Consider the following 144,179-nt stretch of genomic DNA (forward strand, 5'->3'; position numbering starts at 1 on the left):
ATGTCTCAGGCAGGCAGCATTAAACACATGGAGGTACGGTGTGATGATGATGATGTTGTACCCGCTGCTGCTTCCTTTTCTGAGTTGTCAGATACAAGCGAAGCGGTTGATGATGACGATGCATCCATGGATGTCACGTGGGTGCCCGCTCGGCAAGAAGAAGAACAGGGCGAAAGTTCAGATGGGGAGACAGAGAGGAGGAGGAGATGAGTTGGAAGCAGGGGGGGGGTCGTCGCAAGGAGCTAGTGGCACAGTCAGACAGCATGCATCGGCACCCGGGGTCAGCCCGACAGCACGCCAATCAACGCATGCTGTGTCCACCACCTTAATGCCGTCATTGCAGAGCTCAGCAGTGTGGCATTTTTTTTGTGTGTCTGCCTCTGACAACAGCGATGCCATTTGCAACCTGTGCCAAAGGAAACTGAGTCGTGGGAGGTCCAACACCCACCTAGGTACAACTGCTTTGCGTAGGCACATGATCTCACATCACAAACGCCTATGGGATCAACACATGAGTACAAGCAGCACGCCTACTCTAAGCCGCCATCCTCCTCCTGGTCCAGCATCTTCAGCCACGTCAACCACTGCTGTCCTTCTTGCCCCCTCTCAACCATCCGCCACTCCGTCTCCCGCCTTGAGCAGTTCCCGCTCATCTGCCCACAGTCATGTGTCTGTCAAGGACATGTTTGAGCGTAAGAAGCCAATGTCACCAAGTCACCCCTTGCCCAGCGTCTGACAGCTGGCTTGTCCGAACTATTAGCCCGCCAGCTTTTACCATACAATCTGGTTGAGTCTGAGGCGTTCAAAAAATTTGTAGCTATTGGGACACCGCAGTGGAAGGTACCCGGCCGGAATTTCTTTTCACAAAAGGCAATCCCTAACTTGTACTCGATTGTGCAAAAGGAAGTCATGGCATGTCTGGCACACAGTGTTGGGGCAAGGGTCCATCTGACCACTGATACCTGGTCTGCAAAGCATGGTCAGGGCAGGTATATCACCTACACTGCGCATTGGGTAAACCTGCTGACGTCTGACAAGCAAGGAATGCGTGGCATTGCAGAGGAGTTGGTGACACCGCCACGAATTGCAGGCAGTCCTGCTGCCACCTCCTCTACTCCTCCTACTCCATCCTCTTCCATAACCTCCTCGGCTGAGTCCTCTTGTGCCGCTGCTTCTTGCTCCACATCAACGGCACCCCCCCAGCTCCCCAGGTACTATTCCACATCCCGGATACGGCAGTGTCACGCCGTCTTGGGTTTGACTTGCTTGAAAGCAGAGAGTCACACCGGACAAGCACTCCTGTCCGCCCTGAACGCACAGGGGGAAAAGTGGCTGACTCCGCAGCAACTGGATATCGGCAAAGTGGTGTGTGACAACGGAAAAAATTTGATAGCGGCATTGAAGTTGGGCAAGTTGACACATGTGCCATGCATGGCACATGTGTGTAATCTGATCGTACAACGCTTTGTGCATAAGTACACAGGCTTACAGGACATCCTGAAGCAGGCCAGGAAGGTGTGTGGCCATTTCAGGCGTTCCTACATGGCCATGGCTCACTTTGCCGATATCCAGCGGCGAAACAACATGCCAGTGAGGCGCTTGATTTGCGACAGCCCTACACGTTGGAATTCAACACTGCTAATGTTCGACCGCCTGCTCCAACAAGAAAAAGCTGTTAATGAATATTTGTATGACTGGGGTGCTAGGACAGCCTCTGGGGAGCTGGGAATTTTTTTGCCACGTTACTGGACGCTCATGCGCAATGCCTGTAGGCTCATGCGTCCTTTTGAGGAGGTGACAAACCTAGTCAGTCGCAACGAAGGCACCATCAGCGACATCATACCATTTGTTTTCTTCATGGAGCGTGCCCTGCGAAGAGTGCTGGATCAGGCTGTAGATGAGCGTGAAGAGGAAGAGGAAGAGTTGTGGTCACCATCACCACCAGAAACAGCCTTATCAGCATCGCTTGCTGGACCTGCGGCAACGCTGGAAGAGGATTGTGAGGAAGAGGAGTCAGAGGAGGATTGTAGCTTTGAGGAGGAGGAGGAGGAGCAAGACCAAACACAACAGGCATCCCAGGGTGCTCGTTGTCACCTATCTGGTACCCGTGGTGTTGTACGTGGCTGGGGGGAAGAACATACCTTCAATGACATCAGTGAGGAGGAGGAACGGGAAATGAGTAGCTTGGCATCCAACCTTGTGCAAATGGGGTCTTTCATGCTGTCCTGCCTGTTGAGGGACCCTCGTATAAAAAGGCTGAAGGAGAACGACCTGTACTGGGTGTCCACGCTACTAGACCCCCGGTATAAGCAGAAAGTGGCGGAAATGTTACCGAATTACAACAAGTCGGAAAGGATGCAGCATTTGCAAAATAAATTAAAAAGTATGCTTTACACAGCGTATAAGGGTGATGTCACAGCACAACGGGAATCTAACAGGGGGAGAGGTGGAAGTCATCCTCCTCCTCCTCCTCCCACGACCACGCCGGCAAGGACAGGACGCTTTAAAGACGTGTTTTTGATGGAGGACATGCGGACCTTTTTAAGTCCTATGCATCGCCACAGCCCTTCGGGATCCACCCTCAGAGAGCGACTCGACCGACAGGTAGCAGACTACCTCGCCTTAACTGCAGATATCGACACTCTGAGGAGCGATGAACCCCTTGACTACTGGGTGTGCAGGCTTGACCTGTGGCCTGAGCTATCCCAATTTGCGATAGAACTTCTGGCCTGCCCCGCTTCAAGTGTCCTGTCAGAAAGGACCTTCAGTGCAGCAGGAGGTATTGTCACTGAGAAGAGAAGTCGCCTAGGTCAAAAAAGTCTAGATTACCTCACCTTTATTAAGATGAATGAGGGATGGATCCCGAAGGGACTGACACTGGGCGATACATTCGCTTAAAAAAGGCCTGATGAGATGAGCTGCCTTGGGCTAAAAATGGTCCACACGCTGCTGTATTTTAGCTCTGAATGACGTTTGACTTGCGTGACTTATCCGCCACCAACTAGGGTTCAAGCCGCCATGTTTTAGGGCACTTTCTGCCTGTGAAACAAACATCAATTTTTCTGGCCGCTGCTACAGCAGCGGCTGCAACAATACCAAATTTTTCAGGCATGTGTACATGCCTAATTTTTAGGCCCACTGGTGCAGCACTGTGGCTTCAAAAACCAAATCAAAAATTAAAATCCTCCAAGATGGCACCAATATACCAGTGGTCTAAGCATCTTCCCACCTTGGCCTAAAAAGGGGAGGTGATTCAACAATTAAAAATCTCTGCCATTTACACGTCCACTGATAGGAGACGCGGAAGGTATTAAACTGATATGAACAATACTCCACTCCTATCAGTAGGTCCGTCCCATTGTGATTTATGCCCCCCACCCACCGCGCAGGGATGGGGGCCGGGGGGGAGGAAAGTAGGCCCCCCCATTGTGATTTATGCCCCCCACCCACCGCGCAGGGGTGGGGGCCGAGGGGGGGAGGACAGTAGGTCACCCCATTGTGATTTATGGCCCCCACCCACCGCGCAGGGGTTGGGGAGGACAGTAGCTCCCCCCAGTGTGTATCATGGGCTTTGAGGACAGGTGTCAATCCATACCTGCCAAGTGACCCTATGTAGGGGGAACAGTCTCTATTCTGCTCTGTGTCAGTGTGTATCATGGTCTCTGTGGATGGGGAACAGTCTCTATTCTGCTCTGTGTCAGTGTGTATCATGGTCTCTGTGGACAGGGAACAGTCCCTATTCTGCTCTGTGTCAGTGTGTATCATGGTCTCTGTGGACGGGGAACAGTCTCTATTCTGCTCTGTGTCAGTGTGTATCATGGACTCTGTGGACAGGGAACAGTCCCTATTCTGCTCTGTGTCAGTGTGTATCAGGGGTTTTGAGGACAGGTGTCAATCCATATCTGCCAAGTGACCCTATGTAGGGGTAACAGTCCCTATTCTGCTCTGTGTCAGTGTGTATCATGGTCTCTGTGGACAGGGAACAGTCTCTATTCTGCTCTGTGTCAGTGTGTATCATGGTCTCTGTGGACAGGGAACAGTCCCTATTCTGCTCTGTGTCAGTGTGTATCAGGGGTTTTGAGGACAGGTGTCAATCCATATCTGCCAAGTGACCCTATGTAGGGGTAACAGTCCCTATTCTGCTCTGTGTCAGTGTGTATCATGGTCTCTGTGGACAGGGAACAGTCTCTATTCTGCTCTGTGTCAGTGTGTATCAGGGGTTTTGAGGACAGGTGTCAATCCATATCTGCCAAGTGACCCTATGTAGGGGTAACAGTCCCTATTCTGCTCTGTGTCAGTGTGTATCATGGTCTCTGTGGACAGGGAACAGTCTCTATTCTGCTCTGTGTCAGTGTGTATCATGGTCTCTGTGGACAGGGAACAGTCCCTATTCTGCTCATTGTCAGTGTGTATCAGGGGTTTTGAGGACAGGTGTCAATCCATATCTGCCAAGTGACCCTATGTAGGGGTAACAGTCCCTATTCTGCTCTGTGTCAGTGTGTATCATGCTCTCTGTGGACAGGGAACAGTCTCTATTCTGCTCTGTGTCAGTGTGTATCAGGGGTTTTGAGGACAGGTGTCAATCCATATCTGCCAAGTGACCCTATGTAGGGGGAACAGTCCCTATTCTGCTCTGTGTCAGTGTGTATCAGGGGTTTTGAGGACAGGTGTCAATCCATATCTGCCAAGTGACCCTATGTAGGGGTAACAGTCCCTATTCTGCTCTGTGTCAGTGTGTATCATGGTCTCTGTGGACAGGGAACAGTCTCTATTCTGCTCTGTGTCAGTGTGTATCATGGTCTCTGTGGACAGGGAACAGTCTCTATTCTGCTCTGTGTCAGTGTGTATCATGGTCTCTGTGGACAGGGAACAGTCTCTATTCTGCTCTGTGTCAGTGTGTATCATGGTCTCTGTGGACAGGGAACAGTCCCTATTCTGCTCTGTGTCAGTGTGTATCAGGGGTTTTGAGGACAGGTGTCAATCCATATCTGCCAAGTGACCCTATGTAGGGGTAACAGTCCCTATTCTGCTCTGTGTCAGTGTGTATCATGGTCTCTGTGGACAGGGAACAGTCTCTATTCTGCTCTGTGTCAGTGTGTATCAGGGGTTTTGAGGACAGGTGTCAATCCATATCTGCCAAGTGACCCTATGTAGGGGTAACAGTCCCTATTCTGCTCTGTGTCAGTGTGTATTAGGGGTTTTGAGGACAGGTGTCAATCCATATCTGCCAAGTGACCCTATGTAGGGGTAACAGTCCCTATTCTGCTCTGTGTCAGTGTGTATCATGGTCTCTGTGGACAGGGAACAGTCTCTATTCTGCTCTGTGTCAGTATGTATCAGGGGTTTTGAGGACAGGTGTCAATCCATATCTGCCAAGTGACCCTATGTAGGGGGAACAGTCCTTATTCTGCTCTGTGTCAGTATGTATCAGGGGTTTTGAGGACAGGTGTCAATCCATATCTGCCAAGTGACCCTATGTAGGGGGAACAGTCTCTATTCTGCTCTGTGTCAGTGTGTATCAGGGCTGGGCTTTGAGGACAGGTGTCAATGTTAGGTGATTTCTGCCCTTTATGGGTTAAAAGCAGACTCTGCATCAACTGTGCAATTTTCCATGGGACTTTTGCCATGGATCCCCCTCTGGCATGCCACAGTCCAGGTGTTAGTCCCCTTGAAACAACTTTTCCATCACTATTGTGGCCAGAAAGAGTCCCTGTTGTTTTTAAAATTCGCCTGCCCATTGAAGTCAATGGCGGTTTGCGCGGTTCGCCGGTTCGCGAACATTTGCGGAAGTTCGCGTTCGCCGTTCGCGAACCGAAAATTTCGGGTTCGCGACAACACTAATGGCACTCAACAGGTGAGTGAACAAAACAAATTTAAAAGAGCAGCCCATGATATGGCTGAGACATTTTCTGTTTGCATTTAAATTGGGCCTGTGGTTTATTAATTCATTTCAACAGAGATTTGTGGTCCATTCACACACAATTTCCAGGCCAAAACATCTGAGTCAGACAAAATCCACCCTCAGCTAAGCAGGTGAGAAGAATGCCCACGTGAGTGCTAGAACCAATGAGGAATCACATAGGAGTTATGACAATGAGAAAACCACATTTAATAGGAGTGTGAAGAACCCTGAGAATGGATACATGGTGGATATAAAAATGTGGATTGTTAGTCTACCTATTGTACAGCACAGCGGAATATGTTGGCACTTTATAAATAATAATAATAATAATATGTCTGTGTTTGCAATGGTTTCCACATAATATGAGTTTGTGTGATTTCAATAAAATTACCTGTCCATCAATAGTTAATTTTCAGAAAAATCCACAAAACGCTAAAGAAGCACTCTAGCTTTAAAATAAGCATATTTATTTTTGAGTTTCGATAGTTTATACATTTTTTTATATTTAGATATAGAGCCTGCCTCCCCTTTTAACATGTTGAAAAAAACAACCTATTAAACCTACCTGTGATTGAGTGCAGGGGAAATCTCCTCTTCACGGTCGTTCCATCCACATTGAGATCACGCGATGATCTTTGGTCCAATTCAATGCTTCTCATTGAGGAGCAGTGCAGATTACATGCACATCAGTTGTTACTTTTTACCAATTCAATGCTTCTCAACAAATCTATCGAGATAAACATCAGGAATATATACCTATCACTACTACACATTCGCAAACACATATTTTTGTAAATATAATTTTAATAAATTAAGGGCTACCAAACTATTCAACCCTTTTGTCATGATTAAAAAAGAATATATTTCAAAGAAAGCTACCACCAACATATTGAATGTTAGGTTAGGCCACATTGCTGAATCTACAGGACTTAAACTGAGGTCAGTAAATAACTGCACACTGGCAGCCTATTCTGTTCAGCTAGTTTCTGCCGGTCTACACTGATAGTTCAATATCTACTAAACTATGAATTTTCATGAAACCACCATGGGATTGCAACTTTCCTGGGTAAAATAGGTGAGTTGGAAAAATGGGCAAGTTGGAGAATATTTCAAGCTTGCTATTTTTGAGGTAAATGTTGTAACCCCCTGCTGATCCCAACATTCCAAAACAACCAAAAGTAGACTAATATCTGCAGTAATTTCAATTTATCTCACCATTGCAAATAACCCCAGTACTACGGAATAACAATATTTAGAATCATATGGTAAACTTTGGAAATAGCCATATAGCTCCCAACAAAGCTTTATGAGTGAGAATATTTTATAAGATGGTATCTCTGGCTCTCATTTAAATAATAATAATAATATCCGAAAAAAAATAATCAGCCTTTAGTAACCATGTCAAACAAACAGTTTGCTTTTCTTTGGCACTCTTGAACCAACCAAACCATTAGAGTCTTGTCTCCTCTGTAGGCCAGAAGCATAACTTCCGGGTCACTATAATCTTTTCATTTTGGTAGGGCTCTAAAACCAAATCCATGACAACAAAAGAACAGCAACGAAAACAAATAGATACACCAAGGAAAACAAGAACTACATGCACATTTAATAATCAATTTAGTTAGCCTTATATTGTATGTAAATTGCGATGTGGGAGGAGGATATCTCTGTCTGCTAATCCTGCTATCCCACCCCTCTTATCCTGTGAGTAGTTGGGCTTCTGCTAGGTCTCCAAAGACTGTCGTAACTGTCAGCTTCTTAAATAACTCATGGCCCTTCTGATTTTATTGTAGCATAGCCTGAGTGGGAGTAGAACAAAATGAAATCATCAACCCATAACCCACATCCCTCCACTGGGCCCATACAAGGAATGACCACTCAAGATGTAGTTATGGACCCATTATGCCATCTACATTGGGCAGTGTTCACATTACAGCATGAAAGACACAATATTACTTCTGCATTCCTAGTTTGCCCAGTGACTGAATAAAAAAATGTTTCACAAAGGAATTTGACATGGGAGGTTGCACTTAGTGTGAGCTCTGCACAGAGGAGTTATAATCCTGATCCTTCGTGTAACTATATTTCCAAACATGCCCTTAAATCTCTCTTCTCTACATCGTCTCTCATTAAGGAGCATTAATTATTATAGGCACATGTCACATTTTCAGTGTTAATAAATCATTTACAAAATGTATATGGTTACAGTATTATTTGTATGTTTTGTCTATGTCACACTGTGGTTTAAAGTGAGTGAATCAGTATTCTCATACTCATTATGAGAATACTGATTGGGTTATTCAATAAATTGAATTTTAAATGCTAGAAAAAATGTATATCTCTGCTATAGTCACAGCTTGGCTATTTTAATCAGGTTTCATTTCACTACAGCTTGGAGTTCACTAAAGAACTCCTGTGTGTATTGGACACCTATCAAATATCCGTTTTAGAATATTATTTTTTTTTACCAGTTTAGCTGTTTTTGCCTAAATTGTGCTATGCAATTTTTAAGAATTCTTCAATAATCCTGTCACCCTACTTTTTGTTGAATAACTTAAGACTTCTTATTCATTGACAAGGAGTGTTGTGTAAAGAACCTCACATTTTATAAATGCACGTTATGTGTTATAGGATATGGATTTTTATGATAACGTGGGAAACCTAAGAACCCATTGTTAAACACGGGGGGCCGATTCCCCTAATAAGTAGAGTAGGAGTAGGGTGGTCCCCAACTCTCCTGAAATCAACTCAGATTTTCTAGACTGGGAGTCTAGACTCGGAATATAATTGTATTATTTGTTCCATAGAGTTGAGCATGCCATTCATTCCCTGGCTTGCTAATGGTTAACGGCTCCCTGGAGAGTCATGTACGACACATGAAGGATCATTGAAGTCTACGTTGGCAAACAGTGTCACAAATAATGTTCTTTCAATGCTGTGTCATCCTTTCCCACGTTCCTTCGTTATCTTTTCTCTTGCTCCATCCTTCCCTCTATCCACTGTCACCTTCCTCTTACTTCCTAATTGTTTCTTTCTCATCCCCACTGAGAGATGTTTTTCGCGTCAGCTTCCTCTTTTTGTGACGTTTACTACAATACGCTACCTACTAGAGAAGTTATTTCTCCCACGCATTCTCTGCTCCCTGTATCCCAAGAAAATGCCAAAATAGCACCAAATGTTGACATTACTCATCCGTGAGGCTGGAAGTGCTGCTTAACATCAACTTCCTTTAGGAAAAGAAATGTCAATTTAGCAGATTCCTCCACACCTGACTTTTTACGTTCTGCAAGTTCTGCTGAAATTAGGGCAAGTTTCATCTAACGTTTGGAGAAGTTATTGTTAGTTTATATTTATTTTATAATGCATGTGTGGGGAAAATACATGCTGAAAAACATGTCTGTAAATGGGATCAAATAATATGCCTTTTACTAAGAAAAATTGATGTCGCTGAGCATACTTACTTAATGCTATATAGTTTTGTACAGGTAAAATGGTTTGCTATCCCTGGTGGGGTTCTTTAGATTAATCTGAGTGTTAATGTATCATATTAAGTTTTTTCATAGTTTTGTTTTAAAAAGATATACTGAGTCCTTTTTAAAATAAATTATTTCTTATAGACTACTTAAATGGTTTCTCCAACCTTTTGTTTGTGTAAAATAGAATAATGCCTAATTGCCAATATTCTATCAGACCCCACAAAAGAAACGCTCATAAAGCATTTTTAGATGAAGATTCACTTTTCGTAATCCAGTGCTGGGTGAAGCTCCTGGAGCTGTTCAATGCGTCACAGGAACGTCACAGGAACTGTGCCGATGCCCAATTAAAGGCTTTTTTTTTAAAGGAAAATCCTTTGATTGGAGGATTCAACTGGCTTTGAGTGCAAAAACCAGAAGTGGTCGTGATGGTTGGCGTAACCCTTTAAGTAACCTAGCCTCTGCATTTGAATGTATACAAATACACACTTTATAACAAAATGCTCAAACAGTTACCTGGTGTCCCCAAAAGAAGGACCCCAGGGGACTAAGGCAGGACTCCAGGGATCCCTAAAAATTGGGACTGTTCGGATGAATTTGGGACGGTTGGGAGGCATACCTTTACTGAGAGTCATTGGGCCATATAGTGGCAGTCAATATGGCTTAGTCAGTTAGTTTTTTTTGGTTGTTCTAGATAACCTAACAGGCACTGTAACAATGCCTTTCACATTATGACCCCAGGATGCTTTTATTCGTGGACTAATGGAAGGGACTCTAATAAATAGGATATAGAAAATGTATAATTACATATTAGTTTGGTGGAAGCCCAAGGCTGCCTTTATCCTGCATGTTAAATGTTTGTACACCTTTAATAAAGATTGTCTTCTTTTAACTCTGCCCCAATTAGCCCTCAGTTAGATTTAATGGAAACTCATGGTGACAATCGTAGGTATGTCACAAAGACTATTAAACTTTGGATGCAGGTGAGCGAAAGAAGCTTGTATATATTAACCAATGCCATTCTAGGTATAAAAAGAAACCAGGCTTTTCAAAACAGCAGAACCTTTACTGAGAATTCCAAAACTGATACCTATGACATTGTTCAAAAATGTTCGTCTCCCAGTGCACAAGCTGTTCCGGCAGGAGAATGACATCGCTGCCAGGCTACACCACAGGAAATGGCTGAAATTGAAAGTAAAAATAATAAGGGGAATAAAACGGTTATGGCTATATACAGTGCAAAAGAGGAAATGCTCATAGTGGGGAAATTGCATGACGTGTCATAGTGAACGTCCCAGCAACCAGAGATACAGTTACCGCACATCTGTTGGATATTTACATAAATAGTGATCACCAAGTCACTTCCTTTACGTACAATACACATTTCTGCTTCCCAGAGTCTCTTTCAAGGAGTGAAAATGCTAATTTCTAGTATTTTGCTGATTTTTCATATATAAACCAGCAAGTTTACAAGGAATGGTAAGTGCTCCGCTTTTATTGTTGACCATTTCTCTATCTTTTCAAGCATCGATAAATAAATATTCTATTTCCTAATCTTCATAATTTTTTTTTGTATGAAATTTAAGTACATATTTTAAACAACAGTATTAAAACACTGAAATAATTAAAGCAATTTATTGCTGAAATTATTAGCAACAATACTAAATAATTATATATATACATAAATTGGTATTCTCACCCCTCATGGGTGGTATGTTTATTCCTCATTCTCAGGTCCTCTACAAGAGGCCTGGAAGTTTGAGGGTACAGCAAAGTATTTTTGCTGTTCCTAGAACTGCACTCTTCTGGACAGCGATCTCAGATGTCCAACCTGGAATCTGTTGAAGCCACTCCCCCAACTTGGGTGTCACAGCCACGAGTGCTCCTATCTCAACTGGGACTACTACTGCCTTCACTTTCCACATCCTTTCTCGCTTTTCTTTTAGTCCATGGTATTTGCCCATCTTCTCATCCTTCCTGATGTTATGGTCACTTGGTATTGCCACATCCACCCCGACTGCAGTCTTCTTTTTTTTTTTTTGTCTACCACCACAATGTCAGATTGGTTGGCCAGTACTTGCTTGTCTGTCTGGATCTTCTGAATATATATATATTATTTATACCTATATAAATGGAATTTCAGATGGTCCAGTAGGAGTTGTTTTTAACAGTTTTACAGTTATTTATTTTCTGACTGATAGATGTTTTGGGGACATAGCAAGGTTAGTGTCAGGGTACCTGTGGTCTCTACCTCCGAAAGAGGTAGAGACTTAGCTGTTCCTCCATCCAGACGGTCTGATGGCTCCCTTCCCCGCGGTCTATCCGGTCATGCTAGGCCGGCCGCGAGGGAGTGACTGCCTTTTACAGCATCTAGGCAGGAAGTAGTCATCAGGACACTCCTCCGGAACGACCGGTCAGTCAATTGCTGCAGGACCAATCAAGACGCCTCGGAGGCGTGGTTACTGCTCTGAACAGGGTATTTAACAGAGCTTCTTTCATTAGCTCATTGCCCTGTCGTGGTTCTAGCTTGTTCTAGTCACTCAGTGCTTGTGTATTCTATTATCCCTTTTGGTTTTGACCCGGCTTGTTTACCTTACTCTGCTATTCTCTGTTACCCTAGATTCGGCTTGTCTCTCGCTTACCTGTCTTCTGTTACCCTCGACCTCGGCTTGTCTTTGACTATTCTATACTGTACTACTTACGTTAGTCCGGCCATTCTAAGGTCCGGTATACGTATCTGGCTACTGTTTGTACTCTGCGTGTTGGATCCCTGTCCCGATCCTGACATTACGACAGGGCCAATGGATCCTGCGAGTACAAACAGTCAGCTTGCCTCTCCTGATCCTAGGTTTGAAGCCATGGATCACAGAATGGATCAGATGGCGCTTGCGCTACAGGCTCTATTATCTCGTGCCAATAACCCACCAGAGGAGATACATAATACCCCTGTTTCTCCTGTCGGATCAGGTCTAGAGGTAGCCACAGTGGGTGCTTCTTCTCGCATTACCCCCCCAGTACGCTATGGTGGGGCTCCTGAGAAGTGTCGTGGTTTCTTAAACCAAATTAGTATCCATTTTGAATTGCAACCTCGCTCTTACCCTACAGATAGGGCAAAGGTAGGATTTATTATCACCCTACTTATTGAGAAAGCTCTGAGATGGGCCAACCCATTATGGGAGAACGATAACCCATTAGTTTATAACTATAACGCCTTTGTAGTTGCTTTTAGAAGAACATTTGACCCTCCAGGTAGAAAGGTTAATGCAGCCAGATTACTGTTGCGTCTGACACAGGAGAACCGAACACTGGTGGATTATGCACTAGAGTTCAGGTCTCTGGCGTCAGAGGTCAAGTGGAATGAGCAGGCGTATATGGATGTATTTTTGAATGGCTTATCTGAAGTAATCCTTGATGAGGTTGCTACCAGAGAACTCCCTGAGAATTTAGAGGATTTAATTTCGTTCATCTCTCGTATAGATGAACGTTTAAGAGAGAGACAGAACACTCGAGAGAAGACCCGGAGACCTTCTTTTAGGTTAACCCCCGCTTTTCCAAGTCCTGACTCCACGGTATCTTTGCTTCCTAAACCTATGCAGATAGGGTATACCCGCCTCTCTGAGGAGGAAAGACAGTACAGGAGAAGAGAGGGTTTGTGTATGTATTGTGGAGCTAAGGGTCATTTACTCTCAAACTGTTCTAACCGCCCGGGAAACGCTCGCACCTAAGTCTCTCTAGAGGACAGGCCTTGGGTGTTTCTATTTTGTCCTCTACTCCTAATTATAAAGATCACAGGCTTCTGCTACCAGTTTCCTTAACTTGCGGGAGGGAAGTAGTAAGGGCTATGGCTTTGATAGATTCCGGTGCTGCTGAGAATTTTATCGACCAAGCCTTTGCCAGTAAAAACAATTTCCCATCCCAGCTAAGGGAGACACCCTTGGCCGTTGAGGCAATAGATGGTAGACCACTACTAGACCCTGTTATCTTTCGTGAAACCATACCCATTGAGTTAAATGTTGGCATCCTACACGTGGAGAATTTATCTCTTCTGCTCATTTCGTCTCCTTCCGTTCCCATAGTTCTGGGGTACCCATGGTTGAAGGAGCATAACCCTATTATTGATTGGGAGTTAGGGGAGATACTCTCGTGGGGCCAGGGCTGCCAGGATCGGTGTTTGTGCAAGGTTTCTCCATTAGCTAATATTAACATACAGGAGAATCCTACTCAGTCCACAGAAAGACAAATACCAGACCTTTACCTAGACTTAAGGGCAGTGTTTGACAAGAAGAATGCCGATTCTTTGCCGCCACACAGGTCATTTGACTGTAAAATTAAGCTTCTACCCGGGACTATGCCTCCGAGGGGCCATGTATATCCTTTGTCTGTTCAGGAGAACTCGGTTCTAGAAGAGTATATTCAGGAGAATTTAGAAAAGGGATTCATCAGGAGGTCTTCTTCTCCGGCCGGGGCGGGATTCTTTTTCATTAAAAAGAAAGATGGCACGCTGAGACCTTGTATCGATTACCGAGGCTTAAATAAAATAACTGTCAGAAATGCCTATCCCATCCCACTGATTACCGAGTTATTTGATCGTCTTAAGGGCTCCAAAATCTTCACCAAGTTAGATCTCAGAGGGGCTTACAATTTGGTGAGAATCCAGCAAGGTCACGAGTGGATGACGGCATTCAATACCCGGTATGGCCATTACGAGTACACTGTTATGCCATTTGGACTATGCAATGCTCCTGCAGTATTTCAAGAGTTGATTAATGAGGTACTTAGGGAGTTTCAGCATGATTGTGTTATTGTTTACCTGGACGACATACTAATACACTCTAAGGAGATTGAGACTCACCATAGACAGGTCAGAAAGGTGTTACACAAACTTCTGCAACATGGTCTATACTGCAAATTGGAGAAGTGCAGTTTTGATCAGTCTCAGGTAGACTTTCTTGGGTACGTGATTTCTGGGGAAGGTTTTAAAATGGATCCTGGTAAACTCCAATCTATTTTAGACTGGCCTTTGCCCAAAGGACTCAAGGCTATCCAAAGGTTTATTGGTTTTTCCAACTACTATAGGCGCTTCATTAAGGGTTACTCCTCTATCATTGCGCCTATTACCAATATGACGAAACAAGGGGCTGATACTAAGTTCTGGTCTGAGGAAGCTCTTGGTGCTTTTAAGACTCTCAAGGAACTTTTTGCCTCAGCTCCCATTCTAGTTCATCCTGATACGACTCTGCCTTTCCTGCTCGAGGTCGATGCTTCTGAGACAGGAGTTGGGGCTGTTCTGTCTCAAAGGTTAGGGGTGGATAAACCGTTACACCCTTGTGGTTTCTTCTCTAAAAAATTTTCTGGGCCTGAGAGCAGATATGACATCGGGGAGAGGGAACTGTTAGCGGTCATTAAGGCTTTAAAGGAGTGGAGACATTTACTGGAAGGGACACTACACCCTGTTACTATCCTAACGGATCATAAGAACTTGTCTTATATTGGGGAGGCTAAGCGCTTGTCCGCCAGGCAGGCTCGCTGGGCTTTGTTCCTCACTCACTTTAATTATGTACTTACGTATAGACCTGGTTCTAAGAACTCTAAAGCCGATGCTTTGTCTCGTCAATATGAACCATCCACTATAACTGAACCACTTCTGTCCTCCATAGTTCCTAAGGGGAATATCATCGCGAACACGAATCTCAGGATTCACTCTCCATTGCTTTCTGAGATCATGAAGTTTCAGCATTTGGCACCCAAACAGACTCCTGGGGATCGACACTTCGTTCCTGCCGCTCTCCAACTGGAGGTGCTACGCTGTCTCCATAACAGCAAGGTGGCTGGGCATCCTGGTATCCGCAAGACTTATGCCCTGGTCTCTAAAGATTTTTGGTGGCCTGACTTACGCAAGGATATTAAAGAATTCATCGGGGCATGTGAAGTTTGTACCAAGACCAAGCTACCCCATTCGCTTCCATGCGGATTTCTGCACCCTTTAGAGGTTCCTGAAAAGCCTTGGTCCTGCCTGGCAATGGACTTCATTGTTGATTTGCCTATCTCTAAAAAGCAGACTGTCATCCTCACTGTGGTAGACAGATTTACTAAAATGGCTCACTTCATTCCCTTACCTAAACTCCCATCTTCGCCCGAATTAGCGGAGATATTCGCCAGGGAGATTTTCCGGTTGCATGGGATACCTTCCCAAATTGTCTCTGACAGAGGCTCCACATTTGTTTCCCGTTTTTGGAGATCATTCTGCTCCCAACTAGGCATCAAATTGAATTTCTCCTCTGCCTATCATCCTCAGTCCAATGGAGCTGCTGAACGCACTAACCAAAAAGTTGAACAATATCTACGTTGTTTCGTTTCAGAACACCAGGACGATTGGGTCGGTTTGATTCCTTGGGCGGAGTTTGCACACAACAATCTCGTTTGCGATTCTACTCATTCAAGCCCCTTCTTCATGAATTATGGTTTTCATCCGTCTATTCTTCCTTCGGATTCTCCTTCCCAGGGGGTGCCGTCGGTTGATGTTCATGTTGCCAATTTGAGGAAGTTGTGGGATCAAACTCGACAAATCCTTGTGCACAACTCTATGTTGGTTAAGAAACACGCTGATAAACGTAGAAGGGCGGCTCCGGTCTTTGTTCCAGGTGATAGGGTATGGCTGAGCACGAGGAACATCCGTTTAAAAGTGCCATCCATGAAGTTCGCTCCTCGTTATATTGGACCCTACAGGGTGCTGACCCGTATCAATCCAGTTGCGTATCGTTTAGCTCTTCCTAATACCTTACGCATCCCGAACTCGTTTCACGTTTCATTGCTGAAACCACTCATATGTAACAGATTTTCCTCCACAATAGCCCCTCCTCGCTCCGTTCAGGTGGAGGGTCAGGAGGAGTATGAGGTTAACTCTATTATTGATTCTCGAATCTCCCGGGGGAGAGTACAATATCTGGTTGATTGGAAGGGATATGGTCCTGAGGAGAGGAGTTGGGTACCTCAGGAGGATGTTCATGCTCCCCGTCTCCGCAGGGCGTATCACTCTCGCTTCCCATCTCGTCCCGGTTCATTCCGCCCGGTGGGCGTATCTGAGAGGGGGGGTACTGTCAGGGTACCTGTGGTCTCTACCTCCGAAAGAGGTAGAGACTTAGCTGTTCCTCCATCCAGACGGTCTGATGGCTCCCTTCCCCCGCGGTCTATCCGGTCATGCTAGGCCGGCCGCGAGGGAGTGACTGCCTTTTACAGCATCTAGGCAGGAAGTAGTCATCAGGACACTCCTCCGGAACGACCGGTCAGTCAATTGCTGCAGGACCAATCAAGACGCCTCGGAGGCGTGGTTACTGCTCTGAACAGGGTATTTAACAGAGCTTCTTTCATTAGCTCATTGCCCTGTCGTGGTTCTAGCTTGTTCTAGTCACTCAGTGCTTGTGTATTCTATTATCCCTTTTGGTTTTGACCCGGCTTGTTTACCTTACTCTGCTATTCTCTGTTACCCTAGATTCGGCTTGTCTCTCGCTTACCTGTCTTCTGTTACCCTCGACCTCGGCTTGTCTTTGACCATTCTATACTGTACTACTTACGTTAGTCCGGCCATTCTAAGGTCCGGTATACGTATCTGGCTACTGTTTGTACTCTGCGTGTTGTATCCCTGTCCCGATCCTGACAGTTAGGAATCGACCCCAAATTATTTATTTCTTCCCTCAAATATTTCAACTGAGACTCCTCATTTTTCTCTTCAATTTCATAAAGAATAAAAATGCTAAATCTGCTCCGTACTCCACCACCAATGATACAAGATTCGACATCTGTGAAAACCTGGTCCACTACATATTGAACATCGGCATTCTATGGAATCTCGCAGTGTTTTCCTTAGTGATCCGTTTAACTCTTGTGGAGTTTCCAGGAATAATCAAAATCTGGATACATGGAGTTGCAGTGTTCCTGACAACAACATACATGATGTATCGCCTTCTCTGCTTTATACAAGAAAACCTACTGATGGTCTTTCTGTATTCCATCATACAGACATCAGTTCTCATGGTCAGTCTGGAAGAAGACAGGGAGGAGAAAATGGAAAAGGAAGAAGCAAGTGAAGACGAAGGTGGAATAAAGAATGGAGGTTTGATAATGAGAAGGAGGTGGTGATAAAATAGAGAAAAAAGAGATTTGGATAAATGAAAAGTTTTAAGGTAAAAAAAATGCATTTATTAAAGGTGATTGAAGTAGTGAGGAGTGTGGAGTAACAAGAACGGTTCAGTAAATCAAAACAATAAATGAAAATGGCAACACTTTTTATTCAGTTACATTTTATTCCCCCATAAAAAGTGAATCTGGACACCTGTCAAATGGTTAAAGCAGCTCTTTTACAGCCATGAGTATTACATAACAAAGATGGTGATGAAGGTAAGTATATCTACCTATAGCTGCCTCCCACCATGAGTCACAATACAAAAGGGCATGTTGATTGTATTGATTTGAGAAATACATTGCAAAATCAATGCCAAAATAGCACATCTGGAAAAATTCTCCAACTTCGCTATAGTCACAGATTGGCTGTTTCAGTCCGAATACTGTGATTCAGTCTTCCATTAACCAATGAACTGTTTAGTGAATAAACTTTATAGTTGTTCAGCAATAAATATTGAAGAATTGAAAATTGTGGTATGCCTAAACTGAAACAAAACAATTTATTTTAAGGGTTTACCTCAACCAAAAGCCAGTGTTTTCATAAAACGCTTGCTACACTGGTCCCCCCCAACTCCCCCACAATTGATAAAAAATAAAAGAAACAAAGCTAAAAATTACCTCTGTCCATCACTGAGACCAAGATCTCCATGCAGTCTGATCCTCCATTGATGATGTATAGTGTTGTCGCGAACCCGGAATTTTCGGTTTGTGAACGGCGAACGCGAACTTCCGCAAATGTTCGCGAACCGCCATTGACTTCAATGGGCAAGCGAATTTTAAAAACAACAGGGACTCTTTCTGGCCACAATAGTGATGGAAAAGTTGTTTCAAGGGGACTAACACCTGGACTGTGGCATGCCAGAGGGGGATCCATGGCAAAACTCCCATGGAAAATTGCACAGTTGATGCAGAGTCTGCTTTTAATCCATAAAGGGCAGAAATCACCTAACATTGACACCTGTCCTCAAAGCCCAGCCCTGATACACACTGACACAGTGCAGAATAGAGACTGTTCCCTGTCCACAGAGACCATGATACACACTGACACAGAGCAGAATAGGGACTGTTACCCCTACAAATGGTCAGTTGGCAGATATGGATTGACACCTGTCCTCAAAACCCCTGATACACACTGACACAGAGCAGAATAGGGACTGTTCCCCCTACATAGGGTCACTTGGCAGATATGGATTGACACCTGTCCTCAAAACCCCTGATACACACTGACACAGAGCAGAATAGGGACTGTTCCCCCTACATAGGGTCACTTGGCAGATATGGATTGACACCTGTCCTCAAAACCCCTGATACACACTGACACAGAGCAGAATAGGGACTGTTCCTCCTACATAGGGTAACTTGGCAGATATGGATTGACACCTGTCCTCAAAACCCCTGATACACACTGACACAGAGCAGAATAGAGACTGTTCCCCCTACATAGGGTCACTTGGCAGATATGGATTGACACCTGTCCTCAAAACCCCTGATACACACTGACACAGAGCAGAATAGAGACTGTTCCCCCTACATAGGGTCACTTGGCAGATATGGATTGACACCTGTCCTCAAAACCCCTGATACACACTGACACAGAGCAGAATAGAGACTGTTCCCTGTCCACAGAGACCATGATACACACTGACACAGAGCAGAATAGAGACTGTTCACCGTCCACAGAGACCATGATACACACTGACACAGAGCAGAATAGGGACTGTTCCCCCTACATAGGGTCACTTGGCAGATATGGATTGACACCTGTCCTCAAAACCCCTGATACACACTGACACAGAGCAGAATAGAGACTGTTCACCGTCCACAGAGACCATGATACACACTGACACAGAGCAGAATAGAGACTGTTCACCGTCCACAGAGACCATGATACACACTGACACAGAGCAGAATAGAGACTGTTCCCTGTCCACAGACACCATGATACACACTGACACAGAGTGTCCGCGTGAAATAGGGCCGTGAGTAATGACGTCACGGGTAGCCTGCCCATAGTATCGCATAGGGTGGAAGAGCTGATAGGACATCTGAAACGTATTGGGATGGAGATGCTCAATTGTTCTCCAAAATGCTTGACACCACCCCATAGTGAATCTCTGCAAACTTTAATACCATCAGAGGAGGTAGAATGTGGCAGCCCACTGGGATTATTCGAAAAATTTCAAATTGATGATTTTCCAGACCCTGGGGTTGACATTAGTCCAGATTTACATCTTGTGACCCATGAGGATGTTCCAGGCACTACTTGTGAAATAAAGACAGATAATAAAGTGAATGATCCTTCTCCTTGGGACTTGCACCCTGTCGTTGAAGGTGGAGTAGGCAATGGCAAGAGCATGCTGTGGGTAGTCAGTGCAAACACTCTCTTCCCGGTGAATAATGAGGAGACTAACTATGATGACGTTATTTGCGTTGAAAGTAATGATGCCAGAGATCTTTTGAAACCATATGGAAGGAACGAATTGGTTAAAAGAAAGGCAAGAGACCACCTGCATATAGACAAGAATACGCATAAGAGAAAGAAGAGAACAGGTGAAAAAGAGAAGCTGCAGACTGCCTATCTGCAAATAGTTGAGTTATGTCCTGAAGATGTCCGTGTTACCACAGTGCAGACTCTGTTTGATACACTACTGAGGAGAGTCAGAGAAACCCCGGATCTTCACGTATTGGATGAGTCGGTGCGTGGAGTTGCAGAGAACGTAGAACAAGAAATATTTAAACTTTGATATGGATTGACACCTGTCCTCAAAACCCCTGATACACACTGACACAGAGCAGAATAGAGACTGTTCCCTGTCCACAGAGACCATGATACACACTGACACAGAGCAGAATAGGGACTGTTACCCCTACATAGGGTCACTTGGCAGATATGGATTGACAAATCCCTGACAAACAGCTACCACATGCAAGGAAGGCAGCAGGGGCGCAAATGACCCACTCCCGACGCGGGAAGGTAGTGACGACAAATAACAATACAGGACTCTTTATAGGCCCTGTAATTGTAATCAGTCCACTTGAAATCCTTTAACTTTGATCAATTGGAGGGAAGTCTGGTGCAGAGCCACTGACCCATGCGCAGGGCCAGCCTTAGGCCTTTGGGCGCCCTGTGCAAGAAATCTTCATCCTGTCACACCCATGTGCAAGAAATCTTCACCCTGTCACACACACACACACAGGCAGACAGCCATACACACGCACACACACAACTGCGACTGACTAGGTTTGTCACCTCCTCAAAAGGACGCATGAGCCTACAGGCATTGCGCATGAGCGTCCAGTAACGTGGCAAAAAAATTCACAGCTCCCCAGAGGCTGTCCTAGCACCCCGGTCATACAAATATTCATTAACAGCTTTTTCTTGTTGGAGCAGGCGGTCGAACATTAGGAGTGTTGAATTCCAACGTGTAGGGCTGTCGCAAATCAAGCGCCTCACTGGCATGTTGTTTCGCCGCTGCATATCGGCAAAGTGAGCCATGGCCGTGTAGGAACGCCTGAAATGGCCACACACCTTCCTGGCCTGCTTCAGGACGTCCTGTAAGCCTGTGTACTTATGCACAAAGCGTTGTACGATCAGATTACACACATGTGCCATGCACGGCACATGTGTCAACTTGCCCAACTTCAATGCCGCTATCAAATTTTTGCCGTTGTCACACACCACTTTGCCGATATCCAGTTGCTGCGGAGTCAGCCAGTTTTCCACCTGTGCGTTCAGGGCGGACAGGAGTGCTTGTCCGGTGTGACTCTCTGCTTTCAAGCAAGTCAAACCCAAGACGGCGTGACACTGCCGTATCCGGGATGTGGAATAGTACCTGGGGAGCTGGGGGGGTGCCGTTGATGTGGAGCAAGAAGCAGCGGCACAAGAGGACTCAGCCGAGGAGGTTATGGAAGAGGATGGAGTAGGAGGAGTAGAGGAGGTGGCAGCAGGACTGCCTGCAATTCGTGGCGGTGTCACCAACTCCTCTGCAATGCCACGCATTCCTTGCTTGTCAGCCGTCAGCAGGTTTACCCAATGCGCAGTGTAGGTGATATACCTGCCCTGACCATGCTTTGCAGACCAGGTATCAGTGGTCAGATGGACCCTTGCCCCAACACTGTGTGCCAGACATGCCATGACTTCCTTTTGCACAATCGAGTACAAGTTGGGGATTGCCTTTTGTGAAAAGAAATTCCGGCCGGGTACCTTCCACTGCGGTGTCCCAATAGCTACAAATTTTTTGAACGCCTCAGACTCAACCAGATTGTATGGTAAAAGCTGGCGGGCTAATAGTTCGGACACGCCAGCTGTCAGACGCTGGGCAAGGGGGTGACTTGGTGACATTGGCTTCTTACGCTCAAACATGTCCTTGACAGAAACACATGACTGTGGGCAGATGAGCGGGAACTGCTCAAGGCGGGAGACGGAGTGGCGGATGGTTGAGAGGGGGCAAGAAGGACAGCAGTGGTTGACGTGGCTGAAGATGCTGGACCAGGAGGAGGATGGCGGCTTAGAGTAGGCGTGCTGCTTGTACTCATGTGTTGATCCCATAGGCGTTTGTGATGTGAGATCATGTGCCTACGCAAAGCAGTTGTACCTAGGTGGGTGTTGGACCTCCCACGACTCAGTTTCCTTTGGCACAGGTTGCAAATGGCATCGCTGTTGTCAGAGGCAGACACACAAAAAAAATGCCACACTGCTGAGCTCTGCAATGACGGCATTCTGGTGGTGGACACAGCATGCGTTGATTGGCGTGCTGTCGGGCTGACCCCGGGTGCCGATGCATGCTGTCTGACTGTGCCACTAGCTCCTTGCGACGACCCCCCCCCTGCTTCCAACTCGTCTCCTCCTCCTCCTCTCTGTCTCCCCATCTGAACTTTCGCCCTGTTCTTCTTCTTGCCGAGCGGGCACCCACGTGACATCCATGGACACATCGTCATCATCAACCGCTTCGCTTGTATCTGACAACTCAGAAAAGGAAGCAGCAGCGGGTACAACATCATCATCATCATCACACCGTACCTCCATGTGTTTAATGCTGCCTGCCTGAGACATATCCCTGTTATCTACATCCTCTAGCAATAATGGTTGCGCATCACTCATTTCTTCAAACGGGTGTGTGAATAACTCCTCTGACATACCAAGTAAAGCGGCTGTGGTGCTTGTTTTGGTGGTGGCGGCAGGGGGGTGAGTGCTATCTTGAGAGGTGCCTGAAGCTAAGCTGGAGGAGGATGGTGCGTCAAGGTTCCGAGCGGAGGCTGTACAAGATTGGGTGTCCTGTGTTAGCCAGTCAACTAAGTCCTCAGAACTTTTCAAGTTCAGGGTACGTGGCTTCTGAAAACTGGGCATTATTCTAGGGCAAAAGGGAATCACAGCACCACGACCACGACGGCCCCTGCGGGGTGGCCTGCCTCTGCCTGTCATTTTTTTTGGGATTAGTGGTACTATGCATGCAAGCTACTGTGAGACCAGATATGATTGGCAATGTGCACTGGAACAGTTCTGCAGAGCACACACTGTAGGCCTGAGACACCCGCTTGAAGACAAGTAACTGCTATTCAATCTATAACAGTGAAAAACAAATTTTGGTTTTAAAAGCACGCTATAGAGACACCAGATAAGATTGGCAATGTGCACTGGAACAGTTCTGCAGAGCACACACTGTAGGCCTGAGACACCCGCTTGAAGACAAGTAACTGCTATTCAATCTATAACAGTGAAAAACAAATTTTGGTTTTAAAAGCACGCTATAGAGACACCAAATATGATTGGCAACTGTCAAAGCACGCTGGAACAGGTCTACAGAGCACACGCTGAAGTAGGCCTGACACCCAGACGCTTGCAGACAACTAACTGATCTTCTATTACAGTGAAAAAAAATGATTTCTTTAAAATCTAAAGCTTAAGCTATTGTTAAAACAGATATGAGTGGTGGCACTGACTGTGCAAATGGGCAAGGCATCCAACCTGACACAGAAGCTGGCAGGCAGGCAACTGCTCTTCTATTACAGTGAAAACAAATTATTTATTTTAAATGTAAAGCTTAACCAATTGTTAAAACAGATATGAGTGGTGGCACTGGGCAAGCAGGCACAGTATCCAATGTGAACCTCACACAGAAGCTGGCAGGCAGGCAACTGCTCTTCTATTACAGTGGAAACAAAATTTTGGTTGTAAAAGCACGCTATAGAGACACAAGATATGAGTGGCAACTGTCAAAGCACGCTGGCACAGGTCTGCAGAGCACACGCTGAAGTAGGCCTGAAACACAGACGCTTGCAGACAACTAACTGCTCTTCTATTACAGTGAAAAAAAAATATTTATTTTAAATCTAAAGCTTAACAAATTGTTAAAACAGATATGAGTGGTGGCACTGGGCAAGTAGGCACAGTATCCAATGTGAACCTCACACAGAAGCTGGCAGGCAGGCAACTGCCCTTCTATTACAGTGGAAACAAAATTTTGGTTGTAAAAGCACGCTATAAAGACACAAGATATGAGTGGCAACTGTCAAAGCACGCTGGCAGGGTTGTGCAGGGCACACGCTGAAGGAAGGCCTGACAGAGCCGCTTGAAGGACACTGACTGTCTGCTATTAGCTTACACTGGAAACCTTTTTTCTTTGTAAAAGCACGCTAAAGAGACACCAGATATGATTGGCAACTGTCAAAGCACGCTGGCACAGGTCTGCAGAGCACACGCTGAAGTAGGCCTGACACCCAGACGCTTGCAGACAACTAACTGCTCTTCTATTACAGTGAAAAAAAAATATTTATTTTAAATCTAAAGCTTAACAAATTGTTAAAACAGATATGAGTGGTGGCACTGGGCTAGTGGGCACAGTATCCAATGTGAACCTCACACAGAAGCTGGCAGGCAGGCAACTGCTCTTCTATTACAGTGGAAACAAAATTTTGGTTGTAAAAGCACGCTATAGAGACACAAGATATGAGTGGCAACTGTCAAAGCACGCTGGCAGGGTTGTGCAGGGCACACGCTGAAGGAAGGCCTGACAGAGCCGCTTGAAGGACACTGACTGTCTGCTATTAGCTTACACTGGAAACCTTTTTTCTTTGTAAAAGCACGCTAAAGAGACACCAGATATGATTGGCAACTGTCAAAGCACGCTGGCACAGGTCTGCAGAGCACATGCTGAAGTAGGCCTGACACCCAGACCTTGCAGACAACTAACTGATCTTCTATTACAGTGAAAAAAAATGATTTCTTTAAAATCTAAAGCTTAACCAATTGTTAAAACAGATATGAGTGGTGGCACTGGGCAAGTAGGCACAGTATCCAATGTGAACCTCACACAGAAGCTGGCAGGCAGGCAACTGCTCTTCTATTACAGTGGAAACAAAATTTTGGTTGTAAAAGCACGCTATAGAGACACCAGATATGATTGGCAACTGTCAAAGCACGCTGGCACAGGTCTGCAGAGCACACGCTGAAGTAGGCCTGACACCCAGACGCTTGCAGACAACTAACTGATCTTCTATTACAGTGAAAAAAAAATGATTTCTTTAAAATCTAAAGCTTAAGCTATTGTTAAAACAGATATGAGTGGTGGCACTGACTGTGCAAATGGGCAAGGCATCCAACCTGACACAGAAGCTGGCAGGCAGGTAACTGCTCTTCTATTACAGTGAAAAAAAATTATTTATTTTAAATCTAAAGCTTAACCAATTGTTAAAACAGATATGAGTGGTGGCACTGGGCTAGTGGGCACAGTATCCAATGTGAACCTCACACAGAAGCTGGCAGGCAGGCAACTGCTCTTCTATTACAGTGGAAACAAAATTTTGGTTGTAAAAGCACGCTATAGAGACACCAGATATGATTGGCAACTGTCAAAGCACGCTGGCACAGGTCTGCAGAGCACACGCTGAAGTAGGCCTGACACCCAGACGCTTGCAGACAACTAACTGATCTTCTATTACAGTGAAAAAAAATGATTTCTTTAAAATCTAAAGCTTAAGCTATTGTTAAAACAGATATGAGTGGTGGCACTGACTGTGCAAATGGGCAAGGCATCCAACCTGACACAGAAGCTGGCAGGCAGGCAACTGCTCTTCTATTACAGTGAAAAAAAAATATTTATTTTAAATCTAAAGCTTAACCAATTGTTAAAACAGATATGAGTGGTGGCACTGGGCTAGTGGGCACAGTATCCAATGTGAACCTCACACAGAAGCTGTCAGGCAGGCAACTGCTCTTCTATTACAGTGAAAAAAAAATATTTATTTTAAATGTAAAGCTTAACCTATTGTTAAAACAGATATGAGTGGTGGCACTGGGCAAATAGGCACAGTATCCAATGTGAACCTCACACAGAAGCTGGCAGGCAGGCACCTGCAATTACATTACACAAGAAAAAAAAAAAAAAAGCAGCCTGATGTTATAGCCCTAAAAAGGTCTTTTTGGGGTGCTGTCCTTACAGCAGAGATCAGATGAGTCCTTCAGGATTGTAGTGGACACTGAATACCCTAGCCTAGCTATCAATTTCACTATCTAATCAGCAGCAGCTAAACTTTCCCTCCTCTCACTAAGCATGCATCTTCCGAATGAATCAAAAATGGATGCTGGGAGGGAGGTTGGAGGGTGTGGAAGGGAGGGAGTGCTGCTGATTGGCTGGAATGTGTCTGCTGACCGAGAGGCACAGGGTCAAAGTTTGCCCAATGATGACGAATAGGGGGCGGATCGAACTGCGCATGTGTCCGCCCGCCGCGGCGAACGCGAACACGCTAATTTCGCCGGGAACTGTTCGCCGGCGGACAGTTCGGTACATCACTAATGATGTAATTTCCCCTGGCTGGAGAGGGATGTAGGTCTGAGAGAGCAGGCTAAAGGGAGGAAACGGGTGTCATTAGAGTGAACATGACCACATTGGTTGTCTGGTGCCAGCATGCTGTGTGTGCTCATGTCAGATGCCTAATAAGCACAGAATTCACATGAGTGCCAATGAAGTGGTCTGAGGAAGAGCTACACCTTCGGCACAGAGTTGCAACTCTGTATGTAGGGCTGGATTTACAATCCTTTCTGCCCCAAGACCAGTTTCCTCATTGCACCACTATATATATGGTGCTCCTATCACAACTGGGACTAATATATATATATATATATATATATATATATATATATACACACACACAAAAGTTTGGGGTATTTGATAGGATGTGTTAATGCAATCAGTTTGGATTATGATTGAATGAAGAATGTAACTAGAGGGTGTTGGATGATAAGTGCTGGGAGAGGGTGTGTATGTTTGCGTGGAGCCTGCTTGTAGTGTTGTGTTTTTAGGGGGGGAGGCTGCTGGTAGTGTTGTATATTTGTGGGCATGTTGCTTCTGGGGTTGCCTGTGTGGAAGTGGCTGCTTGATGTGCTGCTTTTGTGAGGATAGGCTAGTTGTGGTGTTGCTTGTTTCTTGAGATGCTGTTTGTGGGATTGTGTACATGTGTGGGTGCTGCTAATGTGGCTGCGGGTGTGGAATGATGCTTGTAGGGTTGCATGTGTTGGAGGGAGGCTGTTGTGGGGTTGTGTGTGTTGATTGGTCTGTTTGTGATTAAGTATGAGTGGGTGCATATAAATAGAGGCTGATTGTAGATAGGGGCTTAGCGTGAGTTGTTAAGCATAGGTCTGTATGATGTGTTTAGAGGGGTAGGGGCAGTAGATGTGTGCTTGGGTAGAAAAAGAGCAAAACATAAAAAAAAAACTAAACTAGCCCAAGGTAAGCCTGGGGGGATTTGGGGGGGGGGGGAGGGGGTGGGGGATCCTGATACCTGGTGGTCCAGTGGGAGATGCTGATGTCTGCACCCCCTGTGGTTGCAAACAGCTCATTCTGGCCGTCACTGTAAAGATGTATCAGAGCATTCCTGTGGTAAACCACGGCAACACTCTGATGCAATATAAGTATCAGGGCCGGTGAGGGATACCCAGTAGGACCTCTACTCCAACTTAGATGATCTCCTTCATTGGTTTGGCCATACTTCAGGAGAATGGGCTGACCGGTGAGGGAGATATTTGATTTCCCTACTGGCAGTGCCGCCACAAGGCTGTGTCTGTATGTGCAGAACCACTTGAAACCACTTTAAGCTTAAATAAAATATAAGATATTTGCCTACAATATCCACTTCTCAGTTCCCCCCAATTACTAGTTCACTTAATATATGCCATCCCTGCTCAAAGTGCTAGAGGAGCGTCTGGCCTGGTTGTAGAGAAGAGCAAATAGGAGAAGAGGGGCTTGGATGACCTCCTTGTGTAGTTTGTTAAATTGGGGGAAGGAGGGCAGTGTATTAATTTTTAGACATGTGCAATAAGCTTTGTTCCGAATGTCAGTTTCGGACAAATTTCGGGCAGTTCGGACATTCGGATACATCCGAATGTCCGAATAGCTGAATTGCCGGATTGCCGAAGTGCCGAATTGACGAAGTCCTGAAGTTCCGAAGGTTCGATTTTCCGAAGTGCCGAAGTTCCGAAGCACAGTATTGCCGATGTACTAATATACCCACCCAGTGGAAGAATAAAGAATGTTACACTGTATACAAGTTTAAATAAAAAGTATACAAACATAGCCAGGATTGAGCTGTAAGCATTTGCAACAATCAAGTAACACACATTCATATAAAATGTAAGTTACTTAGCCTGTCAATGGAATGACAAGAATGAATAAGTAGATAACTTCCTAATTCCCATGGTATTAAGGGGCTATCTACTAAAAGGCTGAAAGACCTAAATTGGTCTTTCAGACAAATTTACTAATACTAAGTAAAGATTACTTAGTATTAGTAAATTATGCCCCTACTCGCTATACTGCGGGTAGGGGCATGTCTAGTAAACAGTTAGCAGTCTACAAAAAAAATACCCCCACCCCTGAACCGTGGGTGGGGCCCTAAAGAAGAAGGGGGAGGGGACTATTGTCCTCCCCCCGACCCCCACCCCTGAGCGACGGATGGAGGCCCTAAAGAAGAATAGAAGGGGGGGACCTATTGTCCTCCCCCCTGGCCCCCACCCATGAGCGGCAAGTGGGGGCCCAAAAGAAGAATAATGGGGACCTATTTTCTTCCCCCCAGCCCCCACTCCTGAGCGGTGGGGGCCCTAAATTAGAATAAGGGGGGACCTATTGTCCTACCCCCTGGCCCCCACCCCTGAGCGGTGGGTGGGGGCCCTAAATATCAATAAGGGGGGACCTATTGTCCTCCCCCCCGGTTCCCACCCCTGAGCGGTGGGTGGGGTCCTAAATAAAAATGTAACCCCCCCAGGTTACTAGGGGTCCCCAAACCCCTAGTCACCCCCCTACCCCAAAAAAATAACCCCTACCTACCGCCATCACCCTAAAAATAGTGAGGGGGGACCAATAACTAGATACCTGTAAAAAAAAAAAACTCACCATTTGATATCCTCTTTCTTCTAAAATCTTCTTTTTTCAGCCCCCAAAAAGGCCAAATAAAAATCCACAGGCTGCTCACTGTTTAATAGACATGCCCCTACTCGCGTTATAGCGAGTAGGGGCAAAATTTACTTATACAAAGTAATTTGTACTTAGTATTAGTAAATGTGGCTGAAAGACCAATTTAGGTCTTTGAGCCTTTTGGTAGATAACTCCCTAATACCGTGGGAATAAGGGAGTTATCTACTAAGCGGCTTCAAGAGAAGTCCCGAAGTCCCGAAATTCTGAAATGCCGAAGTTACGAAGTTGCCCAAGTGCCGAAGTTCTGAAGTGTCGAAGTGCCGAAGTTCCGAATTGCCCAAGTCCCGAATTTCGGAATACCGAACCGAACTGAAAATTTTCCCCATGCACATCCCTATTCATTTTAGAGAGGGAGGGGGCAGTGTATTAATTTGAGGGTGGGGGCAGTATATTAATTTTGAGGAAGGAGAGGGCCAGTGTATTAATTTGGGGGAGGGAGTGGGCCAGTGTATTAAATTCGAAAAGGGAGTGGGGTAGTGTATGAGAGTGGTGGGAGGGGGGGCAGTGTGTTAAGTTGAGGGGAGGGCAATGTATTAATTTGGGGGAAGGAGGGTGGCAGTGTATTAGAGTGGTAGAAGGGAAAAAGTGTACTAAATTTGGGGTGGGAGGGAGCAGAGTATTAAATTGGGGGGAGGGAGGGCAGCGTATTAAATTAGAGTGGAGGAAGGGGCAGTGTATTAAATAAGAGTGGAGGGAGTGGGCATTGTATTGGATTTGTGGGCAGTGTATTAGAATGGAGGGAATGGCAGTATATTAGATTGGGTCTGCATGGAGGAGCTAAACGCTCCCCATGGAGATGCTGATTGGTGGCGTAGCTTTTTGCTACACATGTACAATAGCCTCCCAATGCTTTCCTATGGGAAAGCATTGGATTGGCTGAGATCATCAAGATCATCAACCCTACGAGCATGAGGACGTCCAGTGTCAGTTTGGCAACTTTTTTTATACTGTCTATGAAAACTGAAGTTTTGGGTTTTTTTCGGTCCACATGAACTTAAACCTTGTTTATTTGGCCCGTGTTAGCCTTTGAGTTTGACGTAGTAAAAACCAAAGAAAAACAAGTTACCTGCGCTCTCTCCTTAATCCCTATGTATTTATGTATTTTTAAAACAAATGGAGGTTTTTTAGTTACCTCCACTGGCCATGAAAGGATGAGCCCACCTGCCAACGTCAAGGCAGACTCCCCTAGGTGGGTCCTAACTCTAACCATTCCCCTTGCTTCCTTGAGCCTCTGGTAAAAATCTCTACTGAGACAGAAAGGGGAATTTTTTATATACAAACTGCTCACACATATGCTCTCAGACACATACATACACACATATACATTCCAGACACACATGGATACACAAAAATACCCAGATGCGAACTGTCAGACAGACATAACCACACAAGGTTATTCACTGCCAGCCAGGGTCGTATTAGCCGTGAGGCAAACAAGGCATTTGCCTTGGGCGGCATTTTCCAGGGGGCGGCAAAAAAAGCCGGCCCCAAACGCCCAGGGCAAATGTCTTGTTAGCCTTGCAGCTAACAGACATGCCGGCGGTCGGGCGGCGCTGGTGGGCGGCCGGCGAGGGAGCACTTCCCCTGAGCTGTCTGCTCAGCTCCCTCGCCAGCCGCAGAGTGAGGCTGGGAGGCGGAGCCGGAATATGACGTCATATTCCGGCTCCCAGCCTTACTCTGAGGCGCGCGAGGGAGCTGAGAAGACAGCTCAGGGGAAGTGCTCCCTCGCCGCCCGCCCGCCCGCCCGCCAGGCAGTGCCGCCCGATCGCCCAGCAGCCACTGGACTGGGGGGGGGGGAGGGGTGTTAAATTAAGAGAAGGCTCTTTGCACAGACTGAAGGGAATAATTAGCCTACACTGCGATATATAATACAAATATCTCATGTTAGCATTATGCCCACACAGACATTTTATTCTAGATGCATTTTGAGGATCTGTATTGCTAAAACATCAGCTGGTTCCTTGTAAATAATTAGAATGTGGTTAATTTCACTGTTTCCACGCATGCATATTTTAGTCATGCCTACTGTATTTGGCAATAGATCTATATTAACATTTCAAAAGCAGTACTTGCGTAACAAGGGATTAATGTGTTAAAAATAAATAAAAAATAAATTTGTTAAAAAAAAAAAAAAAAAAAATGTGTTAAAAATAAATTTTTATGGGTGAGTGTGTGTTTGTGTCTGTTAGTGTGTGTGTCTGTTAGTGTGTGTCTGTGTCTGTTAGTGTGTGTGTCTGTGTCTGTTAGTGTGTGTGTCTGTTAGTGTGTGTGTGTGTCTGTTAGTGTGTGTGTGTCTGTGTGTCTGACTGTGTGTGTCTGTTAGTGTGTGTGTTTGCCTGTGAGTGTGTGTGTATGTTAGTGAGTGTGTGTGTCTGCTAGTTTGTGTCTGCTAGTGAGTGAGTGTGTGTCTGTTAGTGAGTGTGTTTGTCTGTTACCGAGTGTGAGTGTGTCTGTTAGTGTGTGTGTGTTTCTGTTAGCTAGTGTATGCGTATCTGTCAGTGAATGTGTGTGTGTGTATTTAGAATGCGGGGCGGGGGCAAAGGTTGGGTGGGGGTGGCGCGGGCGGGGGGAAGGGGGGGCGCCTGAGTTTTGTCCTGCCTAGGGCAGCACAAAACCAGGATACACCACTGCTGCCAGCTCATATTAAAAGCAGGCAGTGAGAGAGCACTGTCCTCTGAGCTCTTTTTGCTCGACTACGTTGCCGTGATGCCAGAGCCGGAATATGACGTCACCAAGGCTTCGGCATCACTAAGTGGTGCGTGAGAGAGCTGAGCAGGAATATTACAGCTCCTTCGTGCCTCTATTGAGTGTCCGTTCACCCACCCAGCAGCCCAAGAGCCAGTCCAGCACCCCAGAGAAAGAATCCACTCCACCTCTCCTAAAGGTAAGCTGTGAGTTTGTGAGACAATGTGTGAGAGTCTGTCAGTAGCAGGGTGAAAGTAAGTGAGTGTGTGTGTCTGTTAGGGTGTGTGTGTGTCTGTAAGTGAGTGTGTGTATCTGTCAGCGTGTCTGTCAGTGAGTATGTGTGTCTGTCAGTGTATGTCTGTGAGTTTGTGTCTCTGTCAGTGAATGTTTGTGTCTGCCAGTGTATGTCTGTGAGTGAGTTTGTCTGTTAGTGTGTGAGTCTGCCAGTGAATGAGTGTGAGTCCATTAGTGGGTGTCTGTCAGGGAGTGCGTGTGTCTGTCAGTGTGTGCCTGAGTGATTGTGTGTGTCTGTCAGTGTGTCAAATCAGTGAGGATGTGAGGATGTGTATGTCCGTGTATGTATGTCAGTGTATTGTATCTGATAGTGCTTGCCTGTCACTGAGTGGGTGTGTCCGTATGTGTCTGTCTGTCAAAGTGCGTGTTGGTCTTAAACAGGAAGAAGTGTGTCCTTGACAGGAAGGGGTTGGCCAAATTCAGATTTGGCAGGTGCCAGAGTTTTGTCATGCTTAAGGCAACACAAATCCAAAAAACACACTAGTCCATGTTTCCCATGAGAGGACAGACATATAAAAGGAGCAAACATTTTAATTAGAATCCAACAATATGTAGAAAGGGAAGAGCCATTTAAAAAAACTGCATGGCACTGAAAAGTCATAAACCTTTGACTTTGCTTTCAATAGAAGAAAATAAAGTTTAATAATAAAACTAATTCAATCAAGACCTAAATTACTAGACTTGTGCATCTAGTTTCAAACTGATCACAATTCGTCTGAATTTTGGGCAAAGGTGATTCAATCAAATTTGGCAAGCCCGAATTTCTATTTAGCCAAATCACGAAACAAATTAAACGGGCAATGGATGAGCTGTGTTATTTGTTTCATGATTCAGATTTCTGTTCTTAGTGCAAAAATAAATAAGTAAATAAATAAATAAGATGATTGATGGTTATGGGCCAGACACTAAATGTTGATTTTATTCAAAGAACTAGTTTTCATTTTGGCTATATCTACTAAACAGTGATTTTTATTAGTTTTGTATTTTGGGCAGTGGAGTGTCCCTTTAAGGCCAGAGTTGCTGAGTGGAAAGCAAAGCTGACTTAGAGAATTTGTCCACTTCCAGTTCGTATATTGACCCTAAATTTGAGGGTCACTGTAAATTACCGTGAATATTTAGTTTAGCGTTTGTACTGGAGTCCACTCCGGCAACTTTCATTAACCAGTGAGAGTATGTATTCTGTGTACAGATGTTCAATGATTGGTTGAAAGCGTTCAGCAGACTCTTTCAGCCAATGATTGAAGAGCTGGAACTGCATCCACTTTCTGCAGCATTGTAGGTTAAATACTCTTATTTGCTATTAACGATAAAATAAGATTAAATATGCTATTACTTTATACTGTGTGTCTCTACACATTAATTCTAGATACTTTATATAAAATTATAGAGGGAGCGGGATAGGATAGAAAGGTGGGTTTGTTTGGTGACATAAACTTACTTGTCCTTGGTCTAAAAATTGTCAGGAGACCCCTGGCTAACAGACTGTTTCACATGATTCATACCATTCGATTAATAAAATATATTTTAATGTATGTTTGTAATGTATACAATATATGACTGAGTGGTTGTGTGGTGTATAATGTACTGTAACAACAAACCACGAGCAGGTTTCCTATCGCACAGATCAAATTGAATCCTGTAGTCAATTTCTGCCAGTAAGTCTATTTACTTCTTCTCTTGCGAATTCATGTCTCACATCAAAGTTCGGAATGATCCCATTATCAGGGAAAATAACAGCACACAAGCAGTGTGACCGCTTAACGATATTTACCAAACAGAGCAGTTTGGATTTAACAAGCAATTAAGTAGCCGTAGGAAGTCTCTTTATTATGACCATACAATGGTTCTTTAAAAATCATCTGACCCACAGACTGAAATCCTTGAACAGATTAACTCAGGAGCTTATTTGATATGTCATCTCCCGCAGACTGTGAGTCCCATGTGATCTTATGAACTCTATTTTGAAGTTTTACCTTGAAAACATGACTTTTAAAGGACACAGCTGTAAATGTATACCCAAGACTACTCTTTTTGCATTGACCCAAGATGATGCTCTAGGTACCTAACATGTAATCATGTCCTCACATAATGGCACCTGCGAACTCTACATGGACTCTCGGCAACATAGAACCATGAAGCAATCAAGGTAAAGCTCTTATAACTCTGTACAATTCAGGTGTCATTTAGAAACACCAGCTGGGGACTGGGGTTGTGGTTCTGGTGTCTAAAGTTTGTCCTTGCAGGCCTTCTAATGTAAACATTGCCTTTTCAGATTAAAAGCAGTGTTTACATTGATGCCTGCTCAGATGGCCACTCGAGTGGTTTCCTGTGTCAGTGCTGCACAGTGTGCAGCACTGACGTTCAGCATCTCCACGCTCTGCATGGGGCATTGAACATTCCCCTTAGAGATGCATTGATTCAATATATTTCCAGAGGTAATGCTGATTGGTGCAGGGCAGTGCTTTGCCATGCATGTGCAAAAGCATCTTCCTGTGGAAAAGCATTGTATTGGCAGATATCATCAAAATTGATGAGCTGCTCCACCTTATAGCAAAAAATTGGCTCTTGCCAAAGAACGCCTCTATGCAGGAAGTGATGAGGCATATCTCCCTGACAGGCAAATTTGAAACAAACATGACCCAAGTACCAACTGGTAATAGTTGGAGACACGAGATATGGGAAAATTGGGCCTTGAAACACCCAAATTGAGTCCTCACTGTAGATATTTCCCCCACCAACCCTTCTAACCCGACCTGCCAAATACCAAATGGTTAACTATGCACACAAACTGGATACAACCGAACTGCACCACAGTTCTATGACACCACAACCAACATTTCACGATCTTACTCTTAGTGGAACCCCTAGGCTGGAAACCTCAACCTCACCTTTTCCCCCTTATCACCTTTAATCTGGAAGTGACTTACACAACTGTGCCAGAGGTTTCCCCTTAACACAGAGATCATCACGGTACTATCGAACAGCAGTATGTTCCAAGATAACGATGCTAGACCCAGCAGGTACTGGGGAAAGCTGGCTTAGCACAGGGAATGACATGGACATAATTTGACCATTCTCAGATGGCTAGCGGGAAAAACGCCTCTCTCAAAAGGCAATAGGCATACCGCTTATTGTCCAGGTGCCTGATACCAAATACCAGATTTACATTACTGATGCCATGACAGAAGGTCATGAGGTTGTCCAGAGCTGCCAAACACCTCTACACACATATGTAAATGTTATGCTTACCATGCCTTGTTATGTGTTGACGTTGGTACCGAATGTAACATAACAGTGTATAACTCTGACTGGATGTCGTCACGCTTTCTCAAACTTAACCTCTCTAAAACTGAACTCCTTGTCTTTCCTCCTCCTAATACTGATCCTCCTCTCTCACTCTCCGTTCAAGTCAGTGATATCCACATAAGTCCATCCCTACAAGCGCGCTGTCTTGGCGTCATACTTGACTCTGGTCTCACCTTTGAGTCTCACATCCAGTTTGTTGCCAAGTCCTGTAGGTTCCAACTCAAAAACATAGCCCGCATCCGCCCCTTTCTTACGCAAGATGCTACCAAGGAGCTTGTCCATGCTCTAGTAATTTCCCGCATGGATTACTGTAACCCTCTCCTGATTGGTCTCCCCAAAAGCCGTACTGCCCCACTACAGTCTGTAATGAATGCTGCAGCTAGACTGATTTTCCTATCCAGTCGGTCCTCTCACACCTCGCCCCTCTGCCAGTCCTTACATTGGCTCCCTGTATCCTATAGGAGTCAATTCAAAGTGCTAACCCATACATTTAAAGCACTGAACAATTCCAGCCCCTCTTATATCTCTTCACTGATCCAGAGGTATGCCCCTCCTCGTACCCTCCGCTCTGCCCGCAACCACCTCCTGACCGCTGCTCGCACCCGTACGGCCAACTCACGCTTGCAGGACCTCTCACGGGCGGCACCTCTCCTATGGAATAACTTGCCTACTGCTTTCAGACTCTCCCCTAGTCTTCAATCATTTAAGAAGGGCCTTAAAACCCATCTCTTCAGGAAAGCGTATGGCCTCCCAGAGTAATCTCTCCCTTACATACCTGTCTCTTGTTCTCCTATGGGATAGTGCTTTGCTCTCTCCTCCAGCTCTGCTTCACTCCTACTTGATATTTCCTATCCTAATGTTTCTAATACTCCACCTCCTATAGACTGTAAGCTCATTTGAGCAGGGTCCTCTTCAACCTATTATTCCTGTAAGTTTTCTTGTAATTGTCTTATTTATTGTTACATCCCCCCCTCTCAAAATATTGTAAAGCGCTACGGAATCTGTTGGCGCTATATAAATGGCAATAATAATAATAATAATAATAATAATAATAATAACAATGTAGAACATAAACACCGTAAGGTCATCAACTTGCTAATGTTATTAGCTATGTGTAACATTGAATGTTGTCCCCTTCCCCTTTTTCTTTTCTGTACACCTTATAACTTTGTTTCCGACAAAATAAAAATTGTCAAATTGAAAAAATAATAATAATAATTGATGAGTTGAGGTCAGGTGGGCCAAACATTGGAAAAAAAATTAAGTAAAATCACCTTCTCAGAGTGATCTCCAAAATCAACACAGATTCACCTAAATGGATAATAATAATAATTATTATTATCTACACATAACCAATGTATTCCGTAGCACTTTAGAATTATAGAAAGGGAAAGAGGTGAGGAATTTACAAGGATTTGAAGAAGTCAGATATATATGGTTGGGTGCCTAACTGCCTTTCCCAGAGACAGTTATTGGTAAGGAGGTCTGATCAGGATTCACATCTGTATTTCCTGGTTCTAAAGCAGTGGATTAGCTCCAGATAACAGAGCAAAAAGAAGATAAACTATATATTTAGTTGCTTTAGGGGCCTTTATATACTTAAATGTCTCCCACTAGCTTGCCTCCCACCAGATTGCTTCCCACCAGCTTGATAAACTAACGTGAGACTAAATCCGCAATCTGACCATCTGTACCACCTCCCTGATGTAACTGGCTGCTCTTGGGATCACTTCTCCAAGCAAGGCAACCCCCCTCTATAATGCCAATAGAGCACAACAACATCAGAGCGGAGGTACATCTGTCTCACCAATCTAAAATTGTGAGAGGTGCTTGCTGGAGTGATATCACAATAAATACAGCGGTAGGAACCGTTTATATTTGCTAGTATTTTAGCTAGTGCCAAATGCAGATGATGTTTATGCTGTATAATGTATTCCTAAAATATATGAGCCATGACAGGTACACTCTAAATCCCAACATGTCCAGCTTGCAGAAAATAAATAGAAGGTACTGTATATGTTAGTGGATCATCAGATAATTGCTATAAATGTATATTTTTTGGCAAATCATTTTGCAGCAATTATCTGATGATCCATTAGTCTGCTGTCAGTAGACAGAGGATTGTTTTGTATTTTTATTAAAAAAAGTTTTGTTGTCATACTGAGTTTATGAGAGAACTAATTTTGTTACAAATAACTGCATTAAATCTGTCTATTTTCTGCGACACATCCTGTTTATTGATTAACAATTGATATGGAATGACAATAATTGATAGCGAGCAGGCAGTCAGATGACAATGTCTCATCCGTGTGTGTTTCTGGACATGTTAGAGATTGTTTGAAGAACATGCCTGAGTAGGACTTTGCGCATGCTCATTCCACTGTTACAACTAATGTGTGATGTAAACGCGGGAAGCTGAGCTGGGAGAATGGAATGAGAATTTGGAAGAAGAAAGTTGCTAAGCTATGTTTATGAATGGCATAAAACAGATTATGGATATGAGATGAATATATGCAAATGGTGTAAATATTATGAGTTGGGTGTAAGTAGGTTTGCCATATCCAACGTGTTTCCCAAGATACAATATAACATCTACAATCATGTTGATGAAGTGCTGCCCTGCTGTTTCTACGATTTCAAATTAATTAATGCCTTGGTTTCCTGCCTATAGAATTGACTCCTAAGTATCAAAGAGTAAGACTTTTCATGTGCTGCCCATCTCTATGTATAGTTGATATGTGTCCAGGAATGCAGGATGGATGTAACACCCGAAAGAGACTCACTCCAGACAGGAGAGCAGGTCTGAGTGTGAAAAATAGTCATTTTCCATTTTAAAACTGTACAAAAGGAACACTTCAAGCACCATCACCACTGCAGCACTCGAGCTGCACCTCCCAGGGTAAGTAGGGAAACAATTTGTGAATAGTTTGGTTTGACAACTTACTTGGGGTCTACCTGGCACTAGGCACCTGCTTCATGAGAGCCAGAAGCTCAATGCATGGCTTTTGTCGTTGACTAAGAGCATTCAGCTAAACCTCGCCAATGAGCTAATGGAACTAATGGAAGCTCTGTGCTGAAACCAGTGTCTAGCAAACCAAAGGTAAGTTGTCAGATGGTTCTACTACTTACCCTGGGAGGGAGCCATTGTACTCCTTCCACCAGCACATTGAAGTGGTTATGGTTGAAGTGTTTCTTTAATACCTTTACTTCTACATGTTTAAATCGACTTTGTTTTTTTACATTTATGTTTCTATAGGATGATGGTAAGCTGGTCAATGAATAGGGCTCGGTGTGTAATTGGGTTAAGGGTGGAGTGTGTTAATTGGTCGGAACCCAACAAATCAGGAGATGGGTTTACAAAGCTAGGAGTGGAGTCAAGGTAGTCTAGCACCTTGCTATCTTAAAACATCACCGTCTGTTCATATCCATATGTTGGAATGGGCACGTTTGGTAACTCTTGGGGGTTTGGCTCTGTGCCACTCCGAATATTTGATCCAATCTACAATTCTTGGATACACATTGGCTGAAACTGACACCTCCATGATATGATGCCATCTGTACATTTATAATTGCCCGTATGTGTAATACTCATCAAGACTTCAATGAGGGCCTGTCACCACAATAGCTGGCCTCTTATTTCGGAATATACACTCCCAAAATGTGCTAATATTTAGGAACATGCCTAAAATATTGCAAGTTAAGGCGTACTATATAATAATACCATAAAAATATTTTTATATTCTAATATATCTGATTAATATTTCAATAAGGCATAAACATGAGAACAAAGAAGTGAATTACTATTGTACGTATTCCTAGAGCAACAATTCAAGGTTCTAGCTATTCACCCTTATAGTGAATAAACCTAACACCTTTTTTTGTAGAATATAATTTCACATTTAGCACACTTGTAATAAAGTAACTATACATATATAGGGAAAAGATCACTGTGGCAGGCGGTATGTATTTGAATGCATTAGTATAACACATCCAGTCATATATGATATTAATCCAAGCAGTATGATATCCTATCATGCAAGATATTAACCCTATGAGCATAGTAACAAAAGAGGGAATTGCCCCCAAGCTTTAGATGTTCCTTTGGAGGTGACCACAGGAATATATACATTTGAGGAAATTTTGGATAGTAATGTCACGTTAATTTAACCAGCCGATGAATCCGCTCACAGTGCCCATCCCAGAGTGCCTACAAAGATGCAGTGTATGTGTAAAGTGGATGCAGAGTGTGTGTGTAGTGAATGCAGTGTGTTTGTGTATTGGATGCAGTGTATGTGTTTATGTAGAGGATGCATTGTGTGTAACGTGGATATGATTTGTGTATAGTGGAGTGCTTGCATGTAGTGGATGCAGAGTGTGTGTGTGTAGTGGGTGAGGTATGTGTAGGTATTGGATGAGGTATATATTGGATGCAGTTTGTTTGTGTAGTGGATGCAGAGTGTGTGTGTGTAGCGGATGAGGTATGTGTGTGTAGTGGGTGAGGTATGTATGTGTAGTGGATGCAGTGTGTGTGTAGTGAATGAGGGATGTATTGGATGCTGTGTGTTTGTGTAGTGGATGCAGACTGCGTGAGTATATATGTGGGGTAGGACAGGGGCTGCATCTGTCGGAAAAGGTTTTTGGGCCCAGCCATCATATTCTTCAGCTTCCGGCAGCTCCTCTCTCCAACTCTTGTAAGTCTGGTTGGTGTGTCGTGCGGAGCGTTTCCATGGTAACTCGGCTGGGCTCCCTCTTCACTATAAAAGCTGCCGAGGGTTCGTAGAGGCAGTGCTGGAACTAATGTAAAGAGGGCCCTGTTTTTTGGGGGCCAGCTCCAGCACCAGCGTGGTGAAACTATAGATACCCATCTGTCATACAAGTCCCACAATGCTTTGCCAGTTGGAGGTCTATAATGTAGCCATCTTTGCAGGGTTGTACTTAGCACTAAGCAGTGTTTGAGTGATTGAATATAAGCATGTTTTTGTTTGGAGTATGTGTGTGTGAATGTTGTCTTTTGAATGCAGGCATGCATTTGTGTGTACACTGCCCCACACACTGATACACATACACTAACACACATACATATACACAGACACACACACCAATATGCATGCAAATACACAGACACACAGATATACACACTGACACACAGATACACACACTGTTACATACACAGAGATACACACAGTGGCACATACATGTTGCTTGGCACACAGATACACATACACACCCACATACACACTTACACACAGATACACACACTGACACACAGATACACACACTGTTACATACACACAGATACACACAGTGGTACATACACGTTGCCTGACACATAGATACACATACACACCCACACAGATACACACACTGACATATACACACACTTTCATACACACACACACACTGACATATACACACACACTGACACACACATAAACGTCATAATTGTTATATTTGCATCCATCCTCCTGAGAGAATACCTTTTGGCTAGATGTCACTTCCTCTCTGCCTGACAATATTAAAGTGGCCAGTCATGCAATTAAAGTGCCCCAGCGCCTGACCAGGCCCCTGTTCATCAGTACCCATCTGGAGGCCCTAAATTAATGGACCACCCGATGGATCACCCCAGTGAGCGGGCCCCGGTGTTTTTGCACCAGCAGTAGTTCCACCACCACTGTAATATGTGCACTAAACATAGAAAAGGTGGGGCTGGGAGCCTGGAGCCCCCCAGAACCGCTAGGTCCAAAACAACTGTCATGGTTGTCACCCTCTGATGGCCGCCCTGAAGATAGATGATTTTAAATAACCTTGTAAAATTTCAAACCGTATTTTTATGTGTCCTTAATCTGTATTTTGTATAACTATATTAGCAGGCAGGCTCTGGAATCTGACTCTCACAATGCCCAGACATTAGGAAGGCTGGCTAAGCATGGTGGGAGTGGTAAGTGGGAGCTGCTGGGTTCCCAGAGCTTGCTGTGTCCCCAGTGACAAGGGACCCGTGAGCTCTCACACATTATTTTACACCCTGAGTGTTCACATCAAAAGCCCTGCGCTCTGAGGAAGGTGCATTGTCAGGGATCTGTCCCCACCATGGAATTGTTAAGAGGACAATAGCAGTCTGTGTCCGTCTTGTTGGCACCAGGTTTGTACAATACAGGAAACAGCATTTCCTCTCTGCCCTGGAAATTAACTTGGATCGTGCTTTTCCCGTTTTATTACTTATCCACACCGGGAAAGCAGGATTTAAAGACCTTCAGAAGTGCCTATTGCATGCAGCCCCATGGGGCAGTAAAATGAGTAATTAGCACGCACTATAAATAAATAGATCTGTGGTGGGTTAGGTGGGGCCAGCTAGGAGCTATATATGTGTGTTTATTAGCTATTGTCTTACAGGGCACTGGGATTACTAGAGAGGGCATGCATAGGAAGATATGGCATGGATGGGGTTCCTGCTATGGGGAGGGGGCTCTGATTAACCCTCAGTGACATTCCCAGTGGAGATGGTGTGTGGTGTGGCTGATGGTTCTCTGAGTATTCACTATATAGAACTAACTATATCCCTAATATCTTGTATGATTGATATCATTCCATGTTACACTATGATATCTCTATCAGTATGCACTATATAGAACATTAATCCCTAATATCTTGTATGATTGATATAATTCCATGTTACACTATGATATCTCTATCAGTATTCACTATATAGAACATTAATCCCTAATATCTTGTATGATTGATATCATTCCATGTTACACTATGATATCTCTATCAGTATGCACTATATAGAACATTAATCCCTAATATCTTGTATGATTGATATAATTCCATGTTACACTATGATATCTCTATCAGTATTCACTATATAGAACATTAATCCCTAATATCTTGTATGATTGATATCATTCCATGTTACACTATGATATCTCTGTCAGTATTCACTATATAGAACATTAATCCCTAATATCTTGTATGATTGATATAATTCCATGTTACACTATGATATCTCTATCAGTATTCACTATATAGAGCATTAATCCCGTCAGTGTACTTGGCCATGGATTGACCGTATTACAGGCACGTTGAGTGCGCTATAAATAGCTTTTCTATGTAATTTCAGGGTAAAACGTACAACTTCCATTTTTCGTTTTAATTCTTTTTTTGGATGCGGTTGATAAACTATTTGGAGTCACGTGACTAATGTTGCACAGTGCCTGTGAGGTCCACACTCGGTCAGAACGCTGGTCACACACTGCACGTAGTGACTGCCGACTCGCCTAATGTATCCCAGACTCACTGCTACTACAGAGATACTGTATCAATTTAAACGGTATTCTCCGATCTCCACACCTGCATTAGTCACCTGCAATCAAACCTAAAAGTTTAACCCACTGGGTGCCAGATTGAGAGAAGTTAACCCTTGAAGTGTCAGAAAGGAGTTGTCCTTCAAGGGTAAAACACTGTAAAAGCTGTTTTTTGTGTGTGTGTATTTGTCTTTGTTAATGAAACAACTCATGCATAACTTATTAATGACTAAGAGTGGCTTAGCTCAGAGGTCTGTGTGTGGGACATGATCTTAATCCAATTGCAGCCACATATAGTGTCAGTGAATGATAAGTGATAGGAGGCCACCTTTGACTGTTTTATAATTGGGAAGGGGGGTGTGACGTGCCCAGGGGGGCGGACCTGGGATGCTGTTAGACTGGAGGAAGGTTATATCAGGGGTGTGAGAATTTGGCTGTGCATAATGAATGGATCTATCCCAGGGATTTGAGGATACTCCTTCTTCCCCACTGTGCTCCTCACAAGACACTGCTGTGTAGCCGTCCATCTGGTCACTGTGCTGGAGGCTGGGAAAGGGACAGGACCTACTTACTATGAGCTGCTGACTGGTGCTGTGTGCTACAGGATAAACTTTATCATCAGTAACTGAGGCTGTGGACCAGAGCAGACAGAGCATCTCACCGCCAGCACTGAGCATTGCATTGCACTGGGAACTTTTTGGACACATTTAGGATGTTAAGCTGTGTAACTGTGGCAATGCTACTGCTGCTCTTTGGATGCTTAATTCTAACAGGTAAGGGGCTGTCAGCGTGTTTCTAAAAGTGCCAAGTACACCAATGGAGCTGGTTACAGTATACTGCAATCTCAAAAAGTATTAACTGTATTTCCAGCACAATTTTGATAATGTTCTAGTGCCTCCTCATACTTATTTAAACTAAAAATGCAAGTTGTTAGATATAGATAACTTTCACTTGGTTTATGTTTATCAATCTACCTATGTATAGTTATTTAGTTATTTGTAGTGTAGGTTTCAACCATATTCTGCTGTTACATGATTAGATCTCAAAAAGTAAAGTCATCTAAAGGTCAATTATAAATAGGCAATACGTGGCAGCCCATGGACTGCTACTCCCATCACGCATAAGTTTCAGCATGATGAGAATCGAAGTCTGCGTTAACTGACGTGCACACTCATGCAATGGGACTATGCAGAATGGGCTTTAACGTATTATATCAAGAATGTATGTAGTTACAGGTATGCTAAGGTTAGACAGTTAGATGCTATGGAAGGATTTCAATGGAAGCTAATATGGATGTATAATTATTAATCCATGAGACATTGTAACAATGATAGTGTTTTTCATGAATAAGCACTGAATCCAGAATCATCATTCTAACACTGGATCTGATTCTTCTTATAATTGTACTTTTGTGATATTGCCACAGAATTGCATTTTATTTTATTTTTTACATAAACCCAATGGAAATATGCAACAGAAGTCTATAATGCTCATGATGGAATACCAATAGATTATTATATATTATCACCTGATGAGCCATCATAGGATGGGTTGTATTCAATAAAATGCTCTACATGTTGTCTATAGACCCAATAGGACAAGGTAAATAAAGTATGCAAAGCTCCCTATTGCTCATTCTCTCTCTCTCTCCCACTTTCATTACTGTATTTGTTAACTTTCCAACTCACGTAATATATATTTAAAAAATGAAGATTGCATAAACATTTAGAATGTTGCACAAACAGTGTATTTATTGTTTAAACCAAAACTGTTTACACATAAGTTTGCTGGTGTTCCAAACAAAAAAAAATACTTGTTCTGCTTTCAGTAAACAATTGTAGATTACTTTGAATCAGTCTTGCTCCTAATGCAGTCTGGAGTGCAATAAAGTGATTTGTGGCTGGTACTCTAGGACTGGAACAATTTATTTGCTTATCTGTTTAATTTGTGTTTATTTTATTTATTGACAATTTTTTTCCTCTGTGGTTTTATGTGGAAGAGGCTGATGGATATTGCCTAATAATATAATGCATTTGGTTCCCTTGAACTTGGCTACGTGGGAGATATTACCAGAATACTTGTCCCTTCTCGTAAATCTTGTGATCAACATAGTTTGATTAAGTGTTATATGTATCTTTACCTTTAATATGCTGGTTGGTGATCTTACTCTTAGACAGTGGTAGCGAGCAGGTGGGGCGGTGCATGCTGTTGAATCACAATTGCTGGCTAACTTGTATCTAAAATTCTGTCTTAATTTGTGGTGTGTTCTTTAAAATCCTAATGTAGTAAATTCAAATCCAAATGGCGAAATGTAAAAAATCAGGTGATCTGGGACAAACTCTCCAATTCAGCCAAGTCACGGGCTGTCTGTTTTACTCCCAGTTTTGTAATTCAGATTTCGATTGGCTACTCTGTGTGGGAGATCCAGACCCTGTTACAATCCAAAGAAAGCAGATGGCATACACTGGAAATTGAATTAGGCATATTAAAAAAACAAAAGGCAGCATTAAACTACCATAGCAATAGGGAAAAAGTGTCAGGTCACGGAGCACAAGCAACCCTAAGCCCTTTATCATATCATGTAGTTTGTAGCCCCCTGTGTACTTAATAATCACCAATCTTAGAGTCGACATACATACCTGAACACCTATCCCTGTGGCATAACTCTGAAATAGTTCAAATGCAACAAAAATACTATGCTTGTTAATGCAGTCCTAAATAAGACTTTAGCAATTCTCTATAATTGCGATTATTTATATAGCACCAACATATTCCGCAGTGCTGTACAATAGGTAAACAAGACAGACGACACTAATTTCTAACAAAACACGATTGACATACTGGATGAGTATATGAAGAGGGCATTGCTTACAATCTAGAAACTCTGCAAAGTAATATGTCATATAAAAACAAAACCCATTTGGATATATAGTTATCAGGGGTAAATGAGGCCAATATTGACCTTATGGTCATGTGTGGCGCAATTAGCCAAAACTATCCACTAACTTCAATGGGATCGCTCCTTGTTTGATAGTTTGCTGCACAATTAATCCAGTTCTCCTAGCTAAATATAGCCTATGAAGCTGTATGGGGCTGTCAGGAAGGAGGTAGCGAGCCAAATAAAATCAGTGGTGGGCCACGTCCGGCCAGCAGGCCTTCAGATGGAAAGACATGTGTCAGGTCATAGGGGTAGCAGATTATTCTGCACATTGGAATGCAATAAATTCTCTGTACCGAACCCATGCATTGCACGTAGGCGAGAAATGCAGCCTGTATTCGATATGTGTCTTGAACATAACTATTGCACTTAGGAACAGAATATGTCCCCATTTTATGGGGAGTAGACAGTTTTATTGTGCAAAGGAATACAATATTTTATGTCTTCGATTTCTGTATTTAAAGCCCAGTGTTTTGCATGCAGTAATGCAATATATTCTGCATTCATTATGCATTTCCAAAAGTCTTGTATCGCATGTAAGAATGCAGTCCTTTCTTCATTTCCCGTCTGTATCCCAAACTAATATAGTCCTGTATTGCATCTCAAGAGCCCATGGGTTTATCGCACAGAAATGTCTGTTAGTTCAATTGCTTGTGTACACATCTGCAGCATTGTTCCATCTGCTATAAACTTGAGTGAAGATATAATTAAATGTGCTATTAATAAGCTACTTCTAGATATATTTAATGATGTCATAATTAGGAGTTTGAAGATGCATCAGACCATTCATTTTCTTTGCTACTGATGGTTTGTTACTGTCCCCATTATATAGATTGTTCAAAGGTAAACTAATGGGAATATCTAACCAGTTTGTTGTAGTCAATTATATAGTAAAAACTATATAAATGGCGATGATTAATAATAAAAATAATAATATTAAATTAGAAACAGTGGAGAGAATTTCAGAATTGTGATCTGTGTATTGTTGCAAAGTTCTAAAATCAGGTAAATCCCCATGGCAACCGTTGTAATTAGTAGGCACAGGTATGCAAATTTTAGGTCATTGCATTATCAGAAATCTACCGCAAACTTTACTTCTTCTTTCATATCTGACACATTAAGTTTATACATTGGGTTAATAAACCTTACCTGCATGAGTGAAGTGCGTAAGACAATAAAACCATTAAATTGCTTTGATTTCTGTAAGACAGCTATGTCTTACGATTGTCTTTGAACATTCTTTATATTTTATGAAATTTTTTATTACGCATCTTGTGAATATTATTATTTATAATTTATCTTAGCGGATATATTTTACATGTATTGCAGTTGATATAACACATTACTCAGCTCAAGCATTCCATACTGTTTAATACAGGGTATACCTATAGGTTTATTCTCAAAGACTTTTGAATACATTGTTTTTTGTCTTTTGTTTTTTTTAAGAATCATGACTGTGTTGTTTAAATATTCAGTAATGTGCAATCACCTTGCTTGTTAGTCTTAATTCTGTCCACTCATCAAGTTGGTGTCTTTTTTTAATGTTCATTTGAAAAAAACAATAATGCAGGTAAGTATCCCAAATTAGAAAGGGTATCTATAAGGGTATGTCCTAAAGCTTCAAACCTAAAATACTTTTTGTGCTTGGGAAATAAGATGAGTAATAGGTGAGCTTTTTATGATGTGAAATGAACTTTTATAACTGTGTGTTTCCCGTACATGGTGACGAAATGACGAAAGCTCAGTTTTCTTTTTGTAGAATTTGCTAAACTTAAACTGTATCAATTCCTCTATTCCACTTTGTACTGCTGTTGTCATATATGCACTAAACAGTGAGATGTAGCCTAAGACAGGTCATTTTCATGGTTATGCCCACTTACCTTAACAACATATGGTATTTCCTATAAAACAGATATACTTTTGATAGATCCTTTTAGAAATGATAAGATGAATGTTGTGAACTTTGTTCCTGAAGCGAAACAAATTTTCCAGTTTAAATAATGTGAAATTCGCTTTGAATTTACTTTGAATTCCTTAAGACTTCACTTTTTAGAGACTAACTCTGCGAGATATAGCACAAATTAGTTATATGCCTATAGTATACAGTCAGTGCCAATATTTAGTTGTTTATTTCCCCTTTTGAAAAATAAGCATCTTGATTGAGTTTGCAAAAGGCCTACGTCTGGAAATACTTATTCAGAAGCCTCTTGTAAAATTATCATTACAATGTCAAAATGATGTTAAACACAGTGGTATTTCAATGGTTTAACTTAACAATGAATCAGTTAGAAATCTTCCCAAATTATAAACCTTATTTTACGTTCTGTCTCATTACATTCCTGGCAAAAAAGACTTATGTGTCTAGATTGCTGGCAAGATTATATCTTGGACAGAGAATGTGTTTATTCTTAGAAATCTTTCATTCATAAAACATTCTTGTGGTTCAGTCAAATAATTTTGCTCCGTTTAATAAACTTTGAAGTAAAATGTGTTGCAGCCTCCATAACTAGAGCTTATTTAATCATTTTCAGTTTTTAGCAGAATTCAAAATATTTTAAATTGGGCATGCTTTGAATAAAAACGCAGGGGGAAGCAATTTTACTTTGCACCCTTTACTTCCTGTCACGTCTCCCAGCTACTTCCTCAGCTGTCTTCTTCTATCTGTCCAGGAAGTGCTCATAGCAGCAAAATAATCTGTCCCCTTCACTCCTAGCCGTTTGCTAAGGAGCACACTACAAACCTTTGACTGACGGTTCACACGTGCATTCCTTGTTCACACCAATGGACACCTCTTTGTCCCATGTTCCGTAAATAGGTCTTTTCCTGATTTTGGAGGAAATTACTTTCTCATATCCTCGACTGTGTTCTTTCCAACTGCATACCCTGAAATAGTTAGTTGACTTCCTGTTACCTGAGTGCTTTTCTACTTCTACTATAAACACAGGCCTGGCTTTCTGTGCTTTTCTCATTTGATTTCCTTTCACTCCCCATGATACTCTGTTATCAAATGTCTCCCCCCCCCCCCCCCCCCCCCATCTGTCTGCTTTCCCACTGAGCATCCCAGACTGAGGACTCTCATCTCCTGCCTTTATTACCTGTGTTGGTGATAGATAGGGTAAACTGCCGCTCTCGGTTTCCGATGTATAATAATGTAGTTACTCTGTGTGGACACTTATGCTTTTTAGATTTTGCGTAAAACACAACTTTTTGATTTTGTCCTGTACTGAGATCACTTCCATACTTTTGCTCAGTAGATAACCTATTACACGTAGAATACACTGATGGTTGTGTTAACCAAGTAAAATGCAAGGTCTGACATATAAGTGCTCTAATCCCCGAAGTAACAACTGTGTTTTTTCATTCTTTCAGGTCCCTAAATACAATATATTACTATAGAATGTTCTAACAATTTAACATCAGTAGCTTATACAGCCCTGACACCGTTAAATAAAATGGACATTCCATTTTGAAATAAGATATCTAAAGGCTGGTTTGTTCACATGAAATGATTCCATATTGGTCCTCCAAGTAAACCTGTGTGCAAGCAGATACTTTAATTACTGTAAATAAAATAGCAAGTACTTTCATTAAATCATGATGAGGTGCAGAACTGGGCATGCACTCTTTGGGCTGTCTTCGAGCAGCTGCGTTAAAAAATTGGAGAAACTCTTGATGCGAACAGACCCATGATGTTCTTGAATGACATATTATGGTATCGTGTTAAACCAGGAAAGCACAATTTTGCTCTAACATTAAACTTCACGTTAGCAGTGGTCCACTTAGGTAGCTGCCATCAGACTTGTGCGGGACAAGAAAATTGGTTAGGCCGAGCCATTCTTCTCTATATTAGAAATATTTTGCGGATGCCCAAATTCTGGCCATATGTTGGTTCAACTTGGCTGCAGGGTTATTTGAGGTTTATCTCATATTGGCTTCATTACCCATCATCCACATCCAGAACCACAGAACTCTAAACTTTAGTTTAGCTCTGGAAAAAACACTTTCTAGGAATTCTAATGCTCACCATGTGAATATGGGGGTATATGACGTTCAGCAATCCAGCTGTAGTAATGAGCAGATAAGCAGGTGACCTTTGCTTATTCAACTCTGGAATTAGTTTACACAATTTAGTCAATCCTTTAAGAGATGTGCCTGAGAGTATAACTCTTTATTTTTTTTTTTTTTTTTTTTTAGGACTCTCATCCTTATTTCCCTTTAATAGTATATATAAACAGTGCATAAATAATGCTTATAATGCTTATTAACACTGCTTTATGTTCACCTTCTGGATTAACATTGGTTGATTTAGCTTACAATTGTCTGTGAATAGACTCTAGTCTAGGTCATCAGATGGAGATATTGTGCTGTCCCTCCTTTTTTTGTACCTCTATACCCTTGTTTCTCAGTCCGTGGTATGCAGGGTATGCCAAGAGGTGTATCTTCCAGAACTGCTCCCTCGCATGCCCTGTGGTGATGCCATGAACTGGGTTATGATGTCACTACGACCCCGGCATCGCTAAGCAGCACACAAGGGAGCAGCTCTGGAAGAGCATGAAGATTACACAAGCCCCACACAGGACCCCAGGGAAAGAATTCACACTGGACCACAGGGAAATGATCCCCACTGGACCCCAGGGAAAGAATCCACTACAGCTCTCCCAAAGGTAGAGAGTGTGTGAGAGAAAAATAATTATTTGTGAGTGTGTGAGAGAATGTGTATGTGTATTTCAGTGATTGTGTATCTGTCAGTGAATGTGTGTGTCTGTTAGTGTGTATCAAATCAGTAAGAGTGTGCCAGTGTCCTCCGTGTGTATGTGTCTGTCAGTAAGTGTGTTCGTCTGTCAGTGAATGTGTATGCATGCCTGTCAATGTGTGTCTGTCAGATCATTTTTATTCAAGAATATTAGTTGAAAAGCTTCAGAAATGAACAGCCATTGCTGCAGAACCAACTTTTTAATTAGTTACGAAGAGCTTCTAATTGTATTTTGTGGATCAGACTAAATATCATAATTAATAAAAAAAAAGTTGCATTTATTAAATCTCTACCTATCCATTGTATTAAAACACCAAAGTAACATTGATTCACCATTCATTTAATATAGTCAAATTAATGGTGCATTGACAATTTCCCATTTTCCATTTTGGATTGCTTTTAGTTATAAAGAAATGTATTTTAGTTACAATTGGACAACACATAATTCTTTAAACACATTTGATGTATTAATATCATGAAATGGTTATACCTTGTCCTAACAATGCCTTCCAGATGGTGGTGCTGTATTGAGTTATAACGTTACCATCTGCGTATTCTCCTACCACCAACATCATGTGACTACAATCATTTAAAGGATAAATATTTCCCTAAAATAATAGCATTAATTACAGACTTTGTAAAATGAAACACCCGGAAATCTCTGCTGAGAGAAAGAAGGGAGCTTGCCAGAATAGCAGCAACATGTTACAGAATACCACCATCTATTGTAAAGCGCTACAGAATTTATTGGTGCTATGTTAATGCCAATAATAATAATAATAATAATAATAATAATAGGAGCAGAAGTAAAATTATTTTTTTTTTTAAATGTATGAAATAATTCAATGGAATCTGTATCTATTCTACTGTGTATTACTCACTCCCCGTACTCCGGTGCACACCATACTCCCTTCTATTAGCCCTAGTGTGCAATGTACCCCTCCCTTCCTTAATTTATAGTGGTTATTATTATTATTATTTCCGGCATTTATAAATCACCAACATATTCTGTAGCGCTGTACAATTGGGGAAAAAAAAAAAAAAAAAACGAACAAACAGTAGAATATACACACAATTGTTACCTTCAATAATAATTATTATTATTATTGAAGGTAACAATTGTGGGCTACCTTGAGACTTTGCACCGTTTAAGGATAGAAGAGTGCCTGTACAAATTGCATCTTTTTGTAGAATATACACAGACCAATAAAAAAGGTAAGAATGGCCCTGCCCGTGAGCTGATCTAGCCATTGAAGCTCTTTTATACAAAGTGCCCCTAGCCAGATAGCCCATGAGCTTACAATTTAAAGTTACATCCATGTACAAAGCCTAGCTAATAAAGTACTCAAATCTGAATCTGACTCGGGCACTTCTTGAGAATAGACACTAAAGACAATTGATAGTTCACACCTGCTTTACCCAGTACAACAACCTATGACCGATTGTCATAGTGATAGTATTTAAGGTCTCATGCAAGACCTAACATGGAGATAAGTGAAAGCAAACCACATGATAACCCTTTATAACATATGGTGTGATTTGACACTTGTGTTATCCCTTACTAATCTTAACACTTGGCCCTTATCAGGCTTGGGTACATCCTGGTCATTATCAGATCACTTTAATGAGTGTGGCACTTTAAGATTTGTTACAGCCAATCAATCACCGTCGTCTCCCAGGAAAATACATTTTTGAGATGCCCTAATCAAATCATGATCTTTTTTTTTTTTTTTACAAATGGCACTTCCTTTGATTTCCAAATATATCCTTCCTGTTTTATTTATTTTAAGCAACCTCAGTCCTGTAGACGTAAGCATACTATTTTTTTTTTTTTTGGCCAAATAACATTTACCAAGTCTTTTTGCAAGACAGCTTGCAGGGTACAGTTGACAGTTGACTTGGATGATATAACCCAAAACAGTTAAAGGGAAACTCTGGACCCCCAAAGTACTTTAATTTGATGAAATGGTTTATGTGTGAAGAGTGCGTCTTTCTTTTTCATTTAATGAAAAGTGCAGATTTTAATAGAAATTTGCACTTTTATAAATTGTTACATCACCCTGATTTTTAAGCAGACAACCGGTCCTTTACTTCCTGGTTTGGTTAGCTCAGTGGAGCTAAACTCGAGAGGCAGCAATTGCTCAGAGCACCTGCCTTGCAACGACTTCTCATTGTGCTGCATTATGATTGGACAACCACAGAAAGTCTGGGCGGGGCTAGAAGAGGAGGGCTTTTAAAGGCAGCAAACTGGAGAACGGCACCTTTTGCAAGCTGTTTTTAGATATACCCTCAATGAAAAAAGACAATTAAATACATGCATTGTTTTCATTGGGGAATATTTACTAAACAGTGATTTTTATTACTTTTGTATTTGGGCAGTGATGTGTCCCTTTAGGTAAGCACAAAACTCTCCAAGTCATCAGAGCAATACAATTCTTCAAACTTTACAATTTCAGTCCAGAATTTTCAAGTCAATAGTGAATAGATCCCTCTAACTTCTGTATATTTTATGCTCTTCTGGTACCAAGTCATCATTTTGTTAAGTTTCCCTAGATACACTAAACACTGACTGGTTTTATTGACAAGTCAAACATTTAATGTATGTGCTCTGCTGGAGTTGGAGATTAAGGTTGCTTGCAGAAAATACAAGACCTTTGCACTGTGTTACATTAGTCACATCTGTAATTATTATTGTTTGTTCTTGTTTACTATATGTTTTGTCTGCACTCTGTCTGTGTAATGTAATGCAGGACATCATAGGAATGCTGAGTTTTACCTATTTGAACCATTCTCAGTAAACATATTATGTAAATAAGCAATTGAATAACCTCTGTAGAATGATTGTGGCTTGACTGTAGACAAAAAAAGAGACAGTGGCATGTGGATGTTGCAAACTGATGCCATAACCATGGAGGGAAAAGCCAATGGCCGAGTTAACCAAAAAGTGACCCCAGTGGACCACTTAGGGCCTGGTGTTAGACTTGGGCCTCTCGATGCTACGAAGATACTTGGCAATGCTTGGCCCATTCATAATGCCTATATGAAGAATAAAAGGATTTCAAATGGAAAATCTACACAGGGCCCTGTAGGTAATGGGCTAATAAATGTTTAGCAAAGGCTCCAGAAAAACCGTCATTTATTGACATTTGTTTTATAGAGTTTCATATTCGTGATAACTTGTAGTACAAACTTTCACTATATGTTGGCAGACGCCCAATGGCAATGCAGTGTGATTTTAATTGGTCATTTAGAAGTGTTAAAACCTGCTGAGAAACACAATGTGTTAGACTTTAAATTTTGTGATCACCAAAATGGCCAGGGAAGTGCAATTTTTTTAAACCAAAATATTTAAATTAAAAAAAAAAGTTACCAATTTTATCAAATATAAAAAAATTGTACTTTATAATATTAAATAGTCTATGGCATGTTTTTCACATTTAATCACTGTTTTATTTAAATTCCCAAATTGCCAGTGGCCAGTGTAGTTTTTAAGAAGCTGCAAAAATTAGCTTGGTGGGTTAACTCCACTTTTAGTAATGAAATCCTATTGCGAGCACGGCCATTGCCGCACATGTGCATTAGGTTTCAGCTAGCGGGGGAAGGAGCAGAGGTGGATCTGAGCCTCTGCGCTGGACTGAGGTAAGTGACAGAAGATTTTTTAAGCCATTCTACACCACAGGGAGGGGAGTGGGGAGAGGGATTAGGGGTGAGCTATAGTGCCAGGAACACAACTTGCTCTCTATAGGTATCACTGTGGACAACAAGTTTAGTAAGTAATAAAAAAAACGAGGCCCTGGGTCTTTGAGAACATTTATAGAATGAAGCTAACTTAATTTTATTTAGTGCTTTTTACAAAATAGTAAATTAACTATGATGCTAACAGTGTCTCGAATTTTATCATATTCTAAATAAAGTTGATCTCAGATGAGTGGTTCAGCTCTTACGCCTTTCTAGAAAGGATACATTAAAAACAATTATCTTATTTTGCATATTATTTCATAATATACAAAAAGTAAAAAAAAATAGATATTCACAAAAATGAAGATTTGGAGAATTGGCTTGGAAGCTGCATACATTGTGAAATGTCAGAAATTAAAAAGGAATTTCAAATGTTAACCCGAAATAGTTACATTGAAACAAAATTGTCTTCAGTTTGTCTGTTTGAACTAAAATTTCAAATTTACTTCCCCCCAACAAATCCCACTTAAGTGAACTGCCATTGTTTAAGAGGGTATAATAGCATTGCCCATTTATCACTGCAATGTAACTGCTGCATGTGTCGAAGCTGCACAAATAAATAATGTACGGTAAGTAAGCAAGTTCTTATCTGATAGCAGGCAATCCTTTCTTATATTTGTGCCACTGATAAGCTGAAATACTCCTTCTATGCTCAGATGTAATTGCCAAGAACCTTTTAAAAGCCTGAATCTGCAGACGTCTTGTGTTATGATTTCCAGATAACATCAGCACTTGTGTGCAGATTTATGCCACAATAGAAGCGTGGGGGGCATAGTCGTTGAGTAGTGAATTGCAGTTTCTGCCAACACTTATCCCAGACTGGTTTTAGATGCTTATTGGCATAAGTGGGAATATCCATGACCCGAGCTTGCCAGTAATCCAATATTAAAGGAGCACTCCGGGCACCAAAACAAGTTCATCTAAATGGCGTGTTATAGTGCAAGGAGGTTCCTAGTCGCACTCTTACTTCAAGGGGTTAAACTGTTCAAGAACGGTTTAAACAACTCTTGAGGTAAGATTTCTCCTTGAGGGGCACCTGGCGCCATAAGGCACCATAACAACTTAATTTAGATGAAGCTGTTATGGCGTCTAAACTGTCTCTTTAACCCTTTTACAAACTAATTGTGAATACTGTACTTCCTAAGTACTCACATTTTATAACACATGGTCCTAAACCAGGTCCTCCTAGCAGGGTTATTCAAATCCCAGGTCGCAATTATCAAAGTTGAACAATTCTCTTAGTGAACTATGGTTTAAGTTCAACTATTCTGATCTAGAATTTTACATTCATCTTAAATCCCCAACAATTCACACATTAGTTAATTACCCTGTAAGGAAACAAATCAGCATACAAACTCCTCGTATAAAAATGAACCGCTGATGTTTTTGAGAGGCAATTTCTAAAATCCCCAAAATGCCCTTTTTTTTAATAGCATCACTGGTTGAAATTTCAATCTGGCAACATTGCTCATTACTACAAGTGTTATGAGATTGTATCAGGTTCAGAGTTCCTGTTTGCCTCATTCCATATAAATGTTTTAACAGAGTGAGTGACAGTTGAGAAGTAACTATTAATTTAATCATTTATCTGGCTGCTTTGATCTTGACAAACCTGTGTAATATGTATACATGCCGGAATGTGGTGATCTTTTACATATCGACTGTAAAAATAAATCTTTTGTAGCCAAAATAAATAATCCGATGGCCTCTATTTATACAGAGTACATGAAATATACTCTGTCACATTTTGAGGCTTTGTTTAGATTGTCATGTCAAGGAAAGTTACGTCTTGTTACTGTACACATTTAAGAAAACTGCATTTTAATGATACAACTCTACAAACAGTGTCAAATGGTTATATTAAAAAACAAAACAAAATTAAGGGTTTAAGTTACACGTTAACCAAAGATTCCCCAGCGAGGAGAGCTTTAAAAATATAGAAGTGTTTACATTCATTTTCAATGTTATTTATCATGATTCCAAAACAGACACAACACAAAGATCAGTTGGTTCACTGAATCAGGAATTGGAAATTTCACAAGGGAGTTTAGAAAATTTACGTCCTAAATGTTTAATTTAATGTCCTAAAATTTACATTGCTCTTGCTGATTCCCCCAATAATGGACAAAGGCCTGGATTGTAGGTAATCCAACTCAGTATGATAAACAAGGTTCACTCACTCGTATTATTAAAGAAGGAGTCAATAGCACTATCTATAACCAACTGGGCAGTCTAGAACTGAAATAGCAGGCAGGCCCCCATGCAAAAAGAGGTACCGCAACAACAGATGATCAATTACCCAAAATTGTAATCAAATATGTCATATACCCTACCAAAATGCTGGTGTGGAACTGTACTCATTCCCGGGTAATATGTATCCGGGTGCAACCAGGCCAGTCCCAGTACCAGGAACTAAACATTTCATAAGGAAAAATAGAAAACGGTCCAGGCACTCCAAGATACAAAAAAGGTAAATTTATTGAACCCACTGCCACTCACAACATTTCGACCTACACGGACTTTGACAAGCTTGTCAAAGACTGTGTAGGTCGAAACTTTGTGAGTGGCAGTGGGTTCAATAAATTTACATACATATAAAAAGGTGGAGCTCCTAGAAATATGGTACAGTCAATAATCTGTAAAACAAAATTATACAGGCAATAGTGCAACACTGTAAATAAGAATTAAGAATATATAAGATGAGATATTATAACTCACAAGCCTGGAGTCATACCCTCATATGACTCAGGTGGTATGCGCTTCTGGACCATTCAAGGATGTCCCAATCCTTTTTTCTCTCCTCAAAGGCTTGATGGTTCCATTAAAGGTGCTTGGTGCTTTCTGCTTCCCTTTCTTTTTCCCTTTTAGATTTGCTATTAATAGTAATACAAAATCCCAAAGGAAGGGGGCGGGGCCGGGCGGCTCCTGAGGGAAATTGCTATTTCTGGCTAGAAACCGGCCTTCTAAAGCTGGTAACACCCTGGAAACCCGTGGAACAAGACCCTGAAGTGTCCCAGTGCAGCTGGAGCTCTTGATACCGGGTGATTCTGGGTACTGGTGAGATGCTTGGGGACTTGGGACTGAGGCCTACCCGGGAGGGGAGTGGGGCAGACGGCCGCTGCCTCGCTTTCCGTCCCGGCCACTACTACCAAGCGACTGACCTGAGGCCTGCACGGCTCTGTTCACCCCCCCCCCTTTGGACCCAGGGGGATAACCCGGTCCCCACAGGGGAGATGACTACCTGGCTGATCCGGAGCTGCAACACTGGAGCGAACCGGCTCACCCTTTAAGATGGCCGCCGACACAACTGCCCAACATGGCACGGGAGAAAGGGGAACTAAGCTAAGTTCCCGCTCGCGGCTGCAAGACTGACCGGTGGGGTGAAAACCACACAAGGATTCCTAGAAGTCTTCGGCGGGATGAGCAACCGAGGATCCTAACCTCTGTAGCACAGGCAGTCATGGAAGCGACCCCCTGCAATGGGTCGGAGGCGAAATGGACACTCACCTCTCTGGGTACTCCACCAAAGCACACAGCTACACCAGCCTCCCGCTGCTCCGCTGGGCCAGGGGCCCGCCTGGACTGTAAACCAAGCTGCTGTCCATACCCATCAAACGGGCCCACACACCTTTACACAAACAGAGGACGGCCTGCAAATACGTTCCACCTGTACACAAACAGAGAGGATGGCCTGCAAATACGTTCCACCGTAACGAAGAATGCGGAAGTGGATGCGCACGTTGGAACGCACGTTGCATTCCACGAGACGTAACCCGGAACCCGGAAGTGGAAGAGAGGCACATAGGCAAGTGGAAGATTTATAAACAGAAAAGAGAGGGAAGGTTATCACCTAACAGCCAACTGAGGAAGCCTTTTATAAGGCGAAATGCGTATTGGACACTGTTATAGACTATTTAGTCTAACCAGACAAGTATCTGGGACTTATTCTTTGATTTTATTTCATTTTATACTTTGATTTTTATTCATAATAAAGCACCTTTTTGGAACTTATCCTTTGGGATTTTGCATTACTATTAATAGCAAATCTAAAAGGGAAAAAGAAAGGGAAGCAGAAAGCACCAAGCACCTTTAAAGGAACCATCAAGCCTTTGAGGAGAGAAAAAAGGATTGGGACATCCTTGAATGGTCCAGAAGCGCATACCACCTGAGTCATATGAGGGTATGACTCCAGGCTTGTGAGTTATAATATCTCATCTTATATATTCTTAATTCTTATTTACAGTGTTGCACTATTGCCTGTATAATTTTGTTTTACAGATTATTGACTGTACCATATTTCTAGGAGCTCCACCTTTTTATATGTATGTATATTATATGTTTTGAAGTGGTGTAGGGGTTACCACTTATTAGGTGTTTGAGCACAATCTTTTCACTTCCATATAGTGCACATAACCGGTTCAATAAATTTACCTTTTTTGTAACTTGGAGTGCCTGGACCATTTTCTACATACCCTACCTACCAATGGGATGTATTTAATCCTTTATAAGACTACTGTAGTCCAAGAGATACACATAGCTCTATATGTTCTGGTGACTTGGACCACAAGTCAAGAAGACTATGAGCAAACTTCTATCTCCTACTTCTCTTCTTTTACAATGCTGCCACCTTACTGTATTTTCTAATTAGTTTAACTTGAAATTTGCAGGGATAATCTAGATGTAATGCTGCTGTTAATTGCAAATCGAGTCTCTTCTTCACTTGACTACTTAATTGGCCATCTCTTGACTCAACAACACCAAGATATGTTCTAAATACACTGTGGCAAGATTATGGAGTGAATCTGAAGACCATGCTTTGAGAGAAAAACAAATTGGCTTTCATGTTCTCTACATTTTTCTTTTGTCTTTCTGGTATAATTGTTTACTACTATAAAGTCTTATCTTACATATTGCTTTTGTCTGGGATTCCACTTCATCAGTAAGTGCTATGTTGCTCTCCTTACAAGCTTTAAGGGTTTTTTCAGTCCTAAATTTAAGAGTAATTAAAAAAACTCAATGAAATACTTCAATATTTTATAGAAATTGTATTTATTTAGGCGAGGTGCACATGTAAAATCCAAAACCATAATATGCGCCTACTTTCTAAAACTGGAAACATTTCATGGTTTCCAAGGACGTTATCCCGTTGTTGCCCTGCAAGAATAACCCCAAATGTGACTTTCTTGTTGCTGTAATTGGATGAACGTGCCAGGTTCCCATACACTTAACTGTATTAACTTTTTTGTATATGAGTGAGCCACACAAGACCTTGTTTACATTCTTTACAGCCCTGGACAGTTTAACATCATTTCTTCTAAAGCGTATTCCCAGTGCAAAATATAGGAATGCCAAAGGGTGAACTTTATGCATTTCTTTTCTGTTTCAATGACTGTTATATTCCATTACTGACAGTATTTATTTACAGTTATAGTTCAGCAAGTGAATATTTTGTGTTCTCTTTCTCTGTAGATTATAGTTCTGGTTCCAAGGTGCCCAAGCAAAATATAAAAGAAAAAGAGATAGTTATTCAAGCGGGTCAGCCAATCAATATCACATGCAGGTAAGAATGTGCTTCTAATTTCAAAGGCCTATATAGGATATACATTGTATATGTTATTTCAATGGCATAATCTCACTTACTGCAGGGGACAAACGCTTAAAAATATATTACAAAAGGGAATCTAAAAGTGACGTAAAAAATAATTGGGTTTTAAAGAAACCACTACAGTGCACTGTAGATAGTTAGACTGTTTCTGAATGGTTTGACTTTTTACCGGCCAACCAAAATGGTTACACCCCTTGGATTGGTGGGAGGGGGGGCATCAAGGCACTCCAGTGGTTATGGTGTTTGGAGTGTCCCTTTAATAGAAAATAATACCATCTCAGCTTTATGGACCTGTTGATTACTTTTTCCATCTCAAGATTTATGATATCTCCAGCAGACAATCGTCCCTATTACCTTTCTCACTCCGTACTGGGAGGACTGTTGTAGTGCATGTTTAGAGACACTTGCTCTGAATTTGTGATGAATTACAGGGCATCTCAGCCTAAACACAAATACTTCAGCAGCACCCGACATATAGACAGCTCTGGCTGGTCTGCCGGGAAGCCTATCATCCTGGTGCTGGATGCATCATAGACATGTTCCCTTAAAGCTTCACTCCATCCTCCCTTCCTCTCTGATTTCAGACCTACCATACTTGCCAGGCTCTCTCCAGAAATCAAGACCCCCATTATTTTACAAACACGTCTCCTTAATGTATCCTCCCTCTTTCTCTCGCTCTCTCTGATAGAGACAGGTTTCCTAATTTACATGTCTTTGTTTTACAGTGGTGATAGTAACATTTTCTGGAAAGTCCCTACCAGCTTAGAACATAATAAGAGGCTGCACATAGCACCAGCTGTTTGTGATGGAGATCTAAAGACAAATTGCCACAGAGAACTAATTGTGAAGCAGTCCCATATAAGTGACACGGGATTGTATACCTGCAAATCATCTTCTTCAACTGAAAAAAGGAGCAGAATTATTACTTCGGTCTACATATTTATTACAGGTAAATATGAGTTCTCTATTTTTCAATAACTACAGAAAACAATTTATGATCTATGTTTTCCTTAGTAGTCTTTATTACAGTTTACACATTGTACCTTGTAACAGATCATCATCAAATTCATTGTGGGTTCTTTTTCCACAAAAATGAATCATTTATCCTCCATTGATGGAGAAGGCTATGTCAAATAATTGAATTCTACAGACAATATTATGGTCATAGTATCTGCCATTTGTGAACCAAAAGGGTATATATGACCACCAGGATGTCAACTGGCAGATCACTGGTTATAGGAACACTTCAGGCACCATAACAACTTCATGGGATGACATTATTATGGTGCCAGGAGGTCCTTGTTGTCAGCTTATCTTTATACAGTTTAACCTCAAAGTCCCGATTAACCTCTGCCCCCTGTCCTTCCGCTGCTTAGATTCTTCAAAGTGGAATCCTTGGACAGAGGTTCCACTGATTATCTGAAATTAACTCCACTCAGTAGCCCTCCATTCGCAAAACGGCTTGAGAAAATATGTATGTATGCTTAATGCATCAGCTGACACTATCAGCCAATTAGTGGCACCCCTGTCTCCTTTATGTTAGTGTTATTAGAAATGACAAATCATGTTTGATTGATGGCTGATGTTATGATACAATGTACAATATTATATTCTCTCTACTACTGTTTAAACCCATTTGCTGTTTTCATTTGTTCATATTAATTACAAAAAACTCCACCCCCATCACCACCATAGTTGGCAATTGTCTCAATTAAAATTTTTGTTCTAGCTGGTTACCGTATCTTGGCCAATTTAAATTATCTGGACGCAATACAAATTCACTTAGTCAAATAGAGGAATAGTTGCGCAAGTTATCAACCCTATAATTTTGGGCATATGACTACTAGCATCCCTACTCCTACCGTACGATATCTAATATTAAAAAAATGAATGAAACAAAAGTATTCTTGGATAACAGGAATTAAACTTGGCAGTGTGAGTCTAGCCAGACCCTAGGATCATTGTAATATATGTGAGACCCAATTTCTTAATAGTTCAGTGTCATGCACATATCACTGCAAAGTTTACAGAAGCTTACAAGTCTGCTGATGCAGTGCTCAATTTCGTCTGCTCTGTGATATGAAATTAATCAATCATGCGCCTTTTTATTACAGTGCAAATATAATTTCATGCAAAGGATTTGATTCTCAAAGGGTGTTTCTCTTTTTTCTTGTTTGCTTTTTGAAAAGACTATTGTTTTCTTGTTTGCTTGTTGAAAGGACAGCTAAATTACCGTCCTTGGCTGAACTTTTGTACCCCTAGTTTATCCATTGGCACTCTTTACTTCCCCTGGGCCAGACATCCCCAGTGGTCGTCTCTGTGGAAATAAAGATATAGGGGAGGTTACCTCTGAGAAGTGTTGTCCAATTTTTTTGTTTTCTCCAAGTTCTTGTGTAGCATGGGATGAACTCAAGGTAACTGTGGAGTCAAATGCTACTTCGAAGGACCATGGGCTGTAGAGAGTTTGGCAATTTTAGTGGAAGGATGCCGGTTCTTCAGATCTTTGCTCGGAGGCGTCAGTGATTCCTGCTATAATAATTTGTTCTAAGTTTTCCTGGCTTTACTTGTATTAATGAATGTTATGGAGACTGACATTCGGTTCTGATGATCGTAAATAGTAATCAACTAACTTAAGTGAAACAAAAGTTCTCTTTGGCTGAGAAATGCTAAACTTAGATATCAAAAAGTTTAATAAACAAAAAATAAACATGTGGATGTAATACTACGACAGTCTGAATTCTACATTCCTATCCTGACATTTCAAAATCCATTTTTGTGTGTGGAGGTCATAGAAGTTGCTCACCAGCACTAAATGATAATACATGGAAGAGTTTAGCACTGCATAGCTTTTCATGACCAATACCGAAAGCCAAAATTAATTATTGGGTCAACTACTAAGGGCTCACGTGTACTTATATTTTTGAATTTATGACTTATCATTGAGTTTCCTACTGCCAGATTGTTGAAAATATTTTTGTAGCTTATAACTTCTCATAAACATTATGGATTTAGAAGACTAGTGTACACAACCAACGTAATTGTTTCTTTGCTAATGAACTAGTCTTTTGTTAATAAATGGGTAAAAACCAGGGCTGGGTTCTGTTAGCAGAGTAATGGTTTACTCTACTTACTGAATGGTAATTTTCCTTCAAACATCAATGGATGAAATGCTGTTAATTAAAAAGAGTAAACCTTCTATATCTAAATGGAACACGGGACTGTTGTAGAAACTGCAGGACCGTAGAGCACCACTGATGTTAAACAATACGGGAATTTAATGCAGGCATAGATTCAAAATAGAGACCAGATTGTGACAACAGCAAGAAATGTCATTGTTCATTAAGGGGTTACAAATAATTTCTTATACAACTCTTTGTTACCTATCATTGAGTTATTCACTCAGGCATGTTTAAGTATATTGACTTGGCAACTGGGGTGGTCACAGGAGACTGGTAGACCTGGCAGCAGAGAGTGGTGACATTGTGTCTGCAAGCAGAACTTTGAGTGTTCTTCCTCCGCCTCAAAGTGTTATCTTGGCAGAATTCAGGAAATAACTGTTATGCACTTGTAATGATTGGATATTGTTTTTTAATTTTATAACATGAATGAATCGTCCTTGGGGATCTATAGTAATTAGTTCTCCAGATGATTACAAGTAGAGAGCTAGCAACCCTTTCATGCATTTACCACCCCTGAAAAACAACCCTCTTGTTTTTCTCCAACATATTCTAAACTCCCTCTATTTCCTATAATTACAAAAGGAGAGGAAATTATAGCTGAAACAAAGTTACTTAACATGTAATTTGATTGCCAATATGAAAACAACAATCTCTTGCTCGATGCAATAAACAAAGGTCAGATTTCCAATAAGTACCGGTATGTAATAGTATGTATTATTTTTAACAATATAATAAGATTTTTCCAATCTACTGAAAATAAACCTATTTTATATTCTAGCCTGTTCGGGGCCTCCAAGCCTGCTCATAGGTAGCAAACAGAGGCTGGTTCCGTGTATCATTTTTCTTCTGTACCATTTTACGCTGTTGCCTAATTTGAGAGTCGATAAAAAATAGCACAATTGTTTTTTTATAACTAGGGGATCTTTGACTTAAAAGACAATTTAAAAACAGGTCCAACTGCTTATTTGTCATATGACTTCTGGGCAAAAAAAGTCTATAAGGTTACAGAAATATATTTATAAAAATGGATCAGATAAATTTTTGAACTTTTTTGACAATTTGGTACTTATGTTTTCTAGGAATCCATCCCCTTTCTTTTGTGTCAGAAAATCAATTTTCTGGTCAAAAACTGTCATCAGACATTTCCTGTGCACCACCATGCAGCATCTTAAAAACATGTTATTTTTTGTTGGTTATCTTAACACTATAATACTCATCAAAATAAAAATCATGATCGACTGCTGTCAAGACTTGCTCTATCTAAGCTTGTAGTTTTCATTATCAATAATTGTCACTGAGCGTTTGGAAAAGGCGTTGCAATCTGAAGATGGCCACCCCACATTGAATAGATTTTAATTTTATATTTGGTTAATTCTATATACATTTACTGTAGGCACAGCTTAATCAAAATAATATCAGAATTTAAGGATTATCGTATCATTTTTTCACAGTGTCACTTTATACGGAATGTGTCATAAAATGTTTTTGTACGTGCACTATAAACTACGCAATGAGTATATGATGCTTCAAGTGCCCCTTTAAACTTTTAGAATATTGCAAGTACAAAAAGCTTAAAGGAACCCTATAGTCACTTAAATTACTTTAGCTAAATAAAGCAGTTTTAGTGTATAGATCATTCCCCTGCAATTCCACTGCTCAATTCACTGTCATTTAGGAGTTAAATCACTTTGTTTCTGTTTATGCAGCCCTAGCCACACCTCCCCTGGCTATGATTGACAGAGCCTGCATGAAAAAAAAACTGGTTTCACTTTCAAACAGATGTAATTTACCTTAAATAATTGTATCTCAATCTCTAAATTTAACTTTAATCACATACAGGATGCTCTTGTAGGGTCTAGCAAGCTATTAACATAGCAGGGGATAAGACAATCTTAATTAAACAGAACTTGCAATAAAGAAAGCCTAAATAGGGCTCTCTTTACAGGAAGTGTTTATGGAAGGCTGTGCAAGTCACATGCAGGGAGGTGTGACTAGGGTTCATAAACAAAGGGATTTAACTCCTAAATGGCAGAGGATTGAGCAGTGAGGCTGCAGGGGCATGTTCTATACACCAAAACTGCTTCATTAAGCTAAAGTTGTTCAGGTGACTATAGTGTCCCTTTAAAAGCAGGTAATTCATTTTTATTTGAAACAAAATCCCTGAATACTTTGGCTCGATGAAGAGACACCAATCTAGGACAACTGCTAACCCAAATATCACTTTTAACACTATACTTAACATACAGGTTACATAATTATTATTATGTTATTATTTATATAGTGCCAACACATTCCGCAGAGCTTTACAGTGGGTGGACGAACAAACATGTAGTTGGACACACAAGAACAGAGGGGTTGAGGGCCCTGCTCAATGAACTTACATGCTAGAGGGAGTTGGGTAAAGAGTACTTTGTGATAATGTGATAATGTGAACTAATCTACATAACACCATAAAAAGAGAACATAGCAGCTTTCTCCCAGTGAGACTCAAATAACTTTTCAGCTCTTGGAATTAACCAAATTGGCAGGTGAATAATAATATATGTTATTATCACCCAATTGATGGTTTTTATTTATTGACCTTGAAAGGATGAGTTGACGCTGCCAGGATGTGAGCTTGCAAACTTGTATTTTTTATTTGAACAGGCACTGTAGTGAGGGAATTTACCAACTGAGCTACCTCACCAGCTTTTAGAATGCCACAAGTGGATTACAACACCAGTAAATAAGTGACAAGGTTTATAAAGCTCAGTTAATGTAATATAATACGTTAGCATCCTTGTAATAGGTATGTGTATATTATATATACCGGTATGTATTTATTTTTTTAAACACTTTCCTGCAATGGGTGCTAGCATGTTGTACAATATAATTACAGTTGCTGTGTTAAGAATGCAGAGTCTTTCCCCAAAAATTTGCTGAGTATTAACTTATGGTGAATTATAAAGAAGAGGGAAGTGGTGGTTGGTGAGTCATAGACTGGACTGAGAGAGAGTAGCGGAAGGCAGTGTTGGAGAAACAATGAAATATCTCCGCGACCGGAAAGGTGACAGCTTGACTTTAGAAGAGGATCTCCTACTATTGCAAACAGATATTCTTACATGTACAGTAATGACTCATAGTTGTGTATGGGGGTTGCCACTTTATGAATGACTGCCAAGTAACAGCTCAAAGTGAATTCATTTTTATAGTTTAAATAAGAGAGCATTATTTTTTAAAGATACAGTAATGGAAAAAAAAAATCAAAAAAATTATAGTCTCCTTGTAATTTCAAAACGAGATACAGCAAACTATTTTTATTAGTAAAAACCAAAGAAAAACAAGTTACCTGCGCTCTCTCCAAAGAGACTAAAAACTATTTTTTATTGCTCCCATAGTTACAGTGTAACTTATTATGACGGAGTCGCCTTCATTAGTTGGTCTCATGTGCTGTCATTCTTTTTTTTTTTTTTTTATACAATAAAGAAGATTAACTCTTCTAATAGTGTAAATGTCGGGTGCAGCTGCAAACTCTCTCCTGTGCGATTGAAAAACTCCTGGCTCCACGTTCTTGAGGAATAAATTCATATTAGCGTCCATTCAGTGTTTCTATCGAAATATGTTTAGTTTTCATATGACCTTCCCTGCTTCTGTGTAGGGAGTGAGGCAGGGAAGACCATGGAGACTAACTGTTGGTCTTCAAACACTGTCTGATCCAAGGTGTATGTGTATGGCTGATGGATCTTGTCATATACTAAAGGGATGAGGGTTTTCTCATTTTTTACATATACTTAATTTTCAAAATTATTATTTCCTTTCAAAACTTGATAAAAGTATTATAATAAAATGAGTTGTCCTTTAATATTAGACATTTATCAGTAAATATGTTTCAGAATTATTTCCCTTTTTAACAGTAAAATTGTTGTCAGGTGTGAAATAATTAGCATATATTGTGCGAAAGTTATTCTGATTTCTTTTCATCTTTTACAGAGAAAAACAGTCCTTTTGTAGAGATGAATAATGCTTTGCCGAGCGCAGTCGAAGTCATTGATGGAAAGCCATTTGTTATCCCATGTCGGACTACATCTCCAAATATTACTGTCACTTTACGTAAGGTCAGTAAAATATGTGGGACATAATCTAATCAATATTAACCCTTCAGGATCCACAACTTTAGTGTTTAGAGTTTTGCCTTGCTCTGGTTCTGAACGTGTTAAACTCCCCACCTCCCCCCCCCCCAAAAAATGGTTAATTTCCGGAAATTAAAATTGAATTCAATATGAATTTCAAATGTTCGCTAATAATAGCACAATCTGAAAAATTATTCAAGCTGTGTCTTCAGTTTCACGTATTTTGACCTATAATGTTAAATTTGCTTTGAATCCTAAACAATTAACAATGATTTAAAAAATAAAAAGTAGACTCATTGCATATTCCAATTTGTATGGATGAGAAATGTGTTTTCAACCCCTAGACCCTTAGGTGTTAGGAGGACTAAGGGATGCCCAAGGTATGCCCAAACCTGCGACCTCTGAGCATTTAATAAGACCCTCTAACCGTTTGGGTGTAATGGGCCAAAAGGTACAGCTCGCCTAAGGAACCCATTTTCCTGGTCTCTCACTAAGCAGATCATTTACACTTAAAAACCGGTTGTGTTTTGCTTGTTTGTTTTTACACCCGCAAAACTTCAACATGAGTTAGTAAATAAATATCTTTAAGTGATCCACTCCCTTCAGAAATTGGATGGTAAAACCTGTTGATAAGTATTTCATATGGATTTTAAAGAAAACCGAACATCAGAATTAAAAACAAAACAAAAAACAATTAACACATTTTTTTTACTCAAAGATTCAATGATTTTCTGAAGTATTACAGTTCCTCGTTAAAGTGTACCTAACATAATTGCTGTTTCATATAATATTCTATAATATTATACAATATAGACAATAACAAAAACTGCATTTTCACAGTGCTAAAAAAAATTAAAATTCCATTTAAACTTATGCACTTACAGAGTTATTCAATAAAGTGAGAATTCAAAGTGAATTCAAAGTAAATTTCAAATTGAAGTCCAAAGTAGCTGAAAGCATAGTTTACCGTACTTAGAGAATGGTTCCACTTTGGCTATTAACACCTTATATTTATATTTCACCTTAAATTCACCTTGAATTCTCCCTTAGTGAATAACCCTTTTTGTGTTTCACATGGCCTACCTTACTTTAGATTCATAAGTGTGGATACACCTGCCAAGACCTGTCTGTCTGTCTAGTTTTGTTATATTTGTGTAAAAGTTTCTCTTAAATTTGATTTTTTTTCCCCTTAGCAATTCTAGTCATTGATCATTGATTGTGGTTGATCGGCTGTAATGTATGTAAATACATGTATTGAATATAAAACTCTGTATGCATAGTTTGTCTTTTGGTGCATCTTCTTCTCATAGTCCTCCACAACCTCAGTCTGTTCTAATTTAGCACTCATAGCAGAGCTCTGAGATAATTGGTATTAAACAATGTTCCTTCCTTCACAGCAGTGTGTGGACAATGTTCAAGATTTATGAATCCATCTTCATTCACATGTACAATCTGCATTGTCTCCATAACTTTGAAGTGAGAAGTTAATGTTCTTGTTCCTTAAACAGTGAACTTTGCAGCTGGCACAAGAGGCCAAAGTCATTAGGTCTATATCCTGTGTTGACAGGATTTCAGAAGGTTTTCGTTTTAGAGTCACGTTTTTCATGTCCTAATCAACTCATCTGCACATTCCAATAACTTTGTGCATCCCTCCAATGTTTTTTAGATTATGTAACCCTTGTACGTTAGTGGTGCTAGTTCCAATTTAGTTTATACTTGAAAACATTCACAGCATTGAGAGATTTAATATAGTTTAGCTTGCTAGATACTACGAGAGACCTTTTAGACTTTTCCAAAGATCTTCCAGGTGTTCCTGTCACAGACATTTTGTAGAATTCAACAAGTTTTTTCCAAATCATTTTTTGGGGAAGATTATTCCAAGTACTTATCATCCCCCAATCCTTTCTTGAAAATATTCAATGTTTTACCAAATAGACGTTTAAACCAGACATCTTCTCTCCTAAGGAATTTATGCTCAAGACTTTGTGAAATTTCAAGTGGGTTTTTCAAAAATATTTCTTAGAATTTTGTTGTAATTTTTTTTTCTGAATACTACTGGACATCACAATGCACCTTTATTTCTGTAAGGAGGACAATGAACAGACTATATTGAGATGTTGAAATTTTTCCATATACTAAGTGTATTTGCATTTCGGGATCTTATCTTCTGATACTCTACGTATTGTATGGCATGTTTTAACGGGTCTGAAAATGTTATCCATCTATGTGGGGTTCCTTCTTGGGAGTTTGAAAATTTTGAAGAGAAGGATGCATCTGTAGTCCATTCTGCTTTCATCTGGTACAAATGTCTTTGCTTTTAGCCAAAACAGCTTTAAATTACCCTTACAACAACAACATTTTTGATAAGTTCAGGAGGTCAATTTGATGTGAGTCTTGCAGCATCCAGGATGAGCCCGTTTTCCATATATTTAGCTACTAGAAGGAGTTGTCTATTTATTGACCTTTCTAGAGTTTATGATGCTTCAGGTTATTTAATCTAATGGACATGAAACTCCTATCCTACTGTAGCTATACTTATTGTACTTCTTCAATAATTTCTGTATATCTAGTCTACTGCGATGTACTTCTACTGTGTTTTCCATCTATTTTAATATAGTTTAGAATGTCCTAAATACAATACATCTGTGAATTAATTATAAATGCACGCAAACATACATTCTTTAATTTATAATTTTTTATAGTGTTATTTGTTTTATATTTATAATAATGATTCATAGGCAGACACTTGAACAATGACTCTGTGCTGTTTTCTATGCAGTTTTTATAGTTTAGAACTCATTAGCTTTATTGCAAACTCTTTGAGCGCCCGGAATTGAAGGTTCTATTTTTAACTAGATGAAAGGTCTATAAATATAATTTTGTTGTTGCTTTCTTGGACACACAAGCAATTGTTTGCATTGACATCTTAACGATCGTAAAGATTAGACGCTGAGAAGAAAGCCGTTTCCAATTAAGTCAATGTATATATTTATACGATGGGAAGTTTTTTTTCAGGATTTTCTACATTTAGAGAGGTATATTTAGATAGTCATGTCTGCTGAACCCCTGCTGAGATTTAGACCTAAAGCAGGATTTAACCAAAAATAAAGCAAATCACTTTACGCTATTTCGTAACACAGTTCATCAAGAGACTAGAGTGCGTGACCTTACAATTTCCTCTTGTACTAAAGAATATCGGGGGTGCTTTTTTTTTGTGTGTGGCTATCTATAGATCTTATGCATTGAGATGTTTTGGTAAAAATATAGATTTGTAAAAAAAAATGCATCAAATAAGAATCAACCGGGGGCATCTAAACTCTAATATACGCAAACAAAATTGCTAATAAATCAAAAGATCAAAAGATAATTCTATTATTTTACTGCTGTGAAAAAGTTTTATCAAACTACATTTAGGTTAGGAAATCTGAGCTGTGCCGTGTGGTAGCAACATTGCCAATAAATGTATAAATCAAAAGTTAATGTTTCTTTTCTAATGCAAAATTATACTCAAACATAACTTTCAAAATACATTACCCACAATGGCCTCTGTTTCCTTTTGTATAGCTTTACCAAAGGGGTGGACATTTAATCCACATTATGGTTTGATCTCTAGCTATGTTACTGTTTATTATTGTTATTAAAATAATTATTGCTTTATTTCTACAGATTTGTTTTTTTTTGTGTTTTAGTTTTAATTAACCCACTCATTTATATGTCACGTTATGTTTTACCCTCCTGTTCAGACTATTTGGAATATTATTTGTCGATTAGCTTTTATATCTGCAATTTATAGATAACTATTAGTAGTGACATTCTTTTTGATCTTTTTTTAGGCATTCTCCTCTGAATTAATTATTCCCGATGGTAGAAACATTACTTGGGACAGTAAAAGAGGATTTATAATTAAAAAATTAACGCAACACCATGATCTCCTGAAATGTGTTGTTTTGTCCGATGACGCTAAGGAAATTGATGTATTTTATCTTATTACCAAAACATGTGAGTAGAACATTACCCACCAAATGGATTTTGATTGAGTACTTGCTAAATGTTAATGCCAATGTTTAAACATTGATGTGTAATTATTGTTTTTTTTTTTCCCAGCTACTGCTCTCTACAGTATGAATCTTAATGTGTCAAGCTCCATCAAGCTTTTGAGTGGAAGTTTTCTTTCAATTAATTGTATGGTTACGACTGAGTTGAATGGAAGAGCTGAGCTACAGTGGGATTATCCTGGAAAGGTAAGAACCTACGTATCTATTGCAGCTTCTCACATTCAGTCACCCAGTGATTGGATATCTGGACTTTTTTTTTAAGTTATGGAAGGCATTGCACAAAGCATTTAACAGTCGTCCCCCTCGTCATTCATAAACTGCCTAGCTAGTGAGGGAATTACAACTACAATTATTTATATAGCACCAACATATTCCACAGCACTGTACATAAATCTTAAAGGAGCACTATAGTGCCAGGAAAACAAACTCGTTTTCCTGGCACTATAGGGTCATAAGGTCCCCCCCACCCTCAGGGCCCCCTCCCGCTGGGTTGAAGGGGTTAAAACCCCTTCAGCCACTTACCTTTTTCCAGCGCCGGGCTCCCTCTGTGCTGGGGAACTCTCCTCCCCCTGCTGACGTCAGCGCAAAATGTGCATGCACGGCAAGAGTCGCGCGCGCATTCAAACCGTCCATATGAAAGCATTTCTCAATGCTTTCCTATGGACATCCAGCGTCTTCTCAGTGTCTCGCGGACGCGCCTCTAGCAGCTGTCAGTGAGACTGGATTAACCCTCAGTGAAACGTAGCAGTTTTTCTGAAACTGCTATGTTTTCAGCTGCAGGGTTAAAACTAGAGGGACCTGGCACCCAGATCACTTCATTGAGCGGAAGTGGTCTGGGTGCCTATAGTGGTCCTTTAAGTAATTATGTCCCTCTCCTAATCCAGATAGGCACAGATTTGCTCCTTATGTATTATAGCGAAGAACAGCCAATATATAGCCTATCAACTACTGTGGATCTTCAATTTCAAAGCCATTTTACCATCCTCTAGGCAAGCAAAGGAACATGGAGTGCTCTCTGTTGGGTGTATCCACTATATCCTATGATAACACTTTATGTTTTTTTCTGCAACATCTTAGCACACGTGGCACAACATTGTAAAATGAGCAATGCTGTTTTGCCAACAGAAAATTATTTAGAAGAACAACTACAGATTGCACATGCATTACCAATAACTTTAACCCTTCTGAGTTTTTTAGGTCTTGGAAATTGTTTTTGCCCCTAATTATAATAAGATATCTTCTGCTCTAGAAATATGGACAGCTGGCTTCTATACTAAAAACAAAAATGGATCGTTCAAACTCTACTTACCATCGCTTCATCAGCACACTTGTTATTCCAAAAGTGCGGAAAATCGACGAAGGAGACTATCAATGCACCGCAACCAATGGTCATAATAGAGTATTTGCCCTCACAACTGTACATATTCAAAGTAAGTGTTGTTATTTATCACACTGTACAGTAAAATATCTGGAATATACCTCAGAGCAGGGGTAGTCAGTCAACTCACATTGGAAGTTTTAGATCCACCTCAATCCACCTCATTTTGCCTCTTTATAAATCACTGGTAAGACCACACATTGAATATGCTGTGCAATTTTGGGCACCTGTTCTAAAGAAGGATATTATGGCACTATAAAAAGTGCAGAGGCGGGCTACAAAATTAATAAAAGGAATGGAACATATCAGCTATGAAGAAAGGTTAACAAATTTAAACCTATTTAGTTTAGAAAAACGTCGCCTGAGAGGGGATATGATAACACTATACAAATACATTCGAGGCCAATACAAACCATTGTGTGGAAATCTATTCACAAACCGGACTTTACATAGGACACGAGGTCATGCGTTTAGACTAGAAGAAAGAAGATTTCGTCTAAGGCAAAGGAAAGGTTTTTTTACTGTAAGAACAATCAGGATGTGGAATTCTCTGCCTGAAGAAGTGGTTTTATCAGAGTCCATACAGATGTTCAAACAGCTACTAGATGCATACTTGCAAAAACAGAATATTCAAGGATATAATCTTTCAATGTAGGGTAATAACTGCTTGATCCAAGGATAAATCTGACTGCCATTCTGGGGTCAAGAAGGAATTTTTTTCCTAGCTTGTTGCAAAATTGGAAGTGCTTCAAACTGGGTTTTTTTTTGCCTTCTTTTGGATCAACAGCAAAAAACATATGTGAGGAAGCCTGAACTTGATGGACGCAAGTCTCTTTTCAGCTATGTAACTATGTAACTATGTAACTATGTAACTATGTAAGGAAGAGCTTAATTTATATTATCCTCGCTAATGAAGATGTAGACCTTTTTAAACATTAAATAATTTTCAGTATTCAGCAAAGAGGGTCATATAGCACTGACATGGTTAGAAAGATCCATATCTTCTAGAGAAGTGATTCTAGAATGACACAGATTACACAGAAGTTGATTGAGTCAGATTTTCACATCGTTATCTTGAGATGAGAAATATTATTAGTGCATTTGTGTATTTGACTGCTGAGTTCTGAAATGTCAATGCTAGATGGAATTGGTGTTAGAATTTATCTTGGAGGTGGCACTTTCTTTAATAGAAATGTCTTTTTATCTTTAGAGAAGCCAAGCATTAAAGCTCAACCCCGAAAACAAGGCACCCTCGAGGCAATTGCTGGCCAAAAGTCTTTGAAAATTGCGGTGAAAGTGAAAGCCTTCCCTTCACCGGAGGTTAGATGGTGAGTTCAAAATAGACATTTCCTGTTGGCTTTTCTGAATAGTAAGTACATATGGAATTATAGTTAGAATCATTGCAACGGAACTCACTGGAGGAAATATTGATTCGGTCTTCAGCATTATTTCCCTATTGTATAACCATTAGTTAATAATTTATTTATCAACATTATCATTCGAGCTCTTTGTTCTCCTTTTGAAAGAAATCATTATTTTAAACAAACCAATTTTGAAAAATACCTGCTTATTGTGCAACTAGAATTTGTAGCACTTCCTTTAAGATTGACTGCACTCATATATCCTAAAATACGAGATATTTGAAGATATTAGATCACAGACCATAACATATTTTTATTTTCAGGGTTATTTACTAAAATGCAAATTCAAAGTGAATTTTAAATTTAAGTTCAAAATGGCTGAACTGGAAACATTTTCCAAGTCAGTTCTGCTTTCAGTTTGGCTACTATGGCTACTATTCACTTTGATTCCTCACTTTAGTGAATAACCATTTTTGTGTTTAGAATCAACTAACATAAGCTTGTTACATGCATTGTTCTTTATATCTGTTTGTGGTTTACGTAAATTTAACATTGTAACCAGTTTTTTTGGCAGCAATGTGGATTATTCTAAAAAAAATTCTAAGGAATTATTAGATTCAAAACACCTTTTGCAAACAATGTTATCTATGCCCGATCTAAGGTTTGTTAATTGCAGTTAAATTAGCTTAATGTCATATGATATGAAACAAAGGTTTTCGTGAGAAATTTAATTAAGGAAAATATAAAAGGCTCCATGCATCTACCCTTTCAGTTCTTAAAATAGGAAGGTGATATAATGACTGATTACTAAAGACGAGTGTTTTGCTGTGAGTTGGCAGGCAACTTGTGTGACAGGTCAGATCAGACTGGTTGGAGAATGTGTTTAATGTATTTCAGCTTTCATTTTGATAATTGGTTGAACCAATTGCTTATCAGTGAATAAGCCCCATGTTGCACAATGGGGGTAATATGACGGTTTTTGCATCTGCTGTTTGTATTGTACAATGTCGAGTAATTTTTCCCATGAAATACAATTCAAGGTCACCATAATGAACTTTAGGAAGGAGACTCGGGAAGAAAGAATACATTTTTATATTCCAGAAATGATCCAAATTCCATTCTCTAAAAATATCTCAAGTTATTTTTATAAATTCAAAAAGAGAGCATAAGTTCAGCCAAACAAAGAGGAAAATTATGGGGGAAATGTTTGCTATAAATAATGTAACTTTCACACAAACACTTTATTTCTGTGCTAATTTTTTTTAATGCTATTTGGTGAATATTCACTAGATTGAGGACTAATAATTTTTTTTTAGTTTTGGGATTAATTTATATTAGTTGTTTCTTGATTCTCACTGTCAAACTGTCAGATGTCAGATGTTCATTATTACACTGGTCAAGAACCTGCCTAGTTTAAGCTATGTAGTTCTTGCTTGATGGGCCCTCTTCTAAATTTTTGAGAGTCTGCCTAGTTAGTTTTTTAAAACATCTGTCAACTTCCCTAGTTATTTATTGAGAGTCTCCCTTTTTCCTCATTGAGTGCCTTTCACCTTGGTTGTGTTCCTAGATCTTTATTAAGGGCCTCTCTAGTATTTTATTAAAAGCCTGTATATGTCTAGCTTTTTAATCTTCTTTGCGTTTTAGTCTCTAGTTTCTTATTGATAGCCTCCCTAGCGCTAACATGGTTGTCTTGCTAGAACCGTATTGAGGATCTCTCTAGTTCTTAATTGGGAGTCTATTTAGTTCTAGCTTGCTAGTAGTTCTGGTTATTTATTGAGCACTTGCCTATTCAAGCATCGGTATCTCACTGATTCTAAAATTAGATTTGTGACTAAACTTCCTAGTTAGTTATTGAAAGTTTGCCTGTTCTAACTTGGTAGTCCTCTTAATTTTACATCTACCTATTTTTTTCTAATTCTACTTGCCTTACGGATCTAACAGATGTTTAAATTTTGGTGTTAGCTAGTAGTATTGTTGCAGTTTTTTTGTGAAACATTTAGCTTGTCAGAGAGTTTCATTGTGCAAATCTCCCGCTAGAACAGTAATGCCATACAATAGTGCTCTTCAATATGCCGAATATCCAACGAGAATATAACTACTACCTATAATGATATACTACAAGCAAAGCGTATACAAATTGGAAACTAACAAAATAAAATGTGTTGATGGGCAGCAATGGGAGAACAGCTGGTGGAGTGATCAATGGCTACTCTGAATCTTACCATTTCTGCAACAGTTAATGTATTATTACAGTTATTATTACAGTTATGATTTGAAGTCTTATCATTGTATGTTAACTTTGTTTTCTTTTATAATTTTTACAAAGGTTCAAAGATGACCTGTTGCCTGTAGACAAATGTGCTCGCTACATTGTAAATGGCTATTCCTTAATTATCAAAGATGTAAGGGAAGAAGATGCCGGAATCTACACTCTATCGCTTCATATAAAGTACTCAAACATAACCGAAAATGTTAGCATGAGACTCATTGTTAAAGGTACGCACATCACAATCAGTTTTTTGCTCAAAGCATCACTTTTCTTTAACTAGCTACTAATTAGTTTGCATTCATATCTTTGTAGTGAAACCTCAGATTTATGAAAAAGCATTACCTTACCACGAATCACATCTCTATCCACTTGGCAGCAGGCAGTCCCTGACGTGTACTGCCTACGGTGTCCCACCTCCTACCATAACTTGGATGTGGCAACCATGCCCCCACAATCATGCCAAAGCAAGGTAAGTCTTCATTTCTTTGATAGATAATGCTAACTTTAGTTATTAAGTGTCTTTTATCTAGAACTCTTTTATCTGTACTCATCACTTAGTTAAACTGACTATAATTCTTGTGTCCAACTTGTATCCTAAAGCACCAATATCACTGTTCAACATTGATGTTCACTCAAAGCAACTCTGTCACCGTCTGGGGTCATTGCATAATTTGCAAAGACCTCCGATAGTGACTGCTCTGCTGGCAGTATGGTGACTGAGGGTTGCTTGGAAAGGTGAGTTATACTTCCCTGAACCTGTCCCTCACAGCCATCGTCATCTTCTTCTTGCTGGTACCCTTCGTCTCTTAGCGCTTCAGCTGGTCTATGGAAGATCCTACAAAAGGTCCTACAAAACCATTGGATCCTTCATAAGCAATGTCTTTTCCCATTTGGCGTCACTGTTGACAGCTGAGGGATTGACAAGGCTTGATACAAGGTAGCTTCACCTTTTGTCAAACGTAGGAAAAATACTAAGACAAAGCAGGGACTACTTTGTCTTAGTATATCTTTTAACTGGGTTGGAATTTCAATGAAATGTGAGTATTTCAGAGAGATTTTATCTTTATGAAATATTCATTCTGAAAGGAGGGTTTACAGAGCCGCTGTAAGTCAACCCGACAAGTCAAGTCTTTCCTCAATGCACTCTACCTACTAAAAATTAAGCAGAACTGCTGGAGATATTTTTTTTTTTAAACTCAGGCTTTGTCTTCTCTCATATCTCTATAAATCAGACTGACTGACCATTATTGCACTGACTCATACAAGCAGGGGGCCTCATTTCTGGAAGTGGGAAAGCAAAATAGCATACTTAGGAATTTAAAATTGAATAGAATCTGTCTAAAACACAAAAACAATCTATGTTAGCCAATTCTTGGAAGTATTGATTTTACAACTTGACTAGTTTTTTTTATTTTTTCTTACAGATAAAATGAATTTGTAATTTGATCAATCATTTTTATTTATAATAAATGTTTCAGGGGTCTGTGGCAAGGTGTAATGCTGCATACATCATAATAATGTAGTCTTCAATCGTTTAAGAAGTGCTTTAAAACCCATCTCTTTAGGAAAGCTAATGGCCTCCCAGAGTAACCTCTACCTGACGTACCTGTCTCTTGCTCTATCCTAAAGGGCAGCAGGTAACTCTCTCCTCCAGCTCTGCTTCACTCCCACCTTGTTTGATTGCTATTTCCGGTCCTATTGTGTTTTTTTTACCCCACCTCCTATAGACTGTAAGCTCGTTTGAGCAGGGTCCTCTTCAACCTATCGTTCTTGTAAGTTTTCTTGTAATTGTCCTATTTATTGTTACATCCCCCCTCTCATAATATTGTAAAGTGTTACGGAATCTGTTGGCGCTATATAAATGGCAATAATAGTAATAATGATAAATATTATTTGAATTTAAAAAATAAATAAATAATTAAATACGGATGTGTTCATGCATATATTTAGAAAGATACACTAGTTGTTTCTTTGCATCTGCCAACATCTGGTTTTAATGCATTATCTACTGCTGAGAAAATAGTTTCTTGACGTACGCCAATGTAATATTTGCATTTATTCATTTTTCGGATATTTTCGGTATATTAAAAACACAAATAACAGGAAGCATTGTTAAGTACGTTCCTCTAGTTTGGCGTTCGTGGGATAGTTATTTCATTACTGGAATTCAGCGAGTTCATTTTTCTGTCCTTTTTCTTGCTATTTTTAGTTAGGAAATGATTGATTCTTTTCCTTGGAGAAAAACTTAAGAACATAAAATAACACACACTCCGATTTATATCAAGTAGGTTAAGGATATAAATTTCCACTACACGTCCGTCTGCAAAATAAAAATCTAAATTTATCTTCACATACTGTTCATTTTTCTAAACCCCGGGAGAAGTAACTTAACAGAAATGAAAATAGGACAAAACAAGTCGGACATTTGCAGCAGTAAAACGGTTGGGATTAAGGAATACAGGACAGAAAATTAAATCCACAGTGGAACACAGCTAATCCCAGTTCGGTTTATGGCAGGTGGCTGTCTAAGGTGCTGAAACAGAACAGCATTTTTTATAGTACATTTTTACATTCCTATCTACGTAAGGGATTATTACAAAGTACCGGCACATCTGTTTAATATTTTAAACAAATCGTAGAACCTGGTATAATACAATGATGTTGCATCTATGATACTAAAATATGCACAATATAAAATCTGGACTTTATTTAATAACAATTTATAGGCATAATGAATAAATCCTTCCTGTTGCTGTTTAATCATGAAAATAAAATGAAATGCACTTTTTATGGACTAGTAAGGCGGTATGTATTTCTCTGCTTCAAGAAGCCTAGCAATCTGGAGATGACGGTCAACAAGAGCTGCACTTAGACAAGAGGAAAAAAACATTATTCTTCAAATTATTATTATTAGCATTGATATTCCGACAACGTATAACACAGTGCTTTCTAATTATATAACGAGGATATATGACATGAAGAAACCGACAAACAAAATAATGTTGACAGATACAAGAAGTGAACAGAACCCTTCTCAAATAAGCTTACAGTCTAGAAGACTGTTTTGGAAACAAAATGATATTCCGAATAGATACAGTTGTGGCCGGTGACTGTAAAATAAAGAGATTAAAATAAAGTTATGCCAGTATAACATATATTATTGACTTCCCAGAGGATTAAAAGTAAAACAAGTTCATTTTATCATTTACACATACACATCGAACATTTTTAAATATGGTCTGGAAACAGAAATGAAGCTGAAATATTTATGTAGCTTTAAAATTACACTCGTAACGTCAGCATTAACAGCACAATCTAGTGAATATTTTACGGTTTCATGTAGAGGCAGAATAGTTTTTTTATTGACCCAGCTCTTTTCATAAATTGTTCTCTCCTGAAGATTTTCTTAAAAAAAAAAAAAAAACTTACCGGTACTCGGATTTCATGATGCAATGACGCAGTAGAAAAATAATACATGATTTTACATAGAAAAATAAAACAACCATATTAGAATTATTTAGGTCTGCATATTTTTATTTCATCGTCTATTTCTGAATATTAAAAATCATAGTGATTATATGACATCCCTTCTTGTAAATCTTTGGACTCTAAATATTTGAGGTTTTACAACACGTACTCTACACAAAAGCATTATCATTAGAAATTCTCAAATACCATGCCCATATTTGGAAGGAATCTGTATTTATTTTGGAGAAGGCAAATTTGTAAATTGGCAGCAAAATGAGTTAAATGTATGTAGCTATAGAAAAAATACTGATCATCATTTCCCAATTAAAATCAGTCCTAGAAATGCATTAAATGCACTAATGCATTCATTAAATTCCTTAAATGCATTCATTAATTTTATACACTTATGGACCAACGCTTACTCCATAGATTTAAGATTTTTTTTTTTTTTTACCAGCTATATCCTTACCATAAAATGAAATTTAAACTGAGCCTTAGAAGGAAGTAGACAGTGAGTGTTAAGTCCATTGCCACTTTTTACCATGTGCCACTGCTTTATCACAAAACCAATTTATAACGTCGCACGAGTACTGTATACAGATGTCATGTAGTACACGCTTGCCCCGGAAATGTTTTTCATTCAGCGGTTATAATTATAACATTGTATTGTGTTTGGCATGCTTTGTACAAATGGCAGCAGGAGCCTTAAAAAATCGCTAAGAACGTTGGGAGCGAACAAAGTTAAGTTGCTAAAGCGCAGTGTTAATGTAAAGGTTGATATCAGTGGCCTTGTCCAGAATAGACCATGGGAGCTTTCTTATCTCCTTTTGGCAGGAGGTGCTTTGTGCTTCCTGTGCGAAATTAAGAGCAATACGCGGCTTTCCTCTTGTTGTTTGGCTTCCTCCTCTACACAAGACTGTTCCCAGCACTGCTGTTATCTTTGCATCTTCAAACATGGCACAATTTGCTTCCTTAAAAGCTTTATGTATTCTTAAGGGCCAAGTTATATCCCACATCTCTTGCAGTTCCTATGTTAACTCCTTGAGAGAGGAAACGATTATTTTGACACAGGTCACATTAAGATTCATATATGGGTTTTTTTCACCTTTTTTTTTCTTATTTATTTTTTAATGATATTGTTGAATGAGGCCTTAAAACCATCCGGTAGGGAACCACTTCAGTATGTGCATGAATTTCTATATTTCGAATAGATTTTAATAACTGGTGGCACTGTAGGGTGGTGAAAATAGGAAGCCGAGGATGTGTCCCAATTAAACTATCAATTAAAGAGTTAAAATAAGTTAGAACCTTGTGGAAGTGTGGAATTGCTCTAAGATCTTTGAAAAAATAATTACAGGAGCTCCCGACTTCCTGTTACTGTGCGCTGCCAGATTTATGGCCGTCTTCCTCTCTCCTAGGTCCATTCTGGAGCATAATATTAAAATAGAATTGATGACTTCTGTTAGAATCTATTCCTCGTTTAAGGCAAGGAGAAGGAAAACACAGGTCTATAGTCAAGGACGGGCCGTCGGAAAGTCAAGAATAAATATTCCCAGATCCCAAATTATATATTTTTTTCTAAAGTACTTTAAACACAGTTTGGAATCATAGCAACTGTAGCAGAGACATAAGTGACTTGTCACTTTCTGCCAAAACACGTCTAACTGACATCTCCAGGTACAATTATAAAACATAATACATTTCAACTTTAACATCTTAAGAACGGAGGCAATTGTACCAAGACAAAACCTAGAACTATATATAATTTTGTTCAGGAAAAATAGGGCTTTTCCTTTCACATCAAATATTTATACATAGAGCATTTTTAATATGCATAAACTCCAAAGTAAAGTTCTGCATGGCATTTTAACTGTGAATGTCATAATATTTTTAGCTTTTATTGCAATAAAAGGATGTTCTATAAGGCCAACGATACCATCCATGTACAGGTTTCATGGTGTTTTGGAAAGTTACAGGGTTAAATATAGGCCTTGCCCATTTCAGTTTTTACACATTGACATTTGCCAGATTGATTTGCTGGGTTCATGTTGCCTTTGAGACCGTATGGCAGCCCAAGAAGTAAAATTACCCCCACAATGGCATACCATTTGCAAAAGTAGACAATGCAGGGTATTCAAAATGGGGTATGTCCAGTCTTTTTAGTAGCTACTTAGTCACAAACCCTGTAGTTAGTGTTCATATTTGTTTTTTTGCATTTTTCTCACACACAAAAAAGGGACTTTCACTGATGATATCATGTTTTACTGTTCTACTTGTGTTCAGTGATGTCTCAAGAGTACAACAGTACCCCCGATGTACATGTTTTAAGAGATTAATATACAATAAACAAAATATATCATACATAATTTCATTGTAAGTGTATAATATATGTTATTTATATGTAAATATATTATTTTATCAATTATATATTGAGGCATCCTGCCAATCAACCTGATCCGAGTCATGTGATCGCAGCGTCACTTCAATCACATGACTCGGAACGGCTGGATTGGTTGCAGGGCAACTGCCGATTGAATCTGGCAAGTGAGTGTGATTTGTCAAGGTTGCAGGGGCAGATACATTAGAATATGTCATTAATCTCTAACAGCGTTAAACCCCATGCTGATCAGGGCTTAGTGACATGTCCTAATGATCAGTGATCTCTCCATAACCCATAACTGCAGGTATGCTACTCATATCAGCAATGCATTCTCTTTATGGGATTGCTCATGACATATAATTGTGGACCAGCCTTCAAGCACTACCACTCTCAGGCCTCACTTCACACTCAAACTCAGTGAAGCTCTGCATTTAACATCCTGCAGCAAATCCTACCACTCTCAGGTACTGACTGAATCTTGGAAGATACTCCATCTCATTTATTCTTGGATTGCTACCATATTATCATGTGTTACTATAGAATTTTTATTTATACCTGTAGGTTGCCACCAGGGCCGGCGCGTCCATAAGGCGGCACAGGCGGCCGCCTTAGGGCGCACGGGCTCTGGGGGCGCAAGATTTCAGTGACCGGCAGGAGGGAAGCTCTCCCTCCTGCCGGGCCACCATCTCGGCCCCCGGTGCGGCGTGCGGCTGTGCTGTAATCAGACGCGGCGAGGGAGCTCTAACCTCTCTGCTCTGCTCCCTCGTGCGCTGTCTGTCTGCTGATGTGTCAGTGTGTGAGTGTGAGTGTATGTGTGTGAGTGTGAGTGTGAGTGTATGTGTCTGTGTGAGTGCATGTGTCTGTGTGTGAGTGTATGTGTCTGTGTGTGTGTGTGAGTGACGGCGTGTGCGTCTGTGAGTGACGGCGCGTGCGTCTGTGAGTGACGGCGCGTGCGTCTGTGAGTGACGGCGCGTGCGTCTGTGAGTGACGGCGCGTGCGTCTGTGAGTGACGGCGCGTGCGTCTGTGAGTGACGGCGTGTGCGTGTGCGTCTGCGAGTGACGGCGTGTGCGTCTGCGAGTGACAGCGTGTGCGTCTGCGAGTGACAGTGTGCGTCTGCGAGTGACAGCGTGTGTGTGTGAGTGAGTGCGTCTGTGTGTGTGCATGTGAGTGTATGAGTGTGTTTGTCAGTGTATAATGAGTGTGTTTGTCAGTGTATGATGAGTGTGTTTGTCAGTGTATGAGTGTGTGTCTGTCAAATCAGTGAGAGTATGTTTGTCATTGAGTCTGTGTGTGACTATCAGTGTGTCTGTCAATGAGTCTGTGTCTGTCAGTGACATCTGTGTGTTTGTCATTGAGTGTGTGACTGTCAGTGTGTACAGAGTGTAGCGGAGCGGAGCGCGGTACAGGAGCTTCTGTTTCCTGTACCTGGCCAGACTGACAGGAGGTGCTCACAGAGAGAGCACTCCCTGTCAGTTCGGCCGGGTACAGAAAACTGAAGCTCCTGTACCGCGCTCCGCTCCACTCTGTACACATTGACACACCAGGAAGGGGAGTGTGACCACTAAAGGGGTGTGGGGTGCACCAAGGGACAGGGAGGGAATGGGAGAGAAACACCAAGAGACAGGGAAAAGAGGGGGGAGGGGAGAAGAACACTAAGGGACAGGGAAGGGACCAGGGAGGGGCTGGTTAAGAGGCACATAGGTGAAGATGTTTTTTTTAGGGGGGGGGGGGGCGGAAAAATGCATCTTCGCCTATGTACCTAAAAATCCAAGCACCGGCCCTGGTTGCCACTGTAATTTTCTGTGCATGCAGTTTGTATTATTGCCATTTAATGTTTCTGACCAATATTTCATGTACAATTTTTAATATTTTGGGTGATAGAATTGGTTGCTTTCCAGTTGTATTCAACACATGGCTCTTTACTATGCTCCTGCTAGCTGTAAATACCTTCATATAACTGTTCAATCTGCATCTCTGTTTCTCAGGCCTCACTTCACACTCAAACTCTGTGAAGCTCTGCATTTTTTCTTACCACTTCCCATCCACCTATCCTTCCTCCCGCCCACCCAGGTTCCCCCTAAATATATAGCATGTTCCATCAGCGGTTTGAGATTCTCACTCAGTTACTTCTTCATTCCCTTTATATTTTACAAATAGCTGCTTCTCTGTTAACTCTTTTAGCAATCACCTCCAAACTTCCCCTGCTACCTCTTGTCTCCAATCCCCATTGTATCCAGGCCATCTAGCTAAGCACTTTGCATAAACGAGCTTCAATGGCTAGATATCAGCTTACGGGCAGGGCCCTCTCTACCACTTGTATTTGTCTGTGTATATTGTACATTCTTCTCTAATTGTACAGCGCTGCGAAATCTGCTGGAGCTTTATAAATACCAGTAATAAATAAATAAGCACTAACTTTAAAGGGTTAATCCGACAACGGAAAGCTTGTGTCTCCTCTCCCTCCTTAACTGCAGCCCCCCTCCTACCGATCCCCTCTGCTGATATTTTTCCCCCTGCCTACCTTCTTGCTCCTCTCCTTCACTACTCCCTCTCCCAAATGTGCTCTGAGCCTGTTAGATGGTCCTATCAAAGACTTATCTATGAAAAGCCCTTGATTGGACCTCTGCACCCCTGTGATGTCAAGAAGGGGTGTCTTGAGCTGCGTCGGGTGAAGCAACCTGTGCTAGGTTTAGGTAAGGAAAACGTATTTCAACCTAATTTTTAAGCATCTTTTGCGGGGCAACGACCTAAAGCATAAAGCCCAATAGGATATCTGGACCTTTATTCATTTTGATATAAACAACCCAGAACTAAGTGTTATTGGCTTCTTTGTTGTCATTCGTAACTGGTTGCCATACACTGCTGTGATTTTTTTGCATAGGCAATGAGGAACAAGTAGGGAAATAAGAATCGAGAGCCACAGCCTTCCATAGTGGTTATGGTGTCAAGAGTGCCCTGGCACCCCTCTACTAAAATTAGTTAAACAGTTTTTTTTTAAACGGTTTGAGTTCTTAAGTGAGATCTGCTGGGTGCTGCTTCCTGCCACCACTACTAATACCCGAGAGCTAGGCATTCCTAGCTTTCTCTTGAGCTAAGATCTTCAGTTCAAGGCTAACTCATTGACTGAGAGCATCAGATTATTTCACAGCAGATAAAAGTCATTCATCTTTAGGAACTTCCAACTCTCTGGCATTAGTAGCAGAGGCAGGAAGCAGCACCTGGAGTATCCCAGAAAGAAGTTAAGCAGTTAAAAATGGTTTGACTACGAACAGAGATCACCTGGGCACTACTAGCACCATATACAGTACAGTTTGCTGTAATGGTAAACAGTCTAATGGCTATATAAATATATATATTTTTTATATATTTTTGCGTGATAGCAGTGCAATCAGTAAAACATCCACATCAAAATTACATCAACATCAGACATCAGATAATAACGTTTAACACATTGACATCTTAATCACTAACAGTGCGTCTTTACTTGTGCACAATCAATTTAGCCATCACGTTTTTTGTCATAATGAGTTGAAAAGTTGGAAAAAGAAATAAGAAAGCCAAGTATAGTGGAGTGTCCCCTGTTTTCTGCTGCAATTAGCATACCCCTTATAAGGCAGCAACCTACGCAGTGGTGTAGGCCATGATCCTATTTGACGTCCCAAGTGTTATGCGGCTGTGCTATCTTAAGGTAGGTTTATACCCCTCACTGTCCCTGCATGCCTTTTCCATTGAGGGGTGTAGAAGGAAGAGAGCTAGGAGTCCTGGAGAACAGGACTGGATAGGCAAAAGAAAGAAAGAGCAGATCGTCTGGGAGTGGTAGAGCTAGCTTGTTTGTGGGGGCTCGGGAAATCCAGCGACCCCTGCTATTTGTTTACGCATTTCCCAATATCGGGATTCATTCCTGTCTCTGAAGGAAGATGTCCAGCTATTTAATGGGATAATGGACTAATGGCTATATTTTAAGGTTTTTAATAGACATTGCATTTAACTGAATATCTTTGTTATGTTACTCCTTGGACTTGTTGGATTGCACAATATTTCTTTCGTATGAAGAAATCCACTACATTCCTTAGTTAATTAGGTCTTTTAGGTGTTTTTTCCTTACTTATGTTTAGTTGTAGAAAGTCTGAAGATGGGTCTTACATGTAATGTATAATAGAATATAATACATCAACATTTTAGAATTGATTTCAAAGTTTTCCAAGCAGTAGCTGATATTGCGAAATAAATTATGTTTCGTAGCTGCTGATTCATGATTTGAGGTGGTTGAACTGGAAAGGACAACTCATTCTATTCATGCGTGAATCCAGACTTGGACAAGCCCTTCCTGGTAGTTTCATTGTGTTTCCAAATTAATCCCAAAGGAATCATTGGGAAATATCCATTTAACTTCCACTTCCACAAATTCCAGTCGTCCTTTGTGCTGACTGCGTGTATTCAACAACTCGTATTCCAAAAAGAACTGGAAGTAATATTACAATAAAGTAGTAAGTGAGATTTGTAATGAAGATTTGGATACAAAATAAAAACTCAAACCTTGAGTTATGCAAGCTTCGGCACTTATTAAAACTCTAAAAATGAAACTAAACAGAAATTATGGCTTCATTGATTTTCACATGAATGGATGATATCTCTGTAGCTTACATTTTGGATCTTCATTGCTTTTAAAATTAGGGTGTTTGTCGAAACGTTCTGTGCTCACATGTTCAAAGTCTGGCTAGTCTCTTATACGGTGTAGTCATTATTGTCAAATATGTTAAGTGCTCAAGTCAAATGATTTGACTTTGACCCCCTTAATCATACTCATGCTATTATGATGGCAATCTTGATAATTTGATTTGCGAATAGTACAACACGCCTTCTCAGTTCTAGCCTTGGTTACAAACATGCCATGAACTTTATGCTGTATACGTCTTATTTTGTTATTTTGTATAACCTAATTTTGTAAGATCCCGAGATGCTTAGCTTCCATGGGCCTCAATTCAATTTTTTTGAATCAGCATCAGAATTGAGTCCAATCTGTTAGAAAAGAAATAATATACAAATTAATTATCTACCGAAGATACCATTAATGTCCATGGGATTTTTTGTAGTTAAATCATTTGAGAAGTTTTTCTAGCGGAATGGAAAAAAATTCTGATTCAATCAAGTTATATCAAGGCCATGGTCAGCTGGAAACAACACCAGATAGTTGGGACGCCAGTTTGGACATATCTTCTGCTGGAATATTTATTTTGGTTTTGCTGCTTTTCAGTACTTATTGGCATTACCCATCCTATAAGATCTGTGATTAAAGAACTTATGTAAGGAACCTGGACCATTTCCAAACTTGTTGCTTATTAAGTTGTGTATTTTATGATAAGGGATTCACATGATGTCTTTATCTCCCCACTGCCACAAGCAAGTAGTTACATGAAAGTAACACATGTTTATGCATTGTCATAAATATCACTGACACATACACTCACTCTGGAATACATAAATGATGGGTTTCCAGACACAGAAATGAGTATTTGTAGTTGCTAGGACTTAAAGCGGCACTGTCACTTGGCCTCCCTCCGCAAAAAAAAATAGAAGAATTTGCTAGCTTTAGTGTACTAATAATCTTAATTTTAATAATGACAGGAGGTAAGTATTTTGCATAGTCTTCCTTTACTACTCCATAGCAGCAAGGACATATAGGGAAAAAAAGGAACCAATCAGAGACAGGCAGAGAGTATAAGACACGCCTTCCACTGAGTCAGTTCCTCTTGAGAATGGTGACATCACAAGTCACACGATCAACTGAAGAACCATATGGAATAACGAATACAGTTCAAATTCCAGACGAAGAACGGTTGGATTAATTCAAAACTGGGAACAATGAATATCCTTGTACGCTTGATGTATAAGATCTCTTTGTGTCTTTTAAGCTGTAAGAGACCGAGAGTGTTTAGTGATATGAAATGTAAACCTGAACAATATGAGTAACCCTCACATGAAATGTGTGTAATAATTCGGTACTGGAGATGTGAACCCACCTGAATGGGAGGGAAATTCAAAAGGGGGGGGGGAAATACTTGCCTCCTGTCATTATTAAAATTAAGATTATTAGTACACAAAAGTAGCATAATCTTCAATTTTATCACATGACAGGAGGCTTGATATTTAGCATTTTTAGCGCTAAGGTAATAGAGAAAAAGCGGCAATGGAGGACGGGCGAGAGTAAAACGTCCGAAAGGTGGGTTTTCGTCACCAGTCTGCCGAGAGCAATATATCTGATAAAGACGTCCCCACTGTGAAGGCGGAAGAGGCCGCCGCACCCCGAACCGAGTGCGCGCCGAAGGAAGGGTCAATCCCGGCAAGAGATAAAAGCCATCGTACCCAGCGGGTCAAGGTGATAACCGAGATTTGCCCATGTGGCTTAACGTAGGACAGGATAATTGTCGGGAAGAGGTAATTGTAGTGTGGCCATAGCCGTACGTTGGCGTGCAGTGTCTGGACCACGAAAAGTTGGGTTCCGATGGAAAAGATGGGTAAAAAACCGAAGTAGAGTACGTCTTGTACGTCGAGACACACGAAGGGTGACACCTTCTGGAGAAAACAAGAAGGCGTCCATGTGGAATGCTTGAATGTCCAAAATCCGACCAATTGACCCGTGGATTCAAGCTGAGAAGTAACGCTTTCTCGTTCCAGGGGCCCATGAGTCCAAGAGTAGATATATAGCTGTTGACCATAAGTCATCAGTGCATCAAACACCCCCGAAAGACTCCAGGCCACTAAAGAGAGATGTCCTAAGTATTCCATGGGATTCCTCATGGAATATGTGAGTATCATCTGATCCTTTGTTAATTGCGGTGGGTGCTGGCATGACAGTGCGAGGAGATCTGGGGACCAAGGCTGACTCTGCCACCGGGGCATCTCCAGGGGGCTAGCCACTTTCAGTGATCTAATGTTGTGAACCACTCTTGCGATCATTGCAAAGGGCGAATATGCGTAAGCCCCTTTGGTTGGCCATGCCTGCAGGAATGCGTCTACCGCTGCACCTTCCGGGTCTGGTAATCAGCTGTAGAAAATCGGTAGTTGCTGGTTGGTGTTTGACGCGAAAAGTAGATTGTGAGCGGACCTCTCAGGTTGTTCAGTGTTGCCAATATGTGTGGAGCTAGGTGACAATCGTTGCTGTCCCTCCAGTGTCGAGAGGTTTCCCCTGGAAGATGTTCCGCCATCAATGTGGTATTGCGTGGTAGGCAATAGTCGAAGATTTCCTTCGTGAGGTGAGTCAGTGTCTGAAAACAAATGCCCCAAATATTACAAGTGGTTGATGTGACGAACTGCGGAGAAATTGTCCATGCGTAGCAGGATACAGCAATCGAAACTCCCTATCATTAGATTTTGGACAGCAGAGGTGCCTGCGAACAATTCTAGGCATGTATAGCAGCGAGTTACCATCAAAGTTCTTGTCGGATTTCTTACGTCATGGGTACCAGTGAAAGAAGGTGGCTGCAATTCTGTTGGAGAATAGAATGATGTCCAGGAAAGCCAGGCATTGTATGTTCGTTCGTAAAGCACTGTGGTGTGGAACTGAGCCCGAAGGGGAGGCAGGTGAATTGCCATGGTGTCCCGTTCCAGAGGAAACGTAAGGAGGGATGACTGCCATTGTCTACTGGTACAGGCTGGTAGGCGTCTTTAAGTCCAGGCAGATAAACCAGTCTCCTCTTTGCAATAGATGGATACCTTCCATCTTGAAATGGTGGTATGTAAAAATGTTTAACCAGGAAAGAGACATTGAGATTATTTTCTGGTTTCCAAGTGAATCCTATTGAAAACTTTTACCCAATTTAATAGTATTCATTTTATCTACCTCAAAGGGCTGAAGGGCTGAGTCAGCCCTGCAGGGGAATTGAACCTGTGACCCCCAAAGGTTAAGCAGATTCTGACTTAGGCGAATAATGTCCTTGTACCTGTGGGCCCAATTCTTTATTCCTGAGGTTTACCAATTTCCCATCAATTCGGAATAAGGCTGCCCGGCGTCTCTCCAAAAAGAGAAGAGGAAGCAAAACGTCTCTGGGTCCACTCACAAACATTGTACTGCAGAAAGGAGTCGGCCTGGGTGTATGTCTTATCCATTAGGGTCAGAACCCAGGTGAGTGGCCCGACAGCATTAAGGAACTTATCCTGGGCTCCTTTGAACCCTTTCTCTACCCCTTTCCTTGAGTCTCTACCCCCTCGTGCCTTGAAGGCCAGCATCATCTGGTCAAATTCTGGGGTATAGGCAACCTTATCCGGAGTACACTCTGATCTCAGCTGCTTTTAGACCTCCTTGTACAGTGCCATCTGTAGCCAGAAGTGGATGTGTCCAATCTCCTGAGCGTGGGTGGCGAATATTTCTCGGGTCAAACACCATTGGCCAGTGGTGTCTAAAAAGAACTCACCATCCGGCTGCGCCAAAACCAGCTCTTCCTCCACTTCACCCACATGCTGGGGCTCACCCAGAAAGGTATCCTTTACAAAGGAGTTGGGACCCCAAGTCCCACGATCAGAATGAGGATCTTCTGTTGCCCCTTGTTGAGAAACGATAGTGATGGTGGGACCTCCTGCTCCTCATCCGAGGAAGTGTCATAAGTTGGAGGGTTTACAGGCCGTGTACGTTTTCTCTTCTTTAGGGGGGCTTTACCCTTAGTGGGTTTTGATTTTTGACCCTTCGCCTATCCAGTGTTGCTTAGCAGGGCAGACTGGCTCATTGGAAGAGGAGTTGGACTCCTCCGAAACGTCTCTCGATTGGGAGCATTTAGCAGGCGCTTTGGTAGCATCTTGAGTGGCTGGAACGCCTTGGCTAAAGGCCTTCTCCACAGAAGCGGCAACTGCCGCATTGATTACTGCCTGGAGGTCTGAGGGCATCTGAGTCTTCCATTATTAACACCCAGTACACTTGGGGCTCACCCAATAGATTCGTGAGTAAATAGGCTAATTGGTAGCAGGGACTGCTAGGGGTAATGGTGGTCATGAATGCGACCCATGTATGTAGAGGTAATGCTGGGGGTTACCCAGGTAAAAGGAGACTGCAAGGATAGCTCCACTCGGCAGCAGCATATGGGGGCTCACCCCGAGCCGAGTTACTAGGTATAGACCTGACCGACTGACCCAGATGACAACAGTGACACTTTAATCTGTTATGTCATATATACACACCAATGGATTGGCATATTCTACATCCAAATATGTTCTCTTCTCAATTTTTGTCCTATATATCTTGACTTCTTGCTAGCCATATGCCCTTAGAGCAGAGATAGGCAGCTATCTATTGTATTGTGCATCATGTGAACTTTGATCTGTAACAGCTAGAATTCAAAGTCTTCTAGATCAATGCTGGTAAAATAATTGCTACATTCATGAACCGTTCAATTATGAGAAACTGGAAAGATAATGAGGTAATAAATCACTCTAGGTATAAATAATTAATTACTATTAAGTAGAATTTTAGCTGTTCTTGATGACAGAATTGTAAAACTTATATGAAGTTTAACATTCCCTCCAAGATGTATTTGGCTTTTGCAATCAATAAGCTGATTTAAGTCTTGAGTTTCATCAGTAGCCCAGCTTTCTCACGCAGTCATACTTTAGTGTTCGCTCACCGTAGGAAATACTTCATATAGGACAAGTCCAGAAGGCGGTTAAATCTATAGAGGTGTTTTAATTTAGTCACCATCCTTTCCAACCCAACTGGAATTTGCCTAAGTTGATTGATGATGGCTGGAGAAATCCAACAGCCCATATAAATAGTAAAAATTTAACTTTCTAGCAATGATTATGAACAAATGGTGGGACTATATCGGTGTTGTGTTCTGAAAAATTGAGCAAGTACTAAAAGCAGAGCATTTTAAAATCTTTTTTTTTTTTGTATAGGTGCAGCTTCCGATCAGATGGCAGTAGAATTTCTCTTCCTGTAATATTTGGAAAAAACGTTAACCAAACTGGAAACAGGATACAGAACATAATACAGAGAACACAAATGATTGAAGGAAAGAACAAGGTAAATTGCCATAAAAATTAATTAATCTAATTTTTCAATAATATTGTTTAGCTCAAAATATACATTCAGCCGTACATAAATGAGAACTGTCGTCAAATTTTCACTTTTAATTTTGAAAAAAAAAGTTTATTACATTTATTGAAACTTAATGATATCTGTTTTAAAGATCAATATTTTGCTGTATATATTGTATCTGGCTGAGCAGCCATGTTGGGTCAGACTCTACTGTTAACTGACCAACTGTTTCTCAACATAACTTGCCTGCTGCTGTGATGGTCTATGCAAAACTACTGCTGTAGGTAAGTTAGGTTGAGCAACAGTTAGGTAACAGCAGAGTCTGTTCCAACATGACTGCTCAGTTAGATAAAAATGTAATAAACTTTAAAGAAAACTTTAAGTGAGACGTATCAGACACAGCACTTCTTTTATTGATGGACTAGTTATGAATTTCCAGTTACAGTGTATAACTGAAATGGCTGCTTTTAGAATGTGGTCTATCATAATAGAATGTGGTAGAATGTGGTCCATCATAATAGAATGTGGTAGAATGTGGTCTATCATAATAGAATGTGGTAGAATGTGGTCTATCATAATAAAATGTGGTAGAATGTGGTCTATCATAGTATCATAATATTAACTTACAGGGGAATTTCTAAAACAAACCTTCTGGTTGAAAATTTCTATTCTTTTGACCTACCTTTATATTTTGCCTATGACAATAAGATAGATTTTGAAAGATCCATAATAGGCTGATCCAGGTACCATTTATAAATATGTCCTATTGGAAACTGATCATATAATGTTGCCAAAATATATATATTTACAAGAAAAAGAGTATCCCTTCCAAAACTCCAAAAGAAAATGGAAGGATAGAGGATGAATTACTGGGAAAAAGACACAAACAGGGAATAGTTGTTTAGTACATCAATTAGTAAATGCTAATGAATTTTTGAAGGTCCCACAATGATTAACACTTAACATTTATTTAAATATTGTAGAAATTAGACACAGGTGTGCCAATGTCACAGAACAATTAAATGTTAATTACAGAAACAAAATCAAAAAGTGTTTAACACTTGTGTATTGTGTATGTAAAGCCATTGACTAATTTTCATTATTAATGCTATTTGTAGTGACAAATTGAATAGTTATAATGTTATAATGTTATCATTTGTTTCTGTGACTCTCCAAAACAATATTTACACATTAGCACCATTTGAAAAAAGCACAACATGTCCGGTTGTCCCCCTTGTAAACTTTTGTAGTAAAAGATCATTTGAACTCATTATGCCGTTATAACCATGTCAGTAGTGTCTTATGAAAATGCCTATTAAAAAAAATAAAATAAAAATCTTTATTTACAAGAGACTATAATGAAGATATGAGGCATATAGTAGATACAAACTCCATAGCATACGTCATCAAAACATTGAGTAGAAATGACAGTAATAACAATTGTAAGATGACATTGAACAAATTACAGCTCTGATATAGACTTCCAACTAAGCTTTTTTTTTTCAAATTGCTACAATGTATGATCCCTCACCCAGAGATACTCAACACCCAATTCCCACTAGGAAAATGTCCAATTTTTAAAAAAAGACATATTCTAGAGGAGATACATTTTTTATGAAGATACTCTGAATATCATATTCTTAACACAATGTTGACTAGACAATAATATACTATAGAATCATTTTCAAAAGGTCAATTTTCTTTAATTGTGGTGGAAAATATCGAGAGATAAAAATAATATTTGTTAAGAATTCATGATATATTACATATGGCTTGACACCTGCCCACAACACAATGCATTATTATCCGATCTGTTATTGGTACTACTACAACTACTCATCATAGACTTCTCCTGTTTATTTTATCTCGGCTATAACACCGCTAAACTCAAGACTGAGTATTGTATAGTCTGGCGTTACTTGCTGATGTTTTACACACCTTTCACAAGGAGAGATGATGTTGGTGGTTTAGTCCAGACATTTGTATTGTTAGATATCATCTTTGCTTTTACAGTCTATCACTGGAAAGTCATCCTTTCTACATTTACATGCACTCACAGTTTGTGGCCTTTTTGTCTATTGTGTAACCACACAATCCTTGACTTCACACAGTTTGGAGTACAGGAAGCATGTCCTTTTATAAATATAATGAATTGAGGCTATGCAGGAATGACAGCTATAGTGCCCCGGCGACATTTCCGCTGAGTGCTGTCTGGACACACGTTGAGAAACCTGAATAGTATAATTGAAGCACTAAGTGACACAAGTGTTGATACTTAGTCATAAAATATAGACTTCCACTTTACTTTAATGATTCAGTTCCCACACCCATGACATTTTTATTCTCACGTTTCAATTCTGCATTAATCTACTTGCTGTTCACACAAGCTAATTTTAGCAGTTTCTTAGTACGTGACCAAAGGTATATTGTCTATACTTAGTAGAACGATGCGTGTTTCCCTTTCGGCAGATGCATTACCGATGTTTCAAGTGTCTACAAATATACAATTTGTATATACAAGGCTGTTCTGTCCATTGAGGTCTCTTGTTTATGTTATGTAGATACTAATATTAAATTATTTCTAGTCAACAAATTACATCCAGAGCTAAATAACCTCTCTGCTCATCCGGATAAAGACACGAGAGGCATAACATTTGCTAAAGTTTCATTTTTGTTTCTAAGAGGTTGAAGAAGTGTCAAGTTAAATACTCTATGGTCGAAGACAATCTAGTCTTTATATCCAAATATATTACTGTAACCCTTTCTATGTGTCTAAAATCTACTAATTTAATTATTTAAAAACATCTCTTATACATAGCATCAGTATCTAAGAACAAATGCTCACCTGGTAGTGAATTTAAGGCCAGTAAGGTTTTGTCATGTATAAATAGGGGCATAAATTCTCGAGATGAAAATATAATTTTGCCTCTTTATAAATCGCTGGTAAGACCACATCTTGAATATGCTGTGCAATTTTGGGCGCATGTTCTAAAGAAAGATATCATGGCACTAGAAAAAGTGCAAAGACGAGCTACAAAATTGATAAAAGGAATGGAGCATTTTAGTTATGAAGAAAGGTTAAAAAATGTAATCTCTTTAGTTTGGAAAAACTGCACCTCAGAGGGGATATGATAACATTATACAAATATATTCGGGGCCAGTACAAACCATTATCTGGAAATCTATTCATAAACAGGGCTATACATACGACACAAGGTCACACATTTAGGCTTGAAGAAAGGAGATTTAATCTAAGGCAAAGAAAAGGTTTTTTTACAGTAAGAGCAATAAGGATATGGAATTCTTTGCCTGAAGAGGTGGTTTGGTCAGAATCTATACAGATGTTTAAACTGCAATTAGATAAATACTTGCAACAACATAACATACAGGGATATAATTTCTAATTAGTGGGGTAATAGCTGCTTGATCCAAGGAGACATCTGACTGCTATTTTGGGGTCAAGAAGGAATTTTGTCCTAGTTTCTTGCAAAATTGGAAGCGCTTCAGACTGGGTTTTTTGCCTTCTTTTGGATCAACAGCAAAACATATGTGAGGAAGGTTAAACTTGATGGACGCAAGTCTCTTTTCAGCTATCTAACTATGTAACTATGTAATTCAACATGTACACTGCCCTTCATAAAATCCATGAATCATGTGTAACAAAGTATCATATTTCTCTGCATTCAAATATAAAACAAACATGTTTACACACACACACACACACACACTGTATAGACATATCATATAGACTCTACAACTATCTCTCTGTCTGTCTGTCTGTTTGTGTTTGTCTGTCTGTCTGCGTATCTATCGTTTCCATCCATTACTGATTTATTTTATCTAACCAATGCACACAGTGTGTTAATCAGACCATTTTTTTTACAGACTGTAGGAATTCTTATTTTAAATAGTTCCAGGATGTCGGGAGTGTACGCGTGTGCAGCCACCAATGATGTAGGAACTGAAAGAAGAGAGATACCTTATTATGTAACCGGTAAGCAGAATATGGAGATAGTACATATTTAAATGTCAGTGATGTAAAATCAAGTTAAGGTATAAGCTGAAGATCATTCCAATCATTTCCTTCAATAATTTATTTCTTTATTTTCATTTTAAATTGTAGTACAAACTAAGTGTGCAGCTTTGGATATACAAGCAAAGGAATAGCAACATTTAATGTTATATATATTGATATCCACGTTTTATATTTATAGGTGGTATTTTATAGGTGTCTAAAGTGCAAAATATCGGCAAATACACTAATTTTAGCTATTACTAAGAGCTATATTGAGATATATAAACAAATGAATAAATAACGGGGGAAAGATGTGAATAAATAAAAAATCTGTAGAATGAAAAGTTTGGTTTTTAACTATAATATCAAACTGATTCTGGTAATGCCTGTGATCAGCCCACCAATTCAATTAATACAGCAGATAATACATTTACACCAAAAATATATAAAAATAATTATCTATAATAGGATGTATAATTGACAATGGGAATAATAATCTGTGTCCTATTATACACAGGAAGCTTTAGTAAAATACTTAAAGGGATGTTAAATTCATAAATTTAATCTTTTATAAATTAATCTTGCTTCACCCTCTCCCCCCTGCTTCCAAACAGAGAACTGGTTTGTTAAGTTCAGTGGAGTTAAACTTAAGAGGCAGCAATTGTTCAGAGTACCTGCTTTGCAAAGACTTCTCATTGAGCTGCATTGGGAAGTCTGTGATTGGACAGCCTGCTGAAGAAGGTGGGAGAGAGGGGGCTTACAAGGGTAGCAGACAAGAGATCTGCAGCATTTGAAATACTTCAGTGACTAAAAAAAATGCATATTTAAATGCATTCATGTTTTCATTCGGGGTATATCTACTAAATAGTGATTTATTTTTATTTATTATTTTGGCTAAGTGTCCCTTTAAAAATGCTTCCCCTCTAACCCCTCCCCCCACCCCTCTCCCCCCCCCCCCCCCTCCCCTCCCCACCACCACTTCTCAAGTAAAATGAACTAGGAAAAGGGAGCAAAGCGTGGTATTTCAGCTGCTCTGGTGTACAACTTCCAATTACAAAGTATGATTTTGCTCTGTAATGCCTATCCACATCTGTGTGTGTGATCTCAGCCTGCTGTCCTGAGGGTATTCTAATTGTAGCTAAGCCCCCCTTTTTACTCTAAATTCAGTTTTCCGCTGGATATTGATGTTTAGACTGCTGAATCCCAGCATGTGACGAGACACTGCTCCATAGGAGGCCGCATAACTATCTGTTTAATGTTACTCACAAAATGGACATGAAGTGGGCATTGCGAGAAGCCAAGAAGGTGCCCCAAGTGTAATTTGGGCATTAACACTCCTGTAGCTATTTCGGAATCATTGAAACAAAGTTAGAAAATATATATTTTTTTTATCTCAAACTAGAGTAACCCATGAGATTTTTTGTGTGTGCTTTGTTGGCACACAGCATGCTTGTGGGTGTGTGTGTAATTACCCAGGGTGAAACAGGAACAGAACTGCCTTATCTCCTTCGCTTCCCAATGTCACAAAAACCTATTTTATTTTGAGATTCATAGTGGTGCTTGGCAAAGATAAACAGCATATTCCATCAGGAAACCTGGGACCTATTTCCACAGGAAGTCTCAAAATCACTTAAGTAAATAAAACACTTTCGCATTATTGCGACCGTGCCACTAAGTACTGCAGTGATTTCAATAAGTGGAGCTAGGTGTAATGAGACATCTCACATTATTTGATTTCCATCCAGACGTTCTTCCCTATCACTTTGTGAAGAACAGGGTGATTCATAATGACGTTAAGGAAATGTCCCGAACAGAAATGAGATGAAAGCCCATGCAGAGGAGATCCTCATAATATCATGTCAGCCGCACAATTAAGGAAAAATGTGTCTGTCCTTCTCTAACACTTCCTTCATTTTATCTTTTAATGTTTGTGCATTCTTGAAACTTGACTTCTTCAGTAGAAGCCAAGGTTAAAACCACAATGATTGAAGAATGCGGATAACATTTCATTTTGATATGCACGTCATTTTATCCTGAGCTCGATAACATGTGGACGTGTCTCAGACCGTAACTTACTGTAACTGCGTGGAGTAACTGCGTATTATGTGGAGCCAGTAGTGCAGAATAGGTCAGAGTACCTGCCTTGCAAAGACTTCTCATTGAGCTGTATTGGGAAGTCTGTGTTTGGACAGCCTGCTGAAGAAGGTGGGAGAGAGGGGGCTTACAAAGGTAGCAGACAAGAGATCTGCAGCTTTTGAAATACTCCAGTGAACAATAAAAAGGAATATTTAAAAGTATTCATGTTTTTATTTGGGGTATATCTGCTAAATAGTGATTCATTTTTATTTATTGTATTGTTCTCCGATACCTTATCTTTCAGGGGTTGCTCATGGAATCAAAGCAGGACCACAAGCACATAGTGCCCTACTTTGAGGTCCCCAATGCATTTGGTGAAAGGGGCCTAGAAAATATATGGCCCCTGTCTATCCTCTGCCTGAGGTCATTTTATATTTGATCCTGCTCTGCGTGGGATGGCCTGCCTCACCCTGGTTAAGGGTGGTGGCAAAGATTATAAAAAATCCAATAAATCTGGTATAACAAAGCTCTCCTTTGCACGTGGGGTGAAGAGAGAGGGAGTTTTTGATATTCACAATCAAAAATAGAGAATAGGGTTGCACTCAATCACAAAAATCACTGGGTGCTAACTGAGTATGGGTCAGCATACCCCATTGAATAAACATCAAAGAAAAAATCTCAGGCACTCACTGTAATACGTTTAAAGCAGCTTTATCAAGCTTGATAAAGACCTGGGTACAGGTCGAAACGTTGTTGATCCATTAAAGCTGTTTTGAGCGTATCACAGTGAGTGTCTGAGATTTTTTCTTTGTTTGATATTCACAATGTCTCGTCCTTCGATTAATAGTGTGATTTGTTAAACACCTAAGTCCAGCAGATATTTCTTTGAATATCCATCAGGGGAGGATGGAGTAACTTAGCTTTCTCATCATTAATAAAGTTTCTGGAGACCCCAATGTAATTATATAACGTTGGAGGGAAGATTATTACGGCAACACAGTCTGTAGTACAAAAGGTCCCTTGCTCTAAGTTAACTTTTCATTTCAAGGGAGAGACCTACAAAATTTTATCCTATTTCTATTTGTACCTTTTACTCATGGACGAAACCTATGAAGGTTACCGAGATTGTAAGTTCTTTCGAGCAAGGCCCTCAGTGACCCATTGTTCCCTTATAAACATTTTAATAGTTGCTTTTTAACCTTTGTTATGTTCGAGCATTATTTTGCACATATCTGCAGATTATAAAGGTGTTTTTTTAAATGCTAATAATAATAATAATATTTTTTATTATTATTATTAATAGTATTATGATAATGTGTAAATCAGCCATAGAGGGTTTTGGATACCACCATATTTTGACATAAGTTAGAGATGTACTTATACCTGTGTCTTTACTGTTTACTAAGCTTAACTTGAAAACAAAAAAAAGATTTTCTTTAAAATCCCCCATGTAAAGAGATTTAATAACAATTGATTTGGTTATTTTCAGATGTACCCAATGGACTTCAAATAAGTTTGAACAAAGAGCCATCTGAAGGAGAAGATTTCATATTATCGTGTACGGCGAACAAGTACCTATACACAGATATCAGCTGGACCTTAATCAGGACTGCCAGAAACCGTACAACGCATCACAGCATTAGCAAGCACAGAGACGCCATTACGAACCAGTACTCTACTACTCTCACTGCGCTCATCAGAAACGCCACTCATGCCGACTCGGGCATCTATTCTTGTAAAGCAAAAAACATACATACAGGGGAAATTGTCCAGGAGAGGAAAGAAATTGTTATCAAAGGTGAGAACACTGGCCAAAAAAAACCAAGGACCTTAAGTTTGAAACGAAGGAAGAGCAGTGTTACAAGGGAACGTGTTGTATCCCATTAAAAGACTTGATCAAACTTACAGAGGTTTCAAAGATTATGATTACTTATTGAAGGTACTGAGTACGCTTCTCGGACGTATTGGAAAAACGACCCTGCACATGAGGAGCAGTGGTGCATCACCCAGAGTATTCAGTCCCTGCTCTTTTGTCATTTGTATTACAAGCAGGGAATTCTGCGCAGGCAAGCAGCAAGACACTTTAACCGTCATATTCTATGGAGGGCATTTTTTTTCAAGTGATGTCGGCCATATTGCTCCAGTACTAAAACCACTATGCATATAGTACTGAAAAAAATGTAGCATTTATTGATTCAACTTAGCTGTATTTTTGCACCTCAGAGATTAAAATGGCCTTACTAGTTCCCAAACCTACACGTTATTGGTTGGTATCCATTTTCATGTGATTTGGTTGATTATTTCTACAATGTATTCTTCCCCTAAAGCTGATATTGCTTTTGAAAGCGTAACAAGAAGACAGCAAGTGAGCTGCGAACATAAATATACAGCTATAAAGGCCCAAGGCATAAACTCTGACTGAGAAAATATAACATTTCAAAGACTGTTATGCTTTTTTATAACAAAGAAAACCACACGATTTGACATAATTGGTTTTAAAGGTAAAATGTATAAAACAAAAAGTCTCAAAGGTGACAAGTTCACCTTACACACTGATAAAGGTTCCGTTTTGAAATTTGTTTATTCAAATGAATGATAATCTAAATATATTGAATATGTGTTATGTTTGCACAACACATAAATATATGATGACATTTAAAAATGCAGTTAGGCAATACTAGACACTGAATTTTTTTTTTACAGAGAACAACCCTAATACTTGCGTTGCCAATTAACCTGGATGGTTATTTTATCATAGAAGGTTTTGTTTTTTGAAATTGATGCCATGTGTTTTTGCATATCTTCTGTTAAATTTATAAGTTGAGAGTGACCTTATGCCAGACAGAGAAAAGCACAATTTTAAACAATTTGAGCTCCTGTATTAAAGGAACGCTATAATCACCAAAACAACTTTAGCTTAATGAAGCAGTTTTGGTGTATAGAGCATGCCCCTGCAGTCTCACTGCTCAATTCTCTGACATTTAGGAGTTAAATCACTTTGTTTATACAGCCCTAGTCACACCTCCCTGCATGTGACCTGCACAGCCTTCCTGAACACTTCTTTAAAAGAGTCATTTAATGTTTAAACTTCCTTTGTTGCAAATATAATTTAATCTAGAATGTCTTATCTCCTGCTCTGTCATTAGCCTTCAAGAGCTTACCTAACCTCCTGTGTGTGATTAAAGCTTAATTTGCAGAGCAGGAGAAAAAAGCATCTAAAGCAAGTTAACATCTGTTTGAAAATAAACCTTTTTTTCATGCAGGCTATGGGAGGTTTGGCTAGGGTTGCATAAACAGAAGCAAATGTGATTTAACTCCTAAATGGCAAATAATTGAGCAGTGAGGCTACATGGGGCATGATACACTCAAACTACTTCATTAGCCTATATTTATTTTAATGCTTCTAGTATTCCTTTAATAAATCAGTGACAGAAGGTGTATCATTGAATTGAGTAGATCAGTAACATTCCATTATTATATTCTGAAACATAATTGGTGTCAGGTATACTTGACAGCAAATAATGGTCAGAAAGTACAGTTTATAATAGGATCTAATGAGGATACTATATTAAAAGTCTCTCTACTCTGGGGTTAAGTGTAATTATTGTATGCAGTATTGTGTGCATCTGTGCTTGTATGTATAGTCGAGTATGTGTGATTGTGTATATATGTCTTTTATAAATATATTTATAAATAAAAATGGGGCTGACAAGATTTAATGGACAAGGTTTAAACTAGACTCAGGCGCTGTACGCAAATGAAAATTGTTAGTACACATGCAATGGGGCAAGCACTACATAAATATAGAAAAAAGTGAAAGTCACAAATTAATATATGGAACAAAAATAAATATAAAAATGTAAAAGTTTGCTATATTTAAAGTATGCAGCTACTAATTCAAATAACAAAACGCGCAAGAATTGGTGATATGGATGTAATTCTCTAAATTATGTTAATGCATAGTTCCCTTCTCATGTAATCATTATGGAGGAGTATAGGTTTATACATCTTCCCTTGGGAAGAAATAAAAAAATAAAAATGTGTAATTTTTCCCCACTTGCAATAAGATCTTTCCCATACCGTATAGCAGGGGTAGGCAACCTTCGGCACTCCAGATGTTTTGGACTACATCTCTCATAATGCTCTTAAAGCCACTATTCTGGCAAAGCACCAAGGGAGATGTTGTCCACAACATCTGGGGTGCTGAAGGTTGCCTATTCCTGCCCTATAGTCTTTTGCATTTTCCCCTCTCAGACGAGCAAAAGAATGCCCCTCTCTGTTGAAATAGTGCATTTAATTTTAAAAGTACAAGACTGTAGTGGTTACTATAGAGGGAATATATGCGCATAACCAGCAAAAATGCTTTTACTTTTTGTGGGTTTCTCTAAGGAACATTATTGAGGGGTAATTTATCTCCCTCTGCGTATCCTAAAATGGCAGCTTACAATTTCACAACTAAAGAAAAACTAATGTATTGCTCGTCTTTTAACCAAATAACGCCTCAAAGAGTAATCGTATTTTATCATGGCCATAAATGCGTGTCTATGTGCATGTTATATATATATATATGTGTGTGTGTGTGTGTGTGTGTGTGTGAGTGTGTAAATATTTGTGTATATGAGGGTGTTATTTTATTTTTATAACTAAGCTGTCTGTGTATCAAATAAAAACAAAGAATATATGATGTCTCTGTAAAATATTACAAATATAATAAAGATTATTAATAATTTAGGCAGTTAAATGATGTTAATATGCGCCCCAGGTGGTCTATGTGTGTATAACCTTCCCTCTGAATACTTATGTTTAGATATATTGATGATTTGTTTATATTGTAAATAATTCATATAATTCATTATTATAGTACTGTAAAAAGTCAACAAGTATTTAAAATATTGTATGTCTCAATAGATTGTGTATTGTTTCTGTATAATATTTAAGTTAATCTGTTTTTTGTTTTGTTTGTTTTTTTAAATGGAAAGAATGCATTGATATAAGAGATACGGAATATAGCAACATAGTACATTTTACAATTATACATCTTGCAATGATCATTGTTCGATGGTATGAGATGAACCTATACATCCTTGGCGCTTTTCAAAATGTATCATCTAATTACCTCTTGTCTGAATTCACTTTTTTCATGGGGTATCACAATAGGCCTGGATTTACATTGCAACACCAAATCTTCAGGCTATACACACTGTTAATTTGAGATATTTTTACATTTGTATTGCAATTGTTCACGTTTATAAGTCGTCTTCCTGTCCACATTTTTACTGCAACATCCCTGCTTATGGGACTGTATTGTGCTCTATTACAGTTAAACCTTTGTGAAATTCAGTGATTACTAATCAGTTCAACTCCTTTTTAAGTGTGGCTGGGTTGGTTAAAATATACTTTATTACATAATAACATTCCTTGTGACTAGCAATCAAGTGTTATACATTGTTCATGTTATAAATTCCATTGTTAATGAATAGACAAAAGATTAAAGTCCTCCAGTCATCATTTTATATTATGAGTTATCTTTCTTTTAATTTAAATTCAAACATTTCCCAGAAAAACATCCACCCATAACGGCCAAAGATATGGTTGTCAGCATTAATCAAGCTGTTTTTTTCAGGTTTATATTTGAACGTTTTAGTAAAGTTTGTTGTTTTTAGTCAAACCTTCTTTTGACTGTTTCTTGTATAAAACTTCTATTTGACTTTTAAACCACTTGTACGGGATTGTGGGGAATCTATAAATATCACATACGTAGCTTGTTTTCGGATTGATTTAGTTAGGGCAACAATCCAAAATAAACAACTCTTTAAATAGAATATTTGTGGAAAAGGGACAGGAAGAGAAGGATTGACACAGAGCAGAAACACTGTAGATCACACAAAATTGAAATTTGAAAAATTGAAAACTTGAGGCATGACTTAATGTTTTTCCAGTTTAATAAAATAAACTATTTTGTCACCCTGCCATAAAACGTGCAGAATACATTGGGAATATGAATTATTTGCACGTATGCATGTTTGTATGTATGTTGAATCAAAAATACCATAACATTTTCTCATCCATTTAACTGAGGGCCACACACAATTTTACTGAACATTTCCAAACATGGAGAATTTATTATCCATTATATATGCCTTATTCTGGATTAATAATCTTGCTCTAGATTTTTCGTTTTCTATAATAACATTTATTTTGCCATATCTGTACTATTCTGCACTGTTAAAGAAAGGATGTCAACATCACCTGCTAGGAAATTTTCATGACTTAAGATAAGAGTTTATTCCAAAAGTGGTCCACACCGTATACAAAATATTCGGTAAATGTTTCACACATTGATTCCAAGCATCTAGAGTTTTCAAGATTTTCACACATCAGAAATAGTCATGTACCTTTCATCAGAAGTGGTAATTGCCAATGTAACTTTAGGTTCCAGAGGTGACATTATACACACCTTGTATACAGTGTTTTTTAAATTCACTATTAAGTGTGAAATTTGGAGACATTTGGAAACATTCCTTTTGGAGGCCAAACATTTCTGTAATGTATTGTTCAAATAATTGCACAATAATCATAAGTAACAAAAAATCTCTCCCCAAAGAGTCTTTAACTAAGTAAGATATGTGTGAACGTGCTGAAATTGTAAGAATTTCTGTTTTTGAGAGTTTTTCACTTTTGTAATGGATGTTTTTAAAAGCAGGCATTTAAATGGTAGCATTAAAATCACGTTTTATTTATGGAAATGAGCTATAGAAAACGAAATGTGGGCATGTACATGGCTATGATATTGACATAAATATGAACTGATAATGCAAAGTTATACATTTTCAAAACCAAAACATTAAAAGATGTAGGAGATTTATTTTAAAGAAACATTTAGCCAATTGACCATTTAAAACAGTTACTGGTATGTATTGCATCAGTTTGCATCTTGAGGTTTATGCATTTATTTATATTTTAAGATGTGTGAAGTATTAGCATTGTGCTGTGAAGGTGTATTAGTTTTTACTTAGTTATCTAAACCTTTAAGAACAACAAATAATAATTTGAATTGCTCTGACATACCTCCCAACATTTGAAATGGACAAAGAGGGACACTTTAACTTTAGTGGTGTGAATTGGGGTGTAGCCATGGTTGAGGCTGTTCTGGGAACATTTAGGTGACTTACTAATAACGTATGCAAATAAAATGTAAACTGACTGATTTCTGAACACATTTATTGTAGTTTAAAGAAGACACATTACTGTGAATACTATCACTGCCGAGCTCTGTAGTACACTCAGATACACCAACAACATGGAGCTCATAGAAACTACGGACATTAGGATAGAAAAGAGGGACGGTGGGTTTTGAACCTAAAATAGGGAAAGTTGGGAGATATGCATTGATGTGCCAATTGTATCTGCACAAATGACTAGGGGTAGGAGATAGAAACATAGAATGTGATGGCAGATAAGAACAATTTGGCCCATCTAGTCTGCCCAATTTTCTAAATACTTTCATTAGTCCCTGGCCTTATCTTATAATTAGGATAGCCTTATGCCTATCCCACGCATGCTTAAATTCCTTTACTGTGTTAACCTCTACCAATTCAGCTCGAAGGCTATTCCATGCATCCACTACCCTCTCAGTAAAGTAATACTTCCTAATATTATTTTTAAACCTTTGCCCCTCTAATTTAAGACTATGTCCTTTGTTGTGGTAGTTTTTCTTCTTTTAAATATAGTCTCCTCCTCTACTGTGTTGATTCGCTTTATGTATTTAAATGTTTCTATCATATCCCCCCTGTCTCGTCTTTCCTCCAAGCTATACATGTTAAGACCCTTTAACCTTTCCTGGTAAGTTTTATCCTGCAATCCATGAACCAGTTTAGTAGCCCTTCTCTGTACTCTCTCTAAAGTATCAATATCCTTCTGAAGATATGGTCTCCAGTACTGCGTACAATACTCCAGGTCTCACCAGTGTTCTGTACAATGACATGAGCACTTCCCTCTTTCTACTGCTAATACCTCTCCCTATACAACCAAGCATTCTGCTAGCATTTCCTGCTGCTCTGTTACATTGTCTGCCTACCTTTAAGTCATCAGAAATAATCACCCCTAAACCCCTTTCCTCAGATGTTGAGGTTAGGACTCTATCAAATATTCTGTACTCTGCCCTTGGGTTTTTACGTCCAAGATGCAATTTACTGCACTTATCCACATTAAATGTCAGTTGCCACAACTCTGACCATTTTTCTAGTTTAATTAGAGTAATTTATTTACTTTATAAGTGAGCAATGAAACTTCATTATTAGAGTCAAAAAGGGCTTCTCCATTGGAAATATATTATTTAATCTATTTGCAAATGTAGCAAAACAGTAAGGTGGGCTTATGAAACAGATGACGAACACAGTGCATTTTCTTTTTTACAATTTACTGCTGTCTTACACACCATATAGGGATCCATTTAATAATATAGAAGCTACATTTTTCTAATACATGTTAATAAACCGTTTGCTCTCACCCCTCACACAATGCTATTGTAGATATTAGATATTAGTCCTACCATACCATTAGTCTACCTACAAATGTATGTGTGCTAAAGCTGAATTGTTGAATACTGGCAAGCTACAATAGCTTGGAAAATTTCTTTAAAATATGTATGTGTTACACAGCTGACATCATTCATCCATTGATTAAAACCAGGATTATCACAACTATAAACCAGCCATACATATTACCAATACTAAATCATCCATATTAGCGCTCCTTAAATAATCTAAGAAGATGTTCTAAGTTGCAAATGATATGTTTTTGTTGATTGCAACATATTTTCTCATTTTCCTTTACATACTTGAAACGATTTTTGAAATTATATTTTTCAAGAAAAAAAAAAAAAAAAAGGTGATGGTAATTCACATTAAAATACCAAAAAATGTACAACAAGGTCTATTTGTTAATTAATGCGTCATGGTGGCTCGTGAACTGATGGGTAAAATTTAGGTTAAGATAGCAAAATAAGGAATAATATCCAGCATGGCTGAATATTAAATTTAATCTTTTTGTCTATTTTAGACAATTTTCTTTCCACATTGTTTTCCAAGCCACCAGTAAATAAACTTATATAATTCTTCATAAAATGTAAATATTTTTGACCCCTCCACCCCCCCTAAAAATGTACACTGTGAACTGGAAGGAAACTTTCCATTGAATAAATGCAGGTATTTATGTTAATTACACATTAATTCATAAAACAATGTAACTTATTTAATTTCAAGCATCCGAAAATACTTATTTATGGAGTAATAGTCTAAATATATATATATATTCATTAACACTGTCATACTGTTGAAATATTAAAAATATACTTATTGCGGTTATTTTATTGCAATGCAACATATTACAGTTTTTCTTTGTTATTTGATTGATCACAAATTATACATATTTTGTATATATATACTTTATGATGACTTTTAATTAAACTGAAATTTGTATTAACATTTTGTGGAATATCCCTATTTTTACAATTGTTTCTAAATTTGCCATATGTTTATCGGTTTTGTAATCTGAACTTTCTAAAAAATAAAACTGGGTTCTCTATTAAACTGTATCTATTTTTCCTATTTGTGTTGATGATGTGTTTTATTTTCCGTATTTAATTAAACCATGGCTCTCGTATAATTGTGATATAAGCTAAAATCCAACTGATCTGTGTTCTGCAATGCAGTATTTTAAGAAAGCTTTAACATAATACGTCCAGACTAGAAATAACAAAAAAAAAACAGAATCATGTGTTTTCCAACAAAGATACAATACAACAAAAAAACATATTTTGGTTGGGAACTCACCAAACAGTTTCCTCTTCCAAATTTCTGGACTACGGTCCCATATCTGAACTTGCCTTTCACGTGGGAATTGCTTTTGTCAAACGTGATGGGTAAACAATGGCATTTCCTTCTAATAGTGGTATTTTCAAGCTAACAAAATGATGGGAAACAATCAATAACCTGGATGTTGTCAGATTATAATGAATGATATCTTCAACAATTTCACCTATGAGATTGGCGAACCCTCTTAGTAGGGTTCCCAGCATATGAATAGACAATGGTCCATAATTAGCTTTTTCTGTACAACAAAATATATAATAGTCATTGTTTCTTTGGCTAAATTGAGAAAAAAAAAAAAAAAAAACACCTGCTTGCAATTTTTCAATAAAAAACCATGTTATTGTTTTACTAGAATTGAAAAATACACAATCAAACACATTTCTGATCAATAAAATGTAAACTGCAAGATGTAAAGAAAATTATTAAGAGAATTTAAGAGAATGATGATTCACGTCCAAATGATACGTAGAGTATATTTGTTTGGCACATGTATATATATATTTGGTATTTTACTGAGATATCTGTTTTTTATTATTTAGACTAAAGAATAGACATGGAAGTTAGAAAACACGATCAGTACCTGAAATTACCTTGGTTACTTACCCTGAACATCGAATTAGCAATAACGCACATGTTGCCTTTAGCATCGTAATAAATTGTTATGATATAAAATGAATACTTATATTATGCACTAACTTTTTCAAACCAATAGTGCAAAGCGTGTTCGATATGTTTAATTAAATAAAGCTTTCAGCAAACAGGTCTAATCTAGTGTCACTTTAAACATAAATTATCCTGCGTTTTGCTTTAATGCCCCTTAAGGACCAATTAAGTAATAATACGTCACAACACATTAGCCTTAAAGACCCCATATCATACTGTAACATCCCACTCATTGAACAAATTCAGGTTTATATGCAGCTGCAAATGCAATCTTCCATACTAGCAAAGGATGTTTAGGAACCAGATTGCGATCCTGAATGGGTTATAATTGCAGATCTCAGTGTGTTAAATCCATTAAGCTGCTAGATGCTGTTACGCCCTCAGAGTTTGATCATTATCATGATATCATTTATGGGTTCTCTCTACACATGATTAAGTACATGTAGCTCAATTCAGTAATAAGATTTGTACAGGAAGGCCCTGACTAAGAGCCATAATTGTTTTTTGTAACGTTCTCTATTTTAGAGAGCTAAGCAAAGATGGGACCAGCAATGGAATCATGGCCAAGTGTCATGGGAACCATGATGGAGAAAGTCCTTGGGGATGCTCATCGTTCATCGTTCATCTAGACTCATGAAGCAAAGCCTTCTAAGAGTAGGTAGTAACAGTCCATGTCTGAGGTATCCCAGCCCCAGGATGCAAGATATCCCCACTGAATTCCTATTATTTTAATAACTGAACTATGATCACTGATAACAACTATTGAGTAGTTACAAACACACATCCTGCTTCCCAAGAGCTTCGGCTCTAATAAAATGCACAATGCCAGTGCCTACACACATTAAAAAAGACCATCTTACTTCTATCGATCTCAGCCAGTTTATTTATAGGCAAGATCTTCACCTCCCTGAGATTTGCAGATCCACAGGTTATACAATGAGCTCCTTGACAAACTTGTCAGTAAATAGCAGTTGCGAGATGTTGCTATGAATAACAGCTGGTAGCTTGTAGTGGCTACAAACAACCACCAGGTTTTCAACCTTGTAGCAATTTTTTTTTAGCCTTTTGTTAATAAGCCCTGTCACTTGATACCAACCATTAGGATATTTACACAAACACACATCTGAGCATGTGAACTTCACCGTGTGGTTAAAAGTGACACGCAGATAGCGGCTAGCCAGTAAAAAGTAAAAATACGGTTGAAATCATTTATTTTTCTTTTAGTACGATGTATAGGGTTTTGTGTTAGAGGCAGCCAGTAATGAGTATTTGTTGTAAAAGTCCTAAACCAGTCATTGAGTAGAAGATAGCACCTATCGTAGAGAATAATAGGAGACATTAGTCACCACTTAGTGACTCCGTAACTTTCTGCAGCTCCTTATTAAAAAGTAACAACAGGATTGTAAATGAGCCTAGTATACTCATCCACTAAATCAAATGAAAAATCCATTAAGCAAATATTTTAAAAGTCACCGCATGCAGTCAAAGTAACAGGGGTCCAGATGGATGCTGCTAAATATTATGTTTTAAAAACAGGAGACAGATAACATAAGTGAAAATCTGGTATTAAAATATGTTAAAAGCTGTTGAATTGTTTAAAATGAGCTATATAAGGAACATGTTTTAGCTTCAGTTAAATAATGTAAAGTTAATGGCAGATTTATTCTGAGAACATCTTCTCAATGTTTTATAAATATATACTGTTACAAACAATGCTGTGGTTCTAAATAAAACCACACATTAATCTCTTGAGATATACTAAAAATATGTTCTTAGCAATGCTTCTGAAAGATGAACCTCATTTTTTTTAATTTGGGATGTAATCTCTCGTCTTTCTCTCGCAAAGGATAGAATCTGTTCTATTTTTGGTAACGTGAAAAATCCCAAGTTAATGCCTCGAGTCACGTCTTGCATCATCGTCTCAGTTATGAGAATCTGACTCTTAAGATCTTATTCCTGTGAAAGCATCCGTGGAATTTTAATAGAATTCAAAATGAAAATAAATTAAATGCACAACATCTTTACTGCTACTGAGGGACTGCAAGAACTTGCTGCTGGATGTAGAACTGTAACCATCTGAATTGTATTTGCACACCAGAACAGCAATAGAAGATTATTTTACAAAATACGTTTAAAAAATATACTACATATATAATGGTATTTTTATTTACGTTTGTTGAATTTCAAGATGTGAATTTTTTTAATTGTTTGAAACAACAAATAGCTATTTTATTTGATGTATACTTTTATATAGGGACCATGGCAATTCCCTGATAACATAAACTAATAACAGAACCTTGACTTTAGCAAATCAGTGCCAAACAAATATTATTTTTATTATTATTATTATATTTATATAGCGCCAACAAATTCCATAGCGCTTTACAATGGGTGGACTAACAAACATTGTAAACAGACAAGTTTAACACACAGAAACAGAGAGGTTGAGGGCCCTGCTGAATGAGCTTACATGCTAGAGGGAGTGGGTAAAGTGACACAAAAGAATAAGTATTAGGAAAGAATAGTATTAGGAAAGTATATTGGTAGAATAGTATTCAATAAAGACCTAGTGTGGGTTTTTTGGAGCCATTAACAGTTTAATTGAAATGCCTTTGTGAAAAAGTTAATTTTTTATGATTTTTTGAAGAAGTGGAGACTGGGTGCGAATCTAAGGGAGTTCCACAGACATGTTGCAGTCCTAGAGAAATCTTGAATGTGAGCATCACAGGTGGGAGTATGAACAAAGGGTAGACGCAGGTCTTCGGCAGAGTTTAGGGGCCTAAACGGGACATATTTGTGTACTAGGAGGATAGAGAGGTGGGAGTAGCATTATGTAGAAATTTGAAAGCAAGAACCAGAATTTTATATTGAGCCCTATATCTTACGGGCAGCCAATGCATGGACTGACAGAGGGGTGAGGCGCGGGAGGTGCGTGCCGACAGGAAGATGAGGCTCGCCCGCCACATTCATTATAGACTGCAGTGGGGCAAGTTGGAAACATGTAAGACCACTGAGAAGTGGATTGCAGTAGTCAAGATGAGAGAGGACAGTGGCATGGACCAGCAACTTAGCCGCATCTGGTGTTAAGTAGGGGCGGATGCCGGAGGTGTGAAGGAGGGGTCGGAGTCAAAGAGAACACCTAGGCAGTGAGCCTTCGTGGTGGAACTGATGGTAGCACCATTAACATGGAAGGAGACAGAAACGGGGGTAGCAACACTTGAGGGAGGAAAGACCAGAAGTTCTGTTTTGGACAAGTAGAGCTTAAGGAAGTGGGCAGCCATCCAGTTAGAAATAGCAAAAAGGCAGTCAGAGACACTAGTCAAGAGGGACTGGGAGAGATCAGTGAAGGAGAGATAGATTTGCATGTCATTCGCATAGAAGTGATATTGGAAGCCAAAGGAGCTGATGAGTTTACCAAGGGAGGCAGTATAGATTGAGAACAGTAGGGGACCAAGGGCTGAACCTTGAGGGACACCAACACAGAGAGGTTGGGAGGAAGAGGCAGAGCCAGAAAAGGAGACACTGAAAAAGCACTAGGTGAGGTAGGAGGAGCACCAGGATAGAGAAATATCTTGTAGACCGAGATTACGGAGGATGAGAAGAAACTGTTGATGATCAACAGTATCAGAATCAGTAGCGAATGTGAGATTTTACAGCAAGTAGATTGTTGGATACTTTGGTCAGAGCCGTTTCCACAGAGTGCTGAGCGCGCAAACCAGACTGAAGTGGGTCAAGCAGAGAGTTCAATTCGAGGAAGTCTGTCAATCTCACATACACAAGTCTTTCAAGGATCTTTCAAGGACGCAAAAGGCAGAAGCGAGATAGGGCGGTAGTTGGACGGGGTGTTAGGGTCAAGGTTGGGCTTTTTTAGAATCGGGTTACAGTTGCATGTTTGAAGGGTAATAGAAATATGCCAGATGAGAGGGAGAGATTGATCATTTTAGTGAGAGGAGAAGCAAGAGAAGGAGACAGAGTATGGATGAGATGCGAGGGAAAAGGATCAAGGGAGCAGGTGGTGGGGCGGGAGAACCGGAGCAGATCAGAAACCTCTTCCACTGTAGCGGGTGCGAATGAACATAGAACATTAGAGGGAATGAGGTTGGTGGAAGTATTGTAAGGAGAAGGAGAAAGATGAGAAATTTCTTCCCTGATTGTAGAGATCTTGTCAGTGAAGTGAGTTGCAAAGTTTGTGGCGGTTAAGTTGGTCGGAGGAGCAACAAGGCGAAGAAGAGAGTTAAAAGTGTGAAATAGTCGTTTGGGTTGGCATGAGAGTGTGGTTATGAGGGTGTTGAAGTAATTTACTTTTGCAAAGGAAAAAGCCAAGCTGTAAGAGCACAGCACAAATTTAAAGATGATAGCAATTCTTAAAGGAGTGGGTTTCAATAGGCAGACAGTGTGAACTTCAAAGGAAGTAAAGTATGACTTTGCTGTGGCAACCACAAGGGGCATTGCTACATCCTGCAGATAGCAGTGACTCGAGCTTGGTAGCCATGCCTTGATCCCTCGCCAATCCCACCATTTGATCCCATGCAGACATCGGCTTTTGATTCTCAGCCATCTCACCAATAAATGTGCCTGCAGGTCCTCATACAACCATTAGTTACTAATTTACTTATCTAAAAAAGATCCCTGTCTCTAAACACGCATACAAAAAGCAGACTTCCTATAGCTCAACCACCGGTGCCCATAGCTCCTTACTTCTCCTGACCTCAAACTTTTCTCTCCAGCCCTGTTTCACACACTTTCACCAGCCTGTTGCAACTATATAACTGTTCTGGCACTTAAGGGGATTAAGTGAAGGACATGTCAGCCAACATGGTTTTAGTGGTGGATAGTGGTGGATAGTAGGAGATTTAAGACTCTATAGTTCCTATTTTGAAGCCCATAGTAACTTGGATTAAGTTTCCATAAATAAAGTGCAAACTAATGGTTGCTGAACCTGCAAGGAACTTTTTAACCCATAAATTTTAAGGAGCAGTGAACTTGATTTGTTATAAAGCTTTACTGTCCCTTTACACACACAATAATTTATTTTTTATTATAACTAGTGATGTCGTGAACATAAAATTTTCGGTTCGCGAATGGCGAACGCGAACTTCCTCAAACGTTCGCGAAGCGGCGAACCGGGCGAACCGCCATTGACTTCAATGGGCAGGCGAATTTTAAAACCCACAGGGACTCTTTCTGGCCACAATAGTGATGGAAAAGTTGTTTCAAGGGGACTAACACCTGGACTGTGGCATGCCGGAGGGGGATCCATGGCAAAACTCCCATGGAAAATTACACAGTTGATGCAGAGTCTGGTTTTAATCCATAAAGGGCATAAATCACCTAACATTCCTAAATCACAATGGATATGGATTGACACCTGACATATGACATATTGACACCTTGACATATGGATATACACCTTGACATATGGATTGACACCTGTCCTCAGAGACCCTGATACACATCGACACAGAGCAGAATAGGGACTGTTCCCCCTACATAGGGTCACTTGGCAGATATAGATTGACACCTGTCCTCAGGGACCCTGATACACACTGACACAGAGCAGAATAGGGACTGTTCCCCCTACATAGGGTCACTTGGCAGATATGGATTGACACCTGTCCTCAGGAACCCTGATACACACTGATACAGAGCAGAATAGGGACTGTTCCCCCTACATAGGGTCACTTGGCAGATATGTATTGAAACCTGACCTCAGGGACCCTGATACACACTGACACAGAGCAGAATAGGGACTGTTCCCCCTACATAGGGTCACTTGGCAGATATGTATTGACACCTGTCCTCAGGGACCCTGATACACACTGACACAGAGCAGAATTGGGACTGTTCCCCTACATAGGGTCACTTGGCAGATATGAGTGGTGGCACTGGGCAAGTGGGCACAGTATCCACTGTGAGCCTGACACACAGACGCTTGCAGACAACTAACTGCTATTCAATCTATTACAGTGAAAAAAAGGTTTGTGGGTTTTTAAATGCACGCTATTGTGCCACCAGATATGAGTGGCACTGTGCACACTGGCAGAGTACACGCTGTTGGCCTGACACACAGATGCATGTAGACAACTAACTGCTAATTAATCTATTACAGTGAAAAAAAAGTTTTGTTTTTAAATGCAAGCTATTGTGACACCAGATATGAGTGGTGGGGGTGGCACTGGGCAAATGGGCACAGTATCCACTGTGAGCCTGACACACAGACGCTTGCAGACAACTAACTGCTATTCAATCTATTACAGTGAAAAAAAGTTTGTGGGTTTTTAAATGCACACTATTGTGCCACCAGATATGAGTGGCACCGTGCACACTGGCAGAGTACACGCTGTTGGCCTGACACACAGACGCTTGCAGACAACTAACTGCTAATTAATCTATTACAGTGAAAAAAAAATTTTGTTTTTAAATGCAAGCTATTGTGACACCAGATATGAGTGGTGACACTGGGCAAGTGGGCACATTATCCACTGTGAGCCTGACACATAAGCTGGCAGGCAGGCAACTGCAATTAGATTACACAAAAAAAAAGCAAAGATCAGATGAATCCTTCAGGACTGTAGTGGACACTGAAGCTATACATTTCCCTATCAAATGAGCAGCAGCTACACTTTCCCTCCTCTATCTAAGAATGCAGCTTCAGAATTAATCTAAAATGGATGCTGTACAGGAGGTGGTAGGGTCTGGAAGGGAGGGTCTGCTGCTGATTGGCTGGAATGTGTCTGCTGACTGTGAGGCACAGGGTCAAAGTTTAGTCAATGATGACGAATAGGAGGCGGATCGAACCGCGCATGGAACCAGACATAGAAAAACAAAGAAAGGAAATATATGACATTTTATGTAGACTCATATACAATCCAAACAGTACATTTATTTTTGGCTAGTTTAACCAATTACATTTCGGATCCCATGACCTATTACTAATCAAGGTCAAATATTAAAAAAAACTAAAACAAATAAAAGAGAAAGAAAAGCACTAAAGAAACAAAAGAAATGTAGGGGAGGATTTTGTCTTCCAAGTCCTCTTCCCTATATATGCCCTGTCCCTTCATAATTTCACCTTACAAGTACCTGATTTATTTTAGACATTTTTTTATGGAAAAAATTTTTTTATGTTAATGTAAAATAAGGAAATAAGATAGAAAAAGAAAATAATGGGGAAAAAAACACAATATAATAGATAAACTTCAGCCGGGCACTGCCCATATTCCATATTAAGAAGAGAAACATAGATAGCAAAGTAGAGAAAAAGGCCTGGAACCAGGAAACCTGAAGCGTTTGTTGTTTCCTGCTTACAGCTAGGGAGTGAGCTTGGCAGAGGTACCCAGCCAGGGTACAGTGAGCTCCATCCCACAGGCTATTCCAGTTTGTGCACCAGTCATCGCAGTTTGACTGAGGTCCTTCTGGAGCTTTTCCACCAGACCAGGCTGCAGCTCTTCTTCCAGACAGGTATCATCCCCTCTGCCTGCAATGTGATATCTATTGCCTTTACAAAAGCACTTTCTGATCTCAGGCCTAGCTCTCTTGAATTATAACAGGGCTATAGGGATCCTACAAACAGCCAACAGGTCCAAAGACTCTGTCAATGGGATCCCTAAAAATCCATAAGGACACAAATTCCAAAAGGAACTAACATGCAAAACTTTATTTTTCTTGGGACTAGCCCATATGATCATTAGATATACATTGCTGTGACAAACATAATAAAATGCAAATAACAAAAACATGTCACAAAATATACAGGAAATTATAATAGCATAATAACATATTTATAAAGGGATAGGGAAGACAATAACCAGCACAAAATATCTCTCCTGCCTGCAGAATTTACAATATGCAAATCTACCTGAATATGCAAATAACTAAGCTTTGCTATTCAGGTAGTGCATATTGCTGTTGCTACCAACAGAGGGCGCTACACAGGCTCCATAGCTGAATCCACCTACAGTAGTTGGTAGCAATCCTCAGCAGTACAGGAGAGCCTTTAAAACATTTAACAGTATACACACACACACACACACACACATTATAAACACCCTGCACCTATAATGGGCACAGGGTGACTGAGACATAGGAGCCATTTATTAACCATTGTAAAGTGTCTTTCTGCCCCCAGTGATGGTGACTACCGTTACAGTCTGGAAAAGGTATAGGACTCTGGGCAGTACATTCCTCTTAATATCGTTCCTCTGCTAAATCATGAGATAAACTGACCCAGCCACAATCTCTGTGTAATATCTGGAGCAGCATAGGGAAGTGTATAGCTTATGTCTTGGTTAGATTCTTTGGGATCCATATCCCCAGGTATTTAAGCCTGGTCCCCACACCATCTAAAAAGAAAAAGAAAAACCTGAAAAAGCCAAAACGTCACATTTATTTTTAGTTCGTATTCTGTATGCACCAATAAACTTAACTATATAGCACCTATACTAAACCTAGAAGGCACCACTTCAGAAACATTATTTGACTTTAAAAGGGAGAGAATACAAGCATAATTAGATGAATATGTTTCTAAGTTACTGAGTACACAGCTGTCTTTTAGTCTGAAAGGTGAGATTACAGAGGATAAATTGCAGATGGCTTTAATGCAATCCTACTCTAATAGAGCACTGGATCCTGATGGACTGCCACTCAGGTACTTTAAGCAATTTGGGGAAGTACTCTTCCCACGTATGCTCTGGAGTTGTAACTCTATTCTCCAGGACAGGGGTTTTCATAGAGATTCCCTCCTTGCTTCTATAGCCATTATCCCCAAGGCAGGAAACAATCCTGGGAAGTGCAAAAGTTATGAACCAATTTCTTTGCTCAACGTAGATTTCATGCTTTATGCTAAAGTACTGGCACTACAAATGGGCCAGGTAGTCCCTTTCCTTGTTTGCTCAGATCAAAGGGTCTTTGAATGGGTATGAGACTTATTGTACAGTGTGACCGAAGGAGCTGGGAGAGGCGCAGCCAAGGTTCCCAAGGCAGTTAGTAGTCCCACGGAAATACCGGGTTGAGCTAATGAAGCTCAGTCATGAGATTCCCCTAGCAGGGCATTTAGACATCCATAAAACTAATCATTAGTTAACGCAAGGATTTTTCTGGCCCAGAGTCACTCGGGATCTACAGGAATATTGCCGAACCTGTGATACAGCAAGTAGGGAAAAGAGGTGACCACCCCAAAGCTAAATTAAAATCCTTACCCATAGTAGATGAACACTTTCACTGAGTAGGGCCCCTAATTAAGCCGAGCCCATCAGGAAAGAAATATATCTTAACTGTGGTAGATTATGCTACCAGATACCAGGAAGCTATAGCCCTATCCAATATACATGCTGAAACTGTAGCAGATGCCTTGGTTAAGATATTCATCCGGGTTGGGTTTCCTCGAGAAATAATATCTAACGAGAGAACCCAATTTACGGCAACTTTGACCCAGCAAATGTGGCAAAGTTGCAGAGTACAACCTATTTTCCGTTCCCCCTATCACCCACACTCCAATGGGTTATGCAAACGTTTTAACGGTACTCTTAAGCAGATGCTCAAGACTTTTACAGCTACTAACAAAGATTGGAAAAGGTTCTTACCCCACTTACTGTTCGTGTATAGGGAAGTACCCCAAGAGTTCACTGGGTTCTCCCCGTTTGAATTACTATATGGTAGAAGAGTGAGGGGGCCGTTAGACCTAGTGCAGGAACACTAGGAAGCGAACACAGGAGAAGAGGGAACCCGCATTATACCGTACATTCTAGAGCACCGGGACCGGCTGCAGGCCCTCACTGAATCTGTTTGAAAGAACTTGCAAACAGCCCAAGGGAGACAGAAAAGATAGTATGAGTGGGGCGTACCAGGGCCGGACTGGGAACTAAAATCAGCCCTGGAAAAAAATTCTATACCAGCCCAATAATGCATCGCGCCAGAATAGTGTGCTGATATAGAGGGTGAAAAAATAACTTGAAATTGAAAACTCTTACTCCAACGAAGGAACGCATATAGGGCTTCAAAATTAACAAAAGAGCGCCTTTATTTTAAGTAGACCTACATTTGCATATAATCAATGTTTCAGTACAACTACTTTGGCCTATTAAGGACATTTTAGTAATGGTACTGAAATGCTGAATGTCTGCAGTTGCACAACCAAAAAGATGAAGTAATCTGGTTAATTTTGAAGTCCTATGGGTGCGCTCTTCACTTTGAATATGTTATTGTGCATGAGTATGCAACTAGCAACAAGACAGTGCCAATACGTGCTCATTACATATATATATATATATATATATATATTAATGACATTTATGTGTGTATTATGCATATATAAATGTATATTACTATATGTGTAAATATTATAGGCATAATTATATGTTACTAATACACACATCAATATACATGCATATATATATATATATATATATATATATGTGTGTGTGTGTGTATTACTGTCGGGATCAGATAAATTTACGTCTATTACCTTTACCTCGTTTAATGTATCTTGTCTCCAATTGTCTCCTTTTTTTCCTCTTACAGCGACCCATCTTTTACTTCATCCCAGTCCCTGGGTGTTTCTTTTTACCGTTCTCCAGCCTCTGTATTTCTCTTTCCCCCCGCTCCTTTTGTGTTGTTCTTAGCCCCAGCCACTTTGTCTCTTTCTCCCCTTCCAAATCTCATCTGTGTGCCTCTTTCTCTTCTCCCAGCCACTCTCTGTCTCTTTTTCCCCAGCCCAGCGTTGCCTCCCCCAAATCTTGTGTCACTTTGTTCCCCTTCCCTACTGTATGTCTCTTTGTCCCCCCCAAAAACCTTCTGTGTGTCTCTCTTCCCCATCTCCTCCCTGTGTCTCTCTCTTACCCCTCTGTCTCTTTGTACCCCCATCCCCTGTGTCTCTCTATTACCCCTCTCTTTGTCCCCCCAACCCCTATGTCTCTCTATTACCCCTCTGTCTCTTTGTCCCCCCTTCCCTGGTGACTCTCTATTACCCCTCTCTTTGTCCCCCCATCCCCTGTCTCTATATTACCCAATCTGTCTATGTGTCCCCCCTTGCCCTATGTCTCTCTATTACCCCTCTGCCTCATTGTCCCCCCCCCAACCTGGTGTCTTTCTATTACCCCTCAGTCTCTGTGTCCCCCCTTCCCCTGTGTTTCTATTACCCCTCTATTTGTCTCCCCCCTTCCCCTCTATTTGTCTCCCCCCTTCCCCTCTATTTGCCCCCCTTTCCCCTCTATTTGTCTCCCCCCTTCCCCTCTATTTGTCTCCCCCCTTTCCCCTCTATTTGTCTCCCCCCTTCCCCTCTATTTGTCTCCTCCCTTCCCCTCTATTTGTCTCCCCCTTCCCCTCTATTTGTCCCCCCTTCCCCTCTATTTGTCTCCCCCTTCCCCTTTATTTGTCTCCCCCTTCCCCTTTGTCTCCCCCCTTCCCCTCTTTTTCTCCCCCCTTCCCCTCTATTTGTCCCCCTCCCCTTCTATTTGTCCCCCCTTCCCCTCTACTTGTCTCCCCCCTTCCCCTCTATTTGTCTCCCCCTCCTTCCACTCTATTTGTCTCCCCCTCCTTCCCCTCTATTTGTCTCCCCCTCCTTCCCCTCGATTTGCCCCCCTCCTTCCCCTCTATTTGCCCCCTCCTTCCCCTCTATTTGCCCCCCTCCTTCCCCTCTATTTGCCCCCCTTCCCCTCTATTTGCCCCCCTTCCCCTCTATTTGCCCCCCTCCTTCCCCTCTATTTGCCCCCCTCCTTCCCCTCTATTTGCCCCCCTCCTTCCCCTCTATTTGTCTCCCTCCCTTCCCCTTCTGTGTGCCTGCTGACCTTGTTACAGGAGGACTGAGGGAGGGGGCGGAGCTAACTACCAAGCTCCCTCGCGGTTCCCATAATTCCCAGCATGGACACATCATAGAGTAGTGATTACTCTATGATGTGGCTGAGCTGGGAATTATGGGAACCGCGAGGGAGCATGGTAGTTAGCTCCGCCCCCTCCCTCAGTCCTCCTGTGCTGACAGCTATGCTGCTGTCAGTATCAGTGAGTGTGCTGCTGGATCGCTTAGGCGGCCGCCCGGCACACTCACTGATACTGACAGCTGTCAGCACAGGAGATGGGGCCGCCGGCCGCAAGGTGAGTAATCACCTCAGAGTGTGCCGCCGGACCGGCCACCCGGCGGCACTGACATGCGGCCGGCGGACGCGGTTTTATTAAAATATAGGGAGCAGGGCTTCCTCTCTCCCTCCAGCCCCCCAGGTGCCGCGGCCCACCGGGAAATTTCCCGGTATCCCGGTGGGCCAGTCCGGCCCTGGGGCGTACTGGACCAACTGTTAAAGCCAACTAAACAGCACAAGTTACAGGCAGCCTGGCAGGAACCTTACCATGCGCTAAATGGAGCGCATCAGTGACACCACCTACATAATGACACAGAGTAAGAATGAGTGGATAAGAAAAGCGTTTCACGATAATATACTTAAGCTATACCTGGACAGGACCAAAGAGGTGGGCTACTGCTTCAGATGACAGTAAAAACATTCCCCTACCTGACTTCTTCTGTGAATCCCAAGGATCCATCGACCAGCGCCTGCCATGAGAATGGGAACAAGTCACCCAACTGCTAAAGAATTGCCAAAATATGTTTTCTGCCATACCTGGATACACTGATCTGGCGGTCCACTGTGTAGAGACCCCGAGACATACTCCATTACGGCAGCAACCATATCAGATCACTGAAGTAGTATGGGAAAATATGCCTCTCAGAGCCCCTGGGCATCCCAGGTAGTGTTGGTACCTGTAGCAGAGAGCTGATATTCCACAGCTATTCTCCACTTAAGATCCCAGTGAGGCTCAGGAACAAGTATTGTAAATCCTTAAGCAGTAGTAATTTCAGCAGGCAAAGTAATCCAACAATATCCAAACAGCACTCCCAATGACTGGACGACACACAGCATCAGGAGCAGAACTGATGTTTATTCTCACAGTCTCCTTTTAAGAGTTTCTCCCATGCAATGGAGGGATTTACAAACATTAAGACATTAACCAATACAGTCACAGTTAACTCCCACACATCTCCTCCCCTCAATGTGACTCATAATCCTCTTAACTGTAACACACATTTCCCCAAAACCTGGATGTACCCCTAAACCAGTAGGTAGCATAATTCTTAGGGTACCGCCAGGTAGCCCTGATCTGGGTGAATAATATATCCAAAATTCACCCAGATCAGACCAGGGGTTCGGGAGTTAGGTGGAGGGTGAAGTTTGACCGACCGCACACGAGATGGTATCCGGAAAAGGCTCCATGTGTTTGGGCCCTGTGGTCGGTCTCCGTTCGGCAGTTAAAACGTATAGTGCCATCCACACTTAATACTACATGCATTGTATTTCCCTTGTTCAGCACTTTGTTTCTACCGAACGTGGGGTAGCCTGGTCCCTCCGTTCGGTAGTTACGGAACTCTGGAGGTCTCAGCGGTGTTCGGTTGTTTGAGTGTCCGATTTGAGTTCCAGACACTCGACGACCAAACACCGCTGAGATTTTTGTGCGTAAGATGGCCGCCGTGCGTGATTCGTATACCGAGCGGCGGCCACCCAGGCACTTAATAGGCACCCATTATGCTGCGGCTTTTGAGAAGTGTGACCTCTTAACGAGGTGCACCCTTCTCACTGGGGTGGTCTGATAGTTCGGTAGTTTCACTCGTATGAAATCTACCGAACCCACATATGCAATTATACAGCTTATACACTATACATGAATGGAAACAAACGAAATGCAATATACACAAATTTTTACAGGACAGGCTTAACACAATCCGCTACAGTACCTAAACGGGATGGTATGACCCAGTTCTGTATTGACTGCAGGAAACGTAATGAGAGAACCATGCCTACCCAATGCCCAGGGTAGATGAGCTACTGTAAGGGATGGCAGGAGGAAACTACCTCACTACCATCGTCCTGTGCCAGGGATACTGGCAGATCCCCCTAGATGCGGCGGCCGTCCCTAAGTCCACATTCGTCACCCCATTCCGCCTGTATCAATTCATAGTCATGCTGTTTGGGATGAAAAACGCTCCGGCTACCTTTCATTGGATGGCTTACCGACTCTTGGAGAGTCTCAATGACTTCATATGCACCTACCTAGAGGACATAACCATCTACAGCCGCACATGGGAAGAACATCTCTTGCACATTTCAGAAGTACTAGATTCCAGGTTGACTCTAAAACCCGAGAAATGCCATGTAGGGATTGCAGAAGGGCCACCGAGTGGGGTCTGGGAAACAGCATCCTGGACCCGCTAAGGTGGAAGCAGTAGCTAACTGGCCACAACTCTGAATGAAAACCCAGGTTATTGCTTTCCTAGGGATGGCCAGATACTATTGTCGGTTTGTTCGGCTTTGAAGCAGTGTTAAGCCAGGTCAGGGACGACGACCTAGAACACCCAGGGAGGTCAGCTACGCTACTTTTGAGGAGTGCCCTTAAAAAACTGGGCCCTTAAAAAACTACATCCTTACCTGTACAGGCACTCCTTTACCTTGAGGACCAACCACATGCCTCTTATCTCGTTAAATCGAGTGGCCGGAGATAACCCCCGATGCTATGGTGGAGCATACATGGCATATATGGGAACTTAGCCATAATAAACCAGTTGATTTACCCTTTATCAAGTCTTGGCTGATGCTTTGGGACTGGGCCGCCACCAGAAATTTTGGGGCCCCTAACTCAGCTCAGGGTCTGGGCCCCCTGGGGCCCGCCTCCAATCCTGCCCACAGGGTCCGCCTCCAAATCCCGCCCACACACACTGATACAAAAGGACACAGACACACACACACACATACACACACACACACAACCGTTATGGTTGTCACCCCCTGATGGCGGCCCTGCTTTGGGATACAAGAGCTATATCACACTTTCACTCTGCGGGACTAGGGAGACTCTTCTAGGGAATATAGGGGATCCGATACAGACTCGACTAGACATTTTGTATGGGTGCAGTCCCGGACTGGCCATCGGGCACACCGGGCAAATGCCCGGTGGGCCACAGTGGCCACGGGCCGAGGCCAGCAGGGGAAGGTCCCAGGATCTCCCCTGCCGGTCTATGCAGGGCCGGCACTATCCGAGCGCCGGCCCCGCTGTTTTCAATGAAGGGCTGTTGAGGGATCTCCCTCACCGGCCCCCTTGGAAAGACATGCGGCTGGGGAGGGAGGGAGAGGACCCGGCGGAGCTCTATCTTGCAGCTCCGCCAGTTTCCTCTTGCGAGATCCGGAGTGTTGCCATGGCAACGACCGGATCTCGCGAGAGTGAACTCTAGCCTCGCAGGCTAGAGTTCACACACCCACTGGACCACCAGGGAAGATACCAACGTGCTGGTCCCCCCTCTCACCAGCGTGCCGGTCCCCCCCACCTCCCAGGCTAAAGGTAAGAAGGGAGGGGGGGGCATAATGCCTACTTTTTTTTCTTTTACCCCCCCAAACACTCAATCCCTTCTAACATTCACACACAGCACACACAGCACTCTCACACTCATCACACACAGCACTCTCACTCCCATCACACACAGCACTCTCACTTCCATCACACACAGCACTCTCACTCCCATCACACACAGCACTCTCACACCCGTCACAGCACTATCACACATAGCACTCTCACACCCATTACACACAGCACTCTCACACACATCACACACATCACACTCAGCACTCACACACATCATCCACAGCACCATCACACTCAGCACTCTCACACACATCACACTCAGGACTCACACACATCACACACAGCACTCTCACACACATCATACACAGCACCCTCATACACAGCACCCACAGCACCCTCACACTGCACCCTCACACACATCACACACAGCATCCACCATACACACATACTGCACCCCTCACATACACACAGAACCTCCCCAACACACTGCACCACACACATACACAATATTTCCAAACATATGTATATATATATATATATATATATATATATATATACACACACACACACACACACTACACTACTCTGGATCCCCTATACACACACTAGATTCCTTGTAAGCAAACACATACTACACCCCTAAACACACACTCTCTACAAACACTACATCACCTATACACACACACACACACACACACTATAGCCTGTATGCACACTTGCTACATCCCCTATACACACATTCTCTACAGCCCCTAGCCACATATGCATTACATTACACCACAAACACAACACAACTAAAACCGACCTTATTACACAATCCCACACCACAATCAGCTCACTCTATACACACACACAATCCCACAAGCAGGCTCCAAACACAGCACAATACTCATTCCTGGCATTTGTGTCTCCTGGTATCCATTTATAGAGACACCAGAGACAAGTTGCAAGGAAACACAGTGAAAGCATGTTATTAAATTTGCTTGCGCTGTGCAGAACAAATACAGGGCTTTTTTCTCATGCTAGAGCTCTTTAGCAGAGCTCTGCGCATGGTCTGCCCTGGCCTGCACTTTGAGAGGGGCCGTGTTTGTCGTTAGTGACGACAAAACACACCCTTTCTGCCCCGCCCCCTTCTTAGTGGGCCGCTGTGATAAAAAAATGCCCGGGCCGAATTTTTATCCCAGTCCGGCCCTGTATGGGTGACTGTAAAAGCAATCTGTAGCCACATTAACATACTCAATTTTGGTATGGGGTATATTCTAAAAGAGAGTAGGGAAGATAACTATGCCACTCGAAAATTGGCTAAACTTGTCTCCCACTACTAGAACGACTAGGGAAAAAATGGTCAGAAAGTTACAGAGAACTTTTGCGCCCTAAAATGTTGGGACACAGTCAGATATGCACAGTACATGACCTCTGTATTGTTACACCAGTGTAAACATGTCTTGCGTGAAAGTATAATGATGCATATTTTCATTCGTCTGTTTGTATATGTCATATCATTAAACAAATCAGGTAATGCACCGGAAGACAATAAATCATAGCTGCCGTTTTACAATGGCTTCATTACATTTTAATGCTTAATTTTCTCCTTGCATTGTTTAAAAGTGCAATGTGTTTTGTGGACATCTAACGGACCATTCTTCATCTCCGCCTTTATTATCCGACTTGTTTATAGATATCTTAATCTACATTTTTGAAGTTGTCTTGTGTGTGTGTGTCTGACCAACTGCATGACAGTCTATCACACCAAGCAATCAAATAACTAGCATAAAAGATCTGAAAAAAAATAAATGATTTATGAATAAGTCAGGAAGGAAACCGTCTGCTGTCCATTTCCCTTTTGAATAATACTGTACTATAGATAAAAGACTGTGTTAGTTTTATGGCACATAATGAATGGTTTTTTAAGATAATAGTTTACCCCAGTATAATAATAAAATATACATCCCATTGAAAATTAAAATGCCTTATGATAACATTAAAATATTACAATCTAAATATTTTATCTGTTTTACAAAAGGGCTTTATTTCATGTTAAATTATTTAATTCAGAAGGTTTTAATAATTATTTACTGCTAATCAATCAGGAATTTACTTTACAAATTGAGTTTAGGAGGGTTGGCAACCACCTGACTACCACTTCTGGTCAAGGAGTGCTCCTTCTAAGTTTTTGGAGTAGCCCGGTTTATTTTGCATTCACTGCATGTACTCCTTCAGTTCCTTCATCTCTTTCCTTTAATTATTATGGAGTAAGTGAAAAGAGATAAGAGTGATTATACTTTTTCTATTCTGATTATTTTTATTTGTTGATTTTGTTTGTTTCTCAGTTATTTATACATATATATAAATACCACAAAAGTACCCCGTGGAAAAAAAACTGGCTACGTGTATACTGTCATATGTGGTTTTCCCAAAGTATGCATTTTCTTGATGGAAAATATTTCATTAAAAGTTATTAATAAAAAAAATAAATTGCATTATTACAAAAACTAGATCAAGTCAGCGTTAAAACATTAAGAACCGTCCTGTAAAATATCACTGGTTGATGTAAAATCGTGATAGAACTTAAAATGCCTACTTTTCTGCTATCCTAAGACATCTTCCAGCTTTCGTCACAGACCTGTCTATGACTGACAACATTACAAATGGCTAAAAAATGGACTGTTTCCTTCTAGGGGTGTGCATGGAGGGATGGTAAGGGGCAGGGCTTGGGATTTTGTGACCTACTGATAACCATTTATACAACTGAAAATTAAATGTAGAAAAAAAAACAACAAAGTATCATGTGTATACTTATTGTGAGTTGTACTTAAATTACACTTTACTAGGTGTCTGTCATGGATTTTATACATACCGAAAAATTAAAAAGAGAGATATTAATATAGAAAAAAGGATTAAAGAATGTGGGCATACAATAGGGGTTGCTACTCCCAAAGAAGAATACTTTTCTGGAGTCTTTCAATTTTCATCAAAATGTGCATTACTTAAGGATGTTCATGAATAGCCGCAATGTATAGCTTCCTCAGCTCCTTTGAAAATGCAACTGTCTGGAAGATAAACTTTGATATTATATGGATTCTTATTCAATCCAGAAAGAGCATACCCACTTCTCTATGGGATATATCCCTCATATCCACATATTATGGCTTCTAATGTCAGAAAGCTATATCTTATTTGTAATTGTTGCACCCCATAAAGTTATATATCCCACACAATTCTCAGTACCTTACATAGAAGAAGCATTGAAGTTATCCCAGATAGTGTCTGCTGACAGAAAATAAGTGATAATTGAAGCAACAGGGATCTGAAGCCAAGAGAAGACCTCTTTTTCTTGCTACAATTGGTGGCAGTCATTTCCACTTTTCACTGGGTAACCAAACCACCACTGAGGCTTGATCTACAGAGATGCAGTGGAATGGAATTCTGAATGGAAAGCAAAGTAGGCTGTTCTGGGACTAGAGGTAGCATTCATCATGGAAGTTACAGTGTTACTGGCTCTCTATGGTGTCTATCTTTACAGTCCCTTTGGTGCTGAACTGGTCTGACTGATGATGACATAAGTCACAAGATGAAATGGTTTATTCACCTCCTGACAGATCAGCTTGGTCTCCAGTAAAACAATATAGGATGTGCAGAAGAAGAATTGTCTCCCCAGCAGTATAGTATGTGTTAGAAAAAAGGCCAGATTTCCAGCAGAGTGAGGTCCAGAGAGATCGTATCTCTCTGGCCCCTTTCTCCAGTACCAGTGTATATCTCAGATAGAAGGCTCAGTTGGTAGCAGTAGATTGTGGCTCTGGGAGATTCTGCAGTCAGTGGGCCTCTCCAGTTATAGAGTATGGCTCTGGGAGATGATGCATCACCCTTGTGGCAGAGATAGGCTTAGAGCAGTGATAGGCAACCTCCGTCTCTGCAGATGTTATGGACTACATCTTCCATAATGCTCTTGCAGCCATAATGCTGGCAAAGCATGAGGGGAGATGTAATACACAACATCTGAAGTGCCAAAGGTTGCCTACCCCTGGTCTAGGGAGATGTTATAGTTTGCACCTCCAACTTGCATCAATGTGTAGCTCTGGAACTGGTGTGCGTAGAAGACCTTCTCAGTAGTGGGGTGAGGTCATGGGAGATCGTGTGAAATACAATTCACTCCAGCAGCAGATTGTCACCATAGGTATCAGTTTAAATAATAACCCTCCCCAGCAGCGGAATTTGTGGTCGTCAATGCTCCCCTACAGAATAAGGTCACAGGAGATGAGATGGTACATCTCGCCAAAGAGGAATGACATGGCATGGATGTATTGATTGCTTATTGGTTTTTTTTTTTGTCAATCTTTCTTTTATTGAGGCAGGAGTTCAATGGGGTACAGAATAAAGAAGAGGGGATGCATGGTATTTGTACAGGATGGGATCACGTTAACACAGTAGTACATCTCCTGCGAATGGCAGCCTCATTTTAGATTAAGCAAGCTTTCCAGAAAATTAATAACACATATTTGTTGCAAACCATGAATCATAGAGTTATACAGACTTAGGGAATATGCAACACTAGGCTATTGGTTAAGTAGAGTTTAAATGTTAGACAGTCTGAACCGTTGCATCTTGGTTACCTAAAGGCGTATAGTATAAGAGCTTCCAAAGGCGTATAGTATAAGAGCTTCCAAATCACACACAGAAGAGAAAATAGCACAGTCAGTAAAAAAGGGGGACAAAACCTTTTTTAGATACATAAATGAGAAAAGAAAAGTAAAACAAGGATTAGTTAGATTAAAAACAAAAGAAGGAAGGTATGTAGATGAGGATAAAGGTCTAGCTGACTGCCTCAATGAATATTTTTGTTCGGTATTTACAGATAAAAATTAAGGAAAGGGACCTCAGTTAAGAAAAAGGATAAATGAGTAATTTATTACACGTGAGTTTACAGAGGAAGAGGTTCTATTTCAACTGTCAAAAGTAAAGACAAATAAGTCAATGGGACCTGATGGAATACACCCAAAGCTATTAAAAGAGCTTAGTGGTGTACTAGCAAAACCATTAGAAAATAATTAGAAAAACACCTAACCAGGGGCTAACATGGAGGTAGCCAGTGGGTTGGTGTGGATTTGCCCTGAAAACTCTCCAAAGCGGGGAATAACCCACAAATGTTAAACGTAGAAAAATTAGAGAGAAGAGACCTAAGTCCCTATTAGGAGAGTAATGAAATGAAGGGGTCCCTACCTTTAATAAATCTAAAGTAATAAATAAAAAAGACAGGAGGGGACCAAACAGGGATAATAGGAACCAGTCTAAACCATTATTATGTGGTGAGTGAAAATAGGTAGATGATAATGGGAGGGGGGGGGGGGAGTGGAAGCCAGAGAAGTAAGGGAGACAATTCTCCTTGGAATAACCAATACCCCAATGGCTCACCTAGGGTCCCGAATCCCCACACCTAAAGAGGGCACACTAGCTGCCCTGTATATCTCAGCACTGTAGAGAAAATCAAAAGTGTCTACCTAAAAACTCAATATCCTATCCAACTACACAGCTGAAGATCAGGATCTCGTGACTTGGTCCTATACGAAAGGGGGGAGGAGGTTAACCAGGGGTAGGGGGAGAGGAAACCGGAGGAAACATGAAAGGATTCCCTTCCTCAGAGGGGTTCCCAGTGATCCGCCCAGAGTCCAAAATATCCCAGTAGTACACACTTGGAGAGCACGCTGAACCTTGCCCTGTATACCTCAGCACTCTGGATAATCCGAGAGTGCCTACCTTTAACCCTGATGCCCTTCCTGTCTTAGTAGCAACGAACACACACTTAGTGAAATCACTCCATAGTGCTACCTAAATCAATAGTGCTACCTATTTTAGGTAGCACTATTGATTTAGGTAGCACTATGGAGTGATTTCACTAAGTGTGTGTTCGTTGCTACTAAGACAGGAAGGGCATCAGGGTTAAAGGTAGGCACTCTCGGATTATCCAGAGTGCTGAGGTATACAGGGCAAGGTTCAGCGTGCTCTCCAAGTGTGTACTACTGCGATATTTTGGACTCTGGGCGGATCACTGGGAACCCCTCTGAGGAAGGGAATCCTTTTATGTTTCCTCCGGTTTCCTCTCCCCCTACCCCTGGTTAACCTCCTCCCCCCTTTCGTATAGGACCAAGTCACGAGATCCTGATCTTCAGCTGTGTAGTTGGATAGGATATTGAGTTTTTAGGTAGACACTTGATTTTCTCTACAGTGCTGAGATATACAGGGCAGCTAGTGTGCCCTCTTTAGGTGTGGGGATTCGGGACCCTAGGTGAGCCATTGGGGTATTGGTTATTCCAAGGAGAATTGTCTCCCTTACTTCTCTGGCTTCCACTCCCCCCCCCCCTCCCATTATCATCTACCTATTTTCACTCACCACATAATAATGGTTTAGACTGGTTCCTATTATCCCTGTTTGGTCCCCTCCTGTCTTTTTTATTTATTACTTTAGATTTATTAAAGGTAGGGACCCCTTCATTTCATTACTCTCCTAATAGGGACTTAGGTCTCTTCTCTCTAATTTTTCTAGCAAAACCATTAACAGATTTATTTAACCAATCATTGATAACAGGAGTAGTCCCAGAAGATTGGAAGTTAGCAAATGTTGTGCCCATTCACAAGAAAGGTAATAGGGAGGAGTCGGGCAACTATAGGCCAGTAAGCCTAACTTCAGTAGTGGGGAAAGTGATGGAAACCCTGTTAAAGGATAGGATTGTTGAACATCTAAAAATACATGGATTTCAAGATCAGAGACAACATGGGTTTACTTCAGGGAGATCATGCCAAACTAATCTTATTGATTTTTTTGATTGGGTAACTAAAATTATAGATCAGGGTGGTGCAGTAGACATTGCTTACCTCGATTTCAGTAAGGCTTTTGACACTGTTGCACATAGAAGGCTTATCAACAAACTACAATCTTTGAGTTTGGATTCCAATATTGTTGAATGGGTAAGGCAGTGGCTGAGTGACAGGCAACAGAGGGTTGTAGTCAATGGAGTATATTCGAAGCTTGGGCTTGTCACCAGTGGGGTACCTCAGGGATCTGTACTTGGACCCATTCTCTTTAATATTTTTATTAGTGATATTGCAGAAGGTCTTGATGGTAAGGTGTGTCTTTTTGCGGATGATACTAAGATATGTAACAGGGTTGATGTTCCAGGAGGGATAAGCCAAATGGAAAATGATTTAGGTAAACTAGAAAAATGGTCAGAGTTGTGGCAACTGACATTTAATGTGGATAAGTGCAAGATAATGCATCTTGGACGTAAAAACCCAAGGGCAGAGTACAGAATATTTGATAGAGTCCTAACCTCAACATCTGAGGAAAGGGATTTAGGGTGATTATTTCTGATGACTTAAAGGTAGGCAGACAATGTAATAGAGCAGCAGGAAATGCTAGCAGAATGCTTGGTTGTATAGGGAGAGGTATTAGCAGTAGAAAGAGGGAAGTGCTCATGCCATTGTACAGAACACTGGTGAGACCTCACTTGGAGTACTGTACACAGTACTGGAGACCCTATCTTCAGAAGGATATTGATACCTTAGAGAGAGTTCAAAGAAGGGCTACTAAACTGGTTCATGGATTGCAGGATAAAACTTACCAGGAAAGGTTAAAGGATCTTAACATGTATAGCATGGAGGAAAGACGAGAAAGGGGGGATATGATAGAAACATTTAAATACATAAAGGGAATCAACACAGTAAAGGAGGAGACTATATTTAAAAGAAGAAAAACTACCACAACAAGAGGACATAGTCTTAAATTAGAGGGACAAAGGTTTAAAAATAATATCAGGAAGTATTACTTTACTGAGAGGGTAGTGGATGCATGGAATATCCTTCCAGCTGAAGTGGTAGAGGTTAACACAGTAAAGGAGTTTAACCCCTTAAGGACACATGACATGTCTGACACGTCATGATTCCCTTTTATTCCAGAAGTTTGGTCCTTAAGGGGTTAAGCATGCGTGGGATAGGCATAAGACTATCCTAACTATAAGATAAGGCCAGGGACTAATGAAAGTATTTAGAAAACTGGGCAGACTAGATGGGCCGAATGGTTCTTATCTGCCGTCACATTCTATGTTTATATGTTTCTATGTTTCTAGTAATGATAATAAGACATAAAAAGTATAATTGAATCGCTAAGGCAAGCTGGCAATGTAGTATACATCTATCTGGTAGGCGGCATTCGTAGATCAGCTAGGGCATGTTGACTAGCCTGTCAATCTAATAAAAGGTCTGTCTAGTGGCATATGCTAGATCGTTGTTAATCTATGTACTCAAGACAGGAAATATTCGTGCAAGGTTAAGTCATCTCAAGCTTACGATGCCACAACAGCGAGGGTAAGCAGTTATTCAAAACACAGTTTTACATTTGTTAGGCATTGGAGAAGGTTGCACCTTTTTATATGTGTTGGGATTACTTGTCGAGTATTTGCACAGTACAACAGTAGCAAGAAGACGTGGTGTACGGTTAGGCGGAACAGTAAAACATGGGTTAACATATAGTAGGTATCAAGGCAAAAATAAAAAAAATATATAAATAAATAAAAAAAATAAAAATAACATTGTTTAGCAGGCTGTCATTGCCTGTGCTGCTTGGTCCTAAATACATTGTAGGTAATCTGCACATGTTTTAGTGTAGCTGGTACTATGTTAGACTAGTAGCACAGTTTGACGTTTTTCGTATAACGCTAGATAACTTATATATTTTGTTTTGAAGCAGGAAAACAACCGGCTAAGAGAGCCCTGTACACATAATGGAACATGCTGGCATAATTAAGCTTAATAATAATGGGACCTGGGTTGAGCCATCATACTATGTGGTAGAGAGGGTTTATCCAAAACTGCTGTCGTTCGGTAATGTGTAATGCTGGTGAAGCGGCTTATTTAGTGGGGAAGCGCTGTTGTGCATCTTCGATGGGTAAGGGGGGGGGGGTGAGGTTTTCCCCTGAGAGTAGCGACTTTAGGGGCGTATGCACTGTTATGCGGGGCCAGGGACCCTCGGGGGATCAGGGCTGCTGTTGTGTCGTTCGTAGGCTCGCGTCACCCCGTGGTTACCCTGTGGTGGGTCGTCATGTTGGGGCAGTGCTTGGTCTGTCAGGCCCAGTCGGTACCGTCCTCACGTCAGGGTGCACCCTGTTGTGTGATCGGTATGGCATGTCTTATCTGTGCCGCGAGCATTGTTTATTCTTCATTGGTTACCAGAGGGTAAGTGTTTAGCTTAGTGTGTTGTGTGCGAAAGGAGTCATGTGTCCTAGTTTTGGGGGGTATGAAGGCCATGGCTAGGTGTGTTTGTCAGTCGGAGTATGCATGCTGAGGTGGGGGTTTCGGTATTGGAGTTGAGGCCCTTTCGGAGTATCTATTAGAGTCCTTAAAACTAAAGTCTCTATTTCAAAGTCCCTCATAGGGAGGTGGTTTCACTGAGGCAAGCTGTTCATCAGATCGGCAGTTCTCTTCCCTGCTGGACCGTGTACGCCTTCAGGTGGTGAGCGCCACGTACGGGTCAGGCGTGCCTCCTGTTGGCACGAACGGGATGGATCTCTCCGGGTCCCACGAGAGTTGTTGGGGAGTTGCCCTCTCAAGGTCCGCCCGAGTGAGGGAATCTGGTGGTAGACCGAGTGCTTTCAGGAGCGGGGCTGCGTCGTCCAGTTCCCTGATTCGGTGGGAGCCCGGCCCCAGCTGCACGGTGAGTATGTGGGTCGTCTGCCATCTGTATTTAAGGTCCTGTTGGCGGAGAAGCGTAGTGAGTGGCTGGAGGGAATGCCTCCAGGCTAGGGTGTCTCTCGAGAGGTCGGAAAAGAAGCTCACCGCCATCCCATCAAATTGGTATGGTGTCTTGCCCCTCAGGGCGGCTTGGACTGCTATTTTATCCCTCCTGGTTTGGAAGGCAAGTATAACGTCTCACGTGGCTTTGGTTGGCGCTTTAGGCGGTTTTGGGATTCTGAAAATGTTGGTAAGGGCCATCTTGTTAGCCTTTGCGGGTGGTAGTATAGTGGCAAGTAGACGTTTGACAACGTGTGGTAACTCTGTGTCGGGGATCGTTTCAGAGATCCCTCTGATTTTCAAGTTATCTCGTCGTCCGGCATCTTCCTGCTCCACCATACGGTGTTCATGTAATTTTTGTTGCCGTTGAAGATCTCGTACAGCCTGTTTAAGCTCCCCAAGGTCCTGAGCGGTGGTGCCGGTTGTGCATTCCAGCACATTTAGGCGGGTTGTCAGACCCTTCAAGTCGCCCCTTAGGGCCGCAATATCCTCATGCAAGCCTTTGTGGTGGTCTGCAAGTAGCCTCGTGAGGACCGCTATAGTCACTGGAGCGGTGTCTGGGTTGGCGTTAGTCGGCTGTGTCGGCTTACCCAGTTCGGGGGCTGGCAGGCATTCCTCCCCGGATAGATCATCAGAAAAGTCAGAGCAGCCGCCGTGGAGCGCCGCCATATTGGTCTCATTTGCCTCGCGGGCCTGTCTCCACATGTCCCCAATTGTAAGTCCCGGAGTGGTTTTTTCCTTAGGTATTTTTTTCGTTTTTCGCCCCATGGCACACAGGGGGGAGTATAGAGTGTCGTTGTTGTAATTTGAGGGCTTGCAGCCTAGGTTTTTTCCCATTTTTCCCCGCTTTTGCCACTGAGCTCTTAGTCCATGCGACTGCTTGTCTCGGCAGTCAGGCCGATTGCTTCTTGTTTATCACCTCCCACATGTTCTTGAAGAAACAATATATTCTACAATTATAATGAAAAATAAAGATACAATTTTTTTTTTATATATTTGAGAGTGATTATGGTATCAGAAATGTGCTAGTGCCCTCCCTATTTTTAGATGTCAAACCACTTTAGAAGGGTTTGGCTTCTTACGTGAGGGCTGCTGGGTGCTCAGTTAGCTGCCTCTAGTACTGCTCAGTGAGAACCATAAGCTCTCTTACTGAGCTATCAGCTAGCCTTGGTAGGAATTCAAACTGTTCTAAAATGGTTTAATTACCTACAATATTAGGGGGGTGCTCTGTAGTGGTTGTGGTGTTTGTAGTGTTGCGTATATTATGGTCTTTACAGCAGCATCACTATTAAAATGGATATTTTGGCTGTGGCCCTCAATTCCCTTTTTTTCTGTGTACATTTGGAGTCCAAACTTTGGATTCCATTTGGGTTAAGCATCCCACACCATGGATGTGACTATAGCATATATTTGAGGATATGCTCAATTTTGAGTACTAAGTAATGCAATAAGCTTTTATTCCCCATGTTAGGATTAGGGTAGGATTCTCGAAAATTAGGGTACTTTGATGCAGAGTTGGACTTAAACCTGAAATGACCATATAGCGTGACCAATTCCTCATAATTGTTTGATAAGATATGTGATTTTAAGTAGCCTCAAATGATTTACAACAATATATTTGTGTGTGATTTTCCCTTAATCTGTATTTTGCATATATATTGGCCTTTGCAGTGGCACCACTATTAAGGAATGTTCTGGGTGTGCCCCTAAATAACATTTTTATAGATATATCAGCCCTCAATGTATTATCATCTAGTTGAGTAACCCATATGGCTCCTTATACGATTTGTTTGGTGACTAATACATTGATTAAATGAAAGCATTACTGTTGATTATAATATTATTAAATGTGTTTGTTGACACATTCATTATACCATATTCACAGAATATGTTATTTTATTGGGTAGTGGAGATCTCTTAGTCAGCATTCTCTGCCATATTACTTTTATACACCCTTTTTGGAATGATAGTTACTTAGATACATTTTGGTTTATGATATTACTCTGATCCTTAATAAACTGTTGTGCTAAAAAGCCCGGTTCTTTTAAGGGTTAATAATCTAATTAACTACGCATTTAAAACAGTAATACACAAATTAGATGCTATTGTTGCACATACAATGTGACTTTTTGTTACACAATTTTTTGGTTTAGAAATAGATTTTTTTAAAGGGGTACTATAGCTCCATATAGTGCCTACCTATGTCAAGTTCCATAGTTCAGAAATGGCCGACGTCAGCCAGCTGATCAATGCGCATATGCCCAATGGCCGTGCTTGCATTAGCACTTCCCCCATAGGAAAGAATTATACAATGCTTACCTAAAGGGTTTTGGGTAATGGCGGAGGACCTCATGCTGGTAGACAGCCACTAGAGGTGGAGTTAACCCACAAAGGTAATTATTGCAGTTTATCAAAAATTCCAATAATTTCCTTTGCAGGGTTAAGGGACCTGGGACACTGCACCCTGACCACTCAATGAGCTGAAGTGGTCTGGGTGCCTATAGTGTCCCTTTAATTGTTCAGCAATGCATTTTTAATTTCTTAAATTCTGGATTTTTATAATTATTGTTATAAACATAATTAATGTTTCCTATCTGCTGGTTAAATAGCTAGGAAACATGTTTAATATTTGTAAACCTTGGTTAGTTCTCTGCATTTTGATGTCAACGAAGAAAACTTGTTAAAGGGAATATTTAATCAATGAATCACACAGTGTGAAGCACAATATAGAAATGTCTAGACAACATTTTGGATTCTTTGACGATTCTTAAGAGATTGTCTCATGACTTTCCTTGTATAGCGCTGTGTATATCGTGCGCTGGTTTTCACAGATGACTGAGGAATTTCAGTGGCATCCTCATATAAATGTAATGTTTTCTTTACAAGTTACAGAAACATTCTGACATTGTTTTTGCTGGGGATTACAACACATTGGTTTACAATACAAGGACAATTAAAGTGTTTCACTCATGTGGAAGCTGAAGAATTTAAATAGTACAATCATGATAAGAATATGTATACAAGTATTTAACAGAGTCATTTAAATATTTGGAGATATTACAGGAAATCAAGAGGGAATTTCACGTTTTCTTAATTAAATGCAGAGAAGTAAATAGCAGCAGCAATTTTGGGAATTCTCTTCCCCGTTCAATTAAAGGAATACTCAAAAAAAAAGATGTATCCATAGTATGTCCTCTTTATATCAATAGAAGTAGGCACTTTTATAAGTTAACATTGTTACACCTCCACGGTTGCAGCTCATTGAGAAGTCTGTGATTGGATAGCTACAAAAAGTGGTTGCAGCTGTTGAGGATAATAAAATCACGTGAAACAACTGGTCCAAACTAAAATATTATTATTGAACAGATAAGCAAAATTACAAAACAAAGTGACAGAGGTTTTAGCACTTTCAATGTTATTTAGCTGGCGCGCACATAAAAAGATAAAAAGCTGTTTCTTATACGTTTTGCAGATATCCCAGTGACGCAGTTTGTCCAATAGAATTCTCTGCAAGTTCTCCAACTCAGGGTTTTCTTATCTCGTCCTTACAGTTCTTGGGTGTTGTAACATCATTTGTGCACGTAAAACAGAATTTAGCTGAACTATACAGAAAGGCTTTTGTTTAATTTAACTGTAAGCATCAAACTGATATTAAGCATTGGGCAAGATATAGGCAGGTAATGTTTTCTTTAACAATTCTCACCCTTTTGATAATTTTATTATCACACATATATATTACCTTGTGTTTCTCATTATACTAACTAACACCTGCCTAACTGGAAATGACCCCCTAGACAGCCCGTATATCACGGACTACACAGATAAGCTGCGTAGGCAGTGGGATTTCATCCATTCCGGGCTGCCTACCTGGTGACCACTTCCTCTAAGCATTCACACATCTTTATTGGCAACACACAAGCACAAGCATGCATTCTCTAACTAAGTGGATAACAACAGCAGCCAGAGATGCACCCTACCACAGACCTAGGCTAAATCCTACACACTGGATACCCCTATCTAAAAGCAAATACAATGCTCAAACTGATGTGGTGCAACTTTGGGTTCCCCTCGCAGAGATGATGTCTTCCACCTGGCTCTCAAAATGGCAAGAGGGTCTGCAGGGGAGGCAGGCAGTTGAGCAAAGCTCCCAGACGGTCATCTCTGTGGCCGTTGTAATATATCCTTAGGCAATGAGAGTATCCGCCTTGTTGCTGCAACGAGAAACACAAATCACTAACAATTTCCAGGCAAACAAGCACGTCAAAATCAATCCTATCACCACCACTATGGGTTTTAAAAAAATTTGAAAGCATATTGTTAAACCAAACACCAATAGATCCCATCCAGGAAAAGCTGTTCCATCCTTCCTTAGATATATCTCTAGCTTTTTGTTGCAACTGTTTTACTTTATTTATGTGTGCCTCTATAGGGTCATGGGAGTCCTCAACCCAGGTACAGCATTCTGAGCCTATGATAGCACAAGTTCCCCCTTCTATAGCTAACAGATAATGGAGAGCCATTCTGTTCTGAAGGGCAACTTTTCTGACTTGGGCTAACTCTTCATTTAGGGCATGGATAGAACTTGCGGTTTCATTAATGATCCCATCCATGATACCAGCATATTTATTTATCTTATTTGCTAATTCGACTCCCCAACCTGTCCAAGAGGGGAACCACATCCAGGCTTTATCTGCAGATGAAAATAGTAGAAAATAGATATTTGAGCGTGGTCTAATGGCTGGTACAACTCTTCCTATGGTACATGAGTAGGCCTTATTGCCACAAATGTAATAGTCCTGTAATAAGTCCTTGTCTCAAGACCCTGGGAATTATCTTACCATGGTTTTCCAGCCACTTGTTAAACCATACCATATTGTGGTGTACATAACTTTGACAGCTCCACTCATCATCGTCTGTTTGTTCAGAGCAAGCACACCTGGGGGCACACAAAGCTTTTAATGTTGGGCAAAAACACAAACTGTTACAACCAGCATCTACCATATCGCATGGTGAATCATTAGGTTCCATGTTAAATGTTAAGGTAGCATTTCTACAATCCGTTTCCCCCACATGTACCTTAGTTAAACTGGCAAAGTGACCTTTTATTTTTGCTATGTGATTCACATACATGGGCCCCAGACATATTGTAGGTGGAGAAATTATACCAACAATTTCAAGATAAGTCCCTTGATCTGAGAGAGCATTATGAGTAGAGTGATCTACATCTATCTGAACCTCATAACTATAATCTGTTAAATTCAAATCATTCATTGATATGGGTACACCAATTAAAGGGATTCCTTTATGATTAGCAGGAATATGGGAACATACCCAGCACTCGGTAGCATTCAACTTTTTGGCAGTTTGTTGATGTAAAAGCCAGATGGAATTTGTCTGCTTCCCGCCGTACACCTGTGCATAAAGACACAAAACACAGAAACAAGCAGGACAGAACATGCATTTTGACAGTTTGTTAATCCTTATCGTATTCAGTGGCCTCACCCTTTGAACACAGGTTTGTATCACTGACCTGGAAATCTACTAGCTTACAGTGGGTAGCGTGTATCCAGTTTGGTTTCCCTTCCACCTTGACTGAGGTGGGTGTGGTCAGTAATACCTGGTAAGGGCCATCAAATCGGGGCTCTAAATGTCTTCTCACGTATCTCCTTATCACCACCCAGTCTCCAGGGTGCAGGTGGTGAGTTCCGGTTGTTTCTTCTGGATATGGTAATGAAGAGAACTTTTCCATGCAGATTAGTCAGTTGCTTGTGCATCTGCACAACATAATCAGTAAGGAAGCATTCTGTCCGTGCAATTCTTGTGGAAAGAAAAGGCCTGTCAGTGGTGGTCTGCCAAACAAAATCTCAAATGGCGAAAGACCATGTTTTCCCTTTGGGGTGTGCCTCACCGCAAAAAGGGCTAATGGTAAGGCTTGTACCCAAGTAAGTTTGTCTGCTCACAGATCTTAGCAATTTTATTTTTCAAAACACCATTTGCTCTCTCTACTTTCCCAGATGATTGTGGATGGTAGGGAGTATGTAGATGCTGGTAAATCTGTAACCCTTTCATTACCTCTGCAAACACTTGCCCAGTAAAATGAGTTCCTCGATCAGACTCTACCGTCTCAGGTAGACCATATCTGCACACAATTTCAGATATTAGTTTTTTAGCAGTCACACTTGCTGTTGCCTTGGCAACGGGCCAAGCTTCCACCCAGGAGGAGATCATATCCACACATACCAAAACATACTCATAGACACCACATTTGGGTAGCTGGATGTAGTCTATTTGCAATATTTGGAATGGGTAGTCTGACTTTACAAGATGTTTCATCTCTACCTTTTTCATTTTACCTGGATTATATTTGGCACAGATCATGCATTTCTTACACCACTCAGTTGCAAATTGTGAGAAACCTGGTGCAAACCAAAATTTATTCACACTAGCAATCATTCCCCCTTTGGAAACATGGGAGGGGAGATGAGAGAAACTGGCCAGAACAAGATATATAACAGGGGGTGCACACAATCGACCATCCCCATGCTTCCTAACATCATTCCCTATCATGCAACCAGCATTTGTCCATTTGCTCTGAGTTTGGGGACCTGTTTGGTCTTGGAGGGTCTTTAAAACTTCCATTGTCAAATTCTCCACAGTTTTATCTGTCTCTTGGAGAACCATAAGAGCTGCCTTCTTGGCTGCTTCATCTGCCCTGTTGTTACCCATAGTGATAGGATCAATCGTGCGCTGATGTGCCTGGCATTTGATACAAGCTACGGCTCTGGGTAGCTTCACCTTTTGTAGCAGATCCTGTATGAGGTCTGCATGTTTCACCACCTTTCCACTAGAGGTCAGGAAGCCTCTATGTGCCCACAAAAAGCCAAAATCATGAAGAATTCCATAGGCATAACAGGAGTCAGTCTATATGTTCACTGTCTTCCCTTCTGCTAGCTCACAAGCCTTGGTCAGGGCAAGTAACTCAGCACTCTGTGCTGAGTGCATACCAGGATCAAGGGGCTCAGAGTACAGAATAGAGGTGTTTGCTACAGCAAAACCAGCAGCAAACCCTCCCTCTGGTCTCTGAAGTCTAGACCCATTTACGTAGAGAGTCATTTCAGCATTTGGAATGGGTTCATCCAAGACAGGATTGAGAGGGGCATAGTAAAGCTCCAGCTCCTGCTCACAATCATGTCCTGGGGGTCGCTCCCAGTCCTCCTCATGAAATGGCAAAAGGGTAGCTGGATTTAAAACATTGCATCTGAGAATGGTGATATTAGATGGTACCAGCAAGGAAATTTCATATTTCGTTAGTCTGGCTGCAGAGAGGTGTCTGGTTGTCAGGCTGTGGAGGACTGCTTGTACAGCATGAGGAACCATAAGAAACAACTGGTTCCCTAGGACAATGTCAGTTGTTTTTTCAACTAACATTGCTGCTGCAGCTACTGATTTTACACATGCAGCTCCTGCTGAAATCACAGGATCCAGTTTGGCACTGAAGTACCCCACTGGCTTCTGTTTCCCTCCATACTTCTGGGTGAGCACACCTGAAGCCTGTCCCTCCTGTTCATGGCAAAACAGGTAGAAGGGCTTGGTGTAGTTTGGAAGCGCCAGTGATGGGGCACTGAGTATAGCAGCCTTTAACTTGTCCACAGACTGTTTTTCCTCTGCAGACAGCACTATGTGTCCAGTCTGGGTGGTGAGAGCGTATAAGGGAGCAGCGAGTTGAGACATGTTAGGTATCCACTGTCTGCAGTACCTGACTAATCCCAAAAAGGCTCTGATCTGTTTGGCATTCTGTGGGTATGGTGCCTTCTGTATCACAGAGACCCTATCCACAGTGATGTGTTTAGAGCCCTGTGATATGCAGTGGCCTAGAAAAATGACTTTTTCCTGGCAGAACTGTAGCTTACTGGGGGAAACCTTGCATCCCTCAGTGCTAAAGTGGGAAAGCAGTGAAACAGTTGCTCTGGTGCACAGCTCCCTTGAGGTGGCTGCCAGCAGGATATCATCGACATACTGCACAACAATCACCCCAACGGATGTATGCCATCTGTCTAGGACTTGCTTCATGATTTGACCAAATTCAGATGGTGAAGAGACCATTCCTTGTGGCAACCTTGTCCAAGCATACTGCTGTCCCTCAAAAGTGAAGGCAAACAGGTACTGAGAGTCAGGATGCACAGGGACCCAAAATAAAGCATCTACCAGATCTCACACTGAACCAGGAGGCATTCAAAGGAATTTCTCCTAGAATAGTGTGAAGATTTGGAACAAGTGGGAATCCTCTTGAATGATTTTATTTACTGCCCGCAAATCATGAACCAGGCGAAACTGTCCTGGTCTCCCAGGCTTAGCCACAGGATACAAGGGTGTATTCACAGGCGATTTTGTGGGAATCAGGATCCCCTGATTTACAAAATTTTTGATTTGGTCTCTCACACCATTTAATTGTTTCATGCTGAGGGGATACCGAGGAATCCTGGGCAATTTAACTCCAAGTCTGAGCTTAATGACCACTGGATCTGCTAGTTTTATCAGACCCACTGGACCACCTTTTTTAGCCCAGACATCTGGGGGTACATCCTCCAGTTCAGGCGGAATATCCTGCTTTGGAAGGATGCGAACTGCCATTGGGGGATCAGACTCTCTAAGGTGTTGTGGTCTTCTGATCCCACTAATGTAGTGACTACCGGTCCATCCTCTGTATATTGGATGTTCGCCTTTAGTTTCATCAGTGCATCTCTTCCCAGCAAATTGCAGGGAACAGTGTCACTGAGAACAAAGGAGAGGGAGGTCTCAATCGGACCTATAGTCAGAGGAGTCTCTACAGTTTTCCTCAGCATGATAGATTTACCTGCTAGTCCTATAGCATCAATTAGTCCCGAAATTTTCAAATTTGGGGCTTCTGAAATGTTGAGAACACTGCGGGCTGTTCCAGTGTCTACCAGGCACTCCATAGAATGATATGGCATGTCAGAGAGGGTCAGGCAAACAAAGGCATCACCTCCTCTGCTCTCAGAGATGACTGGTAGCACTGGAAACCCTGCCAGTCAATTGCTCTCCTATCTCCTCCGCTTAGGGGCTGTGCAGTCCCTTGCAAAGTGACTCAGTTTGTCGCTGTTATAGCATTTAACTTTTCTGGGTTCCATCTTGTTTGCTCCTCTGAACTGCTTCCATTGAGGTTTCCCAGGGGCACTGGCTAGCATTACCCTCTGGGCTGCACTTCCTCAATGTTTCTTTGTATTGAGCTCGCTAGGCTCATTAGTGCTGGGACTGACTTGTCTCTCCAATCTGAATTGGCAGAAACCAATTTGTCATGGATGTCTTTATTCAGTCCAGACACCAATGTGGCAGTGAGCATTTTACCCATACCTTGATCTTCAAGGTTACCTCCTGCCTCTTCCACAGTCTGCCTAAATCTTTCAAAGTACTCTTCCACTGGTTCCTTAGCCTTTTGTTGGATATTTGTCACTCGGACCCAAGACTGTGGAGGGAAAACCTCCGTAATCTTATTCTTGAGCTGGTTGACATACTCCAATGCCCTACGTGGATTATTCTCTACCTCTGATGGATTAAGTGGCAGAGTAAGCTTAGTACAAATAGCAGCAGTGTCTATTTGACCAGCCACAACTCTTATTATCTGCAGAAGATCTCTCCATGTGGGGTTGTAGCTGACAGTAATATTGTACAGCTCATTTACAAACCCATATGGATTGCTCCGCGGCTTAGGGACTGATGAAAGAAATCCCTTCATTTCTCCAGGAGTCCATGGGACATGCTGGGTAATGTGCCTGTCTGCCTGACCATGTGCGCCTGGAATAAACTGCTGTCTGACAGGGTAAGCTGAGGCTTGAGGTAATACAAATTCTTCAGCCATTTTGCTCACCTCCTCAGAGTCTATTTTGGGAGTGATTAGGAGTTCTCCTTCCACTCCACAAAATACTTTTCCTCCCCTTGGGGCACACAGATCTTGCCACGGGAGGGGGGTGGTGGGGGGGGGGTTTGAGGCACAAATTATGGGACAGTGGCTCTGACTTGGGGTTCAACATATAGGGGTGGGTACAAAGAGGGTGGGGGGTTCAATCCTTCAGTGGGGCATGTTGGGGTTGGGCCAACAGGAATTTTTTGTGTGGCCCATAGGTCTCTCGGGGTCTCTGTATTGTCCACGGCATGCTCCACAAGTGAGATTGCAAGCTGCTCTATCTGTTCTGCCTCTTCCCTTTCTGACTCAGACTGACTCTCCTCTCTCTGCTGGTCTGTTCTCACTGATGCTGTCTTAGTCTCTACAGTAAAAAAATACCTTGGGCCTTCTGCTGTCTCTGATAGGATTCTACAGTCCATCTACACCATGCTGCTTTCTCATTTGGTTCTACTAATTTTAGCTTGAAATTTTTGTAGAGATTTTCCCAGCGGGATAATTCAAAGGTTCCCCCTTTGGGGATCCCAAAATCCATTCCCTTAGTCAGCTTGCTCCACTTTGGCAGATGCCGGCTGACCCACACACCATATTTATTATTCATG

The 144,179-nt window shown here is 40.7% G+C and overlaps 1 protein-coding gene across 1 annotated transcript; it reads left to right on the forward strand.

Annotated features, from left to right (window-relative positions):
• The first annotated feature begins 43,069 nt into the window (after window positions 1-43,069).
• FLT1 (fms related receptor tyrosine kinase 1) lies at window positions 43,070-100,404 on the forward strand. Its single transcript, XM_063444878.1, has 13 exons — window positions 43,070-43,377; window positions 59,503-59,593; window positions 60,364-60,587; window positions 66,787-66,911; window positions 70,760-70,925; window positions 71,031-71,167; window positions 72,231-72,411; window positions 73,570-73,687; window positions 76,047-76,216; window positions 76,302-76,458; window positions 91,721-91,847; window positions 95,748-95,856; window positions 99,443-100,404. Exons 1-13 carry the CDS (start codon window positions 43,317-43,319, stop codon window positions 99,838-99,840), a joined length of 2,064 nt encoding a protein of 687 aa, XP_063300948.1. The 5' UTR covers window positions 43,070-43,316; the 3' UTR covers window positions 99,841-100,404.
• Window positions 100,405-144,179: the final 43,775 nt, after the last annotated feature.

The sequence above is a fragment of the Pelobates fuscus genome, chromosome 1 (genome assembly GCF_036172605.1).
Source record: "Pelobates fuscus isolate aPelFus1 chromosome 1, aPelFus1.pri, whole genome shotgun sequence".
In the NCBI taxonomy this organism is placed as follows: Eukaryota; Metazoa; Chordata; class Amphibia; order Anura; family Pelobatidae; genus Pelobates; species Pelobates fuscus.

Coding starts and splice junctions, on each gene's coding strand:
- FLT1 (XM_063444878.1), top strand. CDS start 43,317: ATGTTAAGCTGTGTAACTGTGGCAATGCTACTGCTGCTCTTTGGATGC. Junction 60,588..66,786: donor GGTCTACATATTTATTACAG/GTAAATATGAGT, acceptor CATCTTTTACAG/AGAAAAACAGTCCTTTTGTA. Junction 76,459..91,720: donor CACAATCATGCCAAAGCAAG/GTAAGTCTTCAT, acceptor TTTTTTGTATAG/GTGCAGCTTCCGATCAGATG.